At 44.3% G+C, this 114,086-nt stretch overlaps 3 protein-coding genes across 6 annotated transcripts; all 3 read right to left on the minus strand.

Annotated features, from left to right (window-relative positions):
* Nucleotides 1-17,794: 17,794 nt before the first annotated feature.
* LOC144695889 (uncharacterized) lies at nucleotides 17,795-76,150 on the minus strand. Of its 2 annotated transcripts, XM_078566962.1 has the most exons (9): nucleotides 75,990-76,150; nucleotides 67,227-67,418; nucleotides 65,164-65,220; nucleotides 58,104-58,194; nucleotides 55,577-55,752; nucleotides 54,108-54,282; nucleotides 46,700-46,886; nucleotides 36,013-36,252; nucleotides 17,795-19,054 (listed from the first exon to the last, which is right to left on the minus strand). In XM_078566962.1, exons 2-9 carry the CDS (start codon nucleotides 67,302-67,304, stop codon nucleotides 18,997-18,999), a joined length of 1,062 nt encoding a protein of 353 aa, XP_078423088.1. In that variant the 5' UTR covers nucleotides 67,305-67,418; nucleotides 75,990-76,150; the 3' UTR covers nucleotides 17,795-18,996. The 2 variants fall into 2 exon arrangements, with proteins under 2 accessions (XP_078423088.1, XP_078423089.1); XM_078566963.1 differs by lacking the exons at nucleotides 17,795-19,054; nucleotides 36,013-36,252; nucleotides 75,990-76,150 and adding exons at nucleotides 41,334-42,099; nucleotides 70,935-71,039.
* Nucleotides 76,151-82,247: 6,097 nt separating this feature from the next.
* meaf6 (MYST/Esa1-associated factor 6) lies at nucleotides 82,248-94,736 on the minus strand. Of its 2 annotated transcripts, XM_078566960.1 has the most exons (8): nucleotides 94,553-94,736; nucleotides 88,986-89,101; nucleotides 87,487-87,574; nucleotides 87,349-87,394; nucleotides 86,530-86,725; nucleotides 85,972-86,001; nucleotides 84,092-84,125; nucleotides 82,250-83,153 (listed from the first exon to the last, which is right to left on the minus strand). In XM_078566960.1, the coding sequence occupies exons 1-8, from the start codon at nucleotides 94,640-94,642 to the stop codon at nucleotides 83,145-83,147; spliced, it is 609 nt and encodes a 202-aa protein (XP_078423086.1). In that variant the 5' UTR covers nucleotides 94,643-94,736; the 3' UTR covers nucleotides 82,250-83,144. The 2 variants fall into 2 exon arrangements, with proteins under 2 accessions (XP_078423085.1, XP_078423086.1); XM_078566959.1 differs by lacking the exon at nucleotides 85,972-86,001 and having other exon boundaries at nucleotides 82,248-83,153; nucleotides 94,553-94,732.
* Nucleotides 94,737-96,107: 1,371 nt separating this feature from the next.
* snip1 (Smad nuclear interacting protein) lies at nucleotides 96,108-104,731 on the minus strand. Of its 2 annotated transcripts, XR_013580026.1 has the most exons (4): nucleotides 104,456-104,731; nucleotides 101,385-101,992; nucleotides 97,526-98,838; nucleotides 96,108-96,917 (listed from the first exon to the last, which is right to left on the minus strand). XR_013580026.1 is itself a non-coding variant. In XM_078566961.1 (3 exons), exons 1-3 carry the CDS (start codon nucleotides 104,681-104,683, stop codon nucleotides 98,580-98,582), a joined length of 1,095 nt encoding a protein of 364 aa, XP_078423087.1. In that variant the 5' UTR covers nucleotides 104,684-104,731; the 3' UTR covers nucleotides 96,108-98,579. The 2 variants fall into 2 exon arrangements, 1 of the variants encoding a protein (XP_078423087.1); XM_078566961.1 differs by having other exon boundaries at nucleotides 96,108-98,838.
* Nucleotides 104,732-114,086: the final 9,355 nt, after the last annotated feature.

Consider the following 114,086-nt stretch of genomic DNA (forward strand, 5'->3'; position numbering starts at 1 on the left):
AGGTGGGCAGGCCAGGCCATGACCAAACGTGCCTGGGAGGAGGTGGCGGAAGTGGTGAGCTCCCGCGACGTGGTGATGCGCACCTGGATCCAATGCCGCAAGCGTTTCAACGATTTGTTGTGCACTGGTAGGGTGAGTACCATGTTGGCATTGGGCATTTAACCCAGCAGGTAGCCTCTGCGGCCCCCCAAACCCCAAGTCTTAGTGTCGTGACTGCATTGAATTGTTGAGGGCATTTTTCCTTTGCTGGGTGGGCCAGCAGACAGCACCAATGCTGAGGTCAGCCTGAGTGGATCATGAGGAGATGAGTTTTCCCCCGCAGCATGTGTTGATCTGAGTCCCACAAGACTGGTTTGGGGGCAACCTGGAGGAGCTGCACCTAGGTGCGGACTCGGAACTCCAGGACATGTCCTAGTCAGGGTGATGAGATGGTGGAAGGGGAGCCTCAAGGTGGCAATGAACCATCTGCTGTGCTCTGCGCTCCACGTGCTTGCACCTCCTTGCTATGGGAGGATATCCTGTACGGTGCCTAATGTGATGTAGGCAGCATGTGTCCAAGGGGGTGGTGGGTGGGTGAGGAGCAGGCCTAGCATCTTTGTCTAAGTGATCAGCAGCAGCGGAGTGAGGAGGCACTGGAGGCCTGATATGTCCCACACTGGTTGGTGTGGGCTGTGCGCGAAGTGAGTCCATTTACAATTTGCCCTAATCAATGCTCTTCTCTCTTTTTCAGGAGAAGAATGCTCATAACACAGCCGAGTGTGTGAGGACTGGAGGTGGCCAGGCACAGCTCTCCATATTAAGCTGCTTCGAGCAGGAGGCCCTTGAACTGGAGAGGTGCCATGCACCCAGGTCTGCTGGTGGTGAGGCTGGGGTAGCATGGCCAGGTATTTAAGGCCAACAGATGAAGTCCGCATTGTCCTCCCAACAGCCATAGCACTGATGATTGTTAAATTAGTTATTGTTGCAACATGGCTTGACCATTGCTTATGGAAGGATGAGCACATAATGATCCAGGGGACTGGGATGCACATTGACATTGTCTCCACGTGAACTGATCCACTGTCCTTGTTCTTCCTTTCAGCATCATCGGAGCAGGGCCAGGAGGAGGAGCAGCAGAGCCCCCTGTCACACCTGAGGGGCCTGAAGTCTCACCAGTGTCACACCATCTCTGCCAGGCAGGCACCAGCATAGATACTAGCACCTCGGTGAGAATTAGAAAAACAGCTAGTGTCCCGGGGCATAGCGATGAGGGCACTTCACACTCACTGGAGGAGCTGGCAGAGGCAGAGAGTGCCCACGGTGCCAGCAGTCGGAGAACTGCAGGGGACCAGGCACATGCTCAGTCGATGCCTGATGATGCGCCTCTGGAGTCGTCTATGATGCAACAGCTGCAGGAAATGTGGCTGGGTGTACGGGAGCACCTGGGGGAGATCCATGACGCTATGCTTGGCTTGGTCTCCGTGGTGGAGGGGTCTACGCGGAAGGTTGCCGAAACAATGAGCCACATGTCCGAGCGCCAAGCGTCCGCCATGGAGAGACTGATGACTGTCATGGAGAGGCTTCTCCAGGACACCCGCCAAGGGCTTCCTGGGGGTGCGCTCTGACCAGCACACATCGGCAATGACCTCAGCTAGTCGCTGTCAGTGTGGGAGATGGTGTGGGCATCAAGCTTCCCAGTCCGTTGTACATCCATCCACAGTGAACAGGGAGGTCTGAAGCGACCTCACGTCAGCGCAGCAGCTGCCTGGCATCTCTGCGAGCACCTCTCAGGGTGCTCCAGGTGAGGGCGGCAGCTCCTCCGCCCCTCTCCCAACGACCGTAGCATCCAGTGAGGCTGTGACGACTGGGGAAATGCCAGATGTAGAACTAGCAGCTTCCTCCCAGGCGGGGCCAGCACAGGCTCCACGGGCCAGAGGACAACCGCCAAGGTCATTGAGGCCAACAGGACAGCAGAGTCAGCAGGTTGTCTCAGATACCACTCTGAGCAATGGGGCAGCACCAAGACATAGCACCCGGAAATGAAAACATAAGGCACCTTAGGCACACCATGGGTTTTTCATTGGTGCTTTTGTGTTGGCCCAAGATTAGGTCCTTACAATTTCTTTTTCATTGTTTACACTATTGTTTTCTATTTGTGATAACTTCTGCTTCACACATTAAATGCCAGATGTGCGACCATGGCTGTGGGTGTCTCGTTTCTTCTGTATGTTTAAGAAAAGTGTAATGAGTGATTTGTTGGACATTCAGCTTTATGTGCAAGGCCCTTAGTTAGTGCTGCTGACCTGGCAGATTTTGCACTTAGGCATCGAGTATGGAGCCTACAGCCCAGGCTTGTCCTGGTGGACCATCTGTGTCATGCTAGCTGAAGGTTCGTTGCATTAAAGCCTCCCGGGTGTCACTGCCTCCCTGGAGGAGTCCCAGGTCAGCGTCAAACCACTCAGCATTTCCCTGTGCCTGCTCATCCTCATCATGAGCTCATCGTGTGCAGCTGCAGCCATTGCGTCGACGTCTTCAACGTCCACTGCGTCCCCCCTTTCCAGCGCAAGATTGTGTAGAGCACAGCATGCAACCACTATCAGCGAGACGCGATCTGGAGTGCGCCCCCAGAACAGTCCAGGCATCGGAAGCGCATCTTGATAAGACAGATGGCTCTCTCCACCACAGCCCTTGTGGAGGCATGGCTCCTATTGTACCGCTGCTCAGCTTCTGATATTGGATGGCAGAGAGGCGTCATGAGCCAACTTCTGAGGGAATAGCCCTTGTCACCCAGCAGCCAGCCATCCAGCCGCGCTGGAGCACCGAAGAGCCCCGGCACCTGGGAGTGTCCGAGGATGTAGGTGTCGTGGGAGCTGCCTGGGTACCTTGCACAGACTTGTAGAATCAGCATCCTGTGATCACACACTATCTGCACGTTCATGGAGTGGAAGCCCTTCCTGTTGACAAAGGCACCGGGCTCACCTGCTGGCGCCTTGATGGCCACATGTGTACAGTCTATTGCACCATGGACGCGGGGGAAGCCAGCAATGGCTGCGAAGCCTCTCGCTCGCTGTGTCTGGCTTGCCTGGTCCCAGCAGAAGTGGATGAATGTCAATGCATGCCTGAACAGAGTGTCTGTAACCTGCTTGACACAAGTGTGGACAGCTGACTGGGAGACACCACAAAGATCACCCACCGAGCCCTGGAAGGAGCCAGAGGCTTAGAAGATGAGGGCAGCTGTGACCTTCAGAGCCACTGGCATGGGGTGTCCACTCATACTGTTAGGGGAGATCTCAGGCCCAATCATCTAACAGATATAGTTGGCTGTCTCCCTTGAGAGTCAGAGCCTCCATTGACACTGCACCTCAGAGATATTGAGGTAGCTGCTTCGCCAGCTGTAAAGCCTGGCAGCAGGATAGTGGCATCTTCTGCAGCCCCTTCCGCCTGGGTCCACCTCGAGGCCCTGCGCCCCTTGTGCCTGCGCCTGTCCTCCCAAAGGTGGCTCCCCCGAGGCTGAATGTGCACTCCTGGCCTCCTCCCCCTTCTAGCCCTCCCTTCCTCCTCAGAGGAGCTGCCTCCAGTGGACAGATCAGATCCCATTCCCAGGCTAAGGGAAGGCTTCCTGAAACCTGCAGGCCCGGAAAAGATTCCTCACTGCAGAGTGCTGACCTGAAGGTTAAGAGTTAAGAAAAAGCAGCTGGAATGCGTTTTGAAGTACTGCAGATCACACAGGCAAGTTTGAAAAACTTTCACCAATAAATACTTCACAGAGCAGATTCACGACCCTAGTGAGCCCTCTTATCCCACTAGTGGATGAGGTTAATACAAATGTCTCCTGCCCGCCTGCCCGTTGCGCCCATGTGCCGACCCGAAGATCGCACGGGCGCCAAAAAATCGGCGTTGATTGAAGAATAAAGGGCCTTAAGTGGCCCGTTAATTATTGGTGGGCACGCATCAGACTTCATCACACGCCCGCCCATGAAATATCACAATGGTGCGCGGTGACGCCGGGACACTCGCCCAACGCCACCGTGCGTCATTTTACGCGCAGACGTGCGGGGCACGCCTCTGCGTGGGGCTCGCCCCCCCCCCACACGTCAAACAGAAAATTCTGCCCATTAACTCAGTTTCTCTCTCCACAGATGCTGACAGACCTGCTGAGTTTTTCCAGCACTTTCTGTTTTTATTTCGTGTTTCCAGTAAGTTCACAGTATTTTGCTTTTACTTTAGGATTTCAGTTAGCAGCACAACAACTACAGGCATATCCTTTGTTTCATTGTTTCTTTTCTTGCCCCATCATCATTCCCTTCGGCCCTGGTAGACCAACTCTTCTGTCTTTTAATCTCTCCTGTCTTCCAACATATCCCAGTTCTCAGGAAAGGTCACAGATCTGAAAAATTGGGCTGGATTTTACGTGCCTCCGCCGGGTGGGTTTTTGATGGCGGGGTGAGTGTCACACAAAATTGGGCAGATAAAATCGGCCACCTCCCCGCCCACCCCGAAAATACGCCAGATGGGCAGGCACCAAAACTGGCAGCCTGATTGCCATATTTAAATAAATTATCAAGGGTCAAATGATCTTGTTAACAATCCAATTGACCCTGATAATACGCTGCCCACGTCATGATATGGCTGGCGTGAGCAGTCGGACAGGAGTGGGTGGTCCTTTTTTTTTAAAAGGGTGGTAAGGAAGGGGAGGTACCATCTTCGGGGGGTGCACTTTGCGCATCAGGGGTGTTGTAGGGTGGCCGAGTTGTGCTATTATGATAGAGTTGATCTGCAGACACTTCTTGGGTGGAAACTTTTAAGTTTATTTACAATGTACTCAGCAGCAACTACATGTGTGCTTTCAACTCCAACTCTATCTGTACACTGACTGCTGAAGTAGCCCACGCTACTCTCCTATTGGTTACTACAGATCATGTGATCTTCCTTAACAAGTATTATCCTTAAAGGTACATTACACTAAATAAAACCATAATTACTACATTCCTCCCCCCTTTAACTCAGCTATGCATATTACATTTACAAGTGCATATTTTTCAAGACAACATAATATTTACACTGGGTAAGGAATTTACAAGTTCAGTCTTTCAAGTGGTTTCCTGGTATGTCTGGAATAATACAACTCCACAACTTCAGATTCTTTGTCAGGAGCCTCCTTTTCCGGAGTTGCTTAAACATCAGGTGCTTCGGTGAGCCCTTGCAGTTCTGTGTCTTCAACTCTTACAGGAATATCAGACATTTCAATCCTGGGTTGAGTATCCTCAATAGGAAACGCAGATCCGGTCATGGTCACTGGTGGAACCACATTTTGTTGATTTGTATCTCTCTTCCTCAAATGGTCCACATGTTTACAGATAACCCGGCCTTCCATTCCCATGTGGTGAGATAGAGGTCCAGTCACCGCACTTATTTCGCCCAGTAACTTTCACTTTGATCCTTCCCCGAAATTTTTCAAGTATATCAGCTCTCCCACGGTATATTTCCTCTCGCAACTATGCCAGTCATGTCTAGCTTTCTGGCTTCACTGACTCCTTTCCACCTTCCCTTCTAAATTTGGCATTATTAAGTTCAATCTCATTCTGAGACGGCATCTCAACAATAACTCTGCAGGTATGACATCTGTTGTTGTGTGAGGGGTAGTCCTGTAATGAAAAAGAAAGCGTATTAGCTTGGTGGCCAAGGAATCTCCAGTTCCCTTTCTCATGCCTGCTTTGAACGTTTGAACCGCCCTTTCGGCCAGTCCGTTTGAGGAAGGGTGGTACAGTGCAGTTTTCACATGAGTGATACCGTTGAGGCTGATAGACTGTTGAAACTCAGCACTCATACATGCCAAGCCATTATTGGAAACGGCTACTTCTGTCAGTCCATGAAAGGCAAAACTCTGATGTAGTTTCTCAATTGTAGCAGCTGACATTGGTGACTTCACCTCATATACGTCCAGCTATTTTGCATGGGCATCGATAATGAGCAGAAACATTGTTCACGAGAAATGTCCAATGTAGACAATGTATAACCGCACCCAGGGTCTACCTGGCCACTCCCATGGGCATAATGGAGATATCACTGGCAACTTTTGCAGTTGCTGACATTGCACACATTGATTTACTAAACTCTCTAATTCACCATCCACCCCAGGCCGCTATAGATAATTGCGTGCTATGGTCTTCATTCAGGAAATTCCTGGATGGGCACTGTGTAGTTCCGTTAAAAGTGGCTCCCTTCCCTTTGGAGGAACTATCACTCGTGCTCCCCACAATAAGATGTCATCCTGTCTGGTTATTTCATGCCTTCTGTTGAAGTACGGTTTCATTTCGTCAGATACGGGTCCCTGTGACCAATCGTGTAGCACTGGTTCTTGTACCTGAGATAGGACTGGGTCCCTACTTGTCCAGTCTCTTATCTGTCGAGAACATACCAGCGAGGAATCTAAGAAATTTAACAGTAAAACAAGTTCCTGCGGAACTGGACGTGCTCATCATTTTCTTGTAAGGGCAAACAACTAAAGGCATGGGTGTTTTCGATTTGATTGCCAGGCCTATGTACGAAAGTTTATTCATATGCTGTCAGAATTAAAGCCCATTGTTGTATTCTTGCTGAGGATATGGGTGGTTTAGCCTTGTCCTCACTAAACAATCCTAGCAATAATTTGTGGTCTGAAACAATTGTAAAATGACATCCGTGTACATACTGGTGAAATTTCTTGACACCAAAGGTGATGGACAGGCCTTCTTTCTCTGCCTGCGAGTACCCCTTTTCCGCTGTGATGAGTGTTCTTGATATGTAACCTATTGGCCGTTCTGTGCTATTGTTCATCCGATGAGAGAGCACTGCTCCCACTCTGTAGGGATCTGTGTCACATGTCAGCACCAATTCTTTCGTCTGGTCATAATGCACTAATAGGTTGGACGAGTACAACAATTGCTTCACCTTTATGAAAGCTTTGTTCTGGAGCACCTCCCAAAACCAATGCTTGTTCTTTTTGAGTAGAGAACACAGGAGGCCAGCACTGTAGACTAATTGGGCAAGAACCGTCCATAATAGTTGATCATACCTAGGAATGATTTGAGCTCTGAGGCATTTTTTGGTGCAGGTGCCTTTCTTATGGCTTTCACTCTCCCCTCAACTGGATGGAGGCCCTGTGAATCTACCCGGTGACCCGAATAGATTACCTCCTTCCCTTGGAACGTGCACTTTTCTTTTTTTAAATGTATTCCAGCTTGCAAGAAACATTTTAAGGCTTCTTCGAAGTTTGCCAAATGCTCTTTTTCAGTGAATCCTGTCACCAATACATCATCTAAATAGACTACAACCTGGGGCAGTCGCTACAGTAAGCTTTCCATTGTTCTCTGAAAGATGGCTCAAGCTGAGGAGGCACCGAAAGGCAATCATGTATAAGGCAATCAAGCCTTGTGGGTATTAATTGTGACAAATTGCCAGGAGGCATTATTCATCTTTAATTCTTGATAAGGATGACTCATGTCAAGCTGTGTGTACATTGTCCCTCCTGCCAGCTTGGCACGCAGCTCTTCGATTTTTGGAACAGGGTGCCTGTCTAGCTTAGCTACTTTATTAACCATCAGTTTGTAGTCTCCACAAATTCGGACGCTTTGGTCGGGTTTAAGGACAGGGACTATGAGAACTGAACAGGTTGTATAATGCCAGGTTTCTCTAGTCTGTTCAGTTCAATGTTGACTTTCTCTCACAGGGCATATGGTACAGGCCTCGTCTTCATGAAACGAGGGGTTGTTTCTGGATCCACACGAATCTTGGCCTGCAGGCCCTGGGTTTTCCCCAGTTCATCCTTAAAGACGGTGGCATACTTTCTAAGCAGTTCTGGTAGCCCACTTGCTCTCAACTGGAAAATTTCAGGCCATTGTAAGTTCATCTCCTTTAACCAATTTTGCCCCAGGAAGCTTGGCCCTTCATCTGCAACCACCATCAAGGGTAGCTTTGCAGATTGGCTTCCATAATGGACAGTTCCTCTGTTTATGCCTTTTACTTGAAAGTCTTCACTCATATATGTTTTTAGCTTGGCATCTATTTCGCCTAAACTTAATTAATGTTCACATTTACTCAAATGTCTGAAGATATGTTCCCCAATTACTGTAGTGGAAGCTCCCATGTTCACTTTCATTCTAACAGGTTTAACATTTACTTTCGCTGTGACAAATATTGGTTTTGTCTTTCCAACTTTCAGGTTAAACAACAAGTAAATGTCTAAATTTGTTATTTCGGGCTCTTCTACATTGTAGATTTCATTGGGCTTCTTCTTTTGTTTACAAACCTGCTTGAATCTTTCCTTGTACTGTCTCATTATATGTTCATTTCTATGAAAATAGTAGCATTCGATTTTTTTAAACTGGTAATCGCTAAAAGACTGCTTGTTTCCACCTCTATTAAAATTATTCTTCAATTTCACTGCAAAGTTATTTTTCTTTATTTTTCGGCTAGCTTCTTAGCAGAGTCACGCTTTTTCGCGCCTCTTTCGGTTGAGGTTTCCCACCCAAAGTGGAGGACAGTGCCATTTTGCGCACCCTGTATTGCTTTTGATTCTTTTATTACACTTTTCATGGGCAGCGCTATCTCTCGTGCTTTCTTGAAATCCAGATTCACTTCGGAAAATAATCTTTTCTCTATAGTGTCTTCTTTCACACTACACACTAAATGATCTCTGAGCATGTCGTTCAGAGTTGTACCAAACTCACAATGTTCCGTTAACTGATTCAAATTTGCCATGTAGCATGCAATTGTCTCACCTGGGGCTCTATTTTACAAATTAAACCTGAACCCCTGCATCGTGACTGAGGGCCTGGGTTGAAAGTGAGGTCCACCAATTCATCGAAGTTCTTCGAATCTGGGTCACTGGGTGCAGCCAAACTTTGAATCAGGCTGTAGGTTTTGTTCCCACAAGTTCTTAAGAGGATTACTCGCCTCTCCACTTCCCCCGTAATCTCATTCACTACAGAAAAGAATGTGAGGCGTTCTATGTATTGAGACCAATCGTCTGTGGCAGGTTCAAAAGGATCAATTCTCTCAAATTGTGGCATTTTGAGAGAGAATAACTTCTTCTATTCTAACAGAGCTTGTTCCTTATAATCACTGGGTGAGTTGATTTCTTTTTAACTTGATTTCTTCTGTTCAACCCTGTTTTATCCTCATTGCCAGTTTGTTGTAGGGTGGCTGAGTTGTGCTATTAATGATAGAGTTGATCTGCAGACACTTGTTGGGTGGAAACTTTAAGTTTATTTACAATGTGCTAGCAGCAACTACAAGTGTGCTTTCAACTCCAACTCCATCACTACACTGACTGCTGAGGTAGCCCGTGCTACTCTCCTCTTGGTTACTACAGATCATGTGACCTTCCTTAACACGTATTATTCTTAAAGGTACATGAGACACTAAGTAAAACCATAATTACGACAGGGGGCAGTCCTCTAAGATAGCACCCTACTTTATTCCTACCCGCCTGCTCAACCAACCACCCCCTGGCAACTGGCACGCCCCCTCCCCAAGCTGCCCAAACCCTCCTCTCCCAATATCTCAGACTTATCTTGCTGTGGGATCCATTGTGCCTTCTTCTTGGGCCTGGTTCCAGTCCCCACTAATTAGTTTTTGTCGCTGCCAAGACTGCTGGAGCTGCCAGCCAATCTGATTGTCTGGAAGCTCCTGAGGGCAGGACTTCCTCCCCAGTGAGGCGACTTAACCCACCCGCAGGATCTATCAGCTGCGGGACAGGCTTGCTTGGAGTGATTCAGGTCCATGCCGACTTTGCTTTGGGGTTGTGAGGCGAACTGTCCATCCCCCCAGCCATGTGCAGCCCATTAACTCTGTTTTTCTCTCCACAGATGCTGACATAACCTGCTGAGTATTTCCAGCACTTCCTGTTTTTATTTCCAATTTCCAGCAACCGCAGTATTCTGCTTTTAGATTAGTGTTGGGTTTACTAAGGCTATTTATCAAGATCTACCTCAAAATGCCTCCAGCTACATACTCCTGCAGCCCACCCTCCTTGCCCCCACCCCACCACCCCCACACACAGACACGCAGAATCATATAGATAAAAACAAAAAACTGGCGGCATTCCATAGGGATCGTTCCCTCCGGGACACCCTGGTCCAATCCTCCATCACCCCCTACTCCTCAACTCCCACCTATGGCACCTCCCCATGCCCACACAGAAGATGCAACACCTGCCCCTTCACTTCCTCTCTCCTCACCGTCCAAGGGTCCAAACACTCCTTTCAAGTGAAGCAGCATTTCACTTGCATTTCCCCTAACTTAGTCTACTGCATTCGTTGCTCCCAATGCGGTCTCCTCTACATTGGAGAGACCAAACGCAAACTGGGCGACCGCTTTGCAGAACACCTGCGGTCTGTCCGCAAGAAAGACCCAAACCTCCCTGTCGCTTGCCATTTTAACACTCCACCCTGTTCTCTTGCCCACATGTCTGTCCTTGGCTTGCTGCATTGTTCCAGTGAAGCCCAACACAAACTGGAGGAACAGCACCTCATCTTCCGACTAGGCACTTTACAGCCTTCCGGGCTCAATATTGAATTCAACAACTTTAGATCTTAAACTCCCTCCCCCATCCCCACCCCGTTTCTTCCCCCTCCCTTTTGTTTTTTTCAATAATTTATATAGATTTTTCTTTTCCCACCTATTTCCATTATTTTTAAATCTACAACTAATACCTTGTCAGTCTTCCCACCCCACCCCCACTAGAGCTGTACCTTGAGTATCCTGCCATCCATTCTTAATTAGCACATTTTCTTAGATAATATCACCACCTTCAACACCTCTTTGATCCTTTTGTCTGTGAAATCTTTTGATTATCTGCTCCTATCACTGCTTGCTTGTCCCTACAACCACCCCCCCCCTCAACTTCTCCCCCGCCCCCATCTTAAACCAGCTTATATTTCACCCCTCTCCTAACTATACTCAGTTCTGCTGAAGGGTCATGAGGACTTGAAACGTCAACTCTTTTCTTCTCCACCGATGCTGCCAGACCTGCTGAGTTTTTCCAGGTATTTCTGTTTTTGTCACGCAGAATCATATGTTCACTGGTGTTACGCAATGACTTCCTCTTTGTTCCTAGTGAGTGGGTTAATATTATTCACAAAGAATGCAAGTGATGCAATGAAATAGCGGGAAGGAAATAACAAATTAAGATTATAAAGCCAGCAATCCTTAATTCTATCATTTTTGAAAAACACCTTCAGAATAATGAAGAAATCTTCACGAATGAATATTGCTGAATCGTCTTCATGAAGCAGTAAAAATCCGGATTCTTCAATTTTTTTTCACACACAAATTTACTTTGTTTGGGTTACACTTTAGTTCTAAATCCTCCTTCATCCTCCGCTATTACTAACCATATGCAATCTCTCCTCATTTAGATTTTCTCCATGATCTTCATTTACTGTGTTGTTACCCTCAGCACCTTTTAGTGTTCCATAAAAACCCAAATCCATCCAAGTTTTGAATAGTTTCTACATTTGGTGAAGCTACTCTGACATCTCCCTGATACCCCTCTGTTGAGATGGTGTTGGTTACAGACTGTTGGTTTTATTTATTTTACTTATTTGTCTTCATAGCCTTCTGTATTTTAACAGCAAGTCTTATATACAAATATACAGTAAAAGGTACAGGCATGGAGCTCTCTCCATCCTAGGTCTTATCACGTCTCTGGCAAACACCACACTGACCCTAAGTCTAGGTCATGTGCCTTCTTACAACACAGTGTGGGCGGTACTGTATTCAGCCCCACAGTAATGTTGTATGTACCAGAACCTTCTATTACACTCTGTATATAAAAGCAAACAAATTATATTATGATTATATAAATCCTTCCTTAATGATAAGTTGGTGATCTACTGCAAAGGACTGTGCAACATATCAAATGGAACCAAATCAAAGAAACCACTTAGTGCTCTGTTTATTGCAAATTTCTGATGCTGTAGAAAATAAAAATGCTTGCCTAAACTGACACTTCTGTAATACACTATCTACTGAGCTTCCCATTAGATGAATGAAATGTAAAACTTCTTAATATCTATTGTTTGCAAATTAATGTACAATATGGACTGAACTCTAAGTCACTTTTGAAAATCCACAAACCCTAATGATTACTAAAGAATGGGAAAAAATTGGCACTTCTGTAGTGTCTTTCATGACCTTTAGGACATCCCAAAGTGCTTTACACTCAATGAAGTACTCTTAAAGTGTAGTCATTGCTGCAGTGCAGGAAATTCAGCAGCCAACTTGTGCACAGCAAGATCCCACGAACAGCAATGTGCCAGGCCATCAGAGGGTGAGCGCCCGAGAGGGTGCCGGGCTGTTGGGCAGTGAGCGCTCAAGGGAGCGCCAGGCCGTCGGATTTTGCGGATAACACAAAAATAGGTGGGAAGGCAAGCGGTGAGAATGGCACAAAGAGTCTACAGAGGGATATAGACAGGTTAAGTGAATGGGCAAAAACTTGGCATATGGGATATGATGTGCAAAAATGTGAGGTGATGCACTTTGGCAGGAAGAATAGAGGAGCTGAATATTATTTAAATGGAGAAAGACTGCAGAAAGTTGCAACACAGAGGGATTTGGGGGTCCTCGTACATGAATCACAAAAAGTTATTATACAAGTTCAGCAGGTAATAGGCCTTTATTTTAAAGGGAATAGAGTATAAAAATAGGGAAATAAAAGCAAAATACTGTGGGTGCTGGAAATACGAAACAAAAACAAAAATTGCTGGAAAAACACAGCAGGTCTGACAGCATCTGTGGAGAGAAAGACAGAGTTAATGCTTCGAGTCTGAATGACTCTTCTTCAGAACTAAAAAGTTGTGTGTGATAAAAATAAAAGTCTTGCTAAGCTATACAAGGCACTGGTTAGACGACATCTAGAATAATGTGAACAGTTTAGGTCCCCTTATCTTAGGAAAGATATACTGGTATTGGAGTCAGTCCAGGGAAGGTTCACTAGGTTGATCCCGGATATGGAGGGATTTTCCTTTGAGGAGAGATTGAGTAGGTTGAGCCTGTACTCATTGGAGTTTAGAAGAATGAGAGGTGACCTTATTGAAATATATAAGATTCTTAGTGGGCTTGACAGGGTAGATGCTGAGAGGTTGTTTCCCCTTGTGGGAGAGTCTCGGACCAGAGGACATAATCTCAGAGTAAGAGGTCACCAATTTAAGACAGAGATGAAGAAGAATTTCTTCTCTCAGAGGGTAGTGAATCTGTGGAATTCGTTACCGCAGAGGGCTGTAGAGGTTGGGTTGTTAACTACATTTAAGGCTGAGGTAGACAGATTTTTAATCAGTAGGTGAATCAAGAGTTATAGGGAAAAGACAGAAAAGTGGAGTTGAAGATTAGCAGATCAGCAATGATCTCATCGAATAGTGCAGCAGACTCGATGGGCTGAATGGCCTACTTATGCTCTTACATCTTATGGTCTTAAAGACAGGATCATCCGTTTTAATGATATTGGTTAACGGTTATATATTGGCCAGAACACCAGAGCAACTTCCTCTGCCGTTATTTGAAATAGTGCCGTGGGATATCTTATGTCCAGCTGAGAGGGTACATATGGCCTCAGTTTGACATTTAACTTGAAAGGCTGTACCTCTGACAATGCAGCACTTCTTCAGTACTCCATTGGAGTGCCAGCTGAGATTTTGTGCTCAAGTCTCGAAAAGCTAGGCGCGTCTACGTGGGTTCTTGACTGTTTTGAAAAGTAAGCACACTCTTAAGTACTGCAAAAAATAAATTGGCAGCTTACTTTGGGAATTATTTTTAGAGTTAAAAGGAGTGCCAGTGATCTGCACAACTGAAGGGACACTGTCAAGTTGCTTGAGATTAACTCTTCCCTGGTAACACACAGTGCAGAACATCAGTGCAAAGAAGGATTTACAAGCTGCAGCCAAAACAGTACAGCATTGAGATGCAGCCTGACTGCCTTGCCCAGCTGGATGGGTCTGCAGCACAACTTCTGGTCTGTTCTGTTCTAGACATGCCATGACTCACAGTGAGATGAATACTTAACCGAAAGATGGTGATGACAGACTTGTCAGCTCATCAAAATACATAATACACTTATAGATAGAAGCACACAGGTGCTGCTGCAATAAGGGGGTCACCACTCTCATTGGGTGGGGTGGAGGAAAATACTTGCCACTCTTTTATTTTGAAGGAGAGATCTGTGGCATTGCTGTCACCATCAATACAACAGAATGCATTTTGACTGGGTTCACACCAGGGGATGGATCTAACTCTGTGCAATAGTGTAAATCATGAGATAGCGAACCAGCACAAAAGCAAAATACTGCAGATGCTGGAAATCTGAAATAAAAACAGAAAATGCTGGAATTACTCAGCAAGTCCAGCAGCCTCTGTGGCTGCAGTGGGGGGGGGTGGGCGGGGAGCGGGGTGGAGGGGTGCCCAGTGCCGCAGGTTCTCTGATTGGGCCTCCTGTCTTGCTCTTCTGCCTGCTGTCCTCAATTGGACAGTGAATACGGAAGCAGCCTCTTAATTGCATCCATCATGAGGAAAATTCAAGAACCCATTATTAAGGAGGTAATAGCTGGACATTTAGAAAATCATAAAACAATGAGGCAGAGTCAACATGGACCAGAATTTTACCTTCGGCGTGCATGAACGTAATATGACGCGCGATGACATCGGGCATGCGTCCTGACGTCATTGCGCACTCACACAATATTTCGTCCGATGGGGCATGTGCCGGAGTCGGCTGCACGCCCGCCGATAACTGGAAGGCCTATTAAGGCCATTAACAAGCTAATTAACTTCAAATTTACGCTGCCTTTACATTTTTTTAGGAAGCCTCATCCACGAGCGGGTTGAGGTTTTCCTAAAGCTAATACAAATTAAATAAAAACTTTCTTTCGACATTAAAAACATGTCCCATCTCATGTGACACAGTCACATGAGGGGACGTTTCATTACATTTTTATTATCTTTATTAATTTTTTAAAAAGCGCTTCAATCTCCCTGAGGCAGCTCCGTGTCTCAGGGAGATTGAAGCGCTATTTGCACAAACTGCGCACGAGGCCCGGCTCTCCCTCATCCCCCCACCCGCACAGTGCTCAGCGCTGCCATTCGCGATCCACGCAGGGCGGGCCTTAATTGTCCCGCCCGCGTGAAACCGGGCTGCAGAGCCAATTGCGGGCGGTGGGCAGCTTCCCGACTGCCCCCAGCTGCTCCCGCCGAGCCCGCCTGACGAGGGAAAAACTCTGAACATGGTTTTGTGAAAAGGAAATTTCTATTTGACAAATTTATTAGGGCTCATTGAGGATCTAACAAGCCAGGTGGATGAAGGGGAACCAGCAGATGTAGTGTATTTGGATTTTCAAAAAGCATTTGATAAGGTACCACATAAAAGGTTACTGCAGATGATAAGAGCTCATGGTGTTGGGGGTGATATGTTAGCATGGATAGAGGATTGGCTAACTAACAGGAAACAGGCTCAGAATAAATGGGTAATTTTCAATTTGGCAAACTGAGTGGAACGCCGCAGGGATCAATGCTGGGGGCTCTGAATTAATGGCTTGGATGAAGGGACAGACTGTACTGTAGCCAAATTTGATGATGGTACAAAGATAGGTAGGAAAACATGTTGTGAGGAGGCGACAAACAGTCTGCAAAGGGATATAGATAGGTTAAGTGTGTGGGCAAAAAAATGGCAGATGGAGTATGTGGGAAATTGTGGGGTTGCCCACTTTGACAGGATGAATAGAAAAGCAGAATATTATTTAAAATGAGAAAGACTGCAAAATGCTGCAGTACAGAGGGATCTGGGTGTCCTTCTAAATGAATCACAAAAAGTTAGCATGCAGGTACAGCAAATGATCAGAAAGGCAAATGGAATGCTGGTCTTTACTGCAGGGGAATGGAGCATAAAAGTAGGAAAATCTTGCTAGGACTGTACAGGACAGGGTGAGACCGCACCTGGAGTTCTTTGTACAGTTTTGGTCTCTTTAATTAAGGAGCGCTATATTTGCATTGGGAGCAGTTTCAGAGAAGGTTCACTGGGCTGATTGCTGCGATGAAAGGGTTGTCTATGAGGAAAGATTGAGCAAGTTAGGCCTGTACTCATTGGAGTTTAGAAGAATGAGAAGTGATCTTATTGAAACATAAGATTCTGAGGGGTTTTGACAAGGTAGCTACTGAGAGGATATTGCCTCTTATGGGAGAATCTAGAACTAGGGTGCACAGCATAAAAAATAAGGGGTCTCCCATTTAAAATGGAGTTGAGGAAGAATTTCTTCTGTCAAAGAGTTGTTAGCTTTTGGAATTCTCTTTCATAGAGAGAAGTGGAGCTGGGTCATGGAATATGTTCAAGGCTGAATTAGGTAGATTTTTGATTGACAAGAGAGTTGAGGGTTATGGGGAGAAAGGCGAGAAAATGGAGTTAAGATCACAATCAGACCAGCCATGATCTTATTGAATGATGGAGCAGGCCCGATGGGCCAAATGGCCTACTCCTGCTCCTATTTCTTATCATCTCCCATAAGAATATGCTTGGGGTGGGTGTGGATGTCAGCCACCAGCAGTGTCGAGACCCAGGAAGGGTCCAGGTGCCCATTGGAAAATTCAGCCCAATGTTTCAAGTCTGAGACTTTTCATCGGTTCTGATGAAAGATCATCAACCTGAATTATTACTCTGCTTCTCTCTCCACAAATTGTGCTTGACCCGCTGAGTATTCCCAGCATTTTCTGGCTTTAACCCATTTTACAGCTCTCCCAAATTCTATTTCCATTGAGATCAATGGGATTAAAAATTTCGAGTGAGGTAAAGTGAGCTGTTGATGTTGTTATTATCCATTTCACAATCTCTTTTGTATTTTTATTTTTCATCATCAAGTACACCGCCAGGTGACACTTTGTGATTTTCTTTGCTCATAAATACAGTTTTCTTATTTGTAAAACATCGGAAGCAACATGTTGGCGCTCGCACGGCTAGGAAATGCCAGCAACCGTGCGTCGCCTGCGTTCAAATCGGTTCTGGGCACGCACACAGTGCTGACACTTCCCATGTCAAACACTACAGTGTGCAACCCAAGGGGACTCAGGCACCCCGCCCGCCCCCTAGGTGCCTGTGAACAGGCTTTGTATTTTTATTTCTCATCATCAAGTACACCGCCAGGTGAAACTTTGTGATTTTTTTTTTTGCTGCTCATAAATACAATTTTCTTATTTGTAAAACAACGGAAGCAACCTGTTGGCGCTCGCACGGAGAGGAAATGCCGACCGGCGTGCGTCGCCTGCGTTCAAAAGGGTTCTGGGCACGCACACAGTGTTGACTCTGTCCATGTCAAACACTCTATAGTGTGCAACCCAAGGGGACTCAGGCACCCCCGCCCCAAAGGTGCCTGTGAACAGACTTTGTATTTTTATTTTTCATCATCAAGTACACCGCCAGGTGACACTTTGTGATTTTTTTTGTTCATAAATACACATGTATATATATATATATATATTTGACACTTTGTCATTTTGTCTGTTCTTTTCGCCACACGCCAAGTTTATTAAACCAGGGTTACCACCGGTCTGGACCCTGGCCGATATTTCAGACCGACAACGGAGTTCGGAAAGCCCGCACAAATTCATCTTAAATCCTCATATAGGACTTCCGAGAGCTCTTTGAAAGGTATTCTATTTGAAAACGCTTACCACCCTCAAAGTCGCACTTTTCTGGGCATTTTTAAAGTGTGACCGTTGTCTGAAAATGTTCTGAAAATCGTGTCCCCAAATCTACCTACTGGTCTTTTACCAAATGATGACAGATTACCCAAATATTGGTTCATGGAACCAATACCCCTTTAATTTAGTCTGTCATAAGGTGTTGTTCCATTCAACAACAGATGCCTTCCCTTAAATATAGCTCTAAATTTCTGGTTCAAAAATAGCTTGTTTTCATGCAACTCACTGCTTGAAAAATGAAACACAAACACACAAATTTATATTGTACATGACAGTCTTACACTGAACACATACTTGTTTCTTATAACATTAATCCATTGCAATTGTGATAACATCTCTATTACATGCTGTGAGATAGTACATTTTGGTAGGAAGAATAAAAGCCACATACTATTTGGAAAATAAGTGCCTATAGGGTAGACGAGCAAAGGAATCTCAGGGCATAGTTAAACAAATTGCTAAATGTAGCAATGCAGATTAATAAGGACATTAAAAAATAGCAAACCAAGCACTGGGGTTTATACCTCGAGAAATAGAATTGAAAAACAGAGCAGTATGTTAAACTTGCAAACAACCTTGGTTAGACCACACTTGGAGTGAACAGTTCTGGTGTCTGCATTATAAAAAGGATATAGAGGCATTGGAAAAACTGCAATAAAGATGTACTATAATGATGGTAGAACTGAGAGGTTATACCTAGCAGGAAAGATTGAATGAGAAGAGAAGATTGAGAGATGGCATGAAAGAGGTCTTCAAGGTTATTGAAGGATTTGATGCGGCAGATGTACAGAAGATTTTTCTATTTGCAGGGGAAACTAGAACTAGGAATCAGGGGCTCAGTACAGTGGGGATTATGGATTTGGATGCCAGCCAACCCACCTCTCCGAGCACACCACTGCCCCTTTGCATGTTAGATTAAGTTTCCATACATAATACATAGCGACATGTCGCAAAATCTACCCCGTGTATTATACGTAATGTTTTCATTGAATAACAGTTTCTAAATAAAGGACTAGAAAAAAAAATCTCATTCACGAACAGAGGAAAAAGGTGTATCACAGGCAATTTGGAAACAGGGTGCAAAGCAGACACCATCACCATTGGTTAAAAGGACAGAGTTATGGAGCCAAAATATTGTATTGAATGAGTTGTGTTTCAGAACCTTCTCAAACGGTGTCAGATGGTGAGATTACTGGATTTCATTACTTGAGCTGGATTTCCATCAATGATTCAGATGTTAATGTAAGGTTACTTTGGGTTTCTAGAAATCCAGAAGCCTTCCCCTTTAAGGAATCTTTGCTATTCGAGGATCATCAGCACTTTGCTAAAGTTGACGAAAACGCCTTGACTGGGCTTGCTGTGCAATCAAAAAACAAAGGCAGTAATAAGTCAGAACATATTAAGCTTGAAATTAAAAACTTGCAGGTAACAAGATTTGCATATAGTAGAACAGGTTATACCTGCTGATTGTATCAGGGACAAATTGGGACTGGTTAGTTGTTTCATTAATTTACATAACTTGCCATGGGAACAAAACTTCCAGGTCATATTGAAGGTTGCACTGCACTGTAGGCACAGTAAAACCAAAAAATAAACTGAAAAAATAGCTCAACATTTGGAAAGGGCAAATAAAATCAGAGAACTATGGCGAGAAATCTAAAGCTGAGAGGGCACATATGGCCTCAGTTTAACATTTAACTTGAAAGACTGCACCTCTGACAATGCAGCACTCCATTGGAGTGCCAGCCAAGATTTTGTGCTCAAGTCTCGAAAAACTAGGTGGGTTCTTGACTGTTTTGAAAAGTAAGCACACTCTTAAGTACTGCAAAAAATAAATTGGCAGCTTACTTTGGGAATTATTTTTAGAGTTAAAAGGAGTGCCAGTGATCTGCACAACTGAAGGGACACTGTCAAGTTGCTTGAGATTAACTCTTCCCTGGTAACACGCAGTGCAGAACATCAGTGCAAAGAAGGATTTACAAGCTGCAGCCAAAACAGTACAGCATTGAGATGTAGCCTGACTGCCTTGCCCAGCTGGATGGGTCTGCAGCACAACTTCTGGTCTGTTCTGTTCTAGACATGCCATGACTCACAGTGAGATGAATACTTAACCGAAAGATGGTGATGACAGACTTGTCAGCTCATCAAAATACATAATACACTTATAGATAGAAGCACACAGGTGCTGCTGCAATAAGGGGGTCACCACTCTCATTGGGTGGGGTGGAGGAAAATACTTGCCACTCTTTTATTTTGAAGGAGAGATCTGTGGCATTGCTGTCACCATCAATACAACAGAATGCATTTTGACTGGGTTCACACCAGGGGATGGATCTAACTCTGTGCAATAGTGTAAATCATGAGATAGCGAACCAGCACAAAAGCAAAATACTGCAGATGCTGGAAATCTGAAATAAAAACAGAAAATGCTGGAATTACTCAGCAAGTCCAGCAGCCTCTGTGGCTGCAGTGGGGGGGGGTGGGCGGGGAGCGGGGTGGAGGGGTGCCCAGTGCCGCAGGTTCTCTGATTGGGCCTCCTGTCTTGCTCTTCTGCCTGCTGTCCTCAATTGGACAGTGAATACGGAAGCAGCCTCTTAATTGCATCCATCATGAGGAAAATTCAAGAACCCATTATGAAGGAGGTAATAGCTGGACATTTAGAAAATCATAAAACAACGAGGCAGAGTCAACATGGACCAGAATTTTACCTTCGGCGTGCAGATGCGCGCCCAACATGCATGAACGTAATATGACGTGCGATGACATCGGGCATGAGTCCCGACGTCATTGCGCACTCGCGCAATATTTCGTTCGATGGGGCATGCGCCGGAGTCGGCTGCACGCCCGCCAATAATTGGAAGGTCTATTAAGGCCATTAACAAGCTAATTAACTTCAAATTTACGCTGCCCATCCAACCTAACAGTTGGCGGGCTAGCGCAAAGGCCAAGCGGCCTTTACATTTGTTTAGGAAACCTCACCCCAAGCAGTGCTGTGACACAGGGCTCTATGGGCTGTTCCCAGGTACACACACTGAGACAAACATCAAATGCAGCTGGAGGATCACCAACTCAGTGAAAGATGCTCTTTGGTCTGCCCGAAACTTGCTGGTCTTCCAGTGCAAAGAGTTGTCCCCGACTGAGCGTTGCAGGCTGGCACATTCCAAGGTCCAGGGCTATGTGCTGAGGGACACACTAAAGCTTGGGGCAGCCACCGCAAAGGCGCAACGGGGAAAGGTGGCTGTCTAAGGCCTTTCTGCCATAGTGCACTTAGGGGCTGGGAAAGGTATAGACCCCTCGGGCTGCACGGCTCACAATGAATGTATGTAGTGAATACAAAATGTATTATAATTGTATTGAAGTACCGCAGGGTGCAACATGATGTATGTCAATAACTCCAACACCATTGCACTGTCTGACTGTCTGTAATGACCATATTGAAATGATTGTAATATCCATTGATTGTATTGAAGCACCTTGTGATCCATGTGTAAAAGTTGAATATGATTGCACTTTTTAAGATGGCAATTTAGAAATGTTTTGTAATGTTCTTTCAGATATTTTATGAATAAAGTATATTTTTCAAAAAAATAAATGAACAAGAACGATTTCTGTCAAAGATGTATTTGGGGGGTTCCACCCATGGTCCAGAGGTAGCACTGCAATGGGGAATTCAGCTGCCTCAGGTTTATGCTATTAGGCAGCACTTTAATCAGAGCTCATTCCTCAAGACCTGCAGCAGCAGACAGGATTTTAATCACAGAAAGTGCTGAAAATACTCAGCAGGTCTGGCAGCAACTGTGGAGAGAGAAACAGAGTTAAAGTTTCGAGTCGAATATGATTTTTGAGTGCTGAGTATTTCCAGCACTTTCGGTTTTTGTTTCAGATTTCCAGCATCTGCTACATTTTGCTTTTATTTTAGGACTTCAATCAGGCTGAGGCCAAATCCAGCTTCTCTATTTGTAAGGAGTAAAGGTAAATTAACATCAAAACCAGTGAAAGTAACTAGAATGATGGCAAAGTGGCTCTGCCAGAAACATTAGCCTATCTTTTGTCTACATCTGCTGTTGGGCCAGCTGCGTTTTTCTATTCCAGTTTTAGACAGCAAATGTTTGCAGTTTCATTTGTCCTGACTCATATTGGACTAATCTTGTTGGCTGCACATTAGATCAGCAGAGGGCCCGAATCAAAAATTAATCCACAACTTTTAATTTTCAAATGACAAACCCTGGGAAATACAAGCCTTTTTCTGAGATGACCGCTTCTAATGCACCAAATAAACAGACAACTGAAGATGGATGATGTATCTCATTTGCAAACGATGACTCATTTGCACTTGTGCATTATAGGAACAGAGGCGAAGAATATGGAGAATACCATAATACCATGTACAGCAGCAGCAGATGTCAGACCATCTCTAATACGTTTATTCTTCTGTGGCTATCTATTTGGCGCATTTACTATCATAACATATTGTAGTTTAAGGTCACAGTGAAAAGCGGAAGAGCAGAGTGTGGTGAGTTGCAGCAGATCAAGAGAGAGGCGGTGGGGAAAGATCACAATGGAAAAGGAAGAGATGATTGGCAGATGTGGAACGATAGAAAGAGGGGACTGGACATGGTCCTAATGGGAGGTAGAATAAAGACAAAGGAGATAAGTAACAAATACAGACTAAAGAACTTTAAAAATATACAAGTTTTAAATCATTCTAAATTGTGTGAAGGTATGGAGCATGACATTTATAAATTAATGCTTCAATTTAAAACTATAGAGAGGGAATCAAGATGGGGTGGTGGGTCTGCTAATCCTCAGTTGCAGTATTTATGATGACGCTTCTGTATGTTGGATAGAGAAGTTCAATTGTGTACATGAGCTCACTCCTACCTCAACTATTGCTTCCTTTCATTGATTTGTGTTCAGAAAATTATTTGTCCAGATCAGCCATGAAAACTCTCTCTGTGCCTTTGTATCATGCAGCTGGCACTATTCTCCGGATCAGAGGGCATTTTATCCCTAGTAATGAGTAAGCTTGTCTGACAAATTAAATGAGTCCCTTCTGTTGGTGATGGACTTGGTTACTGTACTTAATCAGATATTTAACAAAGGAATTAAACAAAAAAACCAATTAGCCTTAAACAGGTTGTAAACACTTCAAGCCCATTGCCACCATTAATATGGAGTAGAAACCCGTGTGGGAATTTCTTCTGTGGAAGCCACCCCAATGTATGTAAAATAAATAAATGGGGGAGTTCATGGTGAGAAAGAGCCCTAACAACATTTATTCAAGAAATGGGTTACAGAGAGAAAAACTGCTTCAGTATTTGGGATTTACCTAGAGATAATTACTATTAACTGGACTCATGTACAGCCAAGTCCAAACAGTGGTGTTTGGACCAAGCCACCTTAGATAGCAATTTCCAAACCCACAACCACTACCATCTAGAAGGACAAGTGCTTCAGACATATGGGAACACCACCAGCTGCAAGTTCCCCTCCAAGCCACTCACCATCCTGACTTGGAAATACATCGCCGTTCCTTCACTGTCACTGGGTAAAAACCCTGGAACTCCCTTCCTAATAGCACTGTGGGTGTACCTACACCACATGGACTGCAGCGGTTCAAGAATACAGCGCACCACCACCTTCTCAAGGGCAATTACGGATGGGCAATAAATGCAGGCCCAGCCAGTGAAGTCCACATACCATCAATGAATGAAAAGAAATAAAAGCAAAATACTGCGGATGCTGGAAATCTAGAACAAAAACAAAAATACCTGGAAAAACTCAGCAGGTCTGACAGCATCTGCGGAGAGGGATACAGTTGACGTTTCAAGTCCGTATGACCCTTCATCAGAACAAAGACATATAGAAATGAGATGAAATATAAGCTGGTAGAAGGGGGTGGGACAGGAGAGCTCGATAGGGGGCCAGTGATAGGTGGAGGCCAAGAAGAGACTGCCAAAGATGTCATAGACAAAAGGACAAAGGGGTGATATTAGCTAAGGAATGTGCTAATGGGGACATTAAGGGAAGCAAGCTAGTGGCAGATGGCCCTAGTAGGAGTGGTGTGGGGGGGAAGGGATCGAAATGGGCTAAAAGGTGGAGATGAAACAATAGTTCGAAATAAATTTAAAAATAGGAGGGAAAAGAAAAAAATATAGTTGGAAAAAAATTATAAATTATTGGAAAAAGGGGGATCAGAAAGGGGGTGAGGATGGAGGAGAGAGTGCATGATCTGAAATTGTTGAACTCAATGTTAAGTCTGGAAGACTGTAAAGTGCCTAGTCGGAAGATGAGGTGCTGTTTCTCCAGTTTGCGTTGAGCTTCACTGGAACATTGCAACAGGCCAAGGACGGACATGTGGGCATGAGAGCAGGGTGGTGTGTTGAAATGGCAAATGACAGGGAGGTCTGGGTCATGCTTGCAGACAGACCGAAGGTGTTCCACAAAGCGGTCACCCAGTCTGCGTTTGATCTCTCCAATGTAGAGGAGACCGCATTGGGAGCAACGAATGCAATAGACTAAATTGAGGGAAGTGCAAGTGAAGTGCTGCTTCACTTGAAAGGTGTGTTTGGGCCCTTGGACGGTGAGAAGGGGGGGAAGTAAAGGGGCAGGTGTTGCACCTTCTGCGGTTGCATGGGAAGGTGCCGTGGGAGGGGGTTGAGGTGTAGGGGGTGATGGAGGAGTGAACCAGGGTGTCCCGGAGGGAATGATACCTGTGGAAAGCTGCCGGGGCGGTGGGGGGTGAAGGGAAGATGTGTTTGGTGGTGGCATCATGCTGGAGTTGGCAGAAATGGCGGAGGATGATTCTTTGAATGTGGAGATTGGTGGGGTGATAAGTGAGGACAAGGGGGACCCTAGCATGGTTCTGGGAGGGAGAGGAAGGTGTGAGGGCAGATGCATGGGAGATGGGCTGGACACGGTTGAGGGCCCTGTCAACCACCGTGAGTGGAAAACCTCGGTTAAGGAAGAAGGAAGACATGTCAGAGGAACTGTTTTTGAAAGTGGCATCATCAGAACAGATGCAACGGAGGCGAAGAAACTGAGAGAATGGGATGGAGTCCTTACCGGAAGTAGGGTATGAGGAGCTGTAGTCGAGGTAGCTGTGGGAGTCTGTAGGCTTGTACTGAATATTGGTGGACAGTTTATCACCAGAAATTGAGGTCAAGGAAGGGAAGTGTCAGTGATGGACCATGTGAAAATGATGGAGGGGTGGAAATTGGAAGCAAAATTAATAAAATTTTTCCAGATCCAGACGAGAGCATGAAGCAGCACTGAAGCAGTCATCGATGTACCAGAGAAAGAGTTGTGGGAGGGGGCCTGAGTAGGACTGGAACAAGGAATGTTCCAATGAATGAAAAGAAATGTTTGGTGAAGCTGTCAGGTTTCGTCTAGATTGATGCTTTACAAATGCCTTACCCAGAAACCTATTTTAAGGATGTCCATGAAGCAGACATAAAACGAGAAGAATGATGAATCACTGAACTGGAGGCTTTGCAGTAGAGAGATGTTGATCTTGTTTTGAATTGATGCTAACATAAGTGCTTCAGGACAATGTACAAGAATGGTGTAAACTCATCATGATACCTGCCCTTAAGTGAGGTGCATTCATTTTTTTTCTCTCTCTGTGTTTCTGACCTGCTGAATGGTTATTAACCTGCATTAAAATCCATCCATATTCCAAACACATGAATCTTACCATATTGCCTTGTGCTTTAAAGCTCCTTTTGGGAGTTCCATTCATGTGGTGTGCAGGAAGTTTTGCTGGAACTGTGAATTCTTAATTTAATCAATTGTTTTATTTTAATTTTAGCCAACGTTCTAATGCTCTCAAAATAAAATAAAGGAACTGTATAAGCATTGCCCCTAAACAGGAGAACAGTTAATGGAGATTATCTCAGTGAGCTACCCAAGCATAATATGTATTGATGGCATTGACATAGTGTTGGAAAGCCATGGCATCTCAAGTAAAGCAGTTCATTCCCAACATTAGGATCATTAGAGATTGAAGCAGAATTTTATTTCTATCAACTGCTTCATTGAATTCCGATATTATAGATGAAATAATTGATACAACAGAGATTAGGAAAACCTTAGAGAGGAAAAACCAAAGAGAGGAATCATACAATGAATTTTAACAATGAGGCAAGGTTGGATAGGCTGGGATTGTTTTCTTTTGAACAGAAAAGTCCGAGAGGAGATTTAGCTGAGGTGTATAAAATCATCAGAGGCCGTTCAAGCAGGGGAGCAAAAAAGAATGTAGTGGTAGTCGGGGACAGTATAGTGAGGGGCATTGACACTGTTCTCTGCAGCAAAGAGCGAGAGTCCAGACGGCTATGTTGCCTGCCAGGGTTCGGGACATTTGCTCAGGTCTGGAGAGGATCCTGCAGTGGGAGAGGGAGGACCCAGTTGTCGTGGTCCATGTAAGTACTATGACATAGGTAGAACTAGGAAAGAGGTTCTGCAAAGTCAGTATGAGGAGCTAGGTACCAAAGTAAGAAGCAATACCTGAGCCACGTGCAAATTGGCATAGGGCAAATAAGATTAAAGAGACATGGCTCAAAGACTGGTGTGGGAGAAGTGGGTTCCAGTTTGTGGGGCACATCCATCAGTACTGGGGAAAGTGGGGGCTGTACCGTTGGGATCGTTTACACCTGAAACATGCTGGGATTTGTGTCCTCGCAAACCGCATAGCTAGGGAAGTAGAGAGTGCTTTAAATTAAACAAGAGGGTTGAGGGATCAAGCTTGGGTAGAGGTAGCAATTCAAGATGTAGAGTCAAGACAAGAGAGCAAAATACTAATATGAGAAATGAGAGTCAGAGAATGGCAAGAAGAGACAGAGAGAAAAAACCTAATAATACATCAACAGTCAAGACTAGATGTTACAAAGGTAACAAAAAGACAAAACTGAAGGCTCTCTATCTGAATGCACATAGCATTCATAACAAAGTAAATGAATTGATGGCCCACATTGAAGTAAATAAATATGATCTGATAGCAACTACGGAGACGTGGTTGCAGGACGACAATGATTGGGTCCTTAATATTGAAGGATACATGACATTCAAGAAGAATAGGAAGTTAGGTAAAGGTTCATGGGTAGCACTGTTAATCAAAGAGGGCATTGGTGCAATTGAGATGACCTTGGTTCGGGAGATCAGGATGTAGAATCGCTTTGGGTAGAGATGAGGAATAGTAAGGGGTAAATGTCATTAATGGGAGTGGTCTACAGGCCCCCTAACAGTAGCTACAGTGTAGGACAAAGTATTCAAGAGAAAATACTGTGTGCTTGTGATAAAGGGAAGTCAATAATCATGGGTGATTTTAATCTACACATAAAACTAGAAAAATCAGATTGACAGTAGTAGCCTGGATGAGGAGTTCTTAGAATGCTTTCAAGATAGTTTCTTAGACCAGCATGTTCCAGAGCCAACCAAGCAGCAGGTTATATTAGATTTGGTATTGTGACAGGGTTAATTAATGACCTCAGCGTAAAGGCACCCGTCGGTAGTAGTGACCACAATATGATTGAATTTTACATCCAGTTTGAAAGGGAGAAGAGTGAATCTAATACTAGTATCTTAAACATAAATAAGGGCAACTATGTGGGAATGAAAGCTGAGCTAGCTGGTGAACTGGGAAACTAGGCTAGAGGATAGATCAATACAGAAGCAGTGGCAGACAGTTAAGGGGATATTTCAGAGTATTCAGAATAAGTACATTCCTACTATAAAGAAAAATTCTAAGGGGAGCACCCACCATCCGTGGTTAACTACAGATGTTAAGGAAAGCATCAAACTTAAGGAAAAAAGCACACAACTCCGTAAAGATGAGTGGCAGGATAGATGATTGGACAGAATATAAAGAACGGCAGAGAATGGCTAAAAGGTTAATCAGGTGAAAGAAATTAGAGTATGAGAGGAAGCTAGCTAGAAAGGTATAAATGGATAGCAAGAGTTTCTACAGGTATTTAAAAAGGAGAAGAGTAAGTAAAGTGAGTGTTGGTCCTCTAGAGAGTGACAGTGGGGAGTTAATAGTAGATAATAAGGAAATGGTGGAAGAAATGAACAAATATTTTGCTTCTGTGTTCACTATAGAGGATACAAAAAAATTCCAGTAATAGCTGCAAATCACGAGGTGAACGGGAGAAAGGAACTTGGTGAAATTGAAATCACTAGGGGAACGGTGCTGAGCAAATTGATGGAAATGCAGGCTGGAAAGTCTCCGGGTCCCGATGGACTACATCCTAGGGCCTTAAAAGAGGTGGCTAATGAGGTAGTCAATGCGCTGGTGTTAATTTTCCAAAATTCATTAGATTCTGGAAAGGTTCCATCAGATTGGAAAGTAGCAAATATAACTCGTTTATTCAAGAAGGGAGGGAGGCAGAAAACAGGAAACTATAGGCCAGTTAGCTTGACGTCTGTCATGGGGAAGTTATTAGAATCGATCATAAGGAGTTTATAACCGGGCACTTAGAAGAGCTGAAGGCAATCGGGAAGAGTCAGCATGGTTTTGTGAAAGGAAAATCATGTTTAACCAACTTATTGGAGTTTTTTGAAGAAGTAACATGCGCAGTGGATAAAGGGGAGCCTGTAGATTTCTTGGATTTCCAGAAGGCATTTGATAAGGTGCCACATCAAAGATTATTACAGAAAATAAAAGTGTATGGTGTAGTGGGTAACATATTAACATAGATAGAAGATTGGCTGGCTGGCAGAAAGCAGGGAGTATGCATAAATGGGTCTTTTTCTGATTGGCAGGATGTGATGAGTAGAGTCCCACAGGGGTCTGTACTGGGTCCTCAACTTTTTACGATTTACATCAATGACTTGGATGACAGGAGTGAAGACATGATAGCTAAATTTGAAGATAACACAAAGATAGGTAGGAAAGTATGTTGTGAAGAGGACATGAAGAGGTTACAGATGCATATAGATAGGTTGAGTGAGTAGGCAAAAATCTGGCAAATGGAATTTAATGTGGGAACGTGTGAAGTTGTTCACTTTGGCAGGAAGAACAAAAAACAGAGTATTACTTAAGTGAGAATGGGCTGCATAATTTTGAGGTGCAGAGGGGTCTAGGTGTTCTAGTACATGAGTCACAAAAAGTTAGTATGCAGGTACAGCAAGTAATTAATAAGGCTAATGGAATGCTATCCATTATTACAAGAGGGATTTAATATAAAAGTAAGGATGTTATGCTTCAGTTATACAGGGCATTGGTGAGACCACACCTTGGATACTGTGTGCTGTTTTGGTCTCCTTATTGAAGGAAGGATGTAAATGCATTGGAGGCGGTTCAAAGGAGGTTTACTAGATTGATATTTGGAATGAATGGGCTGTCTTACGAGGAAAGATTGAACAGACCGGGCTTGTTTCCACTGGAGTTTAGAAGGATGAGGTGTGACTTGACTGAAGTATACAAGATCCTGAACAGCTTTGACAAGATCCAAGAACAGCCTAGGAAGAGGGTCCTGCAGTCATCATTGTGGTGAAGCAGTCTGGGAAGAGTGTCCTGCAGTCAGCATCAGAGTGAAGCAGTCTGGGAAGATGTCCTGCAGTCATCATCGCAATGAAACAGCCTGGGAAGGGTATCCTGCAGTCAGTTCTTGTCGAAAATAACAAGAGTGACATCACAAGACAGTGCAAGAGAGCAGCGAAGAGATCAGAACCAGCGTGGGTGCGGGAAAGCTTCAAAAAGTGACGTCAAGACAAAGATGAGAGCTGATTGGTCAGTAGTGGGTAAGTGTTTTTCTCCAGTTTAAAATAGATTAAGCTAAGGAAAGGTAAGAGTTCTAGTTTTTATTTAAAGTACACAAATAATTTAATTTTTTTTTACTGTATTTAACTTAAAGTGAGGGTTTTTTTTTCAACTAGAGGCATGGCAGGGCAGCTCAGTCCCGTGTTATGTACCGCCTGCAACATGTGGGAAGTCCTAGATGCTCCTTGTGCTCTGACTGAACACGTGTGCAGGAAGTGCTACCAGCTGCAGCTACTTGAGCTCCGAGTTTCAGAGCTTGAACGGCAGCTGAAGGCACTGAGGTGCATCTGCGAGGCTGAGAGTTTCGTGGATCGCACATTTTTAGATGTGGTCACCCCACAGTTTACGGATGTGCAGACAGAGAGGGAATGGGTGACCATCAGTCAGAAGAAAGGTTTCAGGCAGGTAGTCAGGAAATCCCCAGGGTGCATCTCACTCAAGAACCGTTTTTCTGTGTTGGAAAACGGTGAGGGTGACGGTTCCTCTGGGGAGTGCGGCACTGTGAGTGGCACTGTGAGTGGCTCAGCTGCACTGGGGGCGGGGGAGGAAAAAGAAGGGAAGAGCAATAGTGGTAGGAGACTTGATAGTAAGTGGAACAGACAGGAGTTTCTGCGGCCGTAGACATGACTCCACCATCGTATATTGCCTCCCTGGTGCCAGGGTCAAGGATGTCACTGAATGGGCTGTAGGGCACTCTAAAGGGGGAGGGCAAACAGACAGAGATCGTGGTACATATTGATGCCAACGACATAGGTAGAAAGAGAGATGAGGTCCTGCAAGCAGAATTTAGGGAGCTCGGAAGCAGATTAAAAAAACAGGACCTCAAAGGTAGTAATCTCTGGATTACTTCTGGTGCCACACCCTAGTTGAGTACAGAAGTAGGAGGTTAGTCCAGATGAATGTGTGGCTGGAGAGATGGTGCAGGAGGGAGGGCTTTAGATTTCTGAGACATTGGGAGGGTTTCTGGGGGCGGTGGGACCTGTACAAGGCGGACGGGTTGCACCTGAACCAGAATGGGACCAACATCCTTGCGGGGAGGTTTGCTAGTGCTGTGGGGGAGGGTTTAAACTAACCTGGCAGGGGGATGGGATCTTGAGAGGAGATTCAGCAGGGGGAGATGCACAGCCAAAATTAGAAGAGAGAGAAAGTGAGCTTGGAAGACATAGAAATTATAGGCCAGTTAAGGCACAAGGAAGTTTGGAAAGGTTGGATGGTATTTATTTTAATTCAAGGAGTCTGATGAATAAGGCAGATGAGCTGAGGGCACAAATTAACACATGGAAGTATGATGTCATTGCTGTCACAGAGACATGGTTGATAGAAGGGCAGGATTGGCAGCTCAATGTTCCAATATATAGGGTCGTCAGCCGAGACAGGGAAGGAGGTAAAAGAGGAGGGGGTATCGCAATATTGATCAAGGAACCAATTATAGCAGTAAGGAGGGATGACATCTTAGAAGGCTCCTCAAATGAAGCTATATGGGTAGAACTTAAAAACAAAAAAGGAGCAATCACATTGCTGGGAGTGTACTATAGGCCCCCAAACAATCATAGAGAAATAGAAGAGCAGATATGTAGGCAAATTTCAGAGAAGTGTAAAAATAATAGGGTAGTAATAGTGGGGGGTTTCAACTTCCCCAACATTAACTGGGTTAGTCATAGTGTGATAGGTTTAGAGGGAGCGGAATTCTTAAAATGCATCCAGGAGAGCTTTTTAAGCCAGTAGGTAGAAGGTCCTACAAGAGAGGGGGCAGTCCTGGACTTAATTTTAGGGAATGAAACCAGGCAAGTGGTAGAGGTATCAGTGGGGGAGCATTGTGCAGATAGTGATCATAACTCTGTTAGATTCAAGGTTATTATGGAAAACGACAAGGATGGGCAAGAAATCAGAGTTCTAAATTGGGGGAAGGCCAATTTTAATAAGATCAGATATAATTTGGCCAGAGACGACTCGGAGCAGCTACATTTAGGTAAATCTGTGTCAGAGCAATGGGATTCATTCAAGAAGGAAATAGGGACAGTAGAGGGCCAACATATTCCAGTAAAGATAAAGGGTGGGACCAACAAATCCAGGGAACCCTTGATGTCAAGGGATATACAGGATTGGATAAAGATAAAAAGGGGAGGCTTATGGCAGATACTGAGGGTTCAAAACAGCGGAAGCCCTAGAGGATTATAGAATGTGTAGGGGAGAACCTAAAATGGAAATTAGGAGAGCAAAAAGGGGGCATGAAAAAACATTGGCAGGTAAAATAAAGGAAAATCCAAAGTTATTTTACAAATACGTAAAGACTAAGAGGATAACTAGGGAAAGAGTAGGGCCCATTAAGGACCATAGTGGTAATTTGTGTGTGGAGCTGGAAGATATAGGTAGTGTTTGAAATTAATACTTTGTGTCAGTGTTCACAAGTGAGAGGGACGATGTGGGTATGGAAATCAAGCAGAAGGACTGTGATATAATTAAAGAAAATAGCATAGAAAGGGAGGAGGTTCTAAGTGGTCTGGCAGGCTTAAAAGTAGATAAATTTCTAGGCCCGGATGAAATGTATCCCAGGCTGTTGAATGAGGCAAGGGAGGAGATAGTAGGGGCACTGGCAATAATTTTCAATACCTCCCTGGCCACAGGAGAGGTACCAGAGGACTGGAGGACAGCCAATGTGATACCATTATTCAAGAAAGGAGGAAGGGACAAACTAGGGAACTACAGGCCAGTCAGTCTAACCTCAGTGGCGGGGAAACTACTGGAAGCAATCCTGAGGGACAGAATTAATCTACACTTGGAGAGACAGGGATTAATCAAGGACAGTCAGCATGGTTTTGTTAAGGGGAGGTCATGTCTGACCAATTTGATTGAATTTTTCGAAGAGGTGACCAGGTGTGTAGATGAGGGCAATGCATTTGACATGGTCTACTTGGACTTCAGCAAGGCTTTTGATAAGGTCCCACATGGGAGGCTCATAATGAAGGTAAGAGCCCATGGGATCCAAGGCAATTTGGAAAATTAGATCCAGAATTGGCTGAGTGGCAGGAAGCAGAGGGTGATGGTCGAGGGGTGTTTTTGTGACTGGATGCCTGTGTCCAGTGGGGTTCCACAGGGATCGGTGTTGGGTCCCTTGCTGTTTGTGGTATATATAAATGATTTAGACTTGAATGTAGAAGGGTTGATCAGTAAGTTCGCGGATGACACAAAAATTGGTGGGGTGGTAAATAGTGAGGAGGATAGCCTTAGATTACAGGAGGATATAGGCGGGCTGGTCAGATGGGCTCATCAGTGGCAAATGGAATTTAATCTGGATAAGTGTGAGGTGATGCACTTGGACAGGACAAACAAGGCACAGGAATACAGGATGAATGGTAGGACCCTGAGAAGCACCGAGGATCGGAGGGACCTTGGTGTGCATGTCCACGGGACCCTTAAGGCAGCGGGACAGATAAGGTGGTTAAGAAGGTATATGGGATACTTGCCTTTATTAGCCGAGGCATAGAATATAAGAGCAGGGAGGTTATGCTGGAACTGTATAAAACACTGGTTAGGCCACAGCTAGAGTATTGCATGCAGTTCTGGAATCCGTATTATAGGAAGGATGTGATTGCACTAGAGAGAGTGCAGAGGAGATTTACCAGGATGTTGCCTAGAGTTGGAGAGTTTTAGTTATGAGGAGAGATTGGATAGACTGAGATTATTATTCCTGGAGCAGAGGAGATGTGATTGAGGTGTATAAAATTCTGAGGGGCATAGATAGGGATAGATAGACAGGAAGGAACTTTTCCCCTTGGTGGAGGGATCAATAACCAGGGAGCATAGTTTTAAGGTAAGGGGCAGGAGGTTTAGAGGGGATGTGAGGAAGAAGTTTTTCACCCAGAGGGTGGTGGGAATCTGGAACTCACTGCCTGAAAGGGTGGCAGAGGCAGATACCCTCATAACATTTAAGAAGTATTTGGATGTGCACTTGTGATGCCATGGCATACAAGACTATGGGCCTAGTGCTGGAAAATGGGATTAGAACAGTTAGGTACTTGTTTGACCAGCGCAGGCTTGATGGGCCGAAGGGCCTTTTTCTTTGCTGTAGACCTCTATGACTCTATGGGAAAAATTTTCCCCCCGTTAGGGGGGAAGTACAGAAGCGGGCGCGGGCAGGCATGCCTCAGATCGGCGCCCCCAATTGTGGGCCATTTTACGTGAGCAGGCCAATTAAGGCCTGCCCAGTGTGAAGTCCACCAGAAAGCGCTCCCTGTGTGGGCGGGGGGGACTTCCCTCAGCCGGGAGTGCACTCTTTCGCGCATGCGTGTGAAAGAGCGCACTGATCTCCCTGAGGCTAAGTGCTACCTCAGGGAGATTGGCTCCAAATTTAAAAATGTTGAAAAATGATTTCAAAATTTCCCTGACACTGTCACATGAGTTGGGACATGTCCATCACTTTTACTGAGACCTTTATTAAATATTTAAAAACCCTCATGAGGACTCATCGCACCTGTGGATGAGGTTTAATGCTTTCTCTTAAGCCCGCCAGGGCTCCCTAAGTTTGGACAGGCAGGTCTATTAATGATGTTAAGTACTTTTTAAATGGCCTCAATAGGCTGTTGACAGGTCGGCGGGCGCGCAGCTGATTCGGCTGAGCCCCTGCCGACTTGAAAATGGAAATGATGCGGGGTGACGTCAGGGGTTCCGCCTGACGTCATCCCGCATCATTTTACGCGTCGGCGAGCGGGCCGTGCCCCTGCTCACCGGCCAGAAGATCCTCCCCATGACTCAAAGGTGAAAGTCGAAAGGATGCTTCCTGTTGTGAGTGAGTCCAGAACTAGGGGGCACTATCTTAAAATTAGGGGTTGCTCTTTTCCGACAGAGATGAGGAGAATTTTTTTCTCTCAGAGGGTTATTCAACTTTGGAACTCTCTGCCTCAGAAGACGGTAGAGGCGGGGTCACTGAATACTTTTAAGGCAGAGGTGGATAGATTCTTGTTAGGCAAGGGAATCAAAGGTTATCGAGGTTAGATGGAATGTGGAAATCAAAACACAAGAAGATCAGCCATGATCTTATTGAATGGTGGAGCAGGCTCGAAGGGCCGAATGGTCTATTGCTGTTCCTATTTCTTATGTCCTTATGTTCTTATTATTAGATATATATGTACTGAAACTAAAAAGGAAATTAATGGACATTGAACCCCCCATTGGTCTTCTACTTTTAGTGTTCTGGGGGTGGAGTTAAATTATGCTATCTTTAATATTATTTTGTGTACGGTGCCTATAATATGATCAGACATTATTGAAATGCTCTCTGATGAGTTTATTTGGTCTCAGAGAGGCCAGTTAATATCTTATGTTTGATTCCGACACTGGACTGCCGTATGATGAAAGAATCAGCGTTTCTCCTTGCCTATGGAGCGTTGACATGCAGGAGCTTGTGCCTGCAGTCATCCACAAAGTTGGTCATTAGTCATTTTCTCCCAACACAATGATATGGATTGACAGTAGGGGCTCATTTGTTTTCTTCCTATGTCAGTTGTAATTACATACATGAATGGCATTAATTACTTGCCTTACGCAAATTTGAACTGAGATCTGATTGATCTGGTCGAAGTCACTTGACACCCTTTGGAATGAGCCAATTGGCATGGAATAATTCCTTACTGTTCTGGAGGAAGATTGTAATTCTCTCTGTAGGATTGTGCAAAGCTGTTCCAACACTTCTCTCTTTGAACCAAAGAGAGCTTCCTTATGCATAACTCCCAAGAGATATTTCAGTATGATTTGTCTAGGTCTGTACATCCTAGTGGCTGGGAATCCCCCGTGTTGGGGTGGGGTGGGGTGGGGGAGGTGGGGGTCAACACCTCCTGTCGTGCAGCCTCGCAGTTTCTCTGCATTCCTCCTATATCGTAAACAGAGGAATCCCCAGTGGAAATCTCATGGTGCAGTGCATTTTAAAGAAATATTTCAAGCAAAATACTCTTGAGGCTGACTTCCGAATGAAGCATTAAAAATAAAGAGCAAAGAATTTAGCTGATAAAAAAGTCTAGTGTGAAATTATGAGCCTCTATCTAAGAGCATGATGAAGCAGAGCAACTCTCGACTAAGGTTTCAGCACCAGCCTTCCTCAGCTGCTAAGGAACATCAATTAGGTTTATGTATTATAGGAAGTATGTGATGGAATTCAGGCCTGATGATGTCCTACTGGCCTGGATTCATTATTTATGTGTCATTTATCATTAATGGTTAAATCTTAGTCAAGGTGGATGCATCTTACTTATTATCCCATTTCTGGAGAAACTTAGGGCAAATCTTAAATGGGACCTTAAACTGGCAGAATCTCTCTCCTCCTCCTCAAATTTTTTCCCTGGCCCCCAATCTCTGCAATCTCTTGGTCTATCAAACCATCAGCATTTCTGGATCTTCAATCCCAAAAATAAAATGCTAACAACGAGGACAGGGTTGGTTATGTCGAAAGAAAAATCCTGGAATTTGCAGAGACATTTATCAAGACAAACCAAGTGGGAAGAAAAGAGTAACCCCAAAAAGCAAATATTTCCATATTCAATTTGCTCACACACTAATGTACTCACCAATGAAAATAAAAGTGCCCTGCGAACACTCCATTGCGTAGACCATTTTCAGGAAAATCCAGTTCCACTCCAAAGCAGATTTCTGGCAACCTAGGCAAACTGCCTATGTACTTCACCACACCCGGTCCAATTTTGCCACTTGGCAATATAACCTTTACTCTGTGTCCAATCTGTAAATCTAAGATAGAACGAGGTGCATATGCTTTCAGGGGCCGACCACTTCCGAGATCTGCCTTAAATCTGTGAGAGAGGGAGACAGAATGGAACCATACCGAATGTAAAATAATTAGACATCTAGAGTATGCAATTGGTTCTTTTAGGATGCATTGCATAGAGAGTTAGAATTCACAATGGTGTAAGTTATCACCTGGATAATTCTGGCTTTGAGTAACAGTGAGATGGTGATATTGACTCCACCGTGCATTATACAGCACTCAGAATTTACATTTCCATTGACTTCAATTAAAAATGTTAAATAAAATTTTTATCAAACCGTCATTATAAGCCTATTACAGTATGAATTTTTTCTTAACTTCACACATACACTATGTGCACACATCTCACAAGCAGGCCTCACGTACACACACACACGCACACACACACACATGCCCCCCCCACACACCCCGCGCACACACGCCCCCACACACAAACACACACATCCCGCACACACCCTCTGTGCGCCTCCCTCCATGCACACACCCCATCCATACATCCCTGTGCACATACCCCCATGCACACAGCTGCACCAGCACACGCATGCATGTACAGGAAAATCCGTAGATGTGCACATTCATTCAGTTGTCGCAGAGCAGGAAACAAGGTACTGGACTAACATGCAAGTCAGGGAATGATTTAGGACAACATGCTTCAAGAAGAGAGAATATGTAACATATATTGAAAGGGAACATCATTGAACAAAAATATTATAGAATTCAGCCTTAGACAGTTAGCTTATCTCAAATACAACAGTACAATCACACAGTATGATGCAGACCAAATAGTGCAGTTGAAAGTGACTTTGGCAGGTAACAGTATATATTGGTGTGTGCATGCAATTTATGTTGCATTTTTGGCTGTTTTTGTTAAAAGCACTGAAGGTGCATCATTTAGCTGAGATGTTGGTGCAATGCTGCTTTATGAAGAATGTTATATCTAGGAATAATGCTAAAGGTTGAATATGCAGCCAAGTTGGACTGACTCTCTTGTGCCAGGTTCCCAGTGAGACTTTTCGGCAACCCAGCCTTATCTCCACAGGCAGAATGAGTGGAACTTCTGCTGCTCACTAGAGCAGCAACTGTGCCAAGGTCAGACAGCATGTGCACACTCACCTAAGAGGATGTAAAATAACAAAAACAGTTCTGTTAATAGCAATTGCAACTAGAACAGATGTTGCAAGGAATACTGAAGAGGAGAGAGGAATTCTGATATCAGGTTACCAGTGGTTTATCAGTCTAAAGGCATCGCTGGAATAAAAGTTATCCTTCTAGTTAATGCTCTCTTTGTACATTCCATTAATGTTGCCATATCTGGTATTTTGTTTCAGCTGATTTAGAGTCTAAACCGACCTCTGTTTGTAATAAACAGGATAAATCAACTCTGGGGGGCTTTGAGAGCAGATGTCCATTGTGGCTCATGCATGAGGGGCCAGATTTTGTGATAGAAATAATGAAGACAACAACAGTCACCGTTATTCAGAAATTGGGCTGTGACATCCAACCCAATTGTGACACACAGTTAAAACAGGAACTTTCCATCCAAGGTGCCTACACCTTCAAAAGCTTCCTGAAAATGGCAGCTTACATTCTGGCTCCCCATTCTAATGCACTGAGCACCATGAAGCTCCTGGCTAGCTTGCACTTGCATTTGCTCAAAGACTTCCTGCATTAGACGTCAGCCAACTAGCCGCAAAAGCAAAGTGCTTTCTACAGCACATCTGGGACCTGTGCCTCCTTAACGAATCAGATTGAAGGATTGTTACTGATCAGCATTGAGTCTGAACCAGGAAGTTTAATTAATAACGGATTCAATGTCAAATAAGGTAGAAAAAGCAAAACAGAAAGAGCGAAATAAATATTGGATTAATAGAGAGAGGAAGAAAAGAGACAGAAAGAAAATGCAAGAACTTTTTGAATATTTAAATTTCCAACCATAATTTAAATCTGGAGGAATGTGACTCTACAATTGTAAAATTTTATTTCCAGTGCTCGGGAGGTTGTTTGGCAGTATTTAGCATTTATCACATGGCTAAAAGGCTACTTAAATTGGAAATAGATCATATTAACTTGTTCTGGTGAATTCATTAGGTATCTATGACGTAAACACAGGAGCTTCATGGTGCTCAGTGCATTAGAATGGGGAGCCAGAATGTAAGCTGCCATTTTCAGGAAGTTTTTGAAGGTGTAGGCACCTTGGATGGAAAGTTCCTGTTTTAACTGTGTGTCACAATTGAGTTGGATGTCACAGCCCAATTTCTGAATAACCGTGACTGCTGTTACCTTCATTAGCTCAAGGTTCAGTTACTGTCTCACAAGATCCACCAGCACCTTCTGGTGGTCATTCTATAACTATTTTCAAGCTGCAATTATAGGGCAGAATCGTCCCAGATTTGCACTAAGTGCAGTAGTGGGCGGGTAAAATGATGTTTTTCTCACCGGCCGCAATAGCGGGTTTTCACACTGTATCGTCCCATGCCCGCCACATTAGTTATGCATTCCTGAGAAACGCACCATTTCCATGGCAGGTGGGCTCCCATTTGCCTGCCATGACATCACCCCACCGCTTCATCACGCTGGCTGCCGTATTTAAAGTCCAGCCGCGCACACACCTCTCAGTGCTTCCAGCAAGGACTGCAGCATGGGAGACAGAGTGGCCCTGAAAGACGAAAAGACTGCAGCCCCCAGGTTTGATGACATGTCCCTCAAGCGCCTTTTGGGCGCCATGGAGGCCCGCCGTAATGTCCTCTAGCCCCGCAGGAGGGGCAGCGGCATCACCAATCCAGCATGGGAGGTGGTGGCAGCGGTGGTCAGCGCCAATGCCCAGGCAAAAGAGGACAGTAACCCAGTGTCGCTACAGGATGAATGGTCTCAATCGTTCCACCAGGGTAAGTCACTCTTCTCATCACTCTCAACTCACAAACTCATCACACATCCACAGGGATCTCACACTTAAAGGGGCCACACCACTAACTCTCACACACACCCTCACATTTCCAACAGGCTCATACCCTGTCGAGCTCGCATCTTCATCCCGTCCATGGCTTCGCTCACCACACAAACATTCCACGCAGTGCCATGTATCCCGCTCACACTCTCTCCATCTGTTTCCATGCAGGAGAAGCCTGCTCGTATCAGCAGGGAGAGGCCCCAGACTCGGGGTGGAGTGGGCCACATTAGGCCCCTCACTCACTTTGAGGAGCATTTCATCGTGCTGACTGGTGAGGACATGGACCATGCCTGTGGCAACAGCGAGGTCAGAGGAGAACACCCTAGTGAGGATCCTGCGCCACATCATCCCTCTCTTAACGCAAATGTGAGTGCTCTCAATCCTACTTTTGACTCTGCTGCCATGCACTAATTATTTCTACTTTGGTTCACTGAGAGCTTTGTTGAGCACCTGACATCCTCAGCCAGTGAGTCCCTCAGCTCTATCCACGTCCTCACCCCCAGCCAAGAGGGCACCTCCTCCATTGAAGAGCTGGAAACAAGCAGCCTGGAAGGTCTATCACAGCGCTTACCCACACCCTGCACCAGCACAGAGACACACACCACAGTGGGACCTAGATCTAGAGCAGGCTCAAGTTCACAATCTGGCGGTCACCACATGGACACATGTCCGCAGCAAGAGGAGGCAGGTTCATGCAAGTTCCCCACTGCTTGGAGGACTGCTGGGGACAGGCATCTGTGAGGTCCAAGTCAGATGACAAGCTTCTATATTTGGCCTTCTATCTCATCGTGGAGAGTCAGCAGAAGGTGGGGGAACATCACACAGAGCTGTTGGATGCCCTCAACAGAGTGGCACACAAGTCAGAGGAGTGCGTCCACCTGCTCTCTGATGAAGTGGTGCCCGCGTGCATGTATACAGGTCTCTAAGAGGAGGATGGCGGATGCCATGCAGACCCTGGTCCAGCAGGACACAGAGATGTGCACAGACCTGCACTCTATCACAGGAGCCATGGGTGAGTTCCTGCAGTGGCAACGCGAGAGGGAAACGGGGCATCTAGACGGACCTCAAAATGCTCCTTCCCCTCAAGGAATCAGGCCAGGGCCCCTAGGCACCCGAAGGGAAGAGGAGTGGTAGCTGGACACCCCTGAGTCATCCACTGAGGAATCTCAGAGGCTGTCCTCTCCCTCTGAGTCCCCTTTGCTTGTGAGCCCCTCAACTGTGTCCTCTGTCGCTGCAGAGGGAGCAGCTAACCAACAAGCGATCCTGGAAGGAGAAGTGTGTGTGTGTGACAGGAGCTTTCGGAGCCTCGTCCAAACACTCTCCCACCCACACGGATCCTTACGTATCACACTCACCTCAACATCCTGAGCATTCTGAATGCCGCATGCTGGGGTTCGCTTTCAGTTGTCCATCTGAGCTGACCTGCATCTCCACCCACCCACTGATCACACTCCCATACAGCACCTCATCTCGCCCACCACCACTCTCATTTCGCTTTCGATTGGTCTGGATTCGCTTTTTCGTCAGCTCCCCCATCTCCCCCCCCCCACACCCCCCCACCCCACCCCCACTACCCCCAACCCCCACCACCCCTCCACACACCCCCACCCCCACCTTCCCCACCCCCACCCCCCCCACACCCACCCACACCCCATTCCCTCGTTCCATGCCGACCCTCAGTTCACTCCTTAGGAGGCAGTCATGGACCAATCAGACTCCTCCCTTACACGTTCACCTGGACATCCACCAACCCCTCCACCCCACCCCCAGAATCCCAACCCCCTGGAACCCTTTCCCACCTCCCCCTTCCGTATCCCTTCCACTCCAGAACCTGTTTTCCCCCTCTGTCCCCCTTCCCTCCCTGGCACATCTTCCACCCTGGAACCCCCTCCCTTCTCCAGGCCTCTTCCTCCCGGAACCCCATCCCCCCCACCCTTAGTCCCCCCACCATCCCCCAGACTCCCTGCCCTGCCACCCTCCACTTCATCCCTCCCCTTTCCCAACCCCCTCAGACACCCTTACTTCTTCCTCCAGTTTTACTCCCTCCCCCTTTCCAACTCCTTCCTCCTCCCTTACCCTCTTCCTCCCCTGGATTCCCTCCCCTCTCCGCACTCCTTCCCCCCCTTTGAACTCCTTCCCTTACATCTTCCACCCTTCTTACACCTACCTCCCCAGTTGCCATCTTCTCCCCCCTTACCCCCACCCCCCCCCCCCACCGCCAATACTCCCTCCCCCCCTCCTAACTGTCCCCCCCGGCACCTTCATTCCCCCCCCACCTCAGTCCCCAACACCACTTCCTTCCCCACCCCCTCAACCATCATCCGTTCTGAGTATCAACCATAACTTTCCAACTTCCGTGAGCTGCTTCGCAGCAGGGCCATGTCCATGAGAATCCACCCAGCATGCCATGGATGTTCCTCCAGGATCCTGTTGCTGTCGGGCTCCAGCATCTACTGCTTCTTGGATGTCTGCGATGTGAGCAAGGCCCTGGCGATTAAGTCCTGATTTTTGCACGTCACAGTTGTCAAGACGTGTTCTGCACCAGCGTGTTTTCCCGCCGACGTGGGTGGACGATCCAATGTGGGGAGATGAGTCCAGCAGGCTGGCCTTGTAATGATATGCTGATGTATTACAATGAGGTTCCCGACATCCAATGACGGGGAACGCAACCCGCCATCGACAGGCTGAACAGGCGATTGCAAATTGGTTTCACGATGTCGTGAAAGCCAATCTTTGGCTTTCTCGCCATATTGTCCGCTCACGCCACCAAACACGCCCGACGCCAGTGGGCACGGACGATTCCACCCATTCTTCTGCTTTCAACTGATGTACTTCTTACTTTCTTTCTCTGTGGGGTAGGGCTGTCAACACTTTCGGATTGGCCTGAATTGAAGATCAATCTCCAGGACACTGCTGTGTGCAACCCTGGAGAAAAATCATCGGGACATTAAAAAAGATTGTTTTTTTTTATCATTTTCTTTGAACATTTCTCTTAGCCAGATATAAAGATATTGAAAATGGCGGGTTGTGGGGGGAGAAAAGCCTCTTTGGCTAACAGTAGTCAAGCATCATCCAATTGGGTAATGAGTCTTTTTGCTTTCCAATTGGCGTAGGGAGGCAATGCAGAACAAAGATGGATGAGTTGGCTGAAGAATGGCTGGAGCAAGTCATGTGATGAAGCCTCCAGGAATACATTTAATCACAGTTGGCAACATTAGTGTGCAGATCTGTTGAGCCTCTGCTCAGTGCCTGAATTCTGCTCAGTTTCTGACCCCACAACCAAACATTGTGGAAGAGTAAAGTGTGCACCACAATCTGGCAGCCATTTTAAAGCATCAGATTTAAAAGCAGAGTTTGCTACCATTAAGTGCACTTCAGTTCCATAAACATGGACTTAAACAGGCTCTTCAGTGGAATTCCATGAAACTAATTAATTCATACAAATACATGGGAAACATTCTTTCCCTCAAATGTGCCATGAAATTGGATTAGTTTAACACCCTTAAGGCAGCATTTTTCTATCATAATGGGAACCTGAGTGAAGCAAGTAGCATTTTATTTTTCTGCATCCCCCTGCAACACTCTCCCAAGCCACACAACGTTCCCAACCTACAGACTAAACAGGGACCTGCTCACAGCCCTGTGCAAAGGCAGCTCTATGACAGTCTGTGGTGCCAGAAGGTGTATGAAACAATTAAAGGAGATGGGAATTCTGTTGAGCCCCTTCGCTGTAGGCTAAGCAATTGATATCTGTTTCCCATTGGTAAATGGTGGGGAGAGACAGTGACATAGTGATAATGTCACTGGGCTGCTGATCCAGGCTAATGCTCTGGGGATGTAGGTTCATAATCCCCTCATGACAGCTGGTAGAATTTGAACTCAATTAATAATACTGAGATAGACTGAAAACAAATACAGTTTCATTTTCTGGCTTCATTCAACTGCCTGCAGAAATAATTGAGATTCACATTCTTGTACAAAATGACAAGTGGGCTCTTTAAAAATAGCGTACCTCAACAAAAACTACCATCCCAACATGTAAGACCAAGGATACATTAGTCACCTTTCCTTTTAAAGAGACTTGTGCCTTCATGACCTCAGGATGCCTCGAAGCACTGTATAGACAATTAAGAACTTTTTGAAGTGCAGTTCGGTTGTTATACTGTAGGGTATGCATCTGCCAATTTGCCCTCAGTAAGGTCCCACAAACAGCATTGCAATAATGAGCAGATGGGCTGTATTAGTAATGTTGGCTGAGGGATAAATGTTGCCCAGAACTCTAGGGAAAACTCCCCACTCCCACTTGAAATATTGCACCCAACTCAGGGAGAAGATATATTTCAGGTTATGCTCCTCAGATATATTCCTCAGGTGAATATCCCACCTGAAAGGTGACATCTCTGACAGTACAGCATTCCCTCAGTACTAGCATTGCCATCCTTGCATTCCAGAACCACGACCTCTGCTACCTAGAAGGACAAGGGCAGCAGATGCATGGGAACACCATCACATGCAAATTCCCCTCCAAGTTAAACACGCTAGCCTGACTTGAAACTATATTGCCATTCCTTTACTGTCGCTAGGTCAAAATCCTGGAACTCCCTTCTTAACAGCACGGTGGGTGTACCTACACGTCATGGACTGCAGTGGTTCAAGAAGATGGCTCACCAGCATCTTCTCAAGGGCAATTAAGGATGGGCAATAAATGCTACCCTAGCCAGCGATGCCCTAATCCTGTGAACAAATAAAAAAAGTTACACTTAAGTCTCTTGAACTGACAGCCTCCTGAGTGTTACCACTGTGCCATGGCTGACACCAGATACAATTTTAAAGCAAGTTTTATTCGAGAGGCATGTTTTAAAAAAAAGTGGGTTTGCACAGATTCTAAATTTGGCTTTGGAGCAATATGCTGCTGAGACAAAGGGCAGAATTTTCTGGCCCTGACACCAGCGGACATCGTCGAGGACATGGCGAGAAAATTTAGAGAGCCATTAAAAGACGAAAGGTCTCCAAATTTTCCTGTCCCACCTGCGACGATGGTGTCAGGGCTGAAAAGTCCCACCCAAAATGGGGAACTTTAACATAGGGGAATGGTGGAACTGGGTGTGCGAGGTGGAGGGGGGGGGGTCACTTGAGGAGTTAAATTCCCAAAAAATGAAACTGTGTTGGGAAGCTGGGCCTTGGGAAACCTGACAGCTCCAGGGAGCCTGGAGAAACAGGAGTGCATCTACACAGCCCCTCAGGCGTAACTTCCCCTTCCCCTCAGAATCAGAACCTTCCCCCATGCAAACTGCCCCCTTACATCCAGTATCAGACCCCCCACCCCCCACTCCGCAAATGGTCAGGGAACATGACTTTGGCATTGCATGCACATGCCTCAGGGTTGCAATTCCACAGTGGATGGGACGGCCTGGGCATCTGGGTTTGACATCTGATACTGGTCTCCCCTGTTCCTGGTGGCTCCCAGAATTAAAATTCCCCCCAAAGGCTTATTTGTTAAGGGACCACCTACGAAGATGTACATTAAAGTCAGCCAAGCCACTGGTTGCAAACTGAGACAGTGATAATCAGTTGACTCATCCCAGACTCATTCAAGTTATGTTGTCCGTCAACCTTGAGAAAAATAAGAGATGGTTTCTTGAGACCAGCTCTCTGGCCAGCTTAGCAAAAACCTGAGAGAACATAGCTCATGGAGGCAGTGATCCCTTCGCAGCCATTTGTAATGTAGTGCCCTGAAGTATGGCTGGTGTGTCACCTCATCCCTCCAACGCAGCTTCCTCCAGCCTCAGTCACCCCCACCTTCCTGATTTGCATGAGGGCCACTGCTGCTGTCACACTGACCCTGTCTTCTTTCATCCTACGCTGGAGGGCAGTCTGTTACTCACCACAGTTTACCAGCTCAATGGAAATGAGGCCCAAGCCACCATATTGAAGGTGCTTCAGGGGCTCATCATTCAAACCAGAATTTCTAGGCCACAGTTCCTCAAAGTCCTGCAACACATATAGGTTTCCTCATGTCCAAGCCTGCAACCATCCGACCAGCTGCCTCTGCTACTTCCCTCCCTTTCCCTAGCCAAATTTCCTCTAAGACTTGCCCCATTCCAGCCCTGAACTCACATTCTTCTCTATTTTTGCTCATACCCTCTCCAAGCCCATCTTGTCCTTGAGATCCATCTCCTGTTCCCTCAACCATATTCCCACAAAACTGCTGATCACCCAATTTCCCTTCCTGGCTTCCAACACCTGGCTATAGCCTTTGACATGCTTGACCAAATCACCGTCTTCCTAAACCTCTCCATTATTGCCTGGCTGAGTGAAACTGCACTCAACTAGTTTCATTCTTATCTACACACTTGTAGCCACTGCAGCAGCTTCTCTTTCTGTTCCTGCACCATTATCTCTAATGTCCGCTAAGGATCTATCCTTGGCCTCTCCTAGTTCTCAACTACATGCTGCCCCTTTTGTGAAATAATTCAATAACACAGCATTAATTTGCACATGTACAATGGCAACGCCCAGCTCTACCTCATCATCAGCTCTCTTGGTGCCTCTACTATCTCTACATGGTCACACTGCTTGTCTGGCATCCAGTAATGGATGAGCAGAAATTTCCTCCAACTAAATATTGGGAACCCTGTCACAAACTCTGTTACCTAGCCACCAAGTCTAAACTCTCCTTGTCAATTGTCTAAGGCTGAACCAAACTGTCTGCAACCCTGGTTTCATATTTGACCATGAGATAAGCTTCCGACTACATAACTGTGCCATTTCCATCTCTGTAATATTGCCCTACACCGCCCCTGCCTCAGTTAATTTGCTGTTGAAACACTCGTCTTTCAGTCTCTTTGCTACCTCTAATCTTGCCTGCTCCAGCATATTCCTGCCCAGCCTCCCATTCTCTACCCGCCACAGACCTGAGGTCATCCAAAACTGCTTGTCCTAATACTCACCAAGTTCTGTTTGTCCATTATCCCTGTACTCACTGACCTATATTGGCTCCTGGCTAAGCCACACCTTAGTTTTAAACCCATACCCTTGTTTTCAAACCCATGGTCTCACCTCTCCCCACCTCTGTCATCACCTCCAGCCCTATAACAGATACCTGTGCTCCTCTGCTTCGAACCTCCTGAGCAGCCCCAATTTTAATTCTTTCACCTTTGGCAGCCTTGCCTTCATCTGCCAAGGCCCTAGATTCTGGAATTTCTTCCATAAACTTCTCCACCTCTGTTTTCTCCTTTAAGATATGCTTAAAACCTTCTTCTTTTTGATCACCTCCTATGTACAACTATATGACTTGGTGCCAAAATGTGTTTGATAATGCTCCTGTGTAGCACCTTAGGATTGTTGTACAATGTTAATGTGCTTATAAATATAAGTTATTGTTGTTTTTGCCTTGTACAGGTCTGATGCAGACTAACTGATAGAGATTGATTAGTTATTATATCATGTGACTACCAGGATGGTAGTAGGAGGTTGGCCTTTATTTATCACCAATTCCTCTGTTCCTACAGCTCTGACAACTGACCTGTACGGGAGGGATATGCTGAATCCAGGTCTGGTGTTGCTGTAACTTGCCACAGATGAGATAAGAGAGGTGGGCCCACGTTGAAAGCTGTGCAAAGGCATTGCCGTGATATAGTGCTTGACATGAGGCTCACTTCTACATGACAACATCTCTGCTTGGTCACTTTCATCAAACTGTGATAAGAAATCTGTCAAAGAAAATATGAGCAAAGCAGGATATTTCTTGCATTAGTGAAACTGCTTCTTTACCAATTAAGGAAAAATGGACACTTTTAATAAACAATCTATAATATATTAAAAATCTTACATCTGCATGCAGTTCCTATTATTACATTTTTGTTACACTTCTGTTTATTTTTTCCAATATAAATTCCCATATCCACTTTTACAGTGGAAACTGCCTATGTAAACTTGTCACACTGGAATTACATCCTCCAACAGTGGTGGTACTGTAAAGACCCACTTCTGTATCTCCCAGGATCTCAGTTTGCACTGCAAAAAGAAACTCCTGTGTTCCACCCAACTCTGCTTTCCAAAATGCTATAAATTGTGTCATGTAAATCTAATAATAAAAAGTTAAAGTACAGGTATTATATAAAAGTAAAGGGTAGAGAAATGGGGAGATGGTGGTGTAGTAGTAATGTCACTTGGACTAATAATCCACTGGCCCAGGTTAATGTTCTGAGGTCATGGGTTCAAATGGTAGCTGATGGAATTTAAATTCAATTAATAAAATCTAGAATTTAGAAAAAAAACTTGCCTCAGTAATTATAACCATGAAACCACTGTTGATTGTTGTAAAAACCCATCTGTTTCACTATTGCCCTCTAGTGAAGGAAATCTGCCATCCTTACCTGGTCTAGCCTATGCGTGACTCCAAGCCCACAGCAATGTGGTTGACTCGTAACTGACCCTGAAATGGCCTAGCAAGCCATTTGATTCAAGACAATTAGGGATGGGCATCAAATGCTGGCCTTGCCACTGATGCCCGCATCCCATGAGGGAAAAAAAGAATATGACTTCAAAATGAGGATTGAATTCTGTAGCCCAATTATCCCCTCCTTCAAAATCCACTTTACCGGAAAACTATATTTGGCTTTGATCCTTCCCGTGTAAAGCCACAGTAAATCTACTATTTAAATTTACAGCCTCGAATTTCTGTAACTTCTACTTCTTACTAACATTGGACTGTTTTGATCAACATCTTGGTGCCAGGAGGTTAAAGAACATTTTCTTCATGAAAGTGTGTCAGGCAAAGTGTTTGCTAAATTAGGGTAAGTGCCTAAAGAGTCTAGGGTCATTTTCATCAGGGCAGTCTGACTCAAGTGACCGTTGGTAAAATGAAGAATAAGATGATGTACTCCAATACAATTTCCAACTATTGTTATTTTCTAAATGTTCCGTCATAGAGTTGGTGCCTCTTTACATTAAACATAGCAGACAAAAATACTACGCATTCTACAAATTTGTTTGATGGAGGAAAGACTGTTGTTCCATCAACTGTTTACATTTAATTTTGTCTCTTTTTCTGAACATTACTTTCCACTTATTTCAGATTTCACCTGCCTCCAGCTTTTCATGTATCACTTGGTTTCTGAAAGCACGTAATGTTGACCCTTTGCCACTCAATAACTGAAAGAAGGAACTTGCATTTATATAGCATCGACCATAGCTTCAGGATGTTCCAACTAAATAGAATGGTCACTGTTGCAGTGTAGGAAACGCAGCAGTCAATTTGTACACAGCAAACTCCCGCCAACAGCATGTGATAGTGGCCAGATAATCTATATTTGCGAAGTTGATTGAAGGATAAACATTGGCCACAGCACTGGGGAGAATCCCTCTATGCTTCTTTAAAATTGTCCCATGCAATCTTTTCCATCCAATTGAGGGGCTAGATGGAACTTTGGTTTAATATCTCACCCAGAAGACTGTACCCCCTGGCAGTGCAGTGCTCCCTCAACATTGTACTGAAATGCCAGCTATAGTTCAGTTGGTAGCATGCTGCCTCTGATTTCATGAGGTTCTAGGTTCCAGTCCCACTCCAGGGCTTGAACACAAAAATCAAGGGTGACACTCCAGTGCGAGTTCCTGCACTGTCAGAGCTGTTGTATTTTGGACGAGGGATCAAACCAAGACCTTGACTGCCTGCTTGGGTAGATGTAAAAGATCGATGGCACTATTTCGATTATCCCTAATGTCCTGGCCAATATTTGTTGCTCAATTAACATCACAAAAAGCAGATTATCTGATCATTAACACTTGCTGTTTGCTGCTGTGTTTCCTACATTCACTGTGTCTCCTGCCATTACAATATAGCTCCACAAGATGGCCACTGATAACTTCTGCACGTGTGCACTGCAGTCAGCAGATGCAGACATCCAATGATGTCACTACTGGAGCCTGTAGAGTGGCAGAAGGGGGAAGAATGAGGAGAGGCATTATTATCTAACACTCAGAGAAACCCACAATCCACTTCTTTTTAGCTCTGAAGAAGAATCATAAGGACTTGAAACATTAACTCTGTTTCTCTTTCAGACCTGCTGAGTTTTTCCAACATTTTCTGTTTTTATTTCAGATTTCCATTATCTGCAGTATTTTGCTTTTATCCACTTACATTATTGGGATAGTGAGGCAGAACTTAGAAACATTTACCATCTGCAAATCCTTCCCTTCTAACCCCCTGTAAAAGGAGTTTCCAAAATCTATCCCTGTCAGTCCAGGATAGAAATTCACAACACCCTCTCCTCCTGCTGACAGACACAGTTATGATCGCGAATAAGCCCTGCTGCACATTGCCTCCTATAATCAGTGCTTCACCATGTTGAACACCACTTGGAGGAAGCATTGAGGGTGGCAAGGGTGCAGAATGTACTCTAGAAATTGTCAATTGATGTAAATCTGCTGTCTTCACCTGGTCTGGCCTATATGTGACTGTGGTTGACTCTTAAATGCCCTCTGAAATGGCCTAGCAAGCCACTCGGTTGTATCAAACCATTAAAAAGCCAATAAAAAGGAATGAAACCGGACAACCACCCTGCATCAAACTAGGCATTGGAAGTGACAATGGCAAACCCAACCCTGTTGAGCCTACAAAGTCCTCCTTACTAACAACTGGGGACTTGTACCAAAATTGGGAGAGAATGTCACAGGTTACTCAAGCAACAGCCTTACATCGTCATCGTCACGCAATTATACCTTAAAGACATTGTAACGGACACTACCATCATTGTCCTGGGGTATGTCCTATCCCACCGGTACACAGTTGGGAGGGAGTTGTCCTGAGACATTGACTGCGGCCCACATGAAGTCACATGGCATCAGGCCAAACATGGACAAGGAAACCTCCTGCTGCATGTACTGCTCCCCCCTTACCCTCAGCTGCTCAAGCAGTGAGGGTGGCAAGGGCACAGAATATACTCTGGGTAGGGGACTTCAGTGTTCATCATCAAGAGTGGCTCGGTAGCATCACCAGAGATCAAGCTGGCTGAATCCTAAGTGACATAGCTGCTAGACTGGGTCTGCAGCAGGTGGTGAGAGAGCCAACAAGAGGGAAAAACATACTTGACCTCATCCTTACCAACCTGTTTGCCGCTGATGCATCTGTTCATGACAGTGTCAGTAGGAGTGACCACTGCACAGTCCAGAGACAAAGTCCCGTCTTAAGATTGAGGATACCCTCCATCGTGTTATGTAGCACTACCATCATGCTAAATGGGATAGATTTCAAACAGATCTAACAACTCAGGATTGGGCATCCATGAGGTGCCGTGGGCCATCAGCAGCAGCAGAATTATACTCAACCTCAATCTGTAACCTCATGGTCCGGCATATCCCCCACTCTAGCATTACCACCAATCCAGGGGATCAACCCTGGTTCAATGAAGAGTGCAGGGGAGCATGCCAAAAGCAGCATCAGACATTCCTAAAAATGAGATGTCAACCTGGTGAAGCTCTAACACAGGACGATATGCGTGCCAAACAGCATAAGCAGCAAGTGATAGACAAAGCTAAGCGATCCCACAACCAATGGATCAGACCTAAGTCCTGCCACATCCAACTGTGAATGGTGGTGGACAATTAACCAACTCACTGGAGGAGGAGGCTCCACAAATATAACCATCCTCAATGATGGGAGAGACCAGCTCATCAGTGAAAAAGGTAAGGCTGAAGCATTTGCTACAATCTTGAATTAGAAGTGCCCAAGTGGATGATCCATCTTGGCCTCCTCTGGAGGTCCCCGGCATCACAGATGCTAGTCTTCAGCCAATTTGATTCACTTCACATGATATCAAGAAATGGCTGAAGGCACTGGATACTGCAAAGCTATGGGCTCTGACAATATTCTGGTAATAGTACTGAAGACTTGTGCTCCAGAACTTGCCGCACTCCTAGCCAAGCTATCCCAGAACAGCTACAACACTGGCATCTACCCGGCTATGTGGAAAATTGCCCAGATATGTCCTGTACACAAAAAGCAGGACAAATCCAACCTGGCCAATTACCACCCCATCAGCCTCCTCTCCATCATCAGTAAAGTGATGGAAGGGGTCATCAATGGTGCTATCAAGCGGCACTTGCTTAGCAATAACCTGCTCACTGACGGTCAGTTTGGTTCCACGAGGGTCACTCAGCTTCTGACCTCATTACAGTCTTGGTTCAAACATGGACAAAACAGCTGAACTCCCGTGGTGAGGTGAGAGTGACTGCCCTTGACATCAAGGCAGCATTTTAATGAATGTGGCATCAAGGAGCCCTAGCATAACTGGAGTCAATGGAAATCAAGGGGAAAACTCTCTACTGGTTGGAGTCATACTTAGCACAAAGGAAGATGGTTGTGGTTGTGGGAGGTCAATCATCTCAGTTCCAGGACATCACTGCAAGAGTTCCTCATAGTAGTGTCCTAGGCCCAAACATCTTCAGCTGCTTCATCAATGACCTTCCCTTCATCGTAAGGTCAGAATTAGGGATGTTCGCTGATGATTGCAATATATTCAGCACCATTTGAGGTTCCTCCGATACTGAAGCCCTCAATATCCAAATGCAGCAAGACCTGGATAATATCCAGGCTTGGGCCAACAAGTGGCAAGTAACACTTGTGCCACTCAAGTGCCAGGCAGTGACCATCTCCAACAAGGGAGAATCTAGCCATCACCCCTTGACATTCAATGGCATTAACATCGCAGAATCCCCCACTATCAACACCCTGGGGGTTACCATTGACCACAAGCTGAACTGGACTAGCCACATAAATACTGTGGCTACAAGAGCAGATCAGAGGCTAGGAATTCTGCGTGAGTAACTCACCTCCTGACTCCCCAAAGTCTGTCCACCATCTACAAGGCGCAAGTCAGGAGTGTGATGGAATACTCTCCAGTTGCCTGGATGAGTGCAGCTCCCACAACACTCAAGAAGCTCGACACCATCCAGGAGAACGCAGCCCACTTGATTGGCACCCCTTCCACAAACATTCATCAATGAACAGTGACAGCAGTGTGTATCATCTCCAAGATGTACTGCAGAAACTCACCGAGGCTCCTTAGGCAGCAGCTTCCAAACCCACGACCGCTACCATCTAGAAGGAAAAGGGCAGCAGACACATGGGAACACCACTGCCAGGAAGTTCCCCTCCAAGTCACTCACCATCCTGGCTTGGAAATATACCGCCGTTCCTTCACTGTCGCTAGGTCAAAATCCTGGAATTCCCTCCCTAACAGCACTGTGGGTGTACCTACACCACATGGACTGCAGCGCCACCACCCTCTCAAGGGCATCCAGGGATGAGCAATAAATGCTGACCTATCCAGTGATGCCCACACCCCACAAATGAATAATAAAAAAACAGGATAAAAGCAAAATACTGCAGATGCTGGAAATCTAAAACAAAAATACCTGGAAAAACTCAGCAGGGCTGCCAGCATCTGTGGAGAGGGATACAGTTGACGTTTCGAGTCCGTATGACCCTTCATCAGAACTAAAAAATATAGAAATGAGATGAAATATAAGCTGGTTGATGGGGGTGGGACAGGTAGAACTCGATAGGTGGAGGCCAAGAAGAGACTGCCAAAGATGTCATAGACGAAAGGACAAAGGGGTGTTGACGGTGATGATATTATCCAAAGGATGTGCTAATTGGGGACATTAAGGGTAGCAAGCAGGACAAGCTAGCGGCAGATGGCCCTAGTGGGGGTGGGGTGGGGGGAAGGGATCGAAATGGGCTAAAAGTTGGAGATGAAACAATAGATCGAAATAAATTTAAAAATAGGTGGGAAAAGAAAAATATATTTGTAGAAAGAGACAAAGTTTTTTGTTGAGGCGTTGGATGAGATGAAGAATAAAATGAAACTGGGGGCAAGTACAGCTTAGAAATAGGTTGCGTCAGTGCTGCTGGAGGGAGAGGTCGAGTGTGTTCATATGGCGGCGCATGGCACTGAGTGTGGATCTCAGGATGTGACGAGAACAGCAGTCCGCGGAGCGTTGTATGTCCCAGAGATACTTGTAATCCTGGGTGGGTTCAAAACATGAGGGGTTCAACTTCAGTTGGAATCCACGTGCTGTCCCCAGATATCTTTTTATATTATATTTCGACCCAGTTATTTCATCCCGTCCTTGGTTGGGGGCTGCCCGCCTGCCCGTTTTGCTCATGCGACAAGCGCAAAATCACACGGGCAACATAAAATCGTGGACAATAGGGTTTTTAATGGCTTTAATTGACCCTTTAATTGTCGGCAGGCACAGCTCTGACACCCGTGCGTGCCGGCCGACCTCAATACTGCTCGCATGTGCGATGATGTTGGGATGCACACCCGACGCCATTTCGCACAGTTTAACATGCGTTCAGGTCGGGCACGTGCTTCCCCAGTTGACGTAAGATTCCGGTCATTGAATTTTTTGAGAAATCAGTGTTACTATTGAACAGTCCTGAAACAGGAAATGCTGATTGTTTAAAGTATTGACTCGGTCCATACATACCAGCATATAAAACTAGTGAGGCACTCTGGCTTCTCAAACAAGAACCACAAGGATCTCAGATTCATTCAACAAAAGCTCTGTCTGAATATAAAATTATGAGGTGAGATATGCATAGCCAATCTAACGACACAAGATCAGAGCATTGAAGAAATATTGCAGTTAATGGTCAAATTGAATTAAAGGAACTCAACATTCTTCGCTTACTCTCTCATAATATGTGTTTGCATAAAAATAATGTTAAAGATCTACCTACTTGTGACTCAGATGCATCATTTGCAAGTTGATTCAGATGCATCACTTTATTCAAGGGAAGTGTTAGTTCAGTATGTTTGCATTGGAGTACATATTAAACAACCACATGTTGGGACCAGTGTGGGTTTTCTACAAACGTACAGAAATGAGGAAGCCGCTATCATTATCTTTTAACTGAGAACTACCTGTCTGTGTAACCTGTTCACTGCAGGCATGGTCCACTTCATCCCTCACTGTATAATCTTTCCTCTGTCGGCATGTGACATGTTGAGTCTGGATTACTACTTTCGGCATCTTGTACTTCAACTGATGCTCCAAATCCTTTCTCTCCATTGTCTGCTCACTGCATTCAACACATATCTGAAGAATACAATTAGTAACAGCAGATTTTTGCTAGTTTTACTATCATCTTCCTTTTGTTATTTCCTAGTAATCCACTATTCTTAATGTAAGGTTTATTGGATCATACCATCACATTATTATTAATAAAGGCAGAAAAAAAAGGTCAGTCAGCATTTGGAAGAAAATGCTTTGGGTGAGATGTGATAGAGATCAATTATCACTAGAAATATTAAGTAATCTTTTCCTTTTAAATGCTAATTGATCTAAATTTCTAGCAGTTCCAATTTTAATTTGAAATTTCCAATGCACTTTTTTTAATCTTTAATTTGTAAAGCTTAAGTGTGAAATCTGTCACACATCATCAGCTTAAAGCTGGCTAATACCACTCCATGTAATAACTGCAGCTGGCAAACAAATAGTAGAATAAAATGTCCATTCTCTATTAAAAGCTTCGCATATTATGGCACTGAGATTGATTAATTTTTATGAGATAAGGGATGTGTAACCAAGATGCATAATTGGAGTTAAGGTTTAGGTCATCCATGATCTAACTGAATGACAGAATAGGCTTTTGGGGCTAAATGGCCTATTCCTGTTCCTATATTTTTATGCATGCTTTCTGTAACACTTCCCCCATCACACTAAGTTGCTAACACTATTATTGTTCTAAAACAACAATTCTCCAACTCACCATGTGTATTGTTATACCATCGTATAATTTTTATGTTTTTAAAAAGTTTTCTTTAGCCTAACTGGTGAAGGCTACAGGGCCGCTGACTTCCTCAGCAGTGGCCACCATTCCTGACGGCGCTGGTGAGGCTGCTGACCCTCTGGTCGAGCCAGTTTACACTGGACAGCAACCCCGGCGGCAGCTTACTCATGACCTGTTGCCCTTAAAATCAAAGCGGAGGTCCCACTGGCCAGTTGTGCATTTTAACCACACACATTTCCAACCGCTGAGAGGACACCGACCCTTTGGGAAAATTTATGCTCTTAGTGATAGCATTTGAGATCTGTATGCAATGTGTGTATGAGTGGGAGAATCTGTGTGAGGTGTGTGGCCTGTGTGTGTATACATATGTAGATGTGGAGTTGTGTGTGTCCATGTTTGTGGATGTAGATGAAATGTATGCGGAGGGAAGGATTGCAAATTGCTAGTTCAGAATATGATGTAGGTCACTCACTGTTACTCATGGCATATGCACATCTGACAGACTCTACCATGTCTGTGTTTCATTGGCCATTAGTGTTGGTTATAACTTTCAATTAAGGAAAAATGTTCAAAGGAGGAGAGGAGAAATGGTTTGTTTACCTGTTCCTTGCAGTCACTCCACTCTGTCAGTAAGTGGTGCTGCCTGTATTCCCACTCCGTCTGCAGTTTGGCTAGTTCTGATCTAATATACTCAATGTCATTTTCAATCCTCACAATTCTCTTCCTTGACTCTTTACACTCCTCTTGCAGACTAATGAACTCCGGAATCACCCCATCTGTAGATACATTAAATCAAACATAAGTGAATGGAAGAGACTGGCAAAAGCAACCAGGCAGTGGGTACAGTAGCTAGTGGTTATGTACTGGACTAATGGTAGCTAGTGGTTATGTACTGGGCTAGAGGCCTGGGCTAATGATCCAGAGATAAAACAGAAAATGATGGAAGTGCTCAGCTGGTCAGGCAGCATCTATGGAAAGAAACAGAGTTAATGTTTCAAGGTCCCTCAGCTATGATTTGACTTGAGATGTTAACACTGTTTCTCTCCATAGACACTGCCTGACTTGTTGAGTCTTTCCAACATTTTCTGTTTTTAGTTCAGTTTTCCAGTAGCTGTAATATTTTACTTCTGTAATTAGATGGACACACTGGTTAATACAAATCTCACCATGATAGAATTTAAATTCAATTAATTAAATAAATTGTAAAACGATCAGATTGTCATAAAAACCCATCTGTCTCACTAATGTCCTTTTGGGAAGGAAATCTGCCATCCTTAACTGATCTGGCCTATATGTGACTCCAGACCCACAGCGATTGGCTCTTAGTTGCCCTCTGAAATGGTGTAGCAAGCCAGCAATTTAGTTGTACTTAAGAAGGTGGCTCACCACAACCTTCTCAAAGGCAATTAGGTAAGGACCAAAAAAGAGGGCCTTTCCAGTGATGCCCACATTCCATGAATGAATAGAAAAGAAACAATATTGGTCCTGATAGACAATGCAAGTAATGTTGCACTAAGCTCATTGTCCAGCTATATATTTTGACAAACAATGGTTTGAAATTATTCATGCAGTTTTTACAGACATTGGGCAGGTAATCCTTATCACAATATGTTTTGTGCACTGTGGTTTCTAACATGTGGCCTCAGTATATTAACAGGCTAATTCATGCAACATCTATGAATCGCAGGATTAAATCCCACCCAGACTGCAGTAGTTCAAGAAGGCACTCACCACCACCTTCTCAAGGGCAATTAGGCTTGGGCAATAAATGCTGGCCTTGTCAGCGACCTCCACATCCCATGAACGAGTATATAAAAAAAAGACACTCAAGTTTGCTACAGAGGGAGTGCTGCATAGCCAGAGGTGCTATCGTTCAGCTGAGGCATTAAACCAAGGTCCTGTCTGGTGGATGTTAAAGATCCTGGGTCATTCCTTCCAGTATCCAGGCCAACACTTCCCCTCCAACCAAACACCACCCAAAACAGGTCATCTGGTCGTTTCTCTCATTTGCTATTTGTGGGAGCTTGCTGTGCACAAATTGCTGGCCACGTTTTCCTACATTATAACAGCAAATTAATTTAGAACATGCTTCATTGGCTGTTAAGGACTTTGGAACATCCTCAGAATGCGAAAGGTGCTTTCTATATGCAGACTCAGTCTTTTGTTGGAACTGTGGCCTGATAGCAAGGGATCGCTATACATGAAGCGGAGATTTAATAATATGTACAAATACATGTATGACAGCATCAGGCCTGAATACTAATGGTGATGGATATAAAATGTTTGCCCTTCTCAGAATATAGCATATGAAACAAGCAATGTGAAGGTACATTTTTAAAAGTAACATTCAAGAATTTCAAATGATTAACATTGTAACACTACGTGCTGTCATAGGAAGGCAATAAACAGAGGCTGCATACTAGCCCCACAGGAAGGAAGGGATCAATTACCTATCAAACTTTATATACGTGAGCAGAATATGCTGTAAATACTCCGCAGGTCAGGCAGCATGTGTGACTCTGTTCCTTCCTTCACAGATGCTATGTGACCCACTGAGTGTTTCTAGCACTTTCTGCTCACATTTCAGATTCCCAGCATCCGCAGTATTTTGCTTTTGCACCGTGAGGTTGAAATCTTGACATTTTAGGTAAAATCACTGAACTTGTTCTCCCAGCTGGGAGGCCACGTACCCTATAATTTATATTGCATTTCCTCATTTTCCTGTCAAAATACATCATTTCACAATTCTCTGTTTGTTCTCTTGTTCTCCCAGCTGGGAGGCCATGTTCAAGAGAGTGTGGGTCAGAAATAGGTCTAAAGTGCCAATTCTATGGCTCGTGCTCCCTTTGGGGGTCCTCGTGCCAGTATGCAGCCTCTAAATTATCTTTAGATTTTGCTTTTAACTGTTAGAGTTAATGCTGCAGATTGTTAAAAGTAATAAATGGATTCAATTGACAGTGGCTCCACTTTCAACTCCTCACTTCAGGATCTGACTATTCTGCAACAAAGTCTAATGTGACCTGATGTCAAAGAACATGGAAAGGTTGTTAGTCCCAGCAAGCCTAATGTTGACCTTGTTAACTGGGGTTATTGGTTTCTGTTGGTATTTTTCTCACGAGAAACAGACCTGCTTGTTCGTGCTGAGATTCCAAGGGGACCATGAGGCTTGCACATAGTTGCCTTGTTGCTGCATTTGGAGTTGGCTCTTGAAACTCGACCTTTAGGCAAAGCAGTTGTCAAGAATGCAAACAATGAGTAACACTTTTCACCAACACATGCCAACAATCAATGAGCACAGGAAGAAACCTCATTTGTTTCAGCGATTGAGAGACCTGTCTATTAGATTATAGCCTAATAAGAGATGGAAGATAATTTTTCTTTAAGCTGAGTTCTGAAAGAATTTCTGTCATATGCCCTTCCATTATTTATTTTCTGCTCCTTATGTCTACATATGCACACATTCAAAAGGTGTAAATCCAAGATGGATTACCATTTCTTTGTTAAAATCTAAACTCATCTGATTTACAACCATTCTACTTCTCTTTATCTCTGAAGCAGAGTAATACAGACTCAAAATGTTAACTCTGTTTCTCTCTCCACAGACGCTGTCAGACCTGCTGAGGTTTTCCAACATTTTCTATTTATTTCAGATTTCCAGCATCCACAGTATCTTGCTTTTATACAGGTATGCTACCTGATTTAACATATCTTAGTTTAAGCAAAATATCCCAGTGCTAGATCTGCTTTTGTTTGTTAAAAGCAATCAACATATGAAGACTTCCTTGTCACTTCAAAATTATTAGCGTGTGTAACTTTGAGATTGAACATGAAGTAGATAGATGATTTATAAAGCCAATCTGATGACATGAAATGATGCCTGTGTTACATTAAAGAAGCAGGAATAATATTGTGCAGTAGTATGCAGTGTGGAACTGTTCAGCGGATTAGACTGAGATGAAAAGCATGCTTTTAAACTGGCTTGTACACTATTTAATAGGGTGTGACTGTAAATTATGTCACTGAACTCAAATTGAAAACATATCTTGTTCTGTTTGTTCAGTTGATTGCACTGCAGTGTATGTCGGTTAAATAAGTGACTTATAAAAAGCAAATTCTTGCTATATTAATTTTGTCATTATCTATTCTATTAATTGTAGAATGAATTATGTGTTTCTATTATAGACAATGTCTCTAATTGGTTTTAAATTCCAATGTACATACTTTAACTACTCACCATCAGACAAGACACAGGCTGTGCCTGAATTCCCTTATTATTGTTAGCATTAACAGTGTGCTGTTACCAGGCAATCTTGAGCTTTTTGGAATATTATTGTAAATTTGCAGTTCTATTCCAACAAGGGAAGAATTATTTGGCATTCTGTCAAAATCTCATGAATTGTTAATTGCTTTCAGAATAGTGGAGAATATAAGTTAACACAGATCAGTCAATAAGCAAAAGGTTTAAGTTTTGTCTCAGTGTTAAAGAAGGATTGGAGAGAAGGGAGAAAGAAATAGAAGGAAGGAGGAGGGCAGGCAATGCACATTGGAAGGTGGTGGCAGTGGTGGTCAGTGCCAACGCTGCATAGAAGAGGTTGGCCATCCAGTGCAGAAACTGGATGAATGATTTCATCTGTGCCACCAGGGTAAGGCAACCACCTTATCACTCGAAACTCACACACTCACAAGCCCATCACATATTCACTGGTATCTCACTCACTGCCAGCTCAAGGGACATCACCACTCACCCTCTCACACACACCATCACATCTCCATCTGGCCTCATCTCCTCTGGAGACTGCTTCCTCAGCCCTCGCCATCTTGAGGCCACTTGCACAGATCAACATGTGCCCCCACACACACCTTGGGATATCCCCTTCCCCAGTACAGCCCTCGTCCTGCAGCCTCTTCCCTCACTTCTCCCCCCCTTCCCCATGCGAGCGCTAGCCCTCCAGCCATTGAAAAGCTACCCCTGCCTTTTGGCTGGTCTGGTAGGTGGAGGCCTGCCCATGAGCCCCCCTAAAAGTGATGTGGTGCTGCCTGCGAAGCCTGGCACTGATGACCGCGAGTGCTGCCTGAAACAAGGTGGCCAAATAAACCTCAAAGTCCCAAATGAAGTGCAGCTCGCTCAGTGCACCTCACTTATGTACAGTTGTGAAACGCCAGTGTGCCCAGATGATCCAGTGTGGGGGGGATGGTTCCAGTGAGCAGGGCTTATAATGAGATGCTGAAGCATTGAAATTAGGTTTCTGACGTGCAGCAGTGGGAAATGCGGCCTGCCATTGATGGATACCACGGACAATTGCTAACTGGTTTCACAACGGCGTAAAACCGATTTTTGACCTTCTCGCCATATTGTCCGCTCACGCCGCCCAACACGCCCAACACCAACAGGAGCGGAAAATTCCCCCCAAAGATTTAAATTTCATTTTTTAGCCTCTCCAAATCCTTTCAAAAGGGAAAAAATCAAAATGGATGAAAAATCTATGGGAAGCTTAAACATACACGAAACCAGGAAACTGAGTCAGCAGGTGAGTGAGTGGCAGCAGAGTGCAGCATTAGAATCTCCTGTTTAATGATTGGTAAAATGGAGTTGCTGAGGATTGTCCTGTTTGCCATTCCACGTGAAAGCACAGCACACCAGGCAGAAGATGACCAAGACTCAACTCTTTCCAAAGGACTGGGAATCAGATGCATAGGATGACATACCTTAGGGAAGCCGCCATGTTAGGACTACCCAAGCATACAATTTTTGGCAGATAGCCCAAGTCTGCATGCCATAAATTCTTACTCATGAACCTGTTACATATTTACTGCAAATGCTCCCTCAACCTTATAGCTCTCTCATTGCTTATAATACATACTCCAGCTGGGCATAAATAGAAGTTACAACTTACAGTTGTGACATATCTTCAAAGGCTTTGTGCATAAAATTATTTGCACACAACCTAACTGCTTGCTCACTTAACTATAAGCTGCAGGTTGGGCACATATCTGAACCAGTGTACATGTTCCTTTAAGTTACAAGATGTCAAGTCTGCTCTTTGCTAACACATTAAGATTGTACATGTAAGGAAGCTACCCTGAACTAAAGGAGGGTTCAAAAATTTCAAGCCTGTGACTTCCTTACGTCATGAATATCCTTCTTTACAAGAGCATTAGGGACAGGAAAAGCAACATACCTTAATAACGTTCAAGGAAAGTAATTGCATCTTGACCTGCTTCTGAATTACTGCCACACATACCCACATAAACATAACACACTTAGCAAAGTGTAGTACAAGCTCTAGTTGAAGATATGTTCTGGAGCCTACGCTCTCACGTTTGTTCCTTGTTTGCCATATGTAGGTCTGAGAGTATTGACAGGAGCAGAAATGGACGGCAGCCTCTCACTAAAGGCTCGAACTACACACCTTCTAACGTTCCAGATAATGCAGTTAGTGAGCCTGATGAGCTAGCATTGAATGAGTCACAGTGCACGAGAAAGAAGGGGTAAGTACTGATGGCTAAGGAAGAGTAAGCTGCATGCCTGTCAATGATTTATTATATTTTGTGTAATGAGCAATGCAGTAAAACTGAGCATTTGCATGTACTGGAAGCTACATATATCAAGGCACAGGGCCTTGTTCTTAATGCAGACAGAAAGAACATGTTCACGCATTGCGCCTGTTTCAGCTAAACAGAATAAGTGACAGCCATTCACTGACTCATTCCTCAGCGGAATACCTTGACCAATTAGGGTCAAGCTGCCTGGTTTAAATTTCAAACAATGCTTGGCAGTTAACTGTCAGTCACCATCACTGGTACATTCTCCATGGAAACGACAATACCAATCAGAGTCCACTTACCAACCAATCAGCACTCTCTTCACATACAGTGTAAATTGTTGTTTTCCCCTTATATTGGTATCCTTGTGAAGTGTCCTGATGAGTGCAAGACGAAAAGCTTGGACATGTCTATTTTTTCAGCAATAAAACTGAGCAGTTGTATCATGCTTCAATAATCAGTGGAAAAGGAGATGCAAATGCTACAGTTGTAGCACACTTCTACAGCAATGGCCAAGGAAAGTGGTCTCTTTTGCTGAAGTCTGTACAGCCATTAGCCATTAGACAAATAAAGTATTAGGAGCGAATATTCGGACTCCATTTTAGGTGCATTATGTTTATGCAACATCTGCAGTTCTAAATCCAGCTCTTACAACACAGTTCAATTCTTGGTGTGAGATGTGCAGCTTCTCTAACTAAGTGGCTTGTCACAGATCAACTGGCAGAGCTGTTGTTCACCAATTAGAATCAGAATCCACAGCTCCCAAGTGCAATTAAAATCCAATATTCAAATGAAATTGAATAGACACAATGGAGCAATTGTAACTTAACTCACTGGGAAGGAAACCCACAAAAATACTGGTTTTACACCAGCCCAATATTAGTCTCCATTGACATCATTTCATTGATGGGTGGGTCAGGTTTGGTAAATATTCACATCTTAATCAGTTCCTCAGAAAATAAATTCATCTTCCCTCAACTAACCATGTAAAGTATGTATAAAATGTTATTTAGAAAATGTTAAATGGCTTAGAAAAGGTGAATCTTCCATATTTCTTTTTAAATATTGAACCAGAGGTCATTAATATAAACCATGAATTATAAAGTTAGGATAGATGCCAGAAGGTATATTCTGGCTAAAGAAAAAAGGTACTGCAATATCTGCAACAAACTCACTAGGGATACAGTGTTCGGGGTTTCCAAAACAGTTGGATGCTAGACTAGGGAAGCATTTCTTGTCCTTTACTGATCTATAAGGCACATGTCCTTGCCTTTAATTCATGGCTTGCTGAGTAAAACATGACATTGAGTTATTGACATCAGAAATGTTCAGTGTTAATGATGTAAAAAATAGTTTTTCTTCTACTATTTTTAGTGACAACATCTATTTAAACTGTTTAAAAACTAGTGACAGTGTCACATGGCTGTTTAGTCCTAAAAGTTCTCAGTTAATTTTGGCTAGTCGTGTTTTATTCTTGGTAGCTTTCGTATATTATTGAGGTTTCATATTCAGATGAAATATGCAAAATAAGTGTCCTCAGGTATCATAATAAAATCTTTTACAAGGAGGAAACCACATTCACAATGTTTTTTTTAAAAAGCATTTGTACATGATTTTTTGCTATTAATTATAAATTTGGGGTATTTTATGGAGCCATCTCCTCTTTTAACCATTTCTTAGCAGTTGCCATAATTAAGTCGTGACTCTACAGTCTGAAAGTTGCATTATTTCAGTAATCAGCTCTTGTAGGATTCAATGACCCTAAAAATTACTTTCTGTGGCACTCTGATTACTGGATTAGCGATGTGCCATATTTAACACTTCCGTCAGAAATGAAAGAATATTAAAGCAGACCAGAGAATTTGCAGCTACAGTAACTATTTATGTACAGTTCAATGGAACTGTGATGCATAAAATAATCTGACAAATCTTATGAGCATAAATATTTAAGTTAAATATAATGAGCAGAGAGCATAGAGTACTTACCTATTTCAAGTAATGATTCTGGACAATAACAGAGTCCTTGGATTGGCAAATTCTACCTGTGTTCAACCTCTCATCCTCTTTCAGACTCAGGATGAGCTGAATCGAATTGTGATGTGATGCATGTGATGCGAGTTTTACATTGTGGTTGACTGAATGTTAGGGTTCAGAATGAATTATTTCATACACAGAAGTTAGAGCACAGAGACAGCCAATTCAGCCCAACCAGTCTCCATTAGCATTTACCCTCCACACAAGAAAATACTCTTAATCACATCTACCTGACCTGTGCCCATATGCCTATTTCATCTTTTTCTTCAACCACCAATACAATCTAATTCGGAATGTGGATAAAGTTTCTGTGTCAACTAATGACCCTGGAATTGAATTCCCAGCCTCCCTGTGTGAAGAAGTTTCTCCTCTTGCTGCTCTAAATTTCTTACATTTAATCTGGAGCCTAATTGTCTCTTGTTCTCGACCACTCAAATGCTGGAAAAAGGCTGCTTCTATTTGCCCTGCCTTTCCATAATTTTAAACAATTCTATCATTGTGTTTTGTGGTCCTTCACTTTTTAACGTGTTAGGGCTCAGAGTCACATGTCTAGGGAAATTCCAGATAGTTATCTTAGTGACAAATGCAAACAATGACCAATTGTACCCAGTTAGCATCTGACATTGCTTTTCATTATTAGAATCTGTGTTTGTACTAAGCTTTGAGATGATGCATAATATTACACCTTCTGTTCTATTTAAGTAAACACAGAATCCTGTCAAAACTAAGATACATTTCACTCCACTGATGTGTTACCAGACAAAAGTCAATGGGGAGCCACATTAACTTGTTTCAGAAATAGGAAAGTTCTCTATTTCCATTGGTGCAGGCATTAGCAATTTAAAACAATGGCTACTGTCTGAAGTGAAACAAGTAAATGCAAACATTTGCAAGAGAATGGTTTACATTGATACTTCAAGCGGTCAATAGATTTTTGGTTACTGAGGAAATTAAGGAATATGGGAATAGGGCAAGAAGGTGGAGCTGAGATAGAAGATTTATTTAATGGTGGGCAGGCTCGAAGGACCAACCGGCCTACTCCTGCCTCTTTGTCTTATGTTCTTAATTGATGTCCTTATTTCTTGAATTTCTTGCCTCTTCCCTTCCCTGTGCCCAGGTTATGCTCATTGACCATGTCAGAAGTCAATCGTCATTTTTTCACCTGTCTGCTGAAGGTTGTTGACACTTGTCAGGGCCTCATTCTATAGATACCAGTAGCTCTCTTCTACACAGACCATCTGTTTTGTTTGATACACAGCACCACACAATATATCTACATCTACACACAATATGTCTACACACATTACCATTGAAGGAGCTTGCACAGCAACAATTTTGAGATGTTTCAACTGAGAGCCCCACCACCCACACATTCCACTCCCTGTAAATTGGTTGAAGTCCTAATGGACTGTTCTGTGACAGGCAGCTCAAACTGAGTGAATAGTTGGTGACCTTGTTACCAGGTGATTCACATCACAATGTCAATGAGGAGATGTTCGCTTCTTTTGATCTTTTTCATTACAATCTAACCGCAAGTTATAAAATGTAAAACGCTCAACACAATTATTAATTTACATTAACCTGCCTTATCAAGAGAAAATAATACTCACTGCTGCTGTCATGTAGGAAAAAGGCTCAATCCTAAATCCGGTTAAGTGCAGTTTTGGCTGTGTGTATGGTAGAAGAGAATTAACAGTTAAAGACATTCAAAGGAACATGGGAACAGGAGTAGGCTATTCAGCCCCTCAAGCTTGTTCTGCCATTCAATTAGACCATGACTGTTCTGTGAACTAACCCATCCTACCCACCTTAGTTCTGTACCCTTTAATACCCTGACCTAACAAAAATCTATCCATCTCAGCTTTTTGGAAGGAAAAGTTCAAGATTTCCACTCCCCAATGGGCAGGATTTTACTGTCGGCGAGCGGGGGCAGGGCCCACTTGCCGACGCGTAAAATGACATGGGATGATGTCGTGGGGAACTCCCGACGTCACCCCGCTCCATATAAATTTTCAGGAAGGCGGGGGCTCAGCAAAATCAGCTGCGCACCCGCTGACCTGTCAGTGGCCAACTGAGGCCATTGGCAGATCAATTAAAGTCATTAGTGGACGTGCCCGTCCAACCTTAAGGTTGGCGGGCAGGCCAGGAGCCCCGGCGGGAGGTAGAAAAGACATGAAACCTCATCCATGGGTGGGATGAGGTTTCATGTAGGGTTTTAAAAATGTTAATAAAGTTTTTTTGAAAATTATGAACATGTCCCAACTCATGTGACAGTATCACATAAGGGGACATGTAAGGGAATTTTTTTTTTTCTATTTTTAATATTTTTGAAAGTAGAGGCGATCTCCCTGAGGCTGCACTTAGCCTCAGGGAGATGAGTGCACTCTTTCGTGCGCATGCGCGAAAGAGCGCACTCTCAATTTTAGGGATTCCCCCCACTCACCCCGCCTGCACAGGGAGCGCATAGTGCTTCCCTGCGGACATCACGCTGGGCGGGCTTTAATTGGTCCACCCACATAAAGTGGCGCCGTGCCTCCAATCGGGGGCGCTGATCAGAAGCGCGCCTGCACACGCCTGCCCATCAACTTCCCCCCAATGGGGGGAAAATTCTGTCATATGTGTGCAGAAATGCTTTTTGACATCATCCCAGAACAACCTAGCTCTGATCATAAGGCTATGCCCCCTTGTTCTGAACTTCCCCACCAGAGGAAAATGTTCCTCTCTATTCCTATCAACTATTTTGATTAAATGCTTCAATTAGATCGTCCATTAATCTTATAAATTCAAGGGAACACAAGCCCAATCTATGCAATCTGTCAAGGTAAGATTCTGATGAATATGCACTGCATCTGCTCCAAGGTCAATATACCCTTCCGAAGATACAGTGACCAATACTGAATACAGTGCTCCAGATGGAGTTTAACTAGAGCTCTCTACAGCTGGAACATAATCTCCACTCCTTTGTAATCCAGTCCTTTTGAGAAAAAGGCAAACATTTCATTAAACTTTTTAATTACTTTGTGCTTACCTGCTCACTGGCTTTTAGTAATTTCTGTGTTTGGACCTCCAAATCTCTCTACTCCTCCACAATTCCTAGTTTCTAGCCATTTGGAAAATAGCCTGATCTATTTGTCTTAAGTTGAAAATGGGTGACCTCACACTTTCCCAAATTGAACTCCATCTGCTACAGTTTTGCCCACTCACTTAATCATCAATATCCCATTAAAGTTTTCTCACCCATCTACATAGTTACTGTACCACCTAACTTAGTACTGTCAGCAAACTTAGTGAAACAGCTCTCCATCCCCTCTTCCAAGTCATCTACAAATATAGTGAAAAACTGAGGGTCCAGTATAGTTCCCTGGGGGACTTTCAATTCGTATCAGGTGTAGAGGGAACTGAGCTAGACAATCGCTTGAGGTCATGTTATGAATCTGCTATTTAATGAAACACATTTCTATCTGCATTTCAATAATATGCATACAACATTTTGTAATATTACTATATTAGCATTCTGCACACATAAATACAGGTGCATTACCAGCTTGAGATAAGCAAATAACTGGCTAGCTCAACAGAGACAGATAGATAGATGGAGATAAAATCTATTTTAATAAATTATTTTGTGGCAATATTAAGTGCTAAAAATTGGAAGGGTAATGGAAGTCAGTACCATCAACATCAGTCTCCACCAGCTTAAAACCCCATTGAGAATCTTCTTTAAGACAGAGCGAGTGTACTGCAGGACCATGTCTATTTGGTGTCCTTTTGTGTCAAACAGTTGTACTTTTGCTACTGGCTTGCTGGATGTCACAAGGTAGTTTACACAATGAGGTAACAGTGGTCATCCACCTTTGTGATGAGGCTGAAAGAGAGTGAAACACAAATTACAAACATACGAATAAGGAGCAGGAGTAGGCCATTCAGCCCCTTGAGCTGCTCCACCATTTTGTAAGATCATGGCTGATCTGATAGTAACCTGAAATCTGCATCCCACCTACCCCCGATAACCTATCACCCCCCTTGCTAACCGAGAATCTATGCCTTCAAAATATTCAAAGACTCTGCTTCCACCGCATTTCCAGGAAGAGAGTTCCAAAGACTCACTACTCTGAGTGAAAAAATTTCACCTCATCTCTGTTTTAAATAGGCAACATTCTTCCTTGCATAATGTACTGCATGCCAGATCAATTAATTTCTTAAGATAACAGGGTTATTTATTATAAGCCAGTTTAAGTACAAGTATGCAGCCTCTCAGTGGTTCAGACCTTTTATATACACCCAAAAAGACAGATAAGACCTTGTTCTAACATCTCATCTGAAAGATAGCATATTTCTCCTTCAGCCCCGCCAGCCTGGATTATGCTCCCAAATTATTGGAGTGGGGTTGAACTCATATGATTCTGGCTAAGGTGCAAGAGTGCAGTCCCATAAAACCACAGTTGATGCCTGCACTGAGTGGGGCAGTAAATCACATGGGGCAGAATTTTGACATCGGTGTGTGGGGGCGGGTCCCACATGCCAATGCATAAACTGGCTCGTGGTAACGTTGGACATGCATCCCAATGTCACCGTTCGCCATCGCAATATTTCAGTGGGCGGGCACACGTTGATCTCCGATGCGTGCCTGCCATTAATTAACGGGCCAGTTAAGGCCCTTGAGCCACTAATAGACTGTGATTTTTCGGGGCCTGTGCGATCTTCAGATCGCATGGGCAGGCGGGTAGGCCGCATTTTTAAAAACCTCATCCACGGGCGGGATAAGAGGGTTGAGTGGGGTCGCGAGTGGTCTTTGGTAGATATTTAATGTTTAAACTTACTCCTACTTGCCTGTTTGAGCAGGACAACTTCAAATCTCTTCACAGCTGCTTGGACAGGAATAACAGGCTTCAGATAAGGACTCTGGAGTAAACATCATTCTTGGGGCCTTGCTGATTTTAGGAAGCCTTCCCTTACCCTGGGAATGGGAGTTGTGCTCTCCACTGGAGGTACCTCCTCTGAGGAGGAAGGGAGGGTCAGAAGGGGGAGGAGGCCAGGAGTCCATATTCAGCCTCTAGGGGAGCCACCTTTGGGAGGACAGGCGCAGGCACAAGGGGCGCAGGGCCAACAGGAAGTGCAAGGCGGAAGGAGCCACAGAAAACACCACTATCCTGCTGCCAGGGTATACAGGCGGCAAAGCCTCTACCTCAATATGTCTGAGGTGCAGTGCCGAAGGAGGCTCCATCTCTCAAGGGAGACAGTGGCCTTCATCTGTCAGATGATAGGCCCTGAGGTATGCACCAACTGTGTGGGTGGGCACCCCATGCCAGTGGCATTGAAGGTCATGGCTGCCCTCAACTTCTATGCCTCCGGCTCTTTCCAGGGGTCAGTGGGTGATCTTTGTGGGGTCTCCCAGTCAGGTTGTTCCAAGCTGGTGACAGACGCTCTGTTCAGGTGTGCATTGACTTTCATTCACTACTGCACGGATGAGGCCAGCCTGGCAGAGCAAACCAGAAGCTTCGTGGCCATTGCTGGCTTCCCCCGCGTCCAGGGTGCTATAGACTGTACACATGTGGCCATCAAGGCGCCAGCAGGTGAGCCCGGTGCCTTCGTCAACAGGAAGGGATTCCACTCCATGAACGTGCAGATAGTGTGTGATCACAGGATGCTGATTCTACAAGTCTGTGCAAGGTACCCAGGCAGCTCCCACGACGCCTACATCCTCAGACACTCCCAGGTGCCGAGGCTCTTCAGTGCTCCGGCTCAGCTGGATGGATGGCTGCTGGGCGACAAGGGCTATCCCCTCAGAAGGTGGCTCATGACGCCTCTCCGCCATCCAAGAACAGAAACTGAGCAGCGGTACAATAGGAGCCGCGCCTCCACAAGGGCTGTGGTGGAGAGACCCATTGGTCTTCTCAAGATGCGCTTCCGATGCCTGGACCGCTCAGGGGGCGCACTCCAATACCCCCCAGATCGTGTGTCACTGATAGTGGTTGCATGCTGTGCTCTCCACAATTTGGCGCTGGAAATGGGGGACACAGTGGAGGAAAAAGATGTAGACGCAGATACTCTGTCTGCACACGATGACTCCAGTGGTGAGTCCAAGGACAAGCAAGGTCAGGAGAACGCTGAGGGGGTAGACACTGACCCGGGCAACCTCCAGGGAGGCAGGGACACCTGGGAGGCTTTAATCCAATGAACCTTCAGCTAGCCCACCACAGATGGACCTCCAACACACGCCAGGGCTACAGACTCCGTCCTCGATACCTGAGAGCAACATCTGCCTGGTTAGGAACATTAACTATGTGCAGTGTCAATAAAGCTCAATGACAAACAAGACACTCATAACATCATGGGTTCCCGTCCACCTGCAGAAGTAAGGAATCACCCTGAGCCATGTTAACATATGAAGCATTCAATGAGTGTAACAAATAAAACAGAAAAGAGACTTAGTTCAAAGGTGTTGAGCAGCACACCAAATTATAATCAGCTAATAGCGGGGCAACATAAAACCACCAGTGAGAAGCCTGTGGTGTGCCTAAGGTGCCCTAAGTTTACTTTTTCGGGTGCAACGTCAAGGTGCTCCCCCCTCGCTGGCACTGGCATTTGAGACAGCCTGCACTGTGCTGTCCTGTTGGCCTCGATGACTTTGGCGAGCGTCCTCTGGCCTGTGGAGTCTGTGCTGGCCGCGTCTGGGAGGGAGTGACCAGTTCCACTGCTGGCATCTCCCCAGTCGCCGCAGCCTCATCGGATGCCATGGTCACTGGCAGAGGGGCAGAGGAGCTGCTACCCTCATCCGGAGCGCCCTGAGAGGAGCTCACAGAGACGACAGGCAGCTGCTGCGCCAATGTAAGGTCGCTTCGGACCTCCATGCTCACCATTGATGGATGGGCACTGAGCTGGGTTACTTGGTGCCCAATCCATCTCCCACACTGACACTGACCAGCTGAGGTCATAGTCGCTGTGAGGGTTTGCAGGTCCAAGCGCGTCCCCAGGAAGCCCTGATTGTTCTCCTGGAGGAGCTTCTCTATGAGAGTCGCCACTCTCTCCATGGGGGAGGCATTGCACTCGGCCATGAGGGTCAATGCATTGCTGATGCTCCACATGGACTCCTCCATTATGGAGACCATACCACAGATAGCCTCATGTATCTCTGCCAGATCCTCTCACACACCCTGTTGGATTTCCAGCATCTGCTGTTTCAGGGATGACTCCAGAGACACATCATCAGCCACAGACTGAGCATGTACCGGGTCCCCTGCAGTCCTCTGACTGCCGGTGCCATGGGCACTCTCTGTCTCCGCCTGCACCTCAAGCAAGAGTGAGGTGCCCTCACCACCGTGTCCCGGGACACTAGCCGACGATCTTATCCTCACCGAGGTGCTAGTATCTGCGCTGGTACCTGTCTGGCAGAGATGGTGTGACGCTGGTGCTTCTAATTGCTCTGGGCCCTCAGGTGTTAGTAGCGGCCCCTCTGCCTCCTCCTCCTGGCCCTGTTCCGGTAATGCTGGAAGGAAGAACAAGGACATTAGATTAGTTGATGTTGTAACACTGTTAATGTGCATGCCTGGCCCTCCGATCAGTACGCGCTCCTCCTTCCATAATCAATGGTAAACCCGTGTTGGCAGCTTAAATCACTAAACAGTCAACAGTGGAATGGTTGCAAGGACAGACATGGTGACCTCAGTGCACGGCACTCTTACCTCCCCCAGGCACCCTCACCGCCACCAGTGGACCTGGGCGCATGGTGCCTCTCCAGCTCCACTGTCTCCTACTCATAACTGGTTATAATCACCAACTGTGCCTGGCCTCCGCCAGTCTGCATCCGCTCCGCGTTATTGTGTGTGGTCTTCTCCCCTTCCAGTACGTCAGCAGCCTGACTTTGACATGTTTCGGAGTTCCAGCACTGCGCCTAGGTGCAGATCCTTGAGGTTGCCCCCAAAACAGTACTGTGGGTGTCAGTCTACCACATACAGCAGGTGCAGAGCCCAGCTCAGCACAACCCTCTTAGGATGATCTAGGCATGGGCATTATCTGCTGGCCCACCCAGTGAAGGTCACATGCTGTGAATGATTCAGTGCAGTAGCTACATTCAGAGCTTGGGGGGGGTGTCAGTGGGGGAACCTAACTGCTGTGTTAAGTGACCCCATGCCAACACGATGCTCACCCTTCCTGAGCACAACAGGTCATTGAAACACTTGCAGCACTGAACCCAGGTGCATCGTCGCCACCTCCTCCCAGGCACGTTTGGTCACGTGGGCCGCCTCCTCCTCCTGTCCCTTGGAACGGGGATCTCCAGCTGTGCTGCCACCTCCTTGGGGAGGTCAGCAAGGCACTCGTCCGAGAAGTGAGGGGCACAATGCCCCGCTGACCTGCCCTCCTGCCTGGCCTGCTCACCAGTAGCGGCCTTGGGAGCCCTTCTGCTGGCCATGGTTGATAGCCTTTGCAAGGCTGCCTGCGCGCTCTTTAAACAAGCTGCCGGGTCGCCATTGGACCCCGTGGTCATTGCAGTCCCGCTGCCGCCCGCCCACTCCCACTGCCCTCGGGAGCCGCGATTCACGCTGGGCGGGCCTTAATTGGCCTACCCATGTAAAATGGCGGCGCGGAGCCAATCACGGGCGGAGATCGGCTCTGCACCCAGCCGCGCCCACCCAACAGGGAGAAAATTCTCCCCATGGACAAAGAAGGTCCAGGTTCAATCATGTCTGACCCGAGTTCGATGCTCAATGCTGTATCAATATCCCAGTCTAATTATGCAAATTATGTGGACCAACTGAAGTATATGAATTACGTGTATGCTGAGTAACAGATACCCCGGAGTGAACACAAGGCTTCAATCAAGGCCAAAATCAAAACATACCGGGAATACTAGAAATCCGAAATGAAAATAGAAAATGCTGGAGATTCTCAGCAGATCTGTGGAGAGAGAAACAGAGTTGAAGTTTCAGAACTTCTAGAGTCAAGGTGTTCAGATTGTTCACTTCTCTGTATCTTTTGGGATTGACTAAAAGTTCTGGTATCTTCTGCCTCTTTAAAGAGCCCCCCCACCCCCGACAATGTGATCACACTGAACATATTTATATTCAGTAGACCAGAACACGTGGTGGGTAGACAGCCATTAAATGTTTTCCAAACCATATATTAACACACTGGGGAATTCAGACCAGTTGGTCAAAATTGGGACATCGATAATGCTCTTGCTCTCAGCCGGGAGATTCTGTATCTTATCCTTCATGTAGTTACTACTCAATTGGTGAGAGCCTTGTGTTCACTTCTTCCCCCTAAGCCCTTGCTGACATCAACACCCTTTCCACTTACCCTGACCAAAAGCTGCTGACGTTCAATTGCAAAAGGAAGCTTTAATGTGGCTGTCACTGGAGACTGGAATTTGAGCACAATTCTCTCAACTGCTGGGTGTCCATCACTCCACTGTTGTAGTTACCAGTAACTAGGTAACTGCAAAAGTAGTGCAGAAATACTCTATTTTTTCCCCTCCCCCATAAACCTATGAACTTGTAGATTCAGACATGAATAACAGGATTGAAGGGCCAGACTATGAATGGAATGTGTCAAAAACACATGGATTATTTGTGGGAGGCAATTTTCTCCTTTGTGATTTCACACGCACAAGATGCCAGAGCTGAAGAATGCCATTTCCACTCAACCACACAGAAATGGATAATGGATAAAGAAAAACTGTCAATGCTGGAAAAAGTATTTCCGAATCCAAATGAGAATGCTTTAATAAATAACAGGAAAAATGGCTTCTGAAAATTAGATTTCACCTCATCAACCTTTGAGGTGGTGGCATGCCAATTCAAAGGACAGGACATAAAGTCACAGCCTGAGACATCAGGAGGCCTTTGATAAAATGCCACATGAAAGGCTGTTTTGAAAACTAAAGTTGATGGGTGTCACAGGTAGGAAACCCATTTCAGGTGTGGCTCAGTTGGTAACATGCTTGCCTCTGTGTCAGAAGTTCATGGGTTCAAGCCCTACTCCAGAGACTTGAGCATATAGTCAAGGCTGCACTTTAATGCAGAACTGAAGCAGTGCTACACTGCCTGGAGGAAAATTCAGGTGATGTATATAATGAGCTACTGATCCAATGAAGTTGAAAAAGTGATAGTTAAAGGAAATGTATATATAGTATGATTTCATTGGTTCTGTTTATGACTGATTGGTAACTGCTCATTTTTGATGTTTATATTTTAACATTAGGATCAATCATTCCATTTCATGTTTTCCTGCTTGGCATTAGCATATGCTCTACCTGTTTAATGAAAATACAATTCGAGACAATCACACACAAAAGTGTCACAAATTTCCATGTGTCATGCATACCTAAAGAGCGATGGCCAAATTGTATGACAGATACAAGATATCTGTAATAATATTGCAGGTTGATTGAAATATGCAACAAAATGTTCACTTCGAGCTGGTGATGGTGCTGTTACTCTTTGACGGTAAAATGGCAAATACTCTGCAAGCTATTTTGCATCCTCTGCTGGCCAGAGGATGTTACAACATTTGTGGAATATTGGTTGACATCTGCTACCAAGTTAAACGTCAATGCGTGGTAAAAACAAAGGTGCTCCTGTCCAAGAGTGTGCTATCAACTGCTGTGTTCAATTCTTTTTAAAATAATATATAATGAGCTCTTCATTCCTTTCAAAGATTTGCGGAAGCATTTGGATCTCCTCATTTAGAATCACAGGATTGTTATGATGCAGAAGGTGGCCATTTGGCCCATCGCGTAAGCACCAGTCCTCCGAATGAGCAACTCATCTAGTACCATTCCCCTGCCTTTTCCCCCGTAATCTTGCACATTCTTCCTTTTTATATAACAGTCTCAATTTAGGAATCTGCTCTTATTTTTAGATTCAATGTTCCCCCCCACCCCACCCTTGTGTTTTACAGCTCTTTCGACTTCATGGCAAACAGGCTAGCAATAACTGAGTGGGTGGAAGCAATGGGTAAAATACCAGGGGGCGTGGGGTGGGGGTAGAAAGACTTATCCCCTCCCTCACTCCAGGCCCCGAGCCACTCCTTCAATTTTGCCAGCTTTCTCTCAAATTTAAAATGGGATGATCGTCCTTGATCAACCCATAACCTTCTCCAATCAATCCGTGTCTTTAATCTTTCTATGCTGCATTGGCAGTGTTAAATTTATACTGCATATTACTAATCCTGGTCCATTTTGGTTCTTTTTCTTGTAATAAGCATATTTCAGGTTAAATGATGGTTTATAAAGCAGAAAAAAATCTAAGAGGGAAAACAGTGGTAATGACACTAAATTGAAATAATACAATTTATACTTACAGACAAACAAGAAAATCATCACTGCTTCACAAGGAAGATAAATAGAAAATTCTGACTAAAGCTTATTTGATCAGATTTGACATTGCACTTGTAAAATCCTGGAGCCTTTGTTAAACTGATTCCTGTGCAGTGTTTTTTTCAATCATTCATGGGGTGTGGGCATCCCTGGCTAGGGATAGTCCACCCCTGATTTCCCCTGAAAAGATGGTAGCGAGCTGCCTTCTTGAATAAATCTGGGTGACTTCTTAGATCATTTCAGTGGATGGTTAAGAGTCTACCACATTACATTGGGTCTGGGGTCACAGAACAGCCAGACTGGATTAAAGGGGGTAGATTTCCTTTCCTCAAGGACATCAGTGAACCAGATGGGCTTTTACAATAATCCAGTAGTTTCATATTCACCATTACTAATATTAGCTTTTTATTTCAGACTTATTTAATTCATTGAATTTAAATTCTCCAGCTGTCATGGTGGGATTTGAATTTATGTCTCCAGGTCTCTGGATTATCAGTTCAGTAACATAACCACTATGCTACCATAACCTGCAATGCAATAACTTTGGGACTTAATGGAAACATATGGTATGGTGACCAATGATCAATAAAAGCTGGTCAATAACTTCAAGACTTCTGTGACTACCATAATTTGTAAAGAAAGCAATATTTACCATCTGATCATTTTCGGTCATTTACTAGGTGTGTATGTGTGCAGTGTGTGTACAGGATTTTTAACATTTAGTGTATTTTTGCTTCGTTTAGAACATATGGCTGCCTGGCTTCACGCTTTCAGCATATCTCAGATAGGATAGCAGCAACAAATACCACTGCCCTTTCCTGCCCGACCTGAGCTTGACAAGGGGCATGGGTGGGGAGGGTGCTGGGGTAGCTAGCTCAATTACTACTCCTGCCCTGTTGCCGACTGGTACAGTAAGCAGCACAATACCAGTGTAGGAGGATGCCAACAGGTACAGTGTGACACATCACTGTGAACAGGCACAACCGAGGACAAGGAAGTGATTGAAGCTACATTTACACCAATGACCTCAACCTTCATCCAGCAATAAATGCTGTGCATATGCAGAAATGCAATCTCCTAAAAAAAAATATGCACAGCATGCATTATGTAAAATCCTACCTTTGTATGTCAGAGTTGAATAGAAAAGCAATGATCTTATCTGAGCAAATCTTGTCCGTTCATTGAAAGAAGTGTAGGAATCCTGTACAGCTTACTTCAATTTCCTTTCCAGCCTGGTTTTCTGATACATGGTCATTCTGAGCAGCAGTACTCCAGCTCTCAATCTGTTAATCATGTGAGAATTCCAAGCGTGTACACATACCACCTAATGTTGCCATGTCACTCTTAGTAACTGTGTGGTTGATCTGATGTGTAAACAAACACAGGAGGAAACAGAGCATAATCCAGGGCTTCATAATTGCACATCATTTTAATCCATCTTCTTCATCTCGATAGCTTTATTTTCATGAAAGCATTGCCTTGCTAACCAGGCAAATTGCAAAAATCTGTCATTTTCACACATCTTAAGTCTTAGCATTTTTTAAAAAGGCCTTACAAATTAAAAATATATATTGTTTCCTTTATTTCTAAATATTGCAGTGCCTGAATTAGTTGTTCAATTGCAGTGTCTTATTTTGATGAGGTTTAAGAGTTTCAATAAGTTGGCCATTAAACTGCCCCACCACTGTTTTCTAACAGGAACTGAAGAGGTTTTTTTCAAAGCTAATCACCCCTTTGGTTAACATGACAATTGAAACACAGATATGCAACTACAAACCAGATCATAGAATTTGCATGTCCATTTTTGCATTACTTTAAACATCGTTCATAACTTTCAAGAAACTTAACTTGATGCAAATAATGCCACAGAGGGGTCAGTGTTTGTAAACTGGAGAACAAGCAAGGAAAGAAAGAGCAACATAGGAGCACAATTGTAGCCTTTATTCTAAATATAGATCCAATCCGTTCGCTTCTTAAAAAAATAGAACTGAAAGAGGGTCAAGATTTACTTATACATGGAATTCCTATTTGGACCTATCTGTTCCTTTGCCAAAATTGGCATTTAACACCCCATCCAATGTAAGAAATTGCAATTGTTATAATATAGTTCACAAATGCTTTGTTTTGTTCAAAGTTATTAAAGAAAAGGAATATAACTCATTTTGCCTGTGTGAATTTGGAAATATTTACGCTTTATATAGCATGCATCTTAATACAAAGCTCCCCCTCACCACCCACCTTCAACATTTCCCACTCCAAATATTTTCCCTCACATCTTGACAAGTCGACTAACATGGGGCTGGCCCGCAATATCTCACTTAAGTGACAGTCTTCACCATGGGCACAAGCCATTGAATACCAGCGAGATAAATTATCATCTGGGGAATCATATTGAAGCTCAGTCAGTCCTCATCCAATTTCCATTCATGTCTACTTCTCAGGAGTCACTGACTATTAATCAGGTACACCACCCTGACTGGTTCTCACTTTCGTAACCTAGAGTACTGGGGTCAATTGGAACATTCCCATCTTATCCCAGCTAACTCCTCTTCCCCAGTTACAAATCAGGTTCTTCCTTGATTTAGGCAAAGAAGTCTTATATCACACTTCTCACACCCTCAGAACATCCCAAAGAGCTTTACAGTCAATGAAGTACTTTTGACGTGCAGTCACTGTTGTAGTGGTGGAAATGTGGCAACCAATTTGCACATGGCAAGGTGCCACAAACAGCAAAGTGATAATGTCCAGATCATCTGGTTTTTAGTGATGATGGTTTTGGGATAAATATTGGCCAAGGCACTGGGGAGAACTCCCCTGTTCTTCCTCAAAATAGGGTGTTTTATATCCAGCTGAGAGAGCAAAATAGTTTGACAGTTTAACATCCTATCTGAAAACCAGCAACTGCAACAGTGCAGCACTCCCTGGAGCCTTGATGATCTGCACAATTCTCAGGAGAGGGGCATAAACCCACAACCGCTTTTATACACTGAGCCATCGGGACAGACATACAATCGTTGTCTATGGTAGAAATCTATTTACGTACTTGGACACATTACATCAATGTAGTTTCACGGCAGTGAAATCTCACCTTTTTACCAGCACAGAGTGAAGCAAAGCAAAACAAAGTCCTTTCATACAGTGAGCAACAGGGAGGGGAAAACCTGCTGTCACAAATCTCAGAACCAATGATTATATGTGCATGGTTAGAGACACGGAAAGAGGAAAATATTACAATCACTAGGCTCAAAGGGGAAACACGATTGATGCATGACTCCTCTGCCATGTTCCTTACTAACAGCTAAAGTCATAGAATCTTATAGCACAGGCCATTCAGCCTGTTGTTTTGACAGTTGCCCAATTTAGTCCCACACCCTAGCTGTATCCCTCAACCCTACAATTTAGTTCTTTTCAAGTGCCTAGACAATTGCCTTTAGAAAGTTACAATGGAAATTTGCTCCACACTGTATCGTAACGCCTTCAAGATCAAAATAACGCTGTCTGAAGAAATTTCTCCTCACAAGACAGTTTAAGCATAAACTTTCTGTCGTGCTATTCTGGAGCTGGCAGTGGGGCTTTTTACACACTGGAATGGGATATGTGTACTCTCTAAACACATGGGAGATAACTGAACATGGGAAATAGTGAAATAACAGAAAATGGTCAGTTTCGGAAAACGGTTAACATGCCAGCATGATCACGAGTTAATGTTGCAGAAATCTGCATTTCCTTGTTTTAAGCCAGAGCAATTCAGCCAGCAGTAGGGCACTTTAAGGGCAAATTTTGCATTAACTAGTAACTACAACCTTGTTGAGTTTTTAAATCAAATTACATTTAACTGTGGAATTTTTCTAGTGTTTAAAGACATTAAATATTTTCTATGTCCCTGGTCACTGAATATACTTAATATAGATTTATACAGCTTACTACTGGTGGGGAGGGGGTGGGGAACTAACTACAAGCACAGTATAAAACTAGTTCTAAACTGGGATAAACAAAGTTGTTTTAAAAAAAGATTTTTTAAGTCTGCTGGAACAAACTTCAACTTTGTGCATCTTTGTGGAAAATGTATATACATTGTGGTCATGTTTCAGTGGTAGTCACTTTTGTCAGTCAAGTCATGAGTTCAATCAGCAGTTCAGAGACATTTTCTTCACTCTTTCACGGGTTGTAGGCATCGCTGGCCAGGCCAGCATTTATTCCCCATTCCAAATTGCCCTGGAGGCGGTGGTGAGCTGCCTTCTTGAACTGCTGCAGTCCATGTGGTGTAGGTACACCCACAGTGCTGTCAGGGAGAGTTCTTGGATTTTGACCCGGCGACAGTGAAGGGCCACCGATATAGTTCCAAGTCAGGATGTTTGTGACTTGGAGGGGATCTTTATGGTGGTGTTCCCATGCATCTGCTGCCCTTGTACCTCTAGGTGGTGGAGGTCACAGGTTTGCAGGTGCTATTGAAGGAGCCTTGGTGAGTTGCTGCAGTGCATCTTATAGATGCTACTGCCTACACTACTTCAACTGTGCGTCGGTAGTGGATAGACTGCCATCATGTGGGCTGCTTTGTCCTGGATGGTGTCAAGCTTCTTGAGTGTTGTTGGAGCTGCATTCATCCAGGCAAGTGGAGAGTATTCCATCACAATCCTGACTTGTGCCTTGTAGATGGTGCACCAGCTTTGGGGAGTCAAGAAATGAGTTACTTGCTGCAGAAAAACATGAGCACATAACCTAGCCTGGCACTCCACTACACTACACTACTGAAGGAGTGCTACATTGTCAGAGGTAACATGTTTCTGATGAGATGTTAAGCTAAGTATGCTTTCCTGAGTGGGGGTTAAAGATCCCAGGGCACTATTTCGAAGTGGAGCAGGGGAGATCCCCCCGATGTCCTGGCCAATATTGATCCCTCAACTAACATCATTAAAACAGTTAATCTTATCATCATACTGCAAGTTTCCTACATCACAACAGCTACTACATTTGAAAACTTTGGGACATCCAGAGGTCACGAAAGGCACTACATAAATGCAAGTCTGTCTTTCTTCTACAATAGATATCTGAACACATTTACTACTGTACACTTCCCAGTTACAACCTGCATAAAATGTAATAGAAATAGTTTAGAACTGTATCAGGTTCAGACATGAACTGGTAGTATAACTGCTAAGTAAACATATGTTTATGTAGATAGGGTACAAACTATGGTGATAATGATGTAGCAAACAGGAGCAACACAGTGAACAACTTACATAGCCAATGACAAAACCCACTAAATTAACTACCACTCCCTTAGCCTTTGGTCACCACTCCTGATGAATTCTGTAGCTGTAGGGATACCAGTAGTGACAGGCTGTATACATATTTGCACACTGATTGAGAGCCATAATCTCTCATGCATGTATACATTTGTTGTACTGAAACTTGCAACATTCAATTTGTATAGTCACAATTATAAAATATACTATCCACTTGAATAATTATTGCTATTCTCTTCACAATTTTAATGACTTTTACACTAGATTACATGGAAATATGAGGCATTTTGCTTAAAAATTACAAAGGAGCTGAAAACCCAATGCAATAGACTACATGGAATTTGTTTAAAAAGCGAGAGAATTTGGTCAATGCATTTAAAGAGTTCTCTAAAGGCTGTCAATATCTCCTCACGGAAATTACTTGGGACTCTATCATTACATTATACAGTAAATAGCACACAGTTCTGTTCAATGTCTTTCAGAAAGTTCTGAATTAACTGGAGAAAGTTATAAAGTAAGAATCAGGATTTATATCACATCTTTCATGACCTCAGGACGTCCCAAAGTATTAAGACCGACTAAATGCTGCTGAAGTGCAATCATTGATGTGTTGTGGAGAATGTTGCAGTAGGAATTCATTATTCCCACTTGGCAAGGGCAGCAGGCTAAACTGGGCAAAAAGGCGCCAACTATCTGCCATTGCCATAGGCGCCAATTACAACGGCTCCGCTAATAAATGCACTGAGTATTTTGGCCAATTCATCTAAGTTCTTACTTAGCACTTGCCCATTTAAAATACCCGATTGACTTCAGCCACAATTGGGTCTTAAAGCAGATTCAATCAGTTGCTTGTACGTCATTAAAGTGATACGATTCAGAATACAAATCAGATTTCCTGTTTTGTTTTAAATGACCTTTTTGGTTCTACTGTCCACCGAGCAGTTGCCTCAACATCAATCCACCTGCTATAAGTTGTTAGCACCGTCTATTGTAACATATACAGGTGCTGACTCTAAAGAAAATAGCGTTACTGTGCAATACAGTCTGCTATCCTTCATAATTCAAATAAGATGCATTTTCACTCCACTTTCAACTCTCAATACAATTTTATCATGGGAGCCTGTTTCCATCAAAGGCAATAAAACTTTGCAGAAAAATAAACTTTCCTTATTATCTACCTATAGACTAAGTAGAACAGGTCAGAGTAAATTTCACAGACAAGGTTTGAATAACACTCGTAAAAACATTTGGTTCTTCCTCCTACATGTTACTTCTTGTAAAGTATTCCAACCCTGTGATGTTTTCAAAGAAACAAGAGCAAATCATTCACCAGCAAAACTCTGTATTACACAATATGTACTGGAGGGTTAGTTGCTATTGAAACAATATATTGCTACACAAAGCTTTCGATTCTTGGAAAAAATTACTGACCACCACCCCCTAACCACTTGACACAGGCAAGCAGCAGTAACATTTAGTGGTGGTGGAAAACAATTCTATGCTCTCCATTTTAAATGTTTAACAAACTTGATTTTACAGCATGTTACAAAGCACTTCATAGTCAAATAGTTACTTCAGAATGCAATCACTATTTATGCAGGCAAACCCAGCAGACAACTTGCACGCAGCAAGGGACCACAAACAGCAGTGAGAAGAATGACCGCCTAAGCTATTTTGGTGGCATTGATTGAAGGATGAATGTTGGTCAGGGCACTGGCAGAACTCTCCTCCTGTTATAACCATGGGGCTTTTTACATCCTCTGAATCGCCCAATAACATCTCGGTCTAATGTTTCATCTAAAGATCACACTTTTTACAATGCAGAACTCCTTTAGTACTGCACTAAAGCATCACCTAGTTTATATACTCAAGTCTTGAAGTGGATCTTGAATGCTTGACCTTCAGATTCAAGAGGTGAGGGTGCTGACATTGCGCCAAGGCTGCCACCAGTTCTGGAGAGAGTTCGAGGTAAACACATTGAGCTTTCGGGCTATACAAAGCAGTGAAGCTTCAGTTGTGCTTTAATATTAGAGTTGACATTTTGTGACAAATATGAAATGTGCCTCATGTTGGATCATATTGGTACTTTTGCTTAAAAGCAAGTCTGTTCAATAACTCTACATACAGCTAATTATAGTTCATTGTTTTTAATACAAAATGGTCACAAATCAATTTTTCCTCTTTTAAAAAAAAAATAAAGCCATTTGTCCAAAAAAACAAAAAAGTCATAATTGTACAAGTTAAAAGGTAATATTTATACATACAATAATGAAAGCACAACAAAATATAATGGGTTCAAAAAAATAAAACCACATGTTGCTATTAAATCTAACTCCATTGAGTCCATTTAGAAATATCTGGAGAATACAGCCTTCTGGTCTTTTCTCACACTCACTTTCTCTCAGAACTGCACAAGGCTTTGACACCAAATGAGTGCATTCTGCTTGCATATCAAATTGGTCAAGACACAATCCCACACAGAAGAAGAAAACACTTTCAATGAAGTTCAGGACAAGGGGAAAAAAACTGCCATTTGTACTCAAAGAGTGAAACAGTAATGGCATCATTTGCATTTTAGGAACTTCCAACAAGAGATTTAAAGTCGAATTTTACCAAATGAAAAACACTTCACGTTTTAAGTAGGATATAATCGCACGTAATGCCACTAGTAACATCAAATGGTCAAACTGAGTCATAACAGACTTAAAAGTGACCAATTAATTTTCCCTGCCCACCCCCCACGATGGTTTAAACCGACTATAAAACCCAGTGTGTGTTGTGCTGTACTTGTACAAATAACAAACTATTGGACCGTAACCATACAGCAACATTCAGTTGAACACAGATCAAATGCAGCTTGTAAAAATGCAAGGTGGCCTCAAACACCAGGATCAGGCACAGCTGCTCTGCTGTAGAATTGGGTCTTGTAAAAAAAATTACTGTGAATGTCTGGAGCAAACTGGTTTTAATGCTCTATGTCCATGTTCTTGAAACCCTGGTCTTGACAACTGCAACTGGCAAAGGTTCTTCAGTAATCCTGTAAATAATTTAAAAAGTCAAATTACATCAAAAATTAAAGAAGCGTCCTAGTGTCACAACAAGGCAGTTAAGTGCAGGCTAGATTTAGGGTTCAACAATTTTATAATGAAGCACTGCTGAAAGATGAAGATTCAATATGATTCTAAAATTGTCAATACCTTGTCTATATTACTAAGCTGAAGACTAATTCCAGAATTAGGTATCCAATTTTATTAAATATACTCTAAATTAGATTTCTCTGTGTTGACCTCATTTACATTTTAGTGTTAAAGCAAGAAAATCTCACCTGTGTATATGCTATTTTCAATTCACACACATTAGTCTGGGTGTAAAATTTGTTACATTAACATATTTCAACAATGGAACATGTAGAACAGCATTCACTACTTTACGCAATGCAATTTAGACAAAGGACAGGACATTGAAACAATAACATCGAAACTTAAAACAATTGTTCTTTCCTTCCAGAGGGGTCTTCAACTCACCAACTCCACAGAACATAGATCTCTCTCTGCTGGTCACAGAGACCTGTTGCAAAGAAGTTTTCTATATAAAATGTCTTTTTCTTTGCTTATCATGACAGAATGCCAGGTCTCCCCATTACAATAGCATTTGGGATTAGCTCTTCTAGTCTCAAATTACAACCGTTACAATCAAGATCACACTTCAACATCTACGCCAAGCCGTTCTATTTGAAGTCAGCTTCATTGACTCGATCAAAACAAATAAAAGCAAAATACTGCAGATGCTGGAAATAAGTGCTGGAAAATCTCAGCAGGTCTGGCAGCATCTGTGGAGAAACAGAGAGAAACGTCAATTGTTTCTTGTCCACAAATGCTGCTGCCAGACCGGCTGAGTTTTCCCCCAGTACTTATAGTTACTTTACAACATTGTAAAGAGTACAGCAAGAAAAAAATTACAAGAAGTTATACTCACAGTTCTTGGTTTTTTATTCAGCTTGATATCAATCCTGTAGTTTAAACAGAAGAATTTGACCTTAGAAACCAGCTATAGCTTATTTAAAGTCACAACACTCACCATCTATTGATATGGAACAGCAGCACCAAAAACAACAAACCATTTAAGCTACAGGAGTTTATTTTTCTGTCTTCGCTAACTAAATGAAGATTAGTCACTTTTCTGCAACTGCTTGCTTTATTTCCCCACCTAACAGCACTGTGTGCGCGCACCGACACCATGCCAACAGTAACCGTTCAAGTAAGCGACTCGCTGCCACCTTAAGGGCAGGTAATAAATACTGGCCTTGCCAGCAATGCCCACATTCCATGAAGAAAAAAAACTTCCCACTGTTCAACTTACCAACACTAAAAGGAACCCTGCACAAACTGATGCTAAAAAACATTTCATTGAGGCTGCTTTCCAAATTGAAATTTATGTGCCCCAACATGGAAGAGGAGAATTTTATGGTTCCAATGCCAATCACCATGATCAACTGGGGTCCAGAGGGTGTTGTCCTCCTGTTTACATCTTGTGCGACAGGCTAGGCTGAACCTCGGAGTAGGGGGAAGACATTGTGAAGAGAAAGGAAGCTATGTTGTTGCTACAGGAGAGAATCACCACTACAGGTTCCTTAATGACCAATTTACAGCTTTAGAGTGAATGTTTATTTGGTGCTAAATTATGGGCCGTGAACAGATATCCAACAGGAAATGGGTCAAGATTGGCTCAACCCCATTTTACTCACTGCTGGTGGAGAAAGGATCTTTCCATTTCATTAGTCTGGGCTAGATTTGGTTCAAGAGGTGAGCAGAGTGCATGAGGCTGGTAAAATTTTCCTGTAGTACTTCAAAATGGTGACTTGCTAAATCACCCCATTTCTATCTCTAGCAGCTTCAGTCTTACAGATCTCATTTCAGAGCATCTTTGATTCCCATCCCTCTCATTAATGATTCCACTACAAATGACGACAGCTGATGACAACTGTAAATGCATGACGATGAAATGTAATTTTGTGTTAATCCACTTATCCTGATGTTAAGCCCACTATTTATAAACTTCACATACTTTCGTTTAAAATACAAAGAAGATTAAGTGACAAAAAAAAGTGACATTAGAAACCAAATTCTTTAGTAATCCATTCAACATCTATGGTTTTTTTGTCTCTTTGCACTCTGAGCATTAGCACTGAAAGGTGTTGAGCTTTGATAACAACGTTGGAAGAGACCTTGGGGTTATAGTTGAGAACTTGTGCAGAATTATCAATTCCCAAAGTCCTGTCTGCCTTGTAAACTGTAGAAATGTAGTCATCTATTTGACATTTGAAAGTCTTTTTATTTAGTGTTTTGAGGGGCTCTTGTGGCAGAAATTCAGAACTGCAGAATTATTATAAATTGATGCTGTGCTTTAATACATTACTGGTGTGAGACTGAACGGCTGTGAAGTGCAAAGGTCAGCCAACAAGGCTGGAGGCATACAGTGAAATCTACTTGGTTTGGACGGACTCCCCGCTTGCCACAAGAGACCATTATACATGAAGGCTCATATGCAAATAGAGAGCTCTGCTGCCTGAGAACTATTTATTAGAGTTAATACAAAATTTAATGAAGTATTGTTGCACTATGACTGCATCCTTCTGTTGAGAACATATCCTAAACACAAACTAGATTTAGTGTTTGATAATCAATGCCGATTTTTAAATATATGCTACCCTAACATGCATAAGCAAATATTCAAACTTACAGCAGTTACTGGAAAAAGGTACAAAGTATTTCCAGAAAGGTCTACAGTCTACACATCACAGTACAGGGGAATACTGGAAAAGACACAGTACGTATACTGATAGAAAGCAAACTTACTCAAAGTCATAATCAAACATGCCAGATGGGCTGGATGGCAGCATAAAAGAAGAAAGAAAGCAACACAAGTTAACATACCAGTTATCCAAACCAAAGTCTCAAACTTGTTGGAACACTAAAATTTTTTAAACAAAAAGGCAAGAGACCACTGGCACTTTGATGATCTTAAAGGAGAAATGAATATATCCAAAAATAGTTATTTTTCACTCAATAGGTACAAGTTCTTGAAAATAATGAATGTTTTTCACACGAGTTAGTACATGGAACAATAAAGCCATTCATTCAGTCTAACCACTTTAATTCAAAAGCAACTGAGCAGTGAGCAGTGTGTAGCAGAGTTGATGTATAAGGAGCAGTGCCCCACAAATATATACCAAAAAAATAAAGTACTGCACATTTAACTCTACTACTAATAGGCCGCTATTCTACTTTCATGATTGAAAAGGGCTACCAGTAGAAATCTCACACATGGGCTTCTGAGGGACAAAGTCAGATATGGCTCCTTCACCTTAGCTCAGACATCTTGGAATCTCGTGACCTGCTTCTGTACAAAATTACCTGTGTCGGTTTTTGTTTTTCCTTTTCTTGTGACTCCCGTGGTGACTGCCGGACGATGTGGAGGAGGCTGCTTTCTGTGGCTTCACTCCCTGCAGGTGTGACCCATCCAGTTCCTCGGTGTCCTCCTGGTTCGGCTCGTTCTCCTGATTCTGGAAGTCTGGTGAATTGTCGCTTTCTGTTCCACTACCTGGTTCACCTAATACATTTCACACACAAGATATAGCAGATTTAAAGAGAAGGTTTGCTTATCCCAGCACAGTTCCTCAACCCACCCCAGCACAAAGAATGAGAAGTACAATCAATAAACTGCATACATAGCAATAATCTATAATTATCCAAATTAAAAATTATTGCTGCGAAGCTTCAGTTTTAAAGTATACACGCTAAAACGTTGTGAACCATGGTGGATGTGCTGTACTATCGATATTATAACCATGTAATGTTTTTGATATTATTTTTATACTCTTGCTGTTACCAGTTTGATGTATGAATTTTGATTTCACTGACACTGTAATGAAAATAGCAAAGCAACACAAAATACTCATTAGATTAAAATTAATTTCAAGAGATGTGAGGGTATCACATTTATGATAAATTTGATGCAGAACATGGAAGAAACCAATTCAACAAAGTTAATCTGAGCACTTCTGCTCTTCTGTACCCCCCCACACCTGTTAAAATAAACATTTAAGAAGAGAATGTCCCAGTACAATCCCTACTTTCAATCAAACTGCAAATTACTTGCCAGCTCAAGACACTTTTACGTGGAAAAGTATATATTAAATTCAACAAGAAGTGGTACTTATTTCTAAGACTTACGTTTTTCTACCATCTGGTCTTGGACACCAGTCAAAGCACTCACTGCCTACAAAAGAAGTTACATCACTGTTAAATGTATAGCACTTAAATTGTGCAAGCTATAAGCATTCTATAATCAGGCAAAGTTATTTTACTCACTGCTACTGAAGTAACAGAAGATTTGCTAAAGAGACGTTCTGCTTCTTTAAACTTTCTGTTCCTTCGATCGTTCTTACTGTTGGTGTTTCTGAAACACAAAGCCATTAATAGGTGAAGTGCCCAAGTATTTACCATTCAGTCGTATACAGCTCCCCCTGTGCTGATACTGCGATTGCAGCTTTTCTAACCAGGATAGGTGTTAGATACAGCCCAGGCTACTGTTAACAGGGTTGGAAAAAAAAAATCGAAGAGTATGTCACCCTCTGTCAGCTGTGTAACTTGGCACACGGAAGCACTGGCAGGCCTTCAGAAGTAAGATGCTGTCCACTTTACTCCAGCATAGCAGGATGAAGTGAGCCAACGAGAGAAGAGGGAGAAAAAACAATTGTTTTTGCCTTTTGCAAACATTTTTACTCCCCAAAACTCGTAACTTTAAACTAAAAGAGCAACTGTAAAGCCAATTTTCTGCAACGGCGAAACCTGTTGTACGGCTGCACTAAACAATTTCTTGTGAAACATCCTACATTTGGAACACAGTGCTAACTTTAGCTTGTGGACCAACATTCTCAAAAATATAAATTGGTCTTCACAGAAATCCCACCTCCTTTCCAACTCCTCTAATTAATGAGTCAGCAATCTCTGTTGACTAATTGCATGATCCTTTCACGCATGACAATGGCACAAAGCTGACAACAAACTACCTATGCTTCTCACAGAGAAACTCTCTCACCCTGCAGCAATCTTCACCCTTCTCTTGAAGGTGCTTACTACTGTTTGGGTACAATTCCACAGGGCCCACTACCCTCTCATCCGATCATGTGGCCATTCTTCACTTGCCAACTAAGGAAGTCAGCGTTGGCAAATCATTCAACTATGGGATTATCAGTCAAGCTCAATCCTGTCCACACCCAACATCCAGACATACACACGCTTACATTCCAGCAACAGCCGTTGCATGGTGATCAACCTGGTGTATAATTTCCAGGCCTTCATGCAGAGATGGTGAGGCCAACAGTAGTGGTCCAGCTTGAGGTGGGCTAACATGGCCCATATCAGAGGTCAACCCAGAGGCCTTCATGGTTCAGTTATACACTAGAGAGAGTTTTTATTAACTGTTCCTATTGGAAAGGCCACCCAGGAGAACTCATTACAAATTTTTGAACGTACAGAACTGTCTATATTCAGATTCCAGATTCAATAAAGTTGTGTCCAAAACCAGGCCTAGGAAAGTAATACAAAACTCCTCTAAAATAGCGTAACATAAATTTTTGTCTCATTTTGTTTGAGAAGTATATAACCAATTTGGTCATTCTAGATGTCTAACTTTCTAGTCACAACATGAAGTAATAGACTTAACAAAAAAAAGAGATACCCCTGGTGAAATTATGCAGGGTTTTCAGGAATCAGGTTTGAATATTTGCCAATGTTTTGAAGGGAGGGGTGCGAGGAGGAGTCACTTTGAAAGTGCCAAGTACAAGGGCTTTTGCTGTTACACATACTTCTGATTGGTCAAGTAACGATCCCATCCACGAATGATATTCCCGTACATCTGGGTATCTTCCAAATAACTGCCTTCAAAAGCATAAATCTGTCGTTCCAAGTTTGCCAAAGTCTCCTGTAAAAAGGGTAAGTTACAAAAATATTTGTCAAACAGTCACGAAAGAAAAATGATCTGCTGTGAAGTAGTGTTCCAACCAGTTTATCATTACAAACAATCATGGAAAATGGGGCAATAAAAAGTCAATTTATGGTACTCGGAAAGAAAAAGTACTTTCTATCATCATACAATGGGGACTAAACTGGATAGTTCCTGAAAACGTGTCTCAGGCTCGGGATGCGCAATTAGCAAGTACCCATTGATTGCAATGCAGGCAGGATGCAAACTTCATGCTGCTTGCTCATTTGAAAGGCCCCTGCAAGTAACCAACGCTAACCGTTCTGTACACTGGCTGGACCCATCAGAGGGAGCCAATATTAGGAGTGGCTAGCATCACTTAAAGCTAGTGTTGAACTGCTTAAGGGGGAGGTGCACCATTGTTGGAGCAGATGTCATGGTTGACGAGAAGCTGACCTGGAAAAGAGTGAGAAATAGCATAACAAAGGAGATACAGGGCTTCACTGGAGGTCTTGATGGAAGAGGTGGAGAGGGAGAAGAGATGCTGTGAATCCACAGGGGGCTAAGAGCACCACCCCCCACCCCACAGCCCTCCTCACCAGCCCCACCTCACCCCCGCCGTCAGACACACAGTTAAAGGCAGAAAACTGTGGAGTTCAATGCAACGAATCAACCCCCAAGGGCCTGGATGCAGTCCCAGAAGTTCAACGACCTCACACGAGTGGTCATGGTCAGTGAATGTATCCTCAAATGCCATATCCAGCAAATACAACAGTAGCCTTACACTGTGCAAATCATCACTCACCTACCAACAATCAATTACAATTCATATCAAACATTCAAAACTTCACCTCACTGCCACACACTTAACACTGCTGCAAGTCTCTCAGCCAGATCTTCCAGCTTGCGTACACTGCCAGCTATTCAATCATGGCAAACTGGTAAACATGGGCCAACAGGCTGCATGAAACTCACTGACGCTCGTCCCTTTCTCTTGCAGGACAATGTGACACACAACCGGAGAGGGCGACAGGGGTGTCTGCAAATCCTGAAGCCCATGGAAGAGAAGATTCTGGCCATTATTGAAATGGCCACAAAGTTGAAACCAAAGTTACTGGTCTCCTTATAACCTAATCCTCCTCACATCCCACTTATCCATCACTCCACACTTTCTTCTGATTTGCAAGCTGTAGATGGTGTAATCATGCACCTCTTACTTTCCCCTCTCCCCCTGCACCACAATCAGCTTTTTTCTTTCAGATACCCAAAAGCTGCAATGAAGGACAATGGAGGAATAGCAAGAATAGAGTGGTAATGAAGACACGGCACCGCTGATTGATTTCACTCTTGCAGCTACCAGTTCAGATAATGACTCCGCTCATATTTGAGGTGGGATCCACACATGGGTGAAACATTGCGCACAAGTGGCATGCAGAGAGAGCAGGGGGCAAGAATAGCACTGGTGCCAGCTCACCAGAGGGTGAGGCCGCACATGGGCTCCGTTGCAGAGCAGTGAGATGAAGACTTCGAAGGAGCGGTGTACAGAAGAACGCTGATGGGCAAGCACAACAAAACGCTTGGTGCACTTGCAGGCCTTCAGTCAATGTCAAGGAGCAGAGAGGAGTCCAGCACCAAATTGATACAGGGTTTTGCACAAAGTTTGGAGCCCATCCTTTCCAGCAGGGAAATGACGTGCATACGAGAACTTGTATTCATAAAGGCACTTTTGAAGTAATAAAACATCTCAAGATGCTTTACAGGAGCATCATGCAACAAGAGCCACATAAGGAGATATTACACCAGATGGCCAGAGAGGTGGGTTTTAAAGGAGCGTAATAGAGGAGGATAGAGAGACGTTGAGATTAAGGGAGGGAATTCCAGAGTTTAGGTAGTTGAATGCTTGGCCACCACCAAAACTGGAAATGATCAGGAAGCCAGAACTGCCAGAGGGCAGAGATCCAGGGTGCAGGGTCGTAGGGCTGAAGGGGATTTACAGAGATAGGGGAGAGGTGAGGCCTTGGAGGGATTGGAAAACAAGGTGGGAATTTTAAAATCAAGGCACTGGTTTGCTGGGAGTGAAGTCTATACACTTGTGGACCCAAACATGATGCAGTATCTGTTGATCGATGTCACAGCTTCCATTGCAGCACAAGCAGGAGACACCCAACGCCTAAATGCTGCAATGGAGGCTCAGGCTGTTGTCATCCAAGGTCAGCATGCTGCCGTGTAAGCACAGGCTGGTGTCATCATGATAATGGAGTACTGCAATCCAGCAAACTGTTCTCCAACAGATCACTAGAACTGCTGGGCCACTACCCTAAGTTTCTGGCTCACCTGTCAATCTGTCAATTCTCTTGTTGTTGCCGATCAGCCAGTCAGCCAGCTTATACTGCTGCTGCCCAGATCGAGATGGTGCAGTCCACAGCCAGCCCTTCCAGGTCCAGAGCTGCTCAAGGTTGTCCTCCAAGGTCATCTGAAATCTCCTCCACCGAAAGTCAGCAGACTTCCACCAGCCATGCTACAGGCACTACACAGGGCAGGCAAAGGCACATGGCAGACACTAAGGGAATGCACAAGGGTGATCAGTTGACTTTTGTACGCAATATGGCATGATTTAATTTATAAATTTGGTCTGGAATGTATATTTTGCTTTGGATTTTATTTTGTGGTCAAATGGGCGGTGTAATTATTAGTAACAGAGGGAAGGTAAGGTGTGGGACTGTTGGCGAATGGGGAACTGGGGTTGCGGTTTCGTCTCACACTCAGGACGAGTTCGGCAGAGGCAGCCCTAGCAGAAAGGAGCTGTTTAGGTTGCTGCCTCCTCTTCCCCCTGAGGTGCTTGCAAGGGATATCTGCTCATGACAGCAAGCTTCTACAGAATGCAGGCCACAGTGAATCTTGACACCCGTTTTGCAGAGTACTATAGGCCTCCAGAGATGGTCCAGGCAGCAGAAGTGTTGTTTCCGCACTCCAATGGTCTAGTCTGACACATTTAGCGTGGCTGTATGGTTTTCATTGTATGATGCTGTATACATGACCCCGGTACACAACCAGCGTACACAAGTCACACATCAGCAAATAGCCCTTGCTGCCCATAGCCACCCAATGGTTGGCCTTTGCGGTTCGTATGCAGTTGGTACAGTGGACTGCGCATAATGAAGGCATCTTGACTGCTGCCAGAATACTGGGTTTGACCTTTACAATTTTCTGCCTATGGTCACAATAGCTTGTCAGTGGAATGGAATACCTCGCAGTGAATGCATTTGCAAGATGGCGTCTGATTTGCCAAAGTATGTGCATGTGCCATGGATGCCATTTTTGAGCTCTAAGGACACTTGGAGCACCCACAAAACAGGCAGTAACAAGCCCAAATTCTCACACATTCTTTAAACTCTTTGCTCCTGCAAACATATGATGCATGACAAATACATGACAATACACAAGGCACTACACAAACCCATCAATGAGCATCCTAAATGGGAAAGTCAGAAGTTTTGCAAGGGTACATCTTTGACAAAGTCGCTCACCCAGATGCAGATTAACCAAGTTAATCTGGATATGAAGAACATCAAGATGGTTAACACATCATCCACACCTCATGAATTATATTTTGGCCCTGAAGGAGGTGCAGTACAGATTCCTTCTTTTCATTCTTCTCGCAGGATGTGGGCATCGCTAGCCAGGCAAGCGTTTATTGTCCATCCTGAATTATCCTCGAGAAGGTAGTGGTGAGCCACCCAGCAACATGAACGCCAATATAGTTCCAAGAAAGAATGGTGAGTGGCTTGAAGGGAAACTTGCAGGTGGTGGTGTTTGCATGCATCTGCTGCCTTTGTCCTTCTAGGTGGTAGAAGTTGAAGGTTTGGAAGGTGCTGTCAAAAGAGCCTTGGTGAATCGCTGCAGTTCATCTTGTTTACGGTACACACTGCTGCCATTGTTCATCGGTGGTGGAGGGAGTCAATGTTAAAGGTGGTGGATGGGGTACCAATCAAGTGAGCTGCTTTGTTCTGGATGGTGTTGAGCTTCTTTAGTGTTGTTAGAGCTGCCCTCGTCCAGGCAAGTGGAGAGTATTCCATCACACTCCTGGCTTGTGCCTTGTAGATGGTGGACAGGAATGGGGGAGTCATGTGGGGAGTTAAGCAACGATTGTTTGCCCAAAAGACATAGGAGCGGGAGTAGGTCATTCAGCCCCTGGAGTCTGCTCTACCACTCGGTTAGATCATGCCTTATCTGTGCCTCAACCCCATTTACCCAACTTGGCTCCGTATTCCTGGATACCCTTACCTTACACAAACTTAAGAATCTCATCTTGAAAGCTTCAATTGACACAGAGTCCACAGCCATTTGGGAAAGACACCAACTTCTGTGAACAAAATGCTTCTTAATTTCCCTCTTAAATGGCCAAACTTTAACTTTAAGGTTTATGTTATGTTATTTTAAGGTTGCCCACTTCTTTTGGACTCCATCACTAGTCCCTCCCTATGCTAACAAATTTGTCAATTATTTTAAACATCTCGATTTGATCTATCTTCTATACTGAAGGGAATATAAACCGGGTTTATGCAATCTGTCCTCAATTTAATGCACTAAACCCTGGAGGTTCTCTTACTGAATACTGCAAAGGCTATGGGCTCTGACAATCTTCCAGCAATGGGGCTGAGGAGGTTCTGCAGGACTCCACGGGTTTATTGATGAATTTAGTAAGCCAGGGTGGCAATTATGGGGCTAGGGAGAGGGGCTAGACCCACTCGGCTCAAGAAAACCCCGAAAGACAAAGCCCTTTTGGGCAAAGTGGGAGCAGCTTAGTAGTCCTCTATGCCAACAGGTTGCACACTTGTTCACACTATAACATCCTGTAATAAGATGACAATAACAACAATATTAATACAGATAATGCCAACATGTGGAGTGTTCCTGGGTAGGGGATTGAATAACAAGTATGTGAACATCACCCCTGCAATTCAGTCTGGTTCCCCTCCAATATTAATGTGTTGATGTTGTTGGGGGGAGTGTTGATGCCCCAGTGTCTGCCCAGAGTACCAGTCACACTGGCAGCAGTGAGAGAGCAGAATGCCAACTCCATGGTCCTGGCCCACTGTGCATTAGCTGAAGGGTTGGGGGCTGGAGTGGTCTCTAGATTCATTCTGCCTCAGGGTGATCAGCATGTGGCCAAGAGGCGGCAATCCAGCCCCATGTAAACAAGGTCTGAGACCCTAGACCGGCCAACAGTGCTGACATCCCCTTTAAGAAATTCCCCAGGCCCGGGCCGACCGCTCACCGCAGGGGTCAGTGCTTATTCCTCGCCTCAGGCCCAGGTTCTCACCGGCCTTTCTTGCTTGCGCCTGCCCGGGCCCGGCCACTGCCACAGGCTCCCGCCTCTTTCCAAAAACTTCCCGCCGACTCCCTGTTTTCCGAGCCACAGAAACTCCCCTCCTCCCGGCACTCACGTACCGCCAGCTCCTGCTTCCTCTTCACCAGCTCGGCCAGCTCCCGCCGGGTGTCCGGAATCTGTGGGGTCTGCGCCTTGTTATGCATCGCCATATTGGAGGCGGCGAGCGAGAAGCGCCCGAGTTCAAACCGCTTCTTCAGGCCGCAGGCGGGAGGGGCGGAGCCTCCGTGGACCTCCGACCACCAGGGGGCGCTGCGGGGGAGGAGCGCCACCTGCGGGATTGGGGGATGCATTACACCCAATACACCGCCACCTGGAGGACTGGAGTGTATTATACCCAGCACACCGCCACCTAGAGGACTGGAGGGCAAATTATACCAACATACCGCCACCTAGAGGACTGGAGAGTGTATTACACGCAACACACCGCCACCTAGAGGACTGGAGGGCAAATTATACCAACATACCGCCACCTAGAGGACTGGAGAGTGTATTACACGCAACACACCGCCACCTAGAGGACTGGAGAGTGTATTACACCCAACACGCCGCCACCTAGAGGACTGGAGAGTGTATTACACCCAACACGCCGCCACCTAGAGGACTGGAGAGTGTATTACACCCAACACGCCGTCACCTAGAGGGCTGGAGGGCACTTAATACCAACAACGCCACCTTCAGGTCTGGAGGGTACATTACACCCAACACCAACAGAGCATTGTATGGTCAGTTACACAAAATCTTCGATGACTTCATCCAAGGTAGTCTGTGTTGTGAGAGGATTCATGAGTGATGTAGAGTTTGGGACGAGCAGATTAAGGAGAAGGTCTGCGCTTAAATAATACCTCTATAATATAACCATGGGTTGGTAATAGACAAATGAGTTTAAATCTCTCTCCTAACAGTATTATATTGACAACTGTACATTCAGTAGCAACAAAAATTTTCCGCCAGCTTTCTCAAATAAAAAAAAGTTATAGTGCAAGCATTTTGTTTTGAATAAGCAAGTTGGAACGGCTATAATTCGCACATTTATAAATACACTGAAACATTTTATTACTTTAGTTATATTTGTTGGTCAGCTCTTTTCCCTGGCTTGAAGAGAAAAATATTCGGACCTTGCAATTTCATTATCCTGTTATGTGTTGGAAAGTGCACCATGTGCATCAATATGATGGATAAATGACCAATATTATTTAGTCTTAATTCATGGTCACTGGGACTTTTATGGAACCGACACAATTATTTGTAAAATACACAAAGGAAAACATTTTAAAAATCAAGTTAGTAGACAAAGCACTATTTTACATTGAGGGTTTGTAAATAGCTGCCAATCAACAGAAACTTCCAACAACTAGCCTCTAAACTATTTTAGGATGTGTCTATTTAGGACACATCCCCGTAATCAGTACTTTAAAAGGACAAAGTAGCTTATTCTTGGCTCCATCTTAGCAGCTACAGCATTACTGCCATGTTTCTGCCACAGACTGTTATCAATGCCACAGGAAATCAGATGGGTGATTAAGTTTATTTTCAAAGTGAGCCTTTTTTCCCCCCAGAGAAACATGTAATATCATATTTGATTGTTGGAACAAAGGCACTCAAACACATGAAAAATATTGTTGAAATCTACTTTACTAAAAATGACACAGACTGCCAAAAACATAAGAGCGATTGTAACAAATTCAACATTACAATCTACAAGAACGCCAGTTTTCTTTATACAACAAAATATAATTTTGAGCAGTATTTTAAAACAGATTTTCATTTAATAACAAAACATGTTGAAAGGTAGGCGTGTGTCACTGTTCATTATCGCTCTCCTGTTGCTCAGCAACAACCTGGCTTCACTTCTTTGCTGGATGACTGCATCGGGGAACGGGTAAACTTGAGCCCTTTGGTATGAAAATCTATTAACATTTTACCAGATGCATTTGTTAAGAAAACAACTTTGTAAGTAGAAAATAAATAGTCAGGTTTTTTTTCCTGACTGGTTGTTTTCAAGGCCTGCACATGTTAGGTGTGCGCAATTACACTAAAGCTTTAAAAAAAAATCTTACCCGCTTTCCTGTTCTAAAATAAAACCAACTCCTTGGTTGCCATATTTAACAGTGCAACTGCATTTTCTACCCCTCTCATGCAGGCTGCTCAACACCAAACTCTTTCAAGTCAGGTGAGCTGAATGGTCCAGACCTCCATCAATGGAGCAAGTCAGCGTGACGCACAAATCAAGCAAGCTGCCTGACACCAGTTCTCTTCCCTGTCCCCTTTAAATTGCTATCTTCACTCCAAGCTGTTATGGAGGCAGTGTTAGATGCAGCTGCTTGTCTACGACATTCAGGCATCTTAACTGGAAAATCCATCCATGACACAAAAGTTACTCAAAAACAGAAAAGGCTGAAAAACATTCAGCATGTCAGGCAGCATCTGTGGAGAGAGAAGCGTTAAGATTATTGTTTCAGTTCCATGACCTTCTGTACAGCTGCTAAAAATTTAAACAAGTGCTGTTAGAATATCCATATCCAAACCAGTAGAGTCAGGAATATAACGTGTACACATGTTTTTGCAGAATACAATTACTCCAAATAATTCTTGCTTGAATCCAACAACAGACTCCTAAATATTATGAGACCAGGATCAGATCATGCTGACAGTTCAAAGAATCCAACAGGGCTACAAATTGACACTTTTAATCTTAGTGGCAGGTAGTGTAGGGATTTAAACCGATGAACAAACAATCCCAAGCCAAGCTTCCGATCAACTTTTCGATCATAATGAGTTGGATTTGAACCAGTAACATCCCAGGAATTTAATTGGTTCCATAAAGGAAGAGAGGGATAACTTTCAGTGGCAAGCACATCCATCATGTAGGTACAGGGAAAAATACAGGTCTGAAATCCCGTTTTAGATTGGATATTCCTAACTAATGAGTTTCCACCAGCTGCTGCCATTTGAGTGTTGCCTTCACTAATACGTGACTGCATTTGTGACTGGATCCAAATCAAACCTGAAGATAAATACTCAGATATACCTACCTATGGGGGTTCATTGCATTTTGCTGACGCTCCTCTTGCTTCCTGCTGCATACGGTGACACAAAACATCAACTCATAGCTGGCCGGGGCAAAAGGTAATTGTTTGGAGTGCACTGTCAGGAAACAAGATCATCACTATCTTCTCCTTTTTAACCAAAAGAGGAATGAAAAGAAATCAAACTCAGAGGCAGAAACTCCTCCTAGGTGGGAAAAAAATCCTATATTTTTTTCATAAAAGGATTCACCACAAAATATTTTTAGGCAAAAATGACAAATTCTTGGCTATTTTTAACATTTCCTTAATCCACCATGCAAATACAAGAGGGATTCTGAAAGGTCCATTGCCAGAACTCGTGTATAGAAGAGAGGTTTTGAATTAGGAAACACACACAACTTGTCCACAATCGGCCTCAGGAAAAGAAAGTATTTCAAGGCTTCAATACAATATCTCAAACTCTGTAAAAGCCAACCAGAGAATGAAAGGAGCTGAAGCAACAAAATGCGTTGTTTGGTGACATCCCCAGGCCAAAGAGTCCAGTAGAATAGTTTGTTTATGAAGTTTATATCCTTTACCTAATAACTTAGAGCCAAAAAAGAATCAAAAATATAATGAAAAGCATCACATACTCTGACATCATTGACAATGCTACAGTCTAGTAGTTGCTCTGGTAAATTCACTTGAGTAAACTCCGTGGTTTTAGCAGGCCTCTTCCTGAGCACAAGATTGGAGGCAAACAGGCCAGATTATGAAACCTGAAATTCAATTGCAAAACAAAACACTAAACATTTGGTCTGGAGGGATTATACTGTTCAATCCTGTTTGCCAGGCCACATTTTGTTCTTTGAATTGTCGCATTGGCTTAGAATGGAACACTGACAATTTGGGAGAGAGTCAAGATGTGCTATCGATTGACTTGGCCTGGACAGAAAAATATGAAACTGGTCAGCTGTCCCCTGGTCCTCGGAATTCTAGTATAACTATTTACCTGCATGTTTGAAAAGGAAAGTAAAACTGCAGTGCCAATTTCAAAAGGAACACTGGGGAGGGTTTTACATTAACTTTCAACTCCCTCATCCTCCTCATGTTGCCCTTCTTTTGCATCCACCTCAGCAGTATCTGAGCAATCGTGCAGAATGACATACTCCCTGCTGCTGAAACCAAATTTCAGCAGATCCTTTTCTCTGAGTTCGTAGTATCGCTGCGATTCAATGCGCTGATTGTTAAGGTACGTGCCGTTGGCAGAACCCAGGTCGATGATATATGGCCTCACCCTCCTGCCTGGTGTGCCATCACTCCGTGTGAACTCCACAAGTCTATGGGGAGAAAATGGACAGCCAGTTATGTGGTACACCATATCCTGAACATTACAAGCTTTGCATTTCTGCTCCAGCCTCATTCATATTATACAGACGTTTTACGCAACGAGGGAAGTTAAACAAGTCAACAGCTGCAATGAAAAGTTACCTCACGAGAAAGGGTCAGAGACATGCAGACTGATGCTTCACCCTTGACCATTGAATGGTATTCTAAAGATTCTCTATGAGCCCCCCAGGCCCCTCATCTAACAGTATCAATAGTGGATGCCCAGACATCAGATATGGATACAATAAACTCCTACATTTTTCAAAATTGCTCAGTGCATTGGGACACACAAGGAAGGAGGCAAGGACATGGGGAAGGGAAGGAGAAAAGAACCTGCAATAAACTAACCATGAACTGTTGTTGCGCATCTGCTTGCAGGTAAGCTTACAGCATTGTCTTCTTGGCTGGGACAAGAACCCCAAATACAGCAGAATGAGATAAAAAGTGCAAATGGGGCAAAAATACTTCTGCAGCAGAGGAGATGCCTCAAACACCCTCTAAAATTACTCTCGACAAAATAGAGCTGCACAGGATGAGAAGGCCATTCACTTTGAGAGTATTGAATGGCAATTGGGGGAACTAAACTTGCAGGGCTACAGGGATAGAGTGGGGGGGAATGGGACTAATTAGATTGCTCTACAGAGAGCTGGCATGGACCTGGCAGGCCGAATGGCCACCTTCTGCGCCATAATGACTATGACTGAAAAAAAACATCTGGAGTAATTAATAGTAAGAACTAGAAGCATTTGAGTTTTTATAAAATTAATCATGGCAAAGCCTCTCTTAACATGAAGACTTATGCAAAACTGCTCATTAACCTCGCTGAATTCATTGACTGGGGCTGGGGAGGTCCAAGCACAATCAAAACAAAACCCAACGATCGTGCACACACCCTGATGCTATCCCTCAAAAAGCAGCCAAGGGGTAGCAGCAATGTTTAAATAGGGATTGAGAGACAGAAAATGGCAACAGACTGCTGAAACAAACACACTGATAGGACTCACGTGTGGAACGAGACAAAACCATTTGACCCGTCAAACCCAAGTCTGTAAAACCTACTTAGGCAAAGTATTTCCCACCTGTTTACTGCCCCAAGGCAAACTTTTCCATAAATATTGCCCCCACCCCCACCCTCCAAACGTATTTATAAAAGCTGTGCCCAAAAATTGGTTGCCACATTTCCAAAAATACAACAGTGACGACACTTCAAACGACTCCATTGGCTGTGAAACGCTTTGTGATGTCCTGAGATCATGGAAAGGTTCTTTGGAAATGCAAGTTCCTTCTTTAACTTCTTTATTCTTTCATGGGGTGTGGGCGTCGCTGGCATCGTCAGCATTTGTTACCCAACCCTAATTACACATGAACTGAGTGGCGTGCAAGGCCATGTCAGAGGGCAAATAAGAGTCAACTACATTGCTGTGGGTCTGGAATCACATGTAGACCGGGTAAAGGTGGCAGATTTCCTTCCCTAAAGGACATTTGGGTTTTTACGACAAGTTCCACCAGCACCAGAATATCTAGTTAGCTGTTCCCCAGAAAGTTCAACTTCCCTGTCCCAGGAAACATCAAGTCCTTTAGAGTTATTGCTCAGGCAGGAAAGTATCACTGTGACCACCAGCTCTGTTTTTAACTTGATGTTTGTTCAGTTTTTTTTTAAAAGGCACTTAAGATTATCTGGCATCCCTGGGAAGCCTGTACTATGTTAACCACTGTCCACTGAGGAAAAGAAAAATAATTTTAAAATCTCTACACTTCCTGTTAAGAGAATTGGGAGAGAGAGAAAATGTGGAAAGGGGATAAAAGGAGGCCAATAACGCAAGAGCAGGAGAAATGCAAAGGAAGAGCCAGGAAATCCAATGGGATTTGAATCAGCTTGAGTTATACCAGGCCAGTGCAGAGCTCAAGTGGTGTAGGATTGCCAAAATAAAAGAGACATGCTGTCTAAGCTTTTCGTCTTGCAATGATCAGGACTGATCACAAGATTACCAACAGCAAAAGGAGCAACAATTTATACTGCATGAGAAGCGTGTGCTGATCAGATTCCACTTGCCAGACAATCAGCACTCTCTTCTCATGCAGTACAAATTGTTGTTCCCTTTACTGTTGGTAATTTTGTGATCTGTCCTGATGAGTACAAGGCGAAAGCTTAGACAGCATGTCTCTTTTTTCAGAAATACTAAAGTGGTAGAAGATTGTTTAACAAAGGTGGTTTCACACTTCCTGGCTTCACCACAGTTGGTGGTCAGAGTGGAACCCAATTTCTGAGTTGCTTTCATGTCCATCAACACTGGACATCACTTTCCATCTATTTCAAAATGATGGTACAACACCACTAGGAGCTATCAATTTCTGTCAATCCATTATAAAACATGTACTTAAAAGTAATGCATTGAACTTTCAGAATACGCTTCTCAAGTTTAGCTCCTTTAATTGTTTTAAGTGTATATCAAAAAAACTACAGCAAGATTACAATAACATCTTTCTAAACACCAACCTGTACTGCAGCACTGCATGTTGCTTGGAGCAGGAAGGATGGTCAATTGGGATATCCACTACCCTACGCTGCCGACCCAAGAGATAGGCACTCTGACGATGAATATGCATGACTGGAAGAGGCTCGTCATTCTTGAACGGGTAAAGACGCCATCGTTTCCTTGGAATCCGAGATTCAGGCGGTTCATTGTATTTTATCACCACCCCACGAAAGGTGTTAGTATCTTCCACAAGGGCACCAGATAACTCAAAATTTGGCTCCTCTTTCACCTGGGCTGGATTGCCGTTGTTAGCTTGACTGTCATTCGACTCAGACTCAGGATTCTCATCACTGAGCATCTGGCACTGATTGCGGTTCTGACGCCTTCTCTCGTTGTAATACTCTCTCTCAGCCTGCTGGGCGCTGAGCAATTGAGCCTCCCTGTCTCGGCCACTTATGCCAGCTTCTGCGTGAGACCCGCCATTCCTTTTGCTGTGGGCTCGCCCCCGATCCGACCACTCTTTGTGTCGCTCTCGGTCACCGTTCTTCTTGCGTCGGTGTTCGTCTCCCTCAGAGCGGTCTCGGTGGCGTCTCTCAGCATGGTCCCGTCGTGGATGGTCATGCCGTTCCTGAACACAATGAGAAAAATCTTAACTTTGCAAGCCAAATCACAGCCAGGAGTTAAAAGACCATTGGTCTAAAAACCTCATAACTCAACTGTTGGAGAGTATGGTTTCATCAGCAAACCCATTTATTTCTGAGATATATAAACCGGAATACCACTATAAAATAATTAAGTTTAGCCATCGTGATAAATTTATTGGCTCCAGAACAGAATTAAACTCACTTCCAGGCTGATCATTTGATATTTCATAAAAGGAATAAAGATAAAATTTTACAGGAGGCCATTTGGCCTTTTGAAAGGGTTGCTCTAATCTTTGACCATAGTGCTGCATTTTTTTTCCTTTTATTCAATCCCCCTTATAAAATAACTATCAAGTCTGCTTCTGCCCCCACCCACCCCCCACTTTCAGGCAGTCCATTCCAGATCACGACATCTCACCGGGTAAAGCAAATTCTCATCTGGCCTCTGGTTCTTTTGCCAATCATCTTAATTATCTCAAAAGTACCTGGAAAAACTCAGCAGATCTGGCAGCATCTGCGGAGAGGAACACAGTTAACGTTTCGAGTCCGAATGACCCTTCAACAGAACTAAGTAAAAATAGAAGAGTGGTGAAATATAAGCTGGTTTAAGCGGGGGTGGGACAAGTAGAGCTGGATAGAGGGCCAGTGATAGGTGGAGATAACCAAAAGATGTCACAGACAAAAGGACAAGGAGGTGTTGAAGGTGGTGATATTATTTAAGGAATGTGCTAATTAAGGGTAGAAAGCAGGACGAGCAAGGTACAGAGCCCTAGTGGGGGTGGGGTGTGGTGAAGGAATCAAAAAAGGCTAAAAGGTAGAGATACCTAGAGAGGTGGAGGGAAATACATTTCAAAATAATGGAAATAAATGGGAAAAGAAAAATCTATATAAATTATTGGTCTAAAAAGGGAGGGGAATTGGAAAGGGGGTGGGGATGGAGGAGAGATAGGTTTCCCCTACATTGGAGAGACCAAACACAGACTGGGTGACCACTTTGCAGAACACCTTTGGTCTGTCCGCAAGCATTACCCAGACCTCCCTGTCGCTTGCCATTTCAACACTCCACCCTGCTCTCATGCCCACATGTCCGTCCTTGGCCTGCTGCATTGTTCCAGTGAAGCTCAACGCAAACTGGAGGAACAGCACCTCATCTTCCGACTAGGCACTTTACAGCCTCCCGGACTGAATATTGAGTTCAACAATTTTAGATCATGAACTCTCTCCTCCATCCCCACCCCCTTTCCGATCCCCACCCTTTTTTGTCCAATAATTTATATAGATTTTTCTTTTCCCACCTATTTCCATTATTTTGAAATGTATTTCCATCCATTGTTTTATCTCTACCTTTTAGCCTTTTTTGATTCCTTCACCCCACCCCCACTAGGGCTATCTGTCCCTTGCTCGTCCTGCTTTCTACCCTTAATTAGCACATTCCTTAGATAATATCACCACCTTCAACCTCTTTGTCCTTTTGTCTGTGACATCTTTTGGTTATCTCCACCTATCACTGCCCTCTATCCAGCTCTACTTGTCCCACCCACAGCAACCCCCCCCACCCCACCCCCCCAAACCAGCTTATATTTCACCTCTCTTCTATTTTTACTTAGTTCTGTTGAAGGGTTATTCGGACTCGAAACGTTAACTGTGTTCCTCTCCGCAGATGCTGCCAAACCTGCTGAGTTTTTCCAGGTATTTTTGTTTTTGTTTTGGATTTCCAGCATCCACAGTTTTTTGCTTTTATCTTAATTATCTCCACCTTTTAGCCTATTTCGATCCCTTCCCCCCACCCCACCCAGTGCCATCTGTCACTCGCTCGTCCTGCTTTCTACCCTTAATGTCACCATTAGCACATTCCTCAGCTAATATCACCACCGTCAACACCTCTTTGTCCTTTTGTCTATGACATATTTGGCAATCTCTTCATTGCCTCCACCTATCACTGGCCCTCTATCCAGCTCTATCTGTCCCACCCCCCCCTCAACCAGCTCATATTTCACCTCATTTCTATTTCTCCTTAGTTCTGGTGAAGAGTCATATGGACTCGAAACGCTAACTGTATTCCTCTCCGCAGATGCTGTCAGACCTGCTGAGTTTTTCCAGCTATTTTTTGTTTTTGTATCTTAAATCTGTCTCCTGTGGTTCCTGTCCCATCCACTGCTATTAACAGTTTCTCATTCACTTGAACAAAACTCTCCATAATCCTTCACCTCCCTCCTCATTGCACCAAATCCCCCTCATTCCTGGTGTTAAATCCTTACTAAAGGATGGAAATTTCACTCCTTTTCTTTAGCAATGACACTGTTGTGAGGGTTAAAACCTTTCATGGTTCTAAGGTGACTGGATTCAGGAGCTGCTGCGATTTGGGCCATGGGTTGTTCCTGACTCTGAAATGCAGACTGTTCTATTACTTTTTATTATTTATTATTATTATTTACTTGGTCACTCACCCGCTTCCACTTGCCCTCCGGCCGCGAACGCTGCTTCCTCCGGCCCGGGGAGCGGCTCTGCCAGTGCCCGGGTGGAGACACGCTGCCCCCGGAGGAGCCCGAACTCGAGGGCCGGTGCTTGGAGGCCGCCGCCTCCTCCCTCTTGATCCTCAGTCGGTGACGTTCAGGCTCAGGCTCGGGCTCGGGTTCGGGGCTGTGCGGGGGCCTACGGCGGCCCGGAGCCTCCATCTTTCCGGCAGTGAACAGCCCAGACACTGACCCGGAACAACACTGGGGGCGGGGGGGGAGGGGCGGGGTGAAAGAACACTTCCGGGGGCAGCGAAGGTGAGAGGTCAGGCCTGGCTCCAAGTGGCCAAGAGTCCAATGAACCCGTCCCTCTCCACTGGCTGCATCACCTTCTCTTTCAATGTTGCTGCTTTGCCCGAAGCTCGTTGGCGAAGAGCTGCCGGTGGCCGAGCGCCGCAAACTGGCACTTTCTGAGCTCCAGGGCAACTTGTGGAGAGACTTGAGGCTCAACTACTGCCCCAGGTGCTTCACACACAGAGAGAGAGAGAGAGAGAGGCGGGAAACCATGTCAAACCCCCTGGTATGTTTGGCATGAAATGTTCACTGTCAATGTAAACATGTGTAGGGTTGCCAACTGTGACTCAATGTATTCCTGGAAGTTTCATCATGTGCCTTGCCGGCCATCCTGGTGACCGACTGCCTTCCCGCACCAATTGGAAAGCAAAAGGACTCACTACCCAATTGGATGGTGCTCGACTGTCAGCCAAACAACAGACCCCCCCCCCCCCCATTTTTAATATTTTTATCCGGTAAAGAGAAATGTTGAAATAAAATGACATCAAAAAACAATCTTTTTGAATGCCCCTACGGTTTTTCTCCAGGGTTACGCACACCTGTGTCCTGGAGCATGATCTTCAATTCCTGGAGACTCCAGGCCAATCCTGGAGGGTTGGCAACCCTAAGTGTAGTGAGACATTCTGAGTGCCACATGCTGTAATGAAATATATTAAACTGTATCATGTTTTATATAATGTCACATTTCAGCTGTTAAAGTCATGTACTTTTAGAAATGTTATGAATAAAATATATTTTTGGACTAAAAATGTCTCTTCCAATGTTCTTGTTGCTATAAATGCAAATTGTTCTCTATTTCTCTATGCAAGAGGTCACTTGTGTTTTACACCTCGACCAAGGTGATTCCCAACTGTGTGGCCTCAGGGGTTAGCACTGGCACCTTTTGTGAGCTATAGAATTGGGCTGCACCAAGAGAATGTTGTTCATGACAGAAGTAGAAGAGGCAGTTGGAGAGCCAGCATCTCGCAACGTAAACTGTCTCTCAGAAATTCGCTCCCTGCCATTTCGTTCTGCATGGAGGGGTTTGCTGTATAGGCTGCTCCTGCACACTCTCCCCTAACATCATCTCTTGTCTATGCTGTGGGATTCCATCCTGCTGTCTGGAGGAGGAGACGATACCCAGCGGGGGTCTCATTACATGGGAGCTTTCTCCCCAGACAGCCCCATGCAATAGATTTTTAAGTTGATTCACGGATTCCCAAGCCGCCTGTAATTTCTGCAATCTGAAGGAGTCCGTGTTTCATGCTTGTGTAGAGTGTGAGAGCTAATAGCCCCTCTTAAATTATTTGAAGGGAATGCTCCTCAATTTTTGACTGCATTTCAATCCCACTCTGCTGATCTTTGACCACTTGGTGCAGAGAGCAGTGGTATATCAGAAGACCTCCGCATTGGACTGCTTCTGGACCTGGCCAAGGTGATCATTAACAGGACCAGGAAACAGGTGGTCAAGGGGATTGCCTGCCTCACTTGCGCATCTATGTCCGTGCCTGGGTGGCCCTGGAGAGGGTGCACGTGGTGTCTGCCGGTACGCTTGAAGCCTTCCACGACTGGTGGGCAATGGAGGACTGGAATGCATCACCAATGCGAGGAATGCCATTTAAATTTAATTTGTTAAGTTTCCTTTAAAGTTTTGTTTTTTCATTATGGTTCACTTGTGTGTGCTCCTTTAAGAAATGTCTGATTAGATGAATAAAAGATTTAGAAGAAGTAGTCTTTTTTCTTTTATAAGCATTTATTTACAGATTTACACATTACAAGCATGTAACTCCTCACCCAACCATCACAGTTTCAGTCCATTTCTTTTTGTAAATCTTCCAAACTAATTCTAATTCTAATTGGATAACTGGATAATTCTAATCCAACCAAAAGGTTCCCAATAAAGAGGAATTCAGTGCCCCTTTTACAATAATAGACTGTGATAAATACAAAAACTTTAAAGGAAACTTAGCCAATCAAGATGACATTCCGGGGGTGATGATGCACTCCAGTCACGAAAGGCCTGAAGCCTACTGGTGGACACTGTGTGGCCCGTATCCAGGAACACCCCTGTGTGGACAAAGCGGTGGAAGAGGAAGGCAGAACGACTCCCTCGACTACCTGCTGCCTGGATCTTTTTATTCTTTCAACGGATTTTGACCCAGTGAGAATTAAAGAATGGCGATATAGTTCCAAGTCAGGATGGTGTGTGGCTTGGAGGGGAACCTGCAGGTGGTGCCCTTGTCCTTCTAGGTAGATAGAGCTCGCTGATTTGTAAGGTGTTGTTTGGTGAGTTGCTGCCGTGTCCCTTGTGGATGGTGCAGACTGCTCCCACTGTGCATTTGTGGTGGAGGGAATGGATGTTTGAGGTGGCGGATGGGGTGCTAATAATGTGGGCTGCTTTGTCCTGGATAGTGTACAGCTTCTCAAGTGTTGTTGGAGCTGCACTCATCCAGGCAAGTGGGAGAGTATTCCATCACACTTATAGATGGGGACAGGCTTTGGGGAGTCAAGAGGAAGGTTACTCTTCACAGAATTCCCAGCCTCTGACTTGCTTGTAGCCACAGTATTTATATGGCTGGTTCAGTTCAGTTTCTGGTCAGTGCTAACCCGCAGGATGTTGATAGTGGGGGATTCAGTTGGATTCTCTCTTGTTGGAGATGGTCATTGCCTGGCACTTGTGTGGTGCAAATGTTATTTGCCACTAATCAGCCTAAACCTAAATGTTGTCCAGATCTTGTTGCATTTGGACATGGACAGCTTCAGGATGTGAGGAGTTACAAATGGTACTGAACATTGTGCAATCATCAGCGAACATCCCCACTTCTAACCTTATGATGAAGGGAAGGTTATTGATGAAGCAGTTGAAGATAGTTGGGCCTACTCCTGCAATGATGTCCTGGGACTGAGATGATGACTTCCAACAACCACAACCATCTTCCTAGATATGACTCCAACCAGTGGAGAGTTTTCCCCCTGATTCCCATTAACTCCAGTTTTGTTCAGGTTCCTTGATGCCACACTTGGTCCAATGCTGCCTTGATGTCAAGGACAGTCACTCTCACCTCACCTCTTGAGTTCAACTCTTTTGTTCATGTTTGGACCGAGGCTGTAATGAGGTCAGGAGCTCAGTGGCCCTGGCAGAACCCAAACTGAGCATCAGTGAGCAGGATATTGCTGAGTAAGTGCCGCTCATAACACTGTCGACCATTTCCATCACTTTGCTGATGATCGAGAGTAGACTGACGGGGCGGTAATTGGCCAGATGGGATTTCCTGCTTTTTGTGGACAGGACATACTTGGGCAGGTTTCCACGTTGCCAGGTAGATGCCAGTATTGTAGCTGGACTGGAACAGCTCAGCTAAGGGTGCAGCTAGTTCTGGAGCACAAGTCTTCAGTACAATTGCTGGAATGTTGTCAGGACCCATAGCCTTTGCACTATCTATTGCCTGCAGCCGTTTCTTGGTAGCACATGAAGTGAATAAAATTGGCTAAAGACTGGCATCTATGATACTGGGGACCACAGGAGGAGGCCAAGATTGATCGTCCACTCAACACATTGCCTGAAGATTGTTACAAATGCTTCTGCCTTATCTTTTGCACTGATGTGCTGGGCTCCCCCATCATTAAGGATTGGGGTTATTTGTGGACCCTCCTCCTCGTGTTAGTTGTTTAATTATCCATCACCATTCACGATGTGGCAGGACTGCAGAGCTTAGGTCTGATCCATTGGTTGTGGATCACTTAGCTCTGTCTATCGCATGCTGCTTCTGCTGTTTGGCATACAAGTAGTCCTGAATTATAGCTTCACCATGTTGACACCTCATTTTAAGTATGCATGGAGCTGCTCCTGGCATGCCCTCTTGCACTCTTCATTGAACCAGAGTTGATCTCCCAGCCTGATGGTAATGGTAGAGTGGGGGATATACTGGGCCATGAAGTTACAGGTTGTAGTCGTATACAATTCTGCTGCTGCTGCTGATGGGCCACAGTGCTTCATGGATGCCCAGTTTTGAGTTGCTAGATCTGTTCGAAATCTACCCCATTTAGCGTGGATGGAGGGTATCCTCAATGTGAAAATGGGACTTCGTCTCCACAGGACTGTGCGGTGGTCACTCCTACCAATATTGTCATGAACAGATGCATCTGTGACAGGTAGATTGGTGAGGATGAGGTCAAGTAGGTTTTTCCCTCTTGTTCGTTCCCTTACCAACTGACACAGACCAACACTAGCAGCTATGTCTATTAGGATTCGGCCAGCTCAGTCAGTATTTAGATATTCACTTGCGTTGCCATAGCCTCTAGGGCTATGGGCCGAGCGCTGGAAAATGGGATTAGAGTAGTCAGATCTTTGTTGACCGGCATGGACACAATGGGCCGAATGGCCTCCTGTGCTGTAAACGTCTATGAGTAGTGGTGCTACTAAGCTATTCTTGATGATGGACATTAAAGTCCCCCACCCAGCGTACATTCTATGCTCTTGCCACCCACAGGGCTTCCTCCAAGCGGTGTTCATCTTGAGTATGTAGGGGTGGCGGCGGCAGGGGTTGGTGGTGGGGAACTATGTGGTAATGTTTCCTTGCCCATTTTTGTGACTTCATAGGACCTGGAATCAATGTTGAGAATTCCCAAGGCAACTCCCTCCTGACTGAATACCACTGTGCCGCCACCTCTGGTGGGTAAGTCTGATGGGTGGGACAGGACATACCTAGGGATGGTGATGGTGGTGTCTGGGACATTGTCTGTAAGGTATGATTCCAAGAGTATGATTATGTCAGGCTGTTGCTTGACTAGTCTGTGGGACAGCTCTCCCAGTTTTGGCACAACCCCAGATGTTAGTGAAGAGGACTTTGCAGGGTCGACAGAGCTGGGTTAGGTCCTACCTTGAAGAAGTATTGCTCTTCTCTCCGACAGGATTTCCATCTCTCTATTTTGCCTTGTTCACCTTCATTGCTTTCCATTTCTCTCCTGGTGTTTGACAAAGTGTTTGCTAAAACTCGCTTTCACAGCCAAATTTCCTTCCTCAGTGACTGTCTCCATCTCCGACTTACCCCACATGGATTTCAACTGAAATTCCATCCCTCATGTTTTGAACCCACCAAGGATTACAGGTATCTCCGAGACATACAACGCTCCTCGGACTGCTGTTCTCGTCGCATCCTAAGATCCACACTCAGTGCCATGTGCCGCCATATGAACACACTCGACCTCTCCCTCCAGCAGCACCGCCGCACCCTATTTCGAAGCTGCGCGTGCCCCCAGTTTCATTTTATTCTTCGTCTGATCCGACGCCTCAACAAGAAACTTTGTCTCTTTCTTTCAGGTGCAAAGGAGCGCAAGCTCCAACAACTCATCGACATCAATGCCCATCCAGGACCCTCCACCCCTGCCTGTCCCTCTGTCCCCATCCCATTTTCTAATCCCAGCCCCGGCCGTGTATTCACCATACCCCCTGACCTTCCCCTCTCCGATGCTGAACATTCAGTGCTCAGCAAAGGACTTCGTTTCATACCCTTGCGCCCTCATCTCAATGAATTTCAGGCTCGGCACAATGCTGAACTCTTCTTCCGCCGCCTTCGTCTCCGTGCTCGCTTCTTTGGGCAGGAGTCCTCTCCCCATTCAACGGATCCTTTTACCCGCCTCCAATATTGTCCCTCCACCTGGACCCCTCCCTCTGGATTCTTACCTTCTCTTGATCTTTTCATTGAGAACTGTCGGCGTGACATCAGTCATCTCAATTTCTCTGCTCCTCTCACCCACTCTAACCTGTCTCTCTCTCTCTGAACTTACTGCATTCCGTTCTCTCAGGTCCATTATCATTATTACCAAACATTATCACCAAACCTGCTGACAAGGGTGGTGCTGTTGTTGTCTGGCGCACTGACCTCTACCTCGCAGAGGCTGAGGGTCAACTCGCAGACACTTCCTGCTACCTCCCCCTGGACCATGACCCCACCACTGAACACCAAGCCATTGTTTCCAGGGCTGTTACTGACCTCATCTCCTCTGGAGATCTTCATTCCACAGCTTCCAACCTCATAGTCTCCCAACCTCAGACGGCCCGCTTCTACCTCCTACCCAAAATCCAAAACAGGACTGTCCTGGCAGACTGATCATGTCAGCCTGTTCCTGCCCCACGGAACTCATTTCTTGCTATCTTGACTCCATTCTCTCTCCCTTTGTCCAGTCCCTTCCCACCTACATCCGTGATTCCTCTGACACCGTACATCATATCAACAATTTCCAGTTCCCTGGCCCCAACCGCTTCCTCTTCACCATGGACATCCAATCCCTCTACACCTCCATCCCCCACCGGGATGGTATGATGGCTCTCCGCTTCTTCCTTGAACAGAGGCTCGAACAATCCCCATCCACCACTACTCTCCTCCGTCTGGCTGAATTTGTTCTCTCACTAAACAATTTCTCCTTAAACTCCTCTCACTTCCTCCAAATAAAAGGTGTGGCTATGGGTACCCGCATGGGTCCCAGTTATGCCTGTCTCTTTATGGGGTATGTGGAACATTCCTTGTTCCAGTCCTACTCAGGCCCCTTCCCACAACTCTCTCCTGTACATCGATGATTTCTTCGGTGCTGCTTCATGCTCTCGTCTGGATCTGGAAAAATTTATTAATTTTGCTTCTAATTTCCACCCCTCCATCATTTTCACATGGTCCATCTCTGACACTTCCCTTCCCTTCCTTGACCTCTCCGTCTCAATTTCTGGTGATAGACTGTCCACCAATATTCATTACAAGCCTACCGACTCCCATGGCTACCTCGATTACAGTTCCTCACACCCCGCTTCCTGTAAGGACTCCATCCCATTCTCTCAGTTCCTTTGCCTCCGTCGCATTTGTTCCTTTGACATGTCTTCCTCCTTCCTTAACTGAGGTTTTCCACCCACGGTGGTTGACAAGACCCTCAACTGTGTCCGGCCCATCTCCCGCACATCTGCCCTCACAACTTCCTCTCCCTCCCAGAACCATGATAGGGTCCCCCTTGTCCTCACTTATCATCCCACCAGCCTCCGCTTCAAAGGATCATCCTTCGCCATTTCCGCCAACTCCAGCATGATGCCACCACCAAACACATCTTCCCTTCACCCCCCCCGGTGGAATTCCGCAGGGATCGTTCCGTCCGGGACACCCTGGTCCACTCCTCCATCACCCCCTACACCTCAAACCCCTCCCACGGCACCTTCCTATGCAACCGCAGAAGGTGCAACACCTGCCCCTTTACTTCCCCTCTCCTCACTGTCCAAGGGCCAAAACACTCCTTTCAAGTGAAGCAGCATTTCACTTGCACTTCCCTCAATTGAGTCTATTGCATTTGCTGCTCCCAATGCGGTTTCCTCTACATTGGAGAGACCAAACGCAGACTGGGTGACCGCTTTGCGGAACACCTTCAGTCTGTCCGCAAGCATTACCCAGACCTCCCTGTCGCTTGCCATTTCAACACGCCACCCTGCTCTCATGCCCACATGTCCGTCCTTGGCCTGCTGCATTGTTCCAGTGAAGCTCAACGCAAACTGGAGGAACAGCACCTCATCTTCCGACTAGGCACTTTACAGCCTTCTGGACTGAATATTGAATTCAACAATTTTAGATCATGAACTCTCTCCTCCATCCCCACCCCCTTTCCGACCCCCTTTTTTCCAATAATTTATATAGATTTTTCTTTTCCCACCTATTTCCATTATTTTTAAGTGTATTTCCATCTATTGTTTTATCTCTACTTTTTAGCCTATTTCGATCCCTTCCACCCACCCCACCCCCACTAGGGCTATCTGTACCTTGCTCGTCCTGCTTCCTACCCTTAATGTCACCTATTATCACATTCCTTAGATAATATCACCACCTTCAATACCTCTTTGTCCTTTTGTCTATGACATCTTTTGGTTATCTCCACCTATCACTGGCCCTCTATCCAGCTCTACCTGTCCCACCCCCCCCCCCTTAAACCAGCTTATATTTCATTTCTTTTCTATTTTTCCTTCGTTCTGTTGAAGAGTCATACGGACTCGAAACGTTAACTGTGTTCCTCTCCACAGATGCTGTCAAACCTGCTGAGTTTTTCCAGGTATTTTTGTTTTTGTTTTGGATTTCCAGCATCCGCAGTTTTTTGCTTTTATCTGGGTTAGGTGTTGTCATTTCCAGAGCCTAGCATCTGATTTATTTCCGTTTTGTAGGCTTTCTGGCAGTTTTGATACAAATGAGTGACTTGCTAGGCCATTTCATAGGGGCAGTTAAAAGTCAACCACATTACTATGGGTCTGGAATCACATGTAAGCCAGAACAGGTAAGGTAAGGGCAGTAAACTTCCTAAAGCACACCAGGGAGTTTGATGTGTTTTTACAACAAACAACAATGGTTTCATGGTCACTATTTCCAAAACTAGCTTTGTAATTCCAATTTTATTCACTCCACGTGCTATCAACTGCCATGGTGGGATTTGAACCCATGCCCTTAAAGCATTAGCCTGAGCCTCTGGATTACAAGTCCGGTGATATTACCACCATGCCATCAGATGACCACCTTAGTCCAGCCCAGGAACAGGCCCACCAGGAGTTCCTTCGATCTGTATACTCCCCTCCGCACCAGGTGGCCAAAGATCAGGAATTTGGGATTGAAGTGCAGCCAGTATTTGAGGAGCAGCCCCCTCAGATAACACAAGAGGAGCTGTATCAATCATGTTCTAAATTTTGGTGTTTAGTTCTTGCTACTGATAATCAAAAAGACTTTTAAGCCCTAATAACTAATACTTCTCTACATTATAAGACACTTTGAAAATAGACAAATAGTTTTACTGTAAAAACACAGACCCTTGGTATCAGTCTTATATAAGAACTTCTATCTATTGTGGCATTTTCAAGTTCTCAGAGTCCCAAAGCACTTACAGCCATTTGATTATTTTGGAAATGTAGTCACTGTTGGTTCTGTAGGCAAACACAGCAGAGAATTTGCACACAATAAGTTAAATTTGCAAACGATTAACTGAATTACATAATATTTTTCATGTTGTTGATTAAGGATTCTAACAGCCAGAACACCACAAGAACTCCCTGCACAATTTTGTACAGTGCCATGGGATCTTTTATATTAAGCCTGAATAGGCAAATTTGGTTTACTATTTAATCCAAAAGATGTCACCTCCAACCAACCAGCACTCCCACAGCACTGCAGTGAAGTTTTATAATTTTTGTGACAGCCCACTCAATAACTAGATTACCTGATACAAAGGCAGGTAATGGGCTGCCTTAAATAGACCATGCATAATTTGCCTTTTGTTAACTCTA

The sequence above is a fragment of the Cetorhinus maximus genome, chromosome 21 (genome assembly GCF_964194155.1).
Source record: "Cetorhinus maximus chromosome 21, sCetMax3.hap1.1, whole genome shotgun sequence".
Lineage (NCBI taxonomy): Eukaryota > Metazoa > Chordata > Chondrichthyes > Lamniformes > Cetorhinidae > Cetorhinus > Cetorhinus maximus.

Coding starts and splice junctions, on each gene's coding strand:
- LOC144695889 (XM_078566962.1), bottom strand. CDS start 67,304: ATGGTCCTGCAGTACACTCGCTCTGTCTTAAAGAAGATTCTCAATGGG. Junction 58,195..65,163: donor TTTCCTACATGACAGCAGCA/GTGAGTATTATT, acceptor CTTTGCCTAAAG/GTCGAGTTTCAAGAGCCAAC. Junction 54,283..55,576: donor GGAGTGACTGCAAGGAACAG/GTAAACAAACCA, acceptor TGTATTCTTCAG/ATATGTGTTGAATGCAGTGA.
- snip1 (XM_078566961.1), bottom strand. CDS start 104,683: ATGGAGGCTCCGGGCCGCCGTAGGCCCCCGCACAGCCCCGAACCCGAG. Junction 101,993..104,455: donor CGGAGGGCAAGTGGAAGCGG/GTGAGTGACCAA, acceptor CATTGTGTTCAG/GAACGGCATGACCATCCACG. Junction 98,839..101,384: donor CATGCAGTGCTGCAGTACAG/GTTGGTGTTTAG, acceptor TTCTCCCCATAG/ACTTGTGGAGTTCACACGGA.
- meaf6 (XM_078566960.1), bottom strand. CDS start 94,642: ATGGCGATGCATAACAAGGCGCAGACCCCACAGATTCCGGACACCCGG. Junction 86,726..87,348: donor AGACCAGATGGTAGAAAAAC/GTAAGTCTTAGA, acceptor GAAATGTATTAG/GTGAACCAGGTAGTGGAACA. Junction 84,126..85,971: donor ATGTTTGATTATGACTTTGA/GTAAGTTTGCTT, acceptor TTTAAACTACAG/GATTGATATCAAGCTGAATA.